Genomic DNA, 106,225 nt, shown 5'->3' with positions numbered 1-106,225 from the left:
ACACACACAGTGTACATAGCACACACAGTGTATATGACACACACCATATACACACCGAACAACACACACCTACACACACCGGTATACACACACAGTGTTACACAACACACAGTGTATATGACACACACACATACGCACACCAACACACACCTACACACACCGGTATACACACACAGTGTACACAACACACACAGTGTATATGACACACACACATATACACACACGAACACACACCTACACACACCGGTATACACACATAGATCCACAACACACCTAGTGTATATGACACACACACATATACACACACGAACACACACCTACACGCACCGGTATACACACACAGTGTACACAGCACACACAGTGTATATGACACACACACACATACACACACAACACACACCTACACACACCGGTATGCACACACGATAACAACACACACAGTGTATATGACACACACCAACACACACCAACACACACCTACACACACCGGTATGCACACACAGTGTACACAGCACACCTAGGTATATGACACACACACATATATAACACACCAACCCACACCTACACACACCGGTATACACAACAGTGTACACAGCACACACAGTGTATATGACACACCACATATACACACAACGAACCCACACCTACACACGCCGGTATACACACACAGTGTACACAACACACACAGTGTATATGACACACACACAGATACACAACACACCAACACACACCTACACACACCGGTATACACACACAGTGTACACAGCACACACAGTGTATATGACACACACACACCTACACACACCGGTATACACACACAGATACACAACACAACACAGTGATATGACACACACACACATACGCACACCACCACACACCTACACACACCTACACACACCGGTATGCACACACAGATACACAACACACACAGTGTATATGACACACACACATATACACACAACACACACACACCTACACACACCGGTATGCACACACAGATACACAACACACACAGTGTATATGACACACACACACATACACACACCAACACACACCTACACACACCGGTATACACACACAGATACACAACACACCTAGTGTATATGACACACACACACATACGTACACCAACACACATCTACACACACACCGGTATACACACACAGATACACAACACCCAGTGTATATGACACACACACATATACACACACGAACACACACCTACACACACACCGGTATACACACACAGATACACAACACACACAGTGTATATGACACACACACACCTACACACACACCGGTATACACACACAGATACACAACACACAGTGTATATGACACACACACACATACGCACACCAACACACATCTACACACACACCGGTATACACACACAGATACACAACACACCTAGTGTATATGACACACACACACATACGCACACCAACACACATCTACACACACACCGGTATACACACACAGATACACAACACACCTAGTGTATATGACACACACACACATACGCACACCAACACACATCTACACACACACCGGTATACACACACAGATACACAACCACAGTGTATATGACACACACACATACACACACGAACACACATCTACACACACACCGGTATACACACAGAGATACACAGCACACCTAGTGTATATGACACACACACATACAAACACGAACACACAACTACACACACCGGTATACACACACAGATACACTACACACACAGTGTATATGACACACACAAACATACGCACACCAACACACACCTACACACACACCGGTATACACACCAGATACACAACACACACAGTGTATATGACACACACACACATACACACACGAACACACACCTACACACACCGGTATACACACACAGATACACAAAACACCTAGTGTATATGACACACACACATATACACACACCAACACACACCTACACACACACCGGTATACACACACAGTGTACACAGCACACCTAGTGTATATGACAACACACATACACACACCAACACACACCTACACACACACCGGTATACACACACAGTGTATATGACACGCACACACATACGAACAACACACACCTACACACACCGGTATACACACACAGTGTATATGACACACACACACATATGCACACCTACACACACCAGTATACACACACAGATACACAGCACACCTAGTGTATATGACACACACACATACACACACCAACACACACCTACACACACCGGTATACACACACAGTGTACACAGCACACACAGTGTATATGACACACACACATATACACACACGAACACACACCTACACACACCGGTATACACACACAGTATACACAACACACACAGTGTATATGACACACACACATATATACACACACCAACACACACCTACACACACCGGTATACACACAGTGTACACAGCACACACAGTGTATATGACACACACACATATACACACACGAACACACACCTACACACACCAGTATACACACACAGTGTACACAGCACACACAGTGTATATGACACACACACACCTACACACACCGGTATACACACACAGATACACAACACACACAGTGTATATGACACACACACACATACACACACGAACACACACCTACACACACACCGGTATACACACACAGTGTACACAGCACACCTAGTGTATATGACACACACACATATATGACACACCAACACACACCTACACACACCGGTATACACACACACACAACACACACAGTGTATATGACACACACACATATACACACACCAACACACACCTACACAGACCGTATGCACACACAGATACACAGCACACCTAGTGTATATGACACACACACATTTATACACACACCAACACACACCTACACACACACCGGTATACACACACAGATACCCAACACACACAGTGTATATGACACACACACACATACACACACCAACACACACCGGTATGCACACACAGATACACAACACACACAGTGTATATGACACACACACACCTACACACACCGGTATACACACACAGATACACAACACACCTAGTGTATATGACACACACACACATACACACACCAACACACACCTACACACACCGGTATGCACACACAGATACACAACACACACAGTGTATATGACACACACACACATACACACACCAACACACACCTACACACACCGGTATACACACACAGTGTACACAGCACACACAGTGTATATGACACACACACACATACACACACCAACACACACCTACACACACCGGTATGCACACACAGATACACAACACACACAGTGTATATGACACACACACACCTACACACACCGGTATACACACACAGATACACAACACACACAGTGTATATGACACACACACACATACACACACCAACACACACCTACACACACCGGTATGCACACACAGTGTACACAGCACACCTAGTGTATATGGCACACACACATATATACACACACCAACACACACCTACACACACCGGTATACACACACACACAACACACACAGTGTATATGACACACACACATATACACACACCAACACACACCTACACACACCGGTATGCACACACAGATACACAACACACCTAGTGTATATGACACACACACATACACACACCAACACACACCTACACACACACCGGTATACACACACAGATACACAACACACACAGTGTATATGACACACACACACATACGCACACCAACACACACCTACACACACACCGGTATACACACACAGATACACAACACACAGTGTATATGACACACACACACATACACACACGAACACACACCTACACACACACCGGTATACACACACACACAACACACACAGTGTATATGACACACACACACATACGCACACCAACACACACCTACACACACCAGTATACACACACAGTGTGTATATGACACACACACATATACACACACCAACACACACCAACACACACCTACACACACCGGTATGCACACACAGATACACAACACACACAGTGTATATGACACACACACACATACACACACCAACACACACCTACACACACCGGTATACACACACAGATACACAACACACCTAGTGTATATGACACACACACATACACACACGAACACACACCTACACACACCGGTATACACACACAGATACACAACACACACAGTGTATATGACACACACACACATACACACACCAACACACACCTACACACACCGGTATACACACACACACAACACACACAGTGTATATGACACACACACACATACGCACACCAACACACACCTACACACACCGGTATACACACACAGTGTATATGACACACACACACATACACACACCAACACACACCTACACACACCGGTATACACACACAGATACACAACACACCTAGTGTATATGACACACACACACATACACACACGAACACACACCTACACACACCGGTATACACACACAGATACACAACACACCTAGTGTATATGACACACACACATACACACACCAACACACACCTACACACACCGGTATACACACACACACAACACACACAGTGTATATGACACACACACATATACACACACCAACACACACCTACACACACCGGTATGCACACACAGATACACAGCACACCTAGTGTATATGACACACACACATATACACACACCAACACACACCTACACACACACCGGTATACACACACAGATACACAACACACACAGTGTATATGACACACACACATATACACACACGAACACACACCTACACACACACCGGTATACACACACAGATACACAACACACACAGTTTATATGACACACACACACATACACACACGAACACACACCTACACACACACCGGTATACACACACAGTGTACACAACACACCTAGTGTATATGACACACACACACATACACACACGAACACACACCTACACACACACCGGTATACACACACAGATACACAACACACACAGTTTATATGACACACACACACATACACACACCAACACACACCTACACACACACCGGTATACACACACAGTGTACACAACACACCTAGTGTATATGACACACACACATATACACACACCAACACACACCTACACACACCGGTATGCACACACAGATACACAACACACACAGTGTATATGACACACACACATATACACACACCAACACACATCTACACACACACCGGTATACACACACAGTGTACACAACACACCTAGTGTATATGACGCACACACATACACACACCAACACACACCCACACACCGGTATACACACAGAGATACACAGCACACCTAGTGTATATGACACACACACATACACACACCAACACACACCTACACACACCGGTATACACACACAGATACACAACACACACAGTGTATATGACACACACACACATACACACACGAACACACACCTACACACACACCGGTATACACACACAGTGTACACAGCACACCTAGTGTATATGACACACACACATATATACACACACCAACACACACCTACACACACCGGTATACACACACACACAACACACACAGTGTATATGACACACACACATATACACACACCAACACACACCTACACAGACCGGTATGCACACACAGATACACAGCACACCTAGTGTATATGACACACACACATTTATACACACACCAACACACACCTACACACACACCGGTATACACACACAGATACACAACACACACAGTGTATATGACACACACACACATACACACACCAACACACACCTACACACACCGGTATGCACACACAGATACACAACACACACAGTGTATATGACACACACACACCTACACACACCGGTATACACACACAGATACACAACACACCTAGTGTATATGACACACACACACATACACACACCAACACACACCTACACACACCGGTATGCACACACAGATACACAACACACACAGTGTATATGACACACACACACATACGCACACCAACACACACCTACACACACCGGTATACACACACAGTGTACACAGCACACACAGTGTATATGACACACACACACATACACACACCAACACACACCTACACACACCGGTATGCACACACAGATACACAACACACACAGTGTATATGACACACACACACCTACACACACCGGTATACACACACAGATACACAACACACACAGTGTATATGACACACACACACATACACACACCAACACACACCTACACACACCGGTATGCACACACAGTGTACACAGCACACCTAGTGTATATGGCACACACACATATATACACACACCAACACACACCTACACACACCGGTATACACACACACACAACACACACAGTGTATATGACACACACACATATACACACACCAACACACACCTACACACACCGGTATGCACACACAGATACACAACACACCTAGTGTATATGACACACACACATACACACACCAACACACACCTACACACACACCGGTATACACACACAGATACACAACACACACAGTGTATATGACACACACACACATACGCACACCAACACACACCTACACACACACCGGTATACACACACAGATACACAACACACAGTGTATATGACACACACACACATACACACACGAACACACACCTACACACACACCGGTATACACACACACACAACACACACAGTGTATATGACACACACACACATACGCACACCAACACACACCTACACACACCAGTATACACACACAGTGTATATGACACACACACATATACACACACCAACACACACCAACACACACCTACACACACCGGTATGCACACACAGATACACAACACACACAGTGTATATGACACACACACACATACACACACCAACACACACCTACACACACCGGTATACACACACAGATACACAACACACCTAGTGTATATGACACACACACATACACACACGAACACACACCTACACACACCGGTATACACACACAGATACACAACACACACAGTGTATATGACACACACACACATACACACACCAACACACACCTACACACACCGGTATACACACACACACAACACACACAGTGTATATGACACACACACACATACGCACACCAACACACACCTACACACACCGGTATACACACACAGTGTATATGACACACACACACATACACACACCAACACACACCTACACACACCGGTATACACACACAGATACACAACACACCTAGTGTATATGACACACACACACATACACACACGAACACACACCTACACACACCGGTATACACACACAGATACACAACACACCTAGTGTATATGACACACACACATACACACACCAACACACACCTACACACACCGGTATACACACACACACAACACACACAGTGTATATGACACACACACATATACACACACCAACACACACCTACACAGACCGGTATGCACACACAGATACACAGCACACCTAGTGTATATGACACACACACATTTATACACACACCAACACACACCTACACACACACCGGTATACACACACAGATACACAACACACACAGTGTATATGACACACACACATATACACACACGAACACACACCTACACACACACCGGTATACACACACAGATACACAACACACACAGTTTATATTACACACACACACATACACACACCAACACACACCTACACACACACCGGTATACACACACAGTGTACACAACACACCTAGTGTATATGACACACACACATATACACACACCAACACACACCTACACACACCGGTATGCACACACAGATACACAACACACACAGTGTATATGACACACACACACATACACACACGAACACACACCTACACACACACCGGTATACACACACAGTGTACACAACACACCTAGTGTATATGACACACACACACATACACACACGAACACACACCTACACACACACCGGTATACACACACAGATACACAACACACACAGTTTATATGACACACACACACATACACACACGAACACACACCTACACACACACCGGTATACACACACAGTGTACACAACACACCTAGTGTATATGACACACACACATATACACACACCAACACACACCTACACACACCGGTATGCACACACAGATACACAACACACACAGTGTATATGACACACACACATATACACACACCAACACACACCTACACACACACCGGTATACACACACAGTGTACACAACACACCTAGTGTATATGACACACACACATACACACACCAACACACACACACACACCGGTATACACACAGAGATACACAGCACACCTAGTGTATATGACACACACACATACACACACCAACACACACCTACACACACCGGTATACACACACAGATACACTACACACACAGTGTATATGACACACACAAACATACGCACACCAACACACACCTACACACACACCGGTATACACACACAGATACACAACACACACAGTGTATATGACACACACACACATACACACACCAACACACACCTACACACACACCGGTATACACACACAGATACACAACACACCTAGTGTATATGACACACACACATATACACACACCAACACACACCTACACACACACCGGTATACACACACAGTGTACACAGCACACCTAGTGTATATGACACACACACATACACACACCAACACACACCTACACACACACCGGTATGCACACACAGTGTATATGACACGCACACACATACGAACAACACACACCTACACACACCGGTATACACACACAGTGTATATGACACACACACACATATGCACACCTACACACACCGGTATACACACACAGATACACAGCACACCTAGTGTATATGACACACACACATACACACACCAACACACACCCACACACCGGTATACACACACAGATACACAGCACACCTAGTGTATATGACACACACACACATACGCACACCTACACACACCGGTATACACACACACACAACACACACAGTGTATATGACACACACACATATACACACACCAACACACACCTACACAGACCGGTATGCACACACAGATACACAGCACACCTAGTGTATATGACACACACACATTTATACACACACCAACACACACCTACACACACACCGGTATACACACACAGATACACAACACACACAGTGTATATGACACACACACATATACACACACGAACACACACCTACACACACACCGGTATACACACACAGATACACAACACACACAGTTTATATGACACACACACACATACACACACGAACACACACCTACACACACACCGGTATACACACACAGTGTACACAACACACCTAGTGTATATGACACACACACATATACACACACCAACACACACCTACACACACCGGTATGCACACACAGATACACAACACACACAGTGTATATGACACACACACACATACACACACCAACACACACCTACACACACACCGGTATACACACACAGTGTACACAACACACCTAGTGTATATGACACACACACATATACACACACCAACACACATCTACACACACACCGGTATACACACACAGTGTACACAACACACCTAGTGTATATGACACACACACATACACACACCAACACACACCCACACACCGGTATACACACAGAGATACACAGCACACCTAGTGTATATGACACACACACATACACACACCAACACACACCTACACACACCGGTATACACACACAGATACACTACACACACAGTGTATATGACACACACAAACATACGCACACCAACACACACCTACACACACACCGGTATACACACACAGATACACAACACACACAGTGTATATGACACACACACACATACACACACGAACACACACCTACACACACACCGGTATACACACACAGATACACAACACACCTAGTGTATATGACACACACACATATACACACACCAACACACACCTACACACACACCGGTATACACACACAGTGTACACAGCACACCTAGTGTATATGACACACACACATACACACACCAACACACACCTACACACACACCGGTATACACACACAGTGTATATGACACGCACACACATACGAACAACACACACCTACACACACCGGTATACACACACAGTGTATATGACACACACACACATATGCACACCTACACACACCGGTATACACACACAGATACACAGCACACCTAGTGTATATGACACACACACATACACACACCAACACACACCCACACACCGGTATACACACACAGATACACAGCACACCTAGTGTATATGACACACACACACATACGCACACCAACACACATCTACACACATCGGTATACACACAGTGTATATGACACACACACACATATGCACACCAACACACACCTACACACACCGGTATACACACACAGTGTATATGACACACACACACATACGCACACCAACACACACCTATACACACCCCGGTATACACACACAGTGTACACAACACACACAGTGTATATGACACACACACATATACACACACCAACACACACCTACACACACCGGTATACACAGTGTACACAACACACACAGTGTATATGACACACACACATATATACACACACCAACACACACCTACACACACCGGTATACACACACAGTGTACACAGCACACACAGTGTATATGACACACACACATATATACACACACCAACACACACCTACACACACCAGTATACACACAGTGTACACAACACACACAGTGTATATGACACACACACATATATACACACACCAACACACACCTACACACACCGGTATACACACACAGTGTACACAGCACACACAGTGTATATGACACACACACATATACACACACGAACACACACCTACACACACCAGTATACACACACAGTGTACACAACACACACAGTGTATATGACACACACACACATACGCACACCAACACACACCTACACACACACCGGTATACACACACAGTGTACACAACACACACAGTGTATATGACACACACACATATACACACACCAACACACACCTACACACACCGGTATACACACACAGTGTACACAACACACACAGTGTATATGACACACACACATATACACACACGAACACACACCTACACACACCGGTATACACACACAGATCCACAACACACCTAGTGTATATGACACACACACATATACACACCAACACACACCTACACACATATACTCACACCAACATGCATGTATACACACACGAACACACACCTACACACACACCGGTATACACACACAGTGTACACAACACACCTAGTGTATATGACACACACAGATACACACACACCAACACACACCTACACACACACCGGTATATACACACTAGTATACACACACAGTGTATATGGCACACACACATACACACATACACACTCACCAACATACACCTACACACACATCCTTAGTAGTCCATCATTATTCCCAAATAAGGAATAATTATTTGGGAATAATATTCCCAAATATTTGGGAACAACACACCTAGTGTATATGAAACACACACACATTTACACACACCAACACACACCAACATGCATGTATACACACACTGGTATACACACACAGTGTACACAACACACACATTGTATATCATGCACACACACACATACACACACCAACACACACCGGTATACAGTGTACACAACACAGTGTATATGACACACATACCAACACACGCGTATACACACACAACACACATGTATTTCACACCAACGCACACTCTGCATTGGACGGCTTTCCCCATTTGTAGCAGAACGTTGGGAGTATAAAACCTCTTGCCTCCCAGCCAACATGAGAGCCACTCTCTCCAGCCCCCTCAGGGGCCCCCCATCCTGAATAAACGGTTCTAAATATTATACAGTTTTGTTCACAAACTGTTTACAGAAACCCCCCCACCCACCCTGGGCCCTGAGACTGCGGGAGTGACTCAAGGGCTTGTGTGCCAGGGGAGGGGGCGCCGGCAGGGGGAGGGGCGGAGGGGCGGCCCCCAGGGGGAGGGGCGGGGGGGGTGCCGGCACGGGGAGGGGCTGGTGCAAGGTGCTTTCCTTCACCCCCAGTTACGGAGCCCGCAGTGAGCCGGGCGGGCCTGACCCTCCGCAGGCTCCCAGGGGATGTCACTGCCCAGCCGTGAGCTGCCCCCCGGCCCCCCTGCCCCCCCACTGTTGCAGGGAGCCCGCTCTCGGTGTGGTCCGCCCCGGGAGCGTGCTGGCGCTCTCTAGATGGGCAGCGAGCGGGAGCTGTGGAACTTTCCAGAGGTGAGGCCCCTCTGGAACACTGCTGGAGACCCCAGTGCGCAGCGGGCTGATGGCAGACGCAGGCGGCGCGGGCTGGCATGAGCGCCCCGGCCGCACCGGGTGGGTGGGGGCCTGGGCCCAGACGCAGACACCCCGCTTCCCACCCGCCGGCCCCGCGGGCTGTGCGCCGGGAGCCAGTCCGCGCTGGGCCTCTGTCCGTCCCGCAGAGTGGAGCGGCTGAGAGCACAGCGCCCGAGCCCAGCCGCCGCGACGGAGGCCCCCGGGCAGGTCGGGGTTGTTACCCGGCGACGGAGGCCCCCGGGCAGGTTGGGGTTGTTACCCGGAGACGGAGGCCCCCGGGCAGGTTGGGGTTGTTACCCGGAGACGGAGGCCCCGCGGGCAGGTCGGGGTTGTTACCCGGAGACGGAGGCCCCCCGGGCAGGTTGGGGTTGTTACCCGGTGACGGAGGCCCCCGGGCAGGTTGGGGTTGTTACCCGGAGACGGAGGCCCCGCGGGCAGGTCGGGGTTGTTACCCGGAGACGGAGGCCCCCCGGGCAGGTCGGGGTTGTTACCCGGCGACGGAGGCCCCCGGGCAGGTTGGGGTTGTTATCCGAGATGGAGGCCCCCCGGGCAGGTCGGGGTTGTTACCCGGCGACGGAGGCCCCCGGGCAGGTCGGGGTTGTTACCCGGAGACGGAGGCCCCCGGGCAGGTTGGGGTTTTTACCCGGAGACGGAGGCCCCCCGGGCAGGTTGGGGTTGTTACCCGGAGACGGAGGCCCCGCGGGCAGGTCGGGGTTGTTACCCGGAGACGGAGGCCCCGCGGGCAGGTCGGGGTTGTTACCCGGAGACGGAGGCCCCGCGGGCAGGTTGGGGTTGTTACCCGGAGACGGAGGCCCCGCGGGCAGGTCGGGGTTGTTACCCGGAGACGGAGGCCCCGCGGGCAGGTTGGGGTTGTTACCCGGCGACGGAGGCCCCCCGGGCAGGTGGGGGTTGTTATCCGGAGACGGAGCCCCCCCGGGCAGGTGGGTGTTTTTACCCGGCGACGGAGGCCCCCCGGGCAGGTAGGGGTTTTTACCCGGAGACGGAGGCCCCCCGGGCAGGTTGGGGTTGTTATCCGGAGACGGAGGCCCCGCGGGCAGGTCGGGGTTGTTATCCGGAGACGGAGGCCCCGCGGGCAGGTCGGGGGTGTTACCCGGCGACGGAGGCCCCCCGGGCAGGTTGGGGTTGTTACCCGGAGACGGAGCCCCCCCGGGCAGGTTGGGGTTTTTACCCGGTGACGGAGGCCCCCCGGGCAGGTTGGGGTTGTTACCCGGAGACGGAGGCCCCCCGGGCAGGTTGGGGTTGTTATCCGGAGACGGAGGCCCCGCGGGCAGGTCGGGGTTGTTATCCGGAGACGGAGGCCCCGCGGGCAGGTCGGGGTTGTTACCCGGAGACGGAGGCCCCCCGGGCAGGTTGGGGTTGTTATCCGGAGACGGAGGCCCCGCGGGCAGGTCGGGGTTGTTATCCGGAGACGGAGGCCCCACGGGCAGGTTGGGGTTTTTACCCGGGGACGGAGGCCCCCGGGCAGGTTGGGGTTGTTATCCGGGGACGGAGGCCCCCCCGGGCAGGTGGGGGTTGTTATCCGGCGACGGAGGCCCCACGGGCAGGTTGGGGTTGTTACCCGGAGACGGAGGCCCCCGGGCAGGTTGGGGTTGTTATCCGGAGACGGAGGCCCCCCGGGCAGGTTGGGGTTGTTATCCGGGGACGGAGGCCCCCCGGGCAGGTTGGGGTTGTTATCCGGAGACGGAGGCCCCGCGGGCAGGTCGGGGTTGTTATCCGGAGACGGAGGCCCCCTGGGCAGGTTGGGGTTGTTACCCGGCGACGGAGGCCCCCTGGGCAGGTTGGGGTTGTTACCCGGAGACGGAGGCCCCCTGGGCAGGTTGGGGTTGTTACCCGGCGACGGAGGCCCCCGGGCAGGTCGGGGTTGTTACCCGGTGACGGAGCCCCCCCGGGCAGGTTGGGGTTTTTACCCGGAGACGGAGCCCCCCCGGGCAGGTTGGGGTTGTTACCCGGCGACGGAGGCCCCCGGGCAGGTCGGGGTTGTTACCCGGAGACGGAGGCCCCCGGGCAGGTTGGAGTTGTTACCCGGCGACGGAGGCCCCCCGGGCAGGTTGGGGTTGTTACCCGGAGACGGAGGCCCCCCGGGCAGGTCGGGGTTGTTACCCGGAGACGGAGGCCCCGCGGGCAGGTCGGGGTTGTTACCCGGAGACGGAGGCCCCGCGGGCAGGTTGGGGTTGTTACCCGGAGACGGAGGCCCCGCGGGCAGGTCGGGGTTGTTACCCGGAGACGGAGGCCCCCCGGGCAGGTTGGGGTTGTTACCCGGAGACGGAGGCCCCCCGGGCAGGTTGGGGTTGTTACCCGGCGACGGAGGCCCCCCGGGCAGGTGGGGGTTGTTACCCGGAGACGGAGCCCCCCCGGGCAGGTGGGTGTTTTTACCCGGCGACGGAGGCCCCCCGGGCAGGTTGGGGTTTTTACCCGGAGACGGAGGCCCCCCGGGCAGGTTGGGGTTGTTATCCGGAGACGGAGGCCCCGCGGGCAGGTCGGGGTTGTTATCCGGAGACGGAGGCCCCGCGGGCAGGTCGGGGTTGTTACCCGGCGACGGAGGCCCCCCGGGCAGGTTGGGGTTTTTACCCGGAGACGGAGCCCCCCCGGGCAGGTTGGGGTTTTTACCCGGAGACGGAGGCCCCCCGGGCAGGTTGGGGTTTTTACCCGGAGACGGAGGCCCCCCGGGCAGGTTGGGGTTGTTATCCGGAGACGGAGGCCCCGCGGGCAGGTCGGGGTTGTTATCCGGAGACGGAGGCCCCGCGGGCAGGTCGGGGTTGTTACCCGGAGACGGAGGCCCCCCGGGCAGGTTGGGGTTGTTATCCGGAGACGGAGGCCCCGCGGGCAGGTCGGGGTTGTTATCCGGAGACGGAGGCCCCACGGGCAGGTTGGGGTTTTTACCCGGAGACGGAGGCCCCCGGGCAGGTTGGGGTTGTTATCCGGAGACGGAGGCCCCCCGGGCAGGTTGGGGTTGTTATCCGGCGACGGAGGCCCCCCGGGCAGGTTGGGGTTTTTATCCGGAGACGGAGGCCCCGCGGGCAGGTCGGGGTTGTTATCCGGAGACGGAGGCCCCCTGGGCAGGTTGGGGTTGTTACCCGGCGACGGAGGCCCCCTGGGCAGGTTGGGGTTGTTACCCGGAGACGGAGGCCCCCTGGGCAGGTTGGGGTTGTTACCCGGCGACGGAGGCCCCCGGGCAGGTCGGGGTTGTTACCCGGAGACGGAGGCCCCCCGGGCAGGTCGGGGTTGCCATCCGTGGAACGGGTGCCCGCCCCGGCCCCGGCCCGCGCTGCCGGCCGCAGCCCCAGCCCACACGGCAGCATTTTGCCTGTGAAAACATTTTGGTGCAATTTTCTGACCCGCAAAAATATTTTTACAGGGAAAACGCACGTCTGGCGTGAGCTGCTCAGTCTCACTGGTTTGTTTAGCTTCTCGGGAAAATAAACAAAAGCGAGTTTGTGGACACCAGGGGATGGCCCAGATCACACAACCCTCCGCGGCTCCCGCCAGCGCCCCGCGCGCCCCCCACGGCAGAGCGATGGACGCGGGCCAGGCCGCTCAGCCTGGTCACCCACGAGGCCACGGGACACAGAGCCCACAGCCCGGGGCACCTGCAGCCCGAGCCCACACACTCCTCGCGTCTCAGAGGAGTGGCCAGAGCGAAGGGGACCTGCCCACACCCACAGGGCGAGGTTGTGGGGTGCGCTTGCTTGTTTCTTTAGATGTTTGATGTTGTAGTGAGCACACTGATTCTCCAAGGAGGCCATTCCCATCGCTGCTTTTACGGAGGTTGCGGGGCACACCCAAGGTCAGCACACAGGGCCGGCCTAAGGGCATCACGTGGGGCAGGCCAAGGTCATCACTGGGTAGGGACAAGGTCATCACGTGGGGCAGGCCCAAAGTTACCACACGGGGCTCCAGTTCCTTCCTTCCTCCTCTGTGCTCTTGGGAAAGCCTTGCCCTGGGCACCTGTCTCCCAATCAACGTCCTTGACTGGGAGGAGAGAGCCAGTCCTGGGCCTTGGCTGCTCCCTAGGGGTCTCCCCAGTTACTGGTGACAGCTGAGGGGTCTGCAGCCAGCTCAGCCAGAGGCCCCGCACAGAGGAGCACCCACAGAACCCCACCTGGAGCACCTACAGAACCCCCACCTAGATCACCCACAGAACCCCGCCTGGAGCACCCACAGAGCCCCCAACTGGAGCACCCACAGAACCCCGCCTGGAGCACCCACAGAACCCCGCCTGGAGCACCCACGGAACCCCGCCTGGAGCACCCACGGAACCCCGCCTGGAGCACCCACGGAACCCCCGCGCACGGAGGAGCACCCACAGAGCCCCCGTCTGGAGCCTCCCAGGCGAAGGCTGCTCCTGGTGCCTGCAGCGCTCGGCCGTTTGGATGGCCCCAGAAGACAGTCCTGGGGGAGGCTGCCCGGAGTGCGGACGTGGCAGGGACCCTGCGTCCAGAGGCCGGCCCTGCTTCGCCTCCGCATTAAGCGGGTGCGGAGGCAGCGACTGGCCGGCAGGGGAAGCGGCGGCGGCACAGCTGGCCTCTGCCTCCGGGCCGCCTGCAGCAGGGCACCCAGCACTGCCCGTCACCGCACAGGCACCTGGACGCAGGGTCCCAGAGGCCTCCTGGAGGAGGCGGTATCTTGGGATGAGGTGGCGGTGGACCAGGGAAAGGGGTGGGGGACGCGTGCCAGGTGGGGAACGTGTGGAGAAAGGCCTGGCGCAGGGAAGGGTGAGGAGGCGGCGCCTGCCCAGCAGGGAGGGCACAGCAAGCACGGGAGGGCCAGGGCCAGCTCGGCCGGGCCTTCGGCGGGCAAGGCTTTGGGTGCTTCTGTGAGGAATGGGCAGGGCTGAGCAGGAGCCTGGCGTGGTGAGAATTGGGGTGTAACCATCACTCTGGCCGCCAGGCGGAGGTGGCTTAGTCCTCCAGGCGGGGGCGAGGGGAGGGGGGCCGAGGGGTGGTAGCCACAGGGTGGGGAGACGGACCTCTGTCCTGCCCAGGAAGGTCAGTCCCAGGGCTCGGTGACCAGGCGGGGAGCCCGGGAGAGGGAGGGTCCGGTGGGGTGGGGTGTCTGCCTGAGCACGTGGGTGAAGGCAGTGAGGAGACAGGCTCGGGGCGTCTCGATCAGCATGTCCTCTTCCCTTGTCAACACAGTGAGCACAGGCACTTCTGACTCCACCTGCGTGCGCGTCGCCAGGCAGCCCCGCAAAATGCACTTGTTCCCCACGCGGGTCCCGGCACCCGAGAACCTGCCATCCTGGCCGGTGCTGCTGGCCGGGGCCACGCGGAGCCCAAAGGGCCGTGCGGACGGTGCCCAGCCTGGACCAGAGACTTGCCGGCTCCGATTCACGTGCCCAGGACCCTGTCCCAGCCCCAGGGGGTGCCTGCGTGCTCCTGCTTGCCTGCTCTGGGACCCCGAGGTTTGGGGGCACCAAGGACCTTGGGACCTGCCAGGCACCGTAAGGTGTCATCGGGCCCTGCCACACACAGCAGAGCCGGGCCTAGGTGGCCGTGCCCACTTGGCAGTCGGTGTAGGTATGCGGGTCTGAGCCCGAGAGCCCTGGGGGGAGCACAGGGAAGGGTCCCAGCCCAGGCCCTGGGGGTGGGGGAGCACAGGGAAGGGTCCCAGCCCAGGCCCTGGGGGTGGGGGAGCACAGGGAAGGGTCCCAGCCCAGGCCCTGGGGGTGGGGGAGCACAGGGAAGGGTCCCAGCCCAGGCCCTGGGGGTGGGGGAGCACAGGGAAGGGTCCCAGCCCAGGCCCTGGGGGTGGGGGAGCACAGGGAAGGGTCCCAGCCCAGGCCCTGGGGGTGGGGGAGCACAGGGAAGGGTCCCAGCCCAGGCCCTGGGGGTGGGGGAGCACAGGGAAGGGTCCCAGCCCAGGCCCTGGGGGTGGGGGAGCACAGGGAAGGGTCCCAGCCCAGGCCCTGGAGTCAGGGGGGGGCACCAGCTTCCGGGGCCGTAGGGAAGAGCCCGCACTGGGTGTGGAAGCAGCAGGCAGGATTTTCTCGCTGTTCTGGAGGCGGGAGTGTGAGCCGAGGTGGCAGCAGGCCCTGCTCTCTGAGTCTTGGGAAGAATCCTTCCTCCGTCCTTCCAGCCCGGTCGCCCCCAAACCCTGGCTTTTGGCCGCCGCCCTCCAGGCTGTCTGTCCACGTGGCCGCTTCCTGCACCTCTGGTCTGCACGCGGCCTTCTGATCGGGACCCCGGGCTATCTGATGGGGCCATCAACCTGAACTGGATCACATCGGCAAAGACCCTGTTTCCAAACAAGCCTCCTTCCCAGGCCTCGGGGCGGGACTTCAGCACGTCTTTTGAGGGGACACAATTCAACCCACAGCAGTGGGGGGACCGAGAGAGCAGGCCGCACAGGGCCGGAGCCAGGACCCCTCCGAGGGGGCCCACCAGCACACACATCCCTGACGTCTGCCCTCCGCAGCCCTCGGGCCACCGGCAGCCGCGTCCCGCCTGGGAGCCCTGCTCCATGGCCTATAAACTGTTTGTAAGGTTTTAAATAAACACGCGCGGCTCTTCTGAAGTCTGGGGGCTCACCCAGGGCTTGGGCAGTTTTCAGCGCACTCCAGCGCCCGGGGCCCTGAAAACCAACGGTGGGCAGAGCCACCCACAGAGGCCAGCGAGGAGGGTCCCGGGGGGCACGCCCACGCGGACACTCCAACCCGGGCACCCCCACCGCCCTGCTGGGCCAGACCGCAGTGAGGACGCAGCCCAGGAGGCCGGGGGGGGGGGGGGGGGGGCTTCCCTCCGTCCAGACACGGCCTGGAGGTGGGAACTGGCAGGTCCCCCCCGGCCAGCCTCAGTCTCCCAGGCTGTACACAGAGGCTCCGTTCAGCCCCCTGGAAAGATGTCGTCCCTCGCCGGCCAAGGTCAGGAACGCCCCTCCCCTGTAGCTCCTGCCTGGTGTCTGTCCGGCGGGGCCACTCGCTGTCGCTGTCGGCAAAATGCAGCCCCCGATGGGGATCATGGGCCACTGAGGGGACCGTTTTTAAATGGGGGCCAATATTTTAAAATGGGAAATTTCACGAGAAATCTCAGCGGCCGCGTGGAGCTGCCACGGCTCTCGGAGGCCGAGCTGCGCCTGTGCTGTGTTACGGCCAAAGGTGATCCTGAGTGGGGGGGTGGGGGGTGGGGGGGGTGAAAGGACTGAGAAAAGACAGACAAGAGAATGGAAACTGGGTCTCGGTGGGACGCTGCTCCCTGATGAGGAGACAGCGCCAGCGCCCACAGCCGTGTCTGTATTTTATAGCAGATGCCACGAGGCACAGTAGGGGCGTGATCACATTGTTTACAGCATTCTCGTGAGTTTCAACCCCACTCAACTACATGCACCTGAACTCTAGCACAAGGCACGTGGGGCCACGTGTTTGGACCACAGGTTCAAGCTCACAGCCACAGCCGTTGGCTATGATGGTGCTGGGAGGGCCCTGCCCTCCAGCTGGGACTTGCACGTGGCAGTGAGAGGACCCTGTCCTTTCATTAGTCCAAGGCTTGAACCTGTTCAAACACTGTAGCCGCGCCCCACAGTGCTGGGAGAGGACAGGGGGCGTTCTGTGTCCCGGGGGGTCAGGTGGTGCAGTGAGAGGTGCGGTCATAGCGGTGCCACGTGGGGAATGCTGGCCAGAGGGTTCCCAGGACTCACACTGCACCCGGCCAGCATGTGGGGAGACCTTTTGGATGACAGCCCCCCTGCCTCCCCCAGGCTTGGTGGCGGCTCCACCACAGGGCACCCATCCAAGTGGCGTTTACCTGGAGGTCAGAGGTTGCCCAACACTCTTCAGGAGCTCGGGTCCCGGGGGGCTCCCCAGCTGTGTGGCCTGGCCGGTGCAGGCCCCTGCCCCCTGTGGGATGGGCGGTGAGCTAGTCCTCAGCTGCTGCTGTGGTTGCTGTGGTGGCTGTTCCTGCTCTTGCTCCCGGTGGACAGAATCCTGCCTCAGCTCCACTCCCCAGAGGCCACCCTGCGATCGCGCACACTGCTGGCGAGAGGAAGGGCCCAGCACAGAGGGGCTGGGACACCCGGGCTCAGAGGGGTAGGCCACTGCACCCCATGCTGCTGGGGTGCTGGAGCCAGTGCAGCCCACACCACAGAGCCTGCACAGCTCAGAGCCTACAGAGCTCACACACCCCACAGTTCACACCCCAGAGCCCACCCCACAGTTCACAGCTCAGAGCCCACCCCAGTTCACACCTCAGAGCCCACCCCACAGTTCACACCTCAGAGCCCACCCCACAGTTCACAGCTCAGAGCCCACCCCAGTTCACACCTCAGAGCCCACCCCAGTTCACACCTCAGAGCCCACCCCACAGTTCACAGCTCAGAGCCCACCCCACAATTCACACCTCAGAGCCCACCCCACAGTTCACACCTCAGAGCCCACCCCACAGTTCACAGCTCAGAGCCCACCCCACAGTTCACACCTCAGAGCCCACCCCACAGTTCACACCTCAGAGCCCACCCCACAGTTCACAGCTCAGAGCCCACCCCACAGTTCACACCCCAGAGTCCACACCCCACAGTTCACACCTCAGACCCAACCCCCACAGTTCACACCTCAGACCCAACCCCCACAGTTCACAGCTCAGAGCCTACCCCACAGTTCACACCTCAGAGCCCACCCCACAGTTCACACCTCAGAGCCCACCCCACAGTTCACACCTCAGAGCCCACCCCAGTTCACACCTCAGAGCCCACCCCACAGTTCACAGTTCAGAGCCCACCCCACAGTTCACACCCCAGAGTCCACACCCCACAGTTCACACCTCAGACCCAACCCCCACAGTTCACACCCCAGAGCCCACCCCACAGTTCACACCTCAGAGCCCACCCCACAGTTCACACCTCAGAGCCCACCCCACAGTTCACAGCTCAGAGCCCACCCCACAGTTCACACCCCAGAGTCCACACCCCACAGTTCACACCTCAGAGCCCACCTCAGTTCACACCTCAGAGCCCACCCCACAGTTCACACCTCAGAGCCCACCCCACAGTTCACACCTCAGACCCAACCCCCACAGTTCACACCTCAGGGCCCACACACCTCAGAACTATTCAGCCACCCTGCCCAGCACCCTGAGCATGGGTGTCATGGCATTGATAAGACTCTGGCAGCTCCTTAGTTGAGGGCTGCAGTGGGGTGTGCCCGTTCTGGCCTGCTGGCCTCGGGGTGGAGGAGCATGCATCTGTCCCAGAGGTGCCGGCGTGGCACTGGCAGGTGTGGTGAGACCGCGGGGGAAGGGCGAGGAGGAAGGGCACCGCCAAGTGTCCACCAGAGCTCCTGTTCCTCTTTCACATGGATGCACCCCCAGCAGTGGATGCGCCCCCGGCAGTGGATGCACCCCCGGCAGTGGATGCGCCCCCGGCAGTGGATGCGCCCCCGGCAGTGGATGCGCCCCTGGCAGTGGATGCGCCCCCGGCAGTGGATGCGCCACCGGCAGTGGATGCGCCCCTGGCAGTGGATGCGCCCCCGGCAGTGGATGCGCCCCCGGCAGTGGATGCACCCCTGGCAGGGCCGCCTGCAGGAGTGGGTGCGCGGTAGCTGCGTTCCTCAGTGCCTGCCCTCACGGAGGCCCACAGCCACGGCCCCGTCCCTGCAGGTCGCCTCTCACAAGCCTGAGTCCCGGCCACAGGCCGAAAGCCCAGGCGTGACAAACGCCCCGTTGGAGCCTGGACTGTCGGTGGTGCTGCCCACAGTGGCTCCTCCCACCTGGACCCCGCTGGACAGAGGGCCTCCCGGCTCCCCACGGCTCCGTCGGGCCTGAGGGCGCTAATGAGTGCCCTGGAGTTAAGTGTTTCCCAAACCCCGCCCCCTCACCCCTCCCCACCCCCTGCACGGCCTCTCACACCCTGAACGCCAGGCGGCTGCTCGCAGCACTGCGCCGAGAGGGGACATTGGGTGTGAGAGCTGATTGGTTTCTGACAAGTCCAGCTTGGCCTCTTTTTAGCACCTACTCATCCCCAGGGGCTGGAAACCTGATATTTTAATGATTTGCGCCAGAACCTTTGGGGGGTGGGGCGGTGCTTCTGTGGAGCCGAACCCCCAGGGAGGCAGGCCTGGGCCATGTGATTAGCAGGTGAGACTTGCTGGGGGAGAGTTGATGCTGCCAGGCAGGGGGGTGCTGTCAGGCAGGGGGGGTGCTGTCAGGTGGGGGGATGCTGCCAGGCAGGGGGGTGCTGTCAGGCAGGGGGGGTGCTGTCAGGTGGGGGGATGCTGCCAGGCAGGGGGAGGGGCTATCAGGAAGGGGGGGTGCTGTCAGGTAAGGGGATGCTGCCAGGCAGGGGGGTGCTGTCAGGCAGGGGGGGTGCTGCCAGGTGGGGGGATGCTGCCAGGCAGGGGGGTGCTGTCAGGCAGGGGGGGTGCTGTCAGGTCGGGGGATGCTGCCAGGCAGGGGGGTGCTGTCAGGCAGGGGGGGTGCTGTCAGGTGGGTGGATGCTGCCAGGCAGGGGGAGGTGCTATTAGGTAGGGGGGAGGTGCTGCCAGGCAGGGGGAGGTGCTATCAGGTAGGGGGGAGGTGCTGTCAGGCGGGGGGTTGCTGTCAGGTGGGGGGATGCTGCCAGGCAGGGGGGTGCTGTCAGGTGGGGGGATGCTGCCAGGCAGGGGGAGGTGCTATCAGGTAGGGGGAGGTGCTTCCAGGCAGGGGGAGGTGCTATCAGGTAGGGGGGAGGTGCTGCCAGGCAGGGGGAGGTGCTATCAGGTAGTGGAGAGGTGCTGCCAGGCAGGTGGGGTGCTGTCAGGCAGGAGGTGGGGGCTGCGCATCCACTGCCAGCCCAGCTCGAGCAGCCCTCAGCCTAGAGTGCAGCTCCGGCCCCCCTCCAGGCCAAGTTGGGCTCTCGGAAGAGGTGGCTCCTTTGTCTCGTAACTGCACAACCGTTTCCCCTCCGCTCCTGATTATTTGGCGCAAACTGCCTGTTCTTCCCCAACCTTTTTTCTTTTTTTTCTAAATGTTTTTCCTACGTCCTCCTGATTCTTCTTTTGGGATCACAGAATCTCAGAGGAGGAAGGAGGCTGAAGTTCCACCTCTTCATTTTATAAATGGAAAAACTGAGGCCTAGTGAAGATAAAGGACTTACCCAAGTCACACAAGTGAGTTAATATTATCATCACCATCATCACCATCATCACCATTATCACCACCACCACCACCATCATCACCATTGTCATCATCACCATCACCATCACCATTGTCATCACCATCATCACTATCACCATTGTCATTATCACCATCACCATTGTCATCATCACCACCATCATCACCAGGTCATCCTTATTCTCATATTCACCACCATCATCATCACCATCACCACCATCATCACCATCACCATTGTCATCATCATCACCAGGTCATCTTTATTATCATCATCATCACCACCATCACCATATCTCCATTATCACCATCACCTTCTTTGCTATAATCATTACCATCATCACCACCACCATCACCATCATTTATTTGCTTGTTCATACCCAACATTATCCCAAATAAAAAAAATCAGAGCCCTTAGCCACCACAAAATCTTGGGTCTCCAGCCTCCTTCCTTAGGGCCCCTTCCCCATTGTCCCCTCTCTTCCTGCAGGTGTCTCACTTTCATCCACACCAGGGGGTGGCTTTTGTCATTTGAAGTCCTCTCTCCAGTTCTCCCACCCCCTTCCCGGTGTTTCTCATACACACACTCTTCCTCTCGCGGAGGGGAGTACGGCCTGGAGAAGACAGTTCTAACACGTGGAGGATGGGGTGCAGGTGGAGGGGGAGGGGGAGCAGAGAGTAAAGGGTCCCGGCCGGCTGCTGCTTCCGCTCCACAGCCTGGTGGGCGGGACACAGGACCAGCCACGTCCCTTCATTCCCATTAGGAAATGGGCTGGGGAGGGAGAGGAGGGTTATCATGGGACAGGCCACACCCATAACAGGCCATTCCTTTTTCTGGATGCCTCTCCCTGGAGCTTCCTTAAGGGGGGCCCAGGGCGGTAGGGGGTTCATGCATGGAAAGCACCACAGATCTCTGCAGGGACAGCTCTGCCCACACCGGCTCTGCTGGCTTCCGGCTGTGCCCTGCTCCTACCGGGTGAGCTCCTGAGCACATAAATCCAGCCTCCCCTCTTCCGCCAGCCCCGCCCCATGTCCCCTTCCCCACCTCAGTCTCCAGCTTTGCCCTTTGCAGCCGACACTTAGAAATGCGGGGTCCATTTTAGCCAGGTTTGGCCAGAAAACCTCCATCCATCAGTTCGTGTCTGTGGACCTAGAACAAAACACACACCCCCTCCTCCAGGAGCTCCCGCAGGTGGCAGCTGGCTCCACCCCTCCCCTGAGCGACTTCCAGCCGCCCAAGGCCCCCTGAGTCCACGGGCAAGTGGCCCGCGGGGCCTGAGTTATGCCCGGCGGGTGGAGCGAGTCTGAAAATGCGGCCTAAGGAGGCCTTTCCGGGAACGGCTGAGGCAGAGGAGGAGCCAAGGACCCGCTCATCCTGGGCGCCTGCCTGGCCCCGCAGCCCATCCCAGGCTGGCCGGCTCCTCTGGACCGCTCCGGTCCATGGACTGGGCTCCCAAGGGCTGGGCTCTTTAGGGAAAAGGCATCCAAGGTGGCGCCCAAAATGGGGGCAGCCCAGAGCAGCACCCTTTCCCGTCCTTTGGGGGAGGGGCAGCTGGCAGGAGGGGCAGAACCGTCTGAAACTGACTGCAACTTAGACAATAGAGGCCCCTCGTGTCCCGCCTGCAGGGGCTGCCCTGTGCCCAGACCTGGAACAGCCGGTGCTGCTGGCACTGCCGCTGCTGCCAGAGGCCACGCAGCTGGGAAGCGGCGCGTCTGGGTTCCAGCCCATCTCTGACCATTCACTCCAACCCAGGCCCTCATCTGAGCGCCAAGAGCCCAGAAGGGTCACGGGTGGGTAGCGAGGCCCAGGCCACCCAGCAAATGGACAGGGGGGGAGGGGGGGGACGCAGATGAGGTGACAGAGGAAGGCTGGGGCCAGGTGACCGCCGTGATGGGCCTGTGGCGGTGCTCAGGGAGCGGGGCACAGAGGAGCGAAGGGGCAGGGCAAGAGCTGAGCAGTCTTGTCTGAAATTTTCTTAAAGTATTTTTTTTGAGAGAGAGAGAGAGAGAGAGAACCATCAAGGATGAGAGAGCGTGGACCGGCCGCCTGCTGCACACCCCACACTAGGGATCGAGCCTGCAACCCCCATGTGCCCTGACCGGAATCGAACCGGGACCTTCTGGTTCATAGGTCGACGCTCAACCACGGAGCCACGCTGGCGGTGCTGTGCCCGAAATGTTGACGCCGCACAGGACAGGAATGGCAGGAGAGGAAGGCTGAGGTCAGGCAGCCACTCAGGAGCTGTAACAGGCCTGATGCAGAGCCTGGTGCAGGTGATGGCGGGAGAGGGGAGGGGGAGGGGAGGCCGCCTGACATTTCTAGAGACAGAGAAGAGCAGGTCTCTGCCCAGACAGCGGGCGGGAAGCGGGGAGGTGCTGGGAGAATCGGGCTGAGCAATATCAGGGCTGGCGTGTAGACTCAGGGCCCATCTCCACAGTCAACGCTCGCTCACTATCTACTGGAAAGCTGTTTCAGGCTCTGGAGTAGACACTGAGGGAGGCTGGGTGACTGCGATGGTCCTCGCACTGCAGGAGCTCAGAACGTCCCACCCCTGACACCAGGAGTGACCAGCACAGAGTCCTCAACTTCCTCCTCTCAGACAAGATCCAGGATGGTGCCTCTCCACTCTCCCCATCTCCACACTCCCCCCTCTCCACCCTCCCCCATCTCCACCCTCCCCATCTTCATCCTTCCAGATCTTCCTGGTCTGCGTGGGGGTTCTCACTGTTGGCCTCTATGTATCTTCTCCCCGTTGGACTGGGGTCACCTCCATGGCAGGAGCCACCACCCCCCGCAGGGCCCAGTCACCGTAGGTGCTCAGCAACCAACAGTCCCCGTGATCACATCTCAGCTCCCTCATGAAGATCCCCTTCGATACAGAATCATGAAATAGTTCCAAGTTTTAAGTTTTGAAAAAACAAATCAAGCAACTTAACTTCCAGTCTGTGGATGGAGACAGCACTTTGGGATCAGCCCTCCCTCCTGCTTTCTCATTCGCTGTCTCGTTCACTCAACAACAGACATGAATCGGACCCCAGCCCGGCTGCTCACCACGGGGCTCTGGGAGCGCAGAGTAAGACGGAGCATGCGCTATGCAGACGCCGAGGAGTCTGCAGTTCTACCAGGACCTGGGATCCTGGAGGGCTTCCCAGCGGAGGCACTGCCTGGAGAGCTGGGGGGGAGGGGAGGGCGGGCGGCCAGGTGGAGAGAGAGGCTGCCCTGCAGACCAGGGTGGGGAGGCTGAGGCCTGGACAGTGGCGCGTGCGGGGAGGCCAGAGTGCCGGGGTCCAACCCCAGCAGGTCCAGGGGTCCCCAAAGGTGTGGACAGAGTCGGCGAAGAAGGAATGACACGGAGACAGCGTTCAGTTGATCAGCAGCCTATCCAGGATCGCTAGCCAGGATCTCCAGCCAAGTTCTGGTCTGGATCTCCAGCGAAGTTCTGGTTTGGATCTCCAGCCAAGTTTTGTGTCCATGTTCTCTTGCTAGGTTCTCCAGCCAGGTTCTCCAGGTTCTCCAGCCAGGTTCTGTAGCCATGTTCCCTCGCTAGGTTCTTCAGCCAGGTTCTGTCCAGGTTCTCCAGCCAGGTTCAGTCACCAGGTTCTAGTCAGGTTCTCTTGCCAATTTCTGTAGTCAGGTTCAGTCCAGGATCTTTTGCCATGTTCTCTCCAGCGAAGTTCTTCTGTCTGTAGGTTCTGTGTAGGTTCTGTCTTCTAAGTTCTGTGTCCTAAGTTCTGTGTGTAGGTTCTGTCTTCTAAGTTCTGTCTTCTAAGTTCTGTGTTGTTACATCTGTATTTATACCAGTTGATTCCAATCCTATCAATCTCTATTCCAAAGGTTAGGGCGTTTCTTATCTCCATTCCAGGGAGTAAAGATTATGTAGCTTAAGCATGATTGTTCATAGTTAAAGTGATTAATTACCTGCCTGGCACTTAGTTAAGAGGTTTTATTCCCTCCCTAACTTCAGGGGAAAATCCCTACCTGGGGAAACAACCTTTCTCAGAGACCTTGGTTAAAACACATAGTGCCAAGAAGGTGAGCAAACATATTAAGACCAGTATGCCATATATGCCAGGTCTCTTGAAACAGCAAGGATGGACTGGCTCCCGGCACCAGAGGGGGTGGACTTGCTTCTCTGGGGGCGGAGGCATCTGCCGCCTGCTCATAACTTATGGACACACTAGGCCATGCGGCTGAACAGACCCTGAGCATCCACACCCGGGGTCACCGGGCAACATTCCAGCCCATCATCCTCTGGCCTGAACCCCAACCTCCGGAGTCCAAGTTCTGCCCAGAACACCCACTCCCACTCCTGCCCCAGCATCCTACCCAGGCCTGGGGCCACCTCCATCCCAGGGTCCCCGATTCTGCTCCCCCCCCCCCCCAGCCGCCTTCCCAGGACTCATCCCCCTGCTCTCCAGCCTCGGCTCCACTGGTGCCTCCCCGGTGGGCAGATGCTCAGCAGGTCAGTGGGACGTTCGGATGCCCCCTTACCCTCTGGAGGAGGGGCGGGCACAGGAGGAGCGTGTGGGCCTGGAGTCAGGATGTGGGGGAGGGCAAGGCAGGAACTGGAAGGCTCCCTAGAGGCGGTGACCAAACTGGCCTTGAAGGGTGAACAGGACTTTGCGGGGTGAAGGAGGGGTGGGGAGATCCAGGCTGAGAAGGCAGAGGCAGAGGTAGGGGCCTGAGGAGACCGGGCAGGGAGGTGGGTGCGGCTGCACGCAGGGTGCTTGGTGAAGATGCGGGTTCGCAGGGCTGGGCCAGGATGGCTGCCCACAGTGTCCAAGGGCGGGGAGAGCCCCTCTGAGCCCCTAGAATGGATCACTCAGAGGCCCGGATGTGGCCGCATGGCCTCCTGGACGACGCAGCCCCTTCAGCGGCCCGACCCCCAACACCAAGGCGTCGCCTGAGGACTTTTCTTTTCTTTTCTTTTCTTTTTAAAATATTTTTATTGATTTTTTTTACAGAGAGGAAGGGAGAGGGAAAGAGAGTTAGAAACATCGATGAGAGAGAAACATCGATCAGCTGCCTCCTGCACACACCCTACTGGGGATGTGCCCACAACCAAGGTACATGCCCTTGACCGGAATCGAACCTGAGACCCTTGAGTCCGCAGGCCGACGCTCTACCCACTGAACCACACCGGTCAGGGCCTGAGGACTTTTCTAACTGACCCCCTCGGAGAGGAGCTGCCGGCTGGACCCAGCTCAGCCTCCCCCTCCTTCCCCGGGCCTCCGAGTCTGCGATCCTATCAGCCGTCATTTTTTTCATTCATTCACTCCCTGATCATTATCCCGCGCCTTCCGATGCTGCAGACAGGACATCCATTTACTTCTGTAAAACTAAACAGCACGCCGAGCCCTTCCAGGACGCGCTCCGAGCGGGCGATGTTCTGGGGAATGTTTCGCGGAGCAGTGAAAAATTTAATTTTTTCCCCCAGCATCGAGATGTGTCAAACATAATTTATGCCTGGACATAATTTATCCCTAAAGATAAATATTGAAACCCAAGAGAGGAGAGACGGCTGCAGCATTTCCAGGGGCGGGAGGGGGGTGGCGGGGGGGGTCCCCTCCCCGATCCCACCCTGGAGGGCGAAGGAACGGTAAACCCAACGAGAGGAGAGCAGCGCACGCCGGGTCTGGGCCCAGTCACACACACAGAAAGAGCCCTTTTTACAGGCCTCTTTTGTGTCTGTTGAACTGTTGCTCTGTCTTGCATAAAGCCTCCTGCCATCCAAGCCCTCAATTAAAGTCACCTGCTGGTCTTCGTCAGCTGAGCTTGACGCTGTCAAATCAGGCAGAGCTCCTTAAGCCAATACAAGTCATTAGAGACCCGCCATGGCGGACAGGAGCCATACATAATCAATTGATATCTTCCTCTGCGGGGGGCGGGGTCCCGGGGAGCCCCCCACCCCCACCCCCGCCCCGGCCTCATCCGCAGGGGCCACTGCCCCTGGATCTCATTAGCCTGAGGCTCAGCAGGGCCGAGGCGGCGCTGAAAGGCCATCAGTGGGCGAGCCCATTAATAACTCGCCGGTGCCCTGCGCATTGTAATTGTCAGGCTGCAATTTACAGTAATCCTCCGATGCCGGCCCCCGTCGGGGCAGCTGATGGGAAACGCATACGCCCGCGCGAAGGGGAGAAGCCCGAGATGCGTGGGTTCAAGAGTCAGAGCGTGCAACCGTGTGTGCTGAGTGACAGGCGGTTTAGGACTGGCCTGGGACCATATTTTAAAAGGTCACTGAAAACCCTTGGCTGGGGCCCTCTGACAAACAATGAACATTCCATATATTTATTTGCCATCTCTTTGTTTTTACAGCACGCAGAATAAATGAGGGGGTGACGTGGCGCGGGCCTGCATATTGTCAGCACAGGTTATAAGTCATTATTAAACGCCATCAAATCAAACTGAGCCCCGTCGAGGCAATGAGACTAAAAGTTATTTGCATTCCTTCTGTCATAAAAAATCATATCCCCTTACTCAGGACTTTCGTTTCTTTATTAAATGCAGCCACAGGAGTATTCCAGGTCTGGCAATATAAGCTCAGGAAACCTCTCTCGGAATAACTCAGTGTAACAGCTCAGCCCCGATCCCACTAAAAAGTCCCAGCTGAGAGGATCTGGGCACTCAATCAAGACACACATATTACTTTTAAATAAGATTAGCCTTTATATTTTGCTGCTTAAGTTAAAACTTTTCATGTCATTCTCCACTTTTATGTAAACTCCAACATAATTCTGTTTTAGCAAAACACTTCAAACAAATTAAAAACCTCAGGTCGAATGTGTCCTCAACAAAAGCTTTCTTAATGGCATCGCCGTGTTTGCTGACGCGGAAACGCGGTTAAATCAGATGGACTCCCCCCGCCCCCGGCGCTGGCGATTCGGCCGAGCAGGGCGCCTTGGTGACCGGGGCCAACAGCTCCCGCTGCGCACAGCCGGCCGCTCCCCGCCCGGGCCCGGGGCCGAGTCCACCGGGTCCCCACGGACTGCGACATGGAGAGCGATCAGGGGGCTCAGGGGAGGGCCGCTGCTGGCCAGTCACCGAGCTGTGGGTGACAGGGTCTTCCCGGTCCCGGCGGCGGCTGGGAGGACACTGGGGAGTCGAGGTCAGGGCCGCACACTGCACCCACTCCTCACCCAGCGGAGATGCGCGGCCACTGTCCGGAGGCGGGGATCTGGGAAGGCAACTGTTTTGAAAAGTGAACATCAGCCATTTGAGGGCCCCTTTCGACGACCGATAAAGGGAGGAATGGAAGATCTGTCCTCCTGCCTCCTCCTCACACCCTCAGGGCCGTGGCAGTCTCTCTGGCCCGAAGCAGAGCTGCAGGTTTAGTTACACTCCCACAGCCTCGTGCAGCCCCTGGCACCGCACACGGCTCCCCACATACGATCTCGTCGAGGCCGACACGTCCTTCCGCGCCAGGCAGGGTTACCGTCCAGGGGACAGCGATCAACAGGAAGCTCGACCACCCGAAGAGAGGTGTCCAGGGTCATGTCCAGGGTCGTGTCCAGAGTGTGGCAGGCAGGATGGCCCCAAAGATCCCCACGCTTGGCGGGGTGCCCTGTGTCATACCCTCCCCGAGTGTGGGCAGGGCTGAGACGCCGGTGGGGTTAGATCAGGGGTGGGCAAACTTTTTGACTCCAGGGCCACAGTGGGTTCTTAAACTGGACCAGAGGGCCGGAACAAAAGCGTGGATGAGTGTTTGTGTGAACTAATATAAATTCAAAATAAACATCATTACATAAAAGGGTACGGTCTTTTTTTTCAATAGTTTTATTCATTTCAAACGGGCCGGATCCGGCCCGCGGGCCGTAGTTTGCCCACAGCTGGGTTAGATCATGTGAGAGGACGAAGGCGAAAGGGTTTTGCAGATGGAATTAGGGACCCTAATCAGTTGGCCTTGAATGAATCAAAATGGACGCCATCGTCGGTGGGCCTGGCCTCATCGGGTGCAGCCTTTACCGAGGGTCCCAGCCGTCCCTGAAAACAGACTGCGGCGGGAGGGGCGCTCTCCGCCGACCTTGGGCCTTGACAAGCGAGCTGCCAGGGTTTCGCATCTTCAAGGGAAGGAATGCAGCCAACAACCACGTGAGCCCGGAAGGAGCCGAGCCCTGGCCAGACCTCGGCCGGTGATGCCTCACCGCAGCCTGCACGGCCCTGGCAGGGGGCCCGGCCAGCCGTGCCCAGACTCCTGACCATGTGGTTCTGAGCCATCGAATTTATGTGACTTTGTTACGCGGCAACACGAAACAAACACAGGTGCCAGTCATGACCTCAGGGCCTCCAGGCCACCACGCCGGCGGACCTGCCCCCCACCCGCATCTGGCCGTATGTCAACCCCATCCGTGCACCCCTTCCTCACATTAAGCTAAACATCAAATGGAAGCTTACTTTTAAGTTGCTTTTATCCAACCATTTTCTTATCTTAAAATACATTCTGAAATACACCAAGATCTGCTTCTTCATCTGGTTATTACGATCAATATTATCTAAGAGCTTTCTTATAACACAAAAAAGGAGACTGCGAAGCCTCTTCCCTTTTCATTTCAAAGGCCGCAGACAGCCGCACAGCTGACACCGATACGGAGCTTTCCTGTTAAGCCCATAAACATTAGCGCCATGAGCAAAGTCTACCTTTGGAAACACCTGACTAAATATTTCATAAACGCAACACGCAGCCAATTCCTGCAGTAGATGCACTGGATTTACAACCATCAAACTACATTAAACTTACAATGCCGAGATTTATCACCTATTAAATGCAGTCTCGTTTTAGTAATATCTCTCATTTGATCCCAAAGGATCTCAAATGCCTCCGACCCTTGGCCAGGGCACCGCGCTGAAACTCATAACGAGGTAATCAAAACCCTCGCTGCAGGGCTGTGGCCACACTCGGGGATCAGCCCACCTCTCAAGAAAAGGTGAGAGCCCGGGGAGGGCCGGCTGCGGCTCCTTTAAGAGTGCAGACACGGTACTCAGACCCAGACCTCGGGGGAACCCCACAGGGAACCGCAGCCTGGGGGGCGGGGGGGGCTCCTCACAGGCTTCTGTGCCAGTGACTTTCAGACGTTAGCGTTTGCCGTAGATCCTTTCTTTCAACACAGTGTCCTGAGAAAGCCCAACAAATAGGTCGGGTGAGATCCAAAGAGCCCTGGCCGAGAGAGGAGGCCCAGCCCACGCCCCCCTCCTCCCAGCCCTGGCCCCCTCCTCCCAGCCCCACGGCCTCCCTCCTCCCAGCCCTGGCCCCCTCCTCCCAGCCCCACGGCCTCCCTCCTCCCAGCCCTGGCCCCCTCCTCCCAGCCCCACATCCTCCCTCCTCCCAGCCCTGGCCCCCTCCTCCCAGCCCCACATCCTCCCTCCTCCCAGCCCCACGGCCTCCCTCCTCCCAGCCCTGGCCCCCTCCTCCCAGCCCCACGGCCTCCCTCCTCCCAGCCCTGGCCCCCTCCTCCCAGCCCCACATCCTCCCTCCTCCCAGCCCCACATCCTCCCTCCTCCCAGCCCTGGCCCCCTCCTCCCAGCCCCACATCCTCCCTCCTCCCAGCCCCACGCCCCCCTCCTCCCAGCCCTGGCCCCCTCCTCCCAGCCCCACGGCCTCCCTCCTCCCAGCCCTGGCCCCCTCCTCCCAGCCCCACGGCCTCCTCCCAACCCCTCACCCTCCCTCCTCCCAGCCCTGGCCCCCTCCTCCCAGCCCCACGGCCTCCTCCCAACCCCTCACCCTCCCTCCTCCCAGCCCACGGCCTCCCTCCTCCCAGGCCTACGGCCTCCTCCCAGCCCACGGCCTCCTCCCAACCCCTCACCCTCCCTCCTCCCAGCCCCACATCCTCCCTCCTCCCAGCCCTGGCCCCCTCCTCCCAGCCCCACGGTCCCCCTTCTCCCAGCCCCTCACCTTCCCTCCTCCCAGCCCCACGGTCCCCCTTCTCCCAGCCCCTCACCTTCCCTCCTCCCAGCCCCACGGTCCCCCTTCTCCCAGCCCCTCACCTTCCCTCCTCCCAGCCCCACGGTCCCCCTTCTCCCAGCCCCTCACCTTCCCTCCTCCCAGCCCCACGGTCCCCCTTCTCCCAGCCCCTCACCTTCCCTCCTCCCAGCCCCACGGTCCCCCTTCTCCCAGCCCCTCACCTTCCCTCCTCCCAGCCCCACGGCCTCCCTCCTCCCAGCCCCGGCAACTGCGAGCACAGGCGAGACCTGTCTCTCTCCCTCTTCCTCTGTGCTCTGCACACCTGGGCCACTGTTTAAGAAGCACAGATGCCCGGGCCCCGAGATTCTGATTGTGTTGTTAACTCCGAATCTCTGCCTGGCTCAGTCCCCGTCATATGTCTGAGGAACCCAGGAGATTCCGGTTTAAAGCTACAGCGCCATGAGCTTGCTCTCAGAATGTTTTCGTCACCCACGCTGAAATTGTAAATTTGGGTTAAAACGTGCCAGTTAATTTTGAAGATTTATAGTGATTGCTTTCCCTAAAGAATTCCTCCAACATTCAGGACTCTGTGATGTGGGCAGGTAACACGAGCCACATCCTAGGGCCTCCCCAGACCCACCCTCCCAAGAATTCCGTGGTCTGTTGAAGAGGCTGCAAACGTCCACGGCACCCTGACCAGTGATCACGTGAGAATAGAACTCCTACTCACCCCTCAAAACCTTTCAGTAAACATCCCCTTGATCCTCCCACCTTCTCCTCCTGGGCCTGGTCAGTCCTTTATTGGACTAAAATTATTATGTGCACAGTTGTCCCCACCATAACACAAGCCCTGAGAGCGTCCCCCTCACCCCTGCACCTCGGTGCTCACCTCTGAACCAGGAAAGCCAGTGGTACCGACTCATGCAACTTAGCGGAAGTGATGAGAATAGCAGGTGCTCAGCGTTCCCCTCATTGTCCAAGCTGGGCCACCCCACGCCACCCCGCCCTGTCCTATTCCCTAAGGCTGCCCTAGTCCCTCACTGTCTGTCTCCCCGGCCCAGCCCACGCACCCGACGGACTTGTCCCTCTGATTGGCTCCCAGAGGGGCCCCCACAGCGGGTACTGGATGGTGCTGGTGGGTGAATGCATACACACACATCGAGCAAAAGGGCAAGAACGTGACCTTGGCCTCTAGGAATTTTGTCCGGGGAGCCAAGGTGCACATCTCTCACCTCTGCACTCACAAGTTAAGTTCCTGTGGCTTTGAGGGTTACCAGCGTTGGTGGACCCCATGGTGGAGACGGGGAGAGGCCAGGACTGTGAATGGAGGCCACACACCCCCATCCCCCCCACCCCCCACCCCCGTGCAGGCCCCTGCCCGGTGCCTTCCCGCATCCCTGGTGCAGGAGGGCTACAGCGGAATGGCCCCGGGGCGTCTGCCGGTGGGAACCCAGATGCCTAGAAATGCTCAGACCGAGAGTTGACAGTACCTCCCCTTTGTCAACAAAGCTGGTTTGAGTGGGTTTTAGTTCTGGAAAGCCTAGAGTTCTATTTATAAACATAACCTCAAGTTGGAATTCTGGCTTGTTAAGAGGACTGATTCAGCCCTTTCCTCCAAAATAGGTAAATAGAAGCAAAAATAACTAAGCCCCACAAAACCCACGGCGGCTTGACGGCTCTGAAAAGAACGTGAAGCTCAAACACTTTCCCATAAACGCCACCTCTCTCCCATGGTGTCCGCCCCTCGCGAGGCTGGGCTCCCGCGGGAGAGACCGGGCGCCCGATCCCCCTCCGTCGCGGGAAGAGCGTGCTGGCTCCTCGCTGGCCCGCGTGGCGGAGGGTCCTCTTGCTGCGGCTGTGCCCACTTGGCGGGTGGCCCACAGGGCCCAGTGGCACAGGTCGGAGCGGGGCTGTGGGATGCGCCGTGCCTCCCAGAGCCCCACCCACCGGCCGGCTCCTGCCAGATGCCTGGGAGCTGCCCAGAGCCGTCCTGGGACTGAGGGCGCGATGTTTGCGGCCGCCCCTCGGCCCAGGAAGGGCCTGAGTGTAGATGATGTAACAGGGGTAGGATGGGGACTGGGGAACCAGAGACTAACACAAACACAGGGTTTTCTCCCCAGGACGCAGCTGCCCGCGATGCGGCTGCGGCCCGTCTTCCCCACCAGGACCCACTGGGGCGCAGCTCCAGGACGGCAAGGGCTCAGGCGGCTCACGGCCTGGCCCAGCACGTCCTGAGGCGAATACACGCTGAGGGAGCAGGGGCCAGAGGTCTGCTGGGAACCTGGCTGCGAGCTGCCCCGTCGGCAAAGCAGAAAGATGGGCTAGAAGACTGTGTCCACGCAGACCCACCTTCAGGCAGAGCCGGCTCCTCCGGGCACTTCCCTCCTGGGCCTGCGCCCACCTGCAGGGCTGTGGGCCGACCAGGAACCACCCTGCACCCAGGACGGTGACGAGCCTGTCCCGTGGCAAATGGGGCAGAAAGCAGAGCTCCTCCTCCCTCCCTCTTCCGCGGGGCCAAGCCCACGAGGCCCGTAGGGCTCAGCAGAGGACAGCCCCCGCGTCTGGGACCCGGACAGAGTGAGTGGTGCTTCGACGGCCCTTGGCACCCCAGCTGCTGAGGGACATGCAGAGGCGGCAGCTGGCGCGCTGAGAAGGGCGGGCCTGTGGGAGGGCGGGCTGGGTATGGGCAGGAGGCCTCTGGGCTTGGCGCTCACTCAGGTGCCTCTGTAGGAAGGGCAGTGCCACTCGAGTGAAGGTGTCCGAAGAGGCCAGGAGTTTAGGCAGAGCTGGCAGCCTCCCTGCCTGGCCAGCGTGGCTGTGGCTGACCATTAACCATGAACTGGGAAGTGATGGTTTGTTCCCGGTTAGGGCACACACCAGGGTTGCGAGCTTGGTCCCCAGTGTGTGTGTGTGGGGGGGGGGGGGGGAGCGTGCAGGAGGCAGCTGATCGATGCTTCATCATTGATGTTCCATCTCTCCCTTCCTCTCTCTGAAATCAATAAAAACATATTTAAAAATAAAAATTAAAGGCCTCCCCACAAGCTGCATGCTGGGTTGTTGGGAAGACACGCCCCAACCCCCAAGGGCTGCCAACTCCACAGCTGTGTCCGTTCCGGGGCTATCCCGTGCAGGCCGAGACCTCCTGACACACACGTTTCCACTGCTTTGCTGTGACTATTCCGCAAGCCGTTTCCCCAGGAACACAGGGCCTGGGCTCACCACCAGGAGGGGAGCCTGTGACCCCGTAACGAGCAAACCTTGGGGTTTCCTTCCTGTGCACCAGCTGCAGGGACAGCTGGTCAACGTCACACATGAGCCCGGCCCGCTGGCTGCCAGGGCAGCTGGGTGAGCTCCTGCCCATCAGACCGCGGGTCCCCATGGGCCCAGATGTGCTTGGCAGGGGTGTCTCCAGGGAGTGGCTCCGGGCGCTGGCAACACAAGGTCTTTGGTCTCATCAGGGGGTAAGGCAGCCCCTCTGAGGGTCCCATGTGTTCAAAATAATAAAGAACCCCAGAAGTTCTGCAAGGAACCCCTTCCATTTCATTTAATCCATGGTTGCCCAAACTTAGAGACCATGGAACCCTTTCTGCCACATCACATACTTAACAGACCTGGGCATCGCTCGTCTCTTCCCACTCAAGTGGGGATGGTGGGAAGCCCGACACATGAAAGGCCGTGTTCAAAGCAAAAACAAAAACAAAACACACCAAACACCCCCAAACCAAAACCCAGAGGACAGTCGGGCTGATATGCAACTCATCAAAAATTATTCTTAAAAAAGAAAAAACTTCCCAAGCTAAAAACAGCTCTAGTAACCCGTCTCCATCCAGTAACTTCCTAGTGAGATTCTCAGTCATGTTCACCAACCACCACCCTTCCCCCTCAACCAAGAAAAACTGGGCATAGATTACAGAAGCAGACAACGTCCCCTCACTGCAGGGCGCCGCCGCCGCCGCCAGGGCCATGCTGCTGCGTGTGCGTGTGCGTGTGCGACACACTGGCGTTGAAGCCCAGCCCCTCACCATGGTCCCGTCATGACGCACCAGCCAGCAGAGTGGTTTCGCCGAGGGAGGGCTTGCCCTTCTCCAGACCACCCCCCCACACACACCCCCAACCCCGCCTGGAGGCAGCACAGGTGGGAAGCACAGAGGTGCCAGTGCTTGCTTCTTGTTGACGGGGAACCAGTGGCTTTTCTTACCGAGACTGGCCTCATGTCAAGTCCTTCAGTGGCCACTGGGCATGTCCCTAGTTTTCCAGGCTAATGTGAGTTGGGTAACAGGGCAACAGCAGGTTCTAACCTGCTCTCTAAGACCACCCGAATCTTTCCTCATTTGAAAAAATGAGCTCTAGGGTTACATACAAAACAAAGAAACAAATCCTGTGACTGCTGCCTATGCTGGCCTTTGGTCACCATCTGGTTTTCTTCTCAACACGAAATGTGTAGCACACATATACACAGTCACATATTTTCATTCCACCTTCATCTCAACCCATCCACGTAAGTTAGAGAATAACTGAATGATGGTTAAACATGTTTTATTTAGGTAGACATGGGTCAAAGGTTCAGCCCTGACTCTGCATTCAAGTTACTTCACTTCTGTGCCTCGTTGTTGCCACCTGTAAAATGGGTATCACAGTAACAATTCGCATTTATCACAGGCTTATGATGTGGACTCGCCCTGACCTGAATGACTGCTCCTCATTGTGCCAGCCAGGACGTGGGCCAAGTCATCCAATAACCTGCCCAGCCAGTGCTGGGAGCCAGGTGGTCTGGCCGCAGCTCTCATGTCAATCTCTTTGCTTTACGTCCTCCAGCAGGAGCCGTCTCCAGCATTGTGGGAGGAGTAAGTGGCGTGAAACGTGTAAAGCTTTTGCACGGACCAGGCGCCCAGCACGTGTTCAGTAACCGGAGCTGCTGTAGGTCCAGGAGCCCTTATCTGCGACCCGAGGGGCCACTGTGCTTCGCAATTCAAAGGTTTTCAAGAGAGAATTTTCAAGGGAGTAAAAAGGCAACTCACAGAATGGGAGAAAAATTTAGTAAGAGTTTACTATCCAGAATATAAAGAACTCCTAGAACTCAACACCAAAAAAACAAACTCAATTCAAAAACGGACAAAGGACTTGAATAGATATTTCTCCACAGATACGTAAATGGCCAACAAGCACATGAAAAAAAAATACTCAACATCACAGTAAGTAGGGAATTCCAAATCAAACCACAACGGACCACCTCGCACCCACCAGGACAGCTATTATCAGGCGTGCGGGTGAGGAAGCGGTGCATGGGAACCCGTGTGCACTGCTGACGAGAATGTAAATGGGCCCGAGCTGGCATGGCTCAGTGAATAGAGCGCTGGCCTGTGGACTGAAGGGTCCTGGGTCCAATTCCGGTCAAGGGCACATGCCTGGGTTGCGGGCTCGATCCCCAGTAGGGGGCATGCAGGAGGCAGCTAATCAATGATTCTCTCTGATCATTGATGTTTCTCTCTCTCTCCTTCTCCCTCCCTCTGAAGTCAATAAAAATAAAAAATTTTTTTAAAAAGAATGTAAATGGCACAGCCACCGTGTTAAGCAGCATGGCAGTTTCTCAAAATACTAAACACATTATCACCCTGTGGTCCAGTCATTCCACGTCTGGTCGGACACTGAAGCAGTGAAAGCAGGGGTTCACAGACATGGGCACCCCAGTGCTCACAGCCACACAGCTCCCTCCAGCCAAAGGGGAAGGCACCCCACTGGAGGCGACAAGGGAATACTCCTCGGCCTTGAAAAGGAAGCGCTGACATGCTACAACATGCATGGGCCTGGTAGACACATGCGAAGTGAAATAAAAAAGCCAGACACCCAAAGACATACACTGTCCAAGTCCAGGATATGAAGGACCTAGAAGAGTCACATTCAGAGACAGAGTGGAGGGTAGGTGCCAGGGCCTGGGGGAGGGGCCCGGGGAGTCGGTGTTTCATGGTGATAGCGTTTCCGTTTGGGATAAAGAAAAGGTTCTGGAAATGGATGGTGGTAATGGTCGCATAACAACATTAATGAACTTAATGCCCTGAACTATATACTTACAAGTGGCTGAAATGGTGAGCTTCATGTGCATTTACCACAAGAAAAGAATAAGAGAGACAGAAGCACGGCCTACACCAGTGATGGCGAACCTATGACACGCGTGTCAGAGGTGACACGCAAACTCATTTTTTTGGTTGGTTTTTCTTTGTTAAATGGCATTTCAATATATAAAATAAATATCAAAAATATAAGTCTTTGTTTTACTATGGTTGCAAAGATCAAAAAATTTCTATATGTGACACGGCACCAGAGTTAAGTTAGGGTTTTTCAAAACGCTGACACGCCGAGCTCAGAAGGGTCGCCATCGCTGGCCTACACACTGCCTCGCAGGCTGGGAAGCCTTGCGTGCTGCACACCCACCGGGTGCACCCCCAGCTCCAGGCCTTCGTGATCACGGCCCGCTCACAGCTGAGCCAGCGAGGGGCACCTACCATCGCTTCCAAACACTCATCACGCTGTGCAGCTGCAGAAAAAGCCTTCCCTTGCATCTGCGTTCTTTTCACGCACAGCACGACTGCACCCTGGTCCACCTGGCCTGGCTGTCTGCCCGTCGCTGGCCGCGGGACACGGGGTCGTGGTGGCAGGAAGGCCGTGGCCGAGGCCTGGCCTGAACTACCCAGTGGACTGTGGGCAGCAACACCCCCCACAGGCACGTAGCGCTCAACCAAATCCCTCAGGATTGAAACACATACTTTCCCCCTTTAGTTAGAGATGGGAGGGAGGGGAAAGGAAGGGATTAATTTAAACTCTTACAAAGGAAAACTAAAACTTTTTGCTAAGGAACTTACACTTACCATCTTGTTCCCACAGCCAAGCCATCTCTACTAGTGCTCAAGTTACGGAGGCTGCATGAAGGCGGGCCCAAGCCTGGAGCAGTCAAGTTCTTTCCTAACCATTTGGAAGGGCCTACAAGCTGGAAGCTGATTTCAGAAGGAGCCAGTCCCCCTTGGGAACGTGTCAGATCTTTCGTCAGAAACCCCGGGCCTGGGACACGTCAGTCACTGGGGCAGCATTTCAGAAAACAGCCTGGGGTCACCTGAGTCTTGAAAAAGAGAGTTGTTCCTACAGAACGCTACCGCCGACGGCAAGCAGAGCCTGGTAAACAGGATGTCACCAGACGAAAGCTGCGTTTCCAGCTGACCACGGAATTAAAACGTTTAAAGACCATTTCTGCGGCAACTACTTGAGTTATCGCCCAGTTGAACCGATCAAATTGAGAAAAGAAAAAGATAGAAGGCCACGCAGCGAACAGACCATAACTTTATTGGAGATTTACTCAGCTACAATTATTACACAAAAAAAAACACGATGGAAGGTAACCGCGGCCCATGAGTGCAGACGCAGCCTTCTGCTGATGACGACGGGTGAGGAATCACGTCCCTTAAAAACAGCTGCGTGTGTGGTGGTAAAGACTTTATTGTCAATCAGAGTTCACGTTAGTATTACTTGATTTTAGTCATTTTCCTGCACTCTATTTACAACAGAAATGCCAGAAATGTCACTTTTGTTCACCTTCGCAGTTTTGCTGTGTAACCAACCGGCTGCCACAGTGAATTCTGAGCACATCTACAAAATCTAAACTGTCTGGCTGATGTCCAAATAAAAACAGACTGAAAAAGAAGCAGTTAATGATTAAAATATATTTACAAGTCAGTTTCGCGAGACCATTTTCACTGCTGGTGGAAAATACCGAGTCTTAATGCAAGCTCCCTAACATCACTCCTAGGGTCTCCAACTCTTAAGATCATTTTAATATGCTCGGTCTTCAATGTGTCTTAAAACCATTTCATGAACAATATAAAATAAAGGAATTCATCTGGAGATAATTAAATTCCTGAAAAGTAATCAGTGGCTGAAAAAATACACCTATGTAAATGGAATTAAAATAACCGTCAGGTGATAAACGCAGCGTGCGCCTCTCTTCCGCAGAGGACAAAGCTGGCTAAGGACTCAACGTCATTCCAGACGCCGCTTAAATAAAAACACCAAGGTCTCCGTCTCGCGGGTTACATTCTGTGAGAGAATGAGATCCCCTCAGAGTGAGATGTAAAGGAAAACCCCGGGCCCGGGGCTGGACGCAGTGGGTCTGGGCTGGATTGCTCTGCCGCCCGCAGCCCCGCCCGCTCCAGGCGCCCACGGAAGGGCCGACTGCCGGTGAGCGCCGGTGCATGAGCTGAACCACCGGAACCAAAGGCGCCTACATCTCTTGCGATTTAGGCCGGGGAATCTGAATCTCTCTGAGGGCAAGCTATTATTAAGAAAATAAAAATATTAGTATGTTCAATGATAAAAATTACAGGAGTGTTAGAGGTCATTCTACATTTAATCACATCACATAATATAAAAGAAAAAAGTAACAAACATTTTTAAACATAATTAAGAGTTCAGTTAACAAATCTCTGTCATACTTTCACAAACAGTAAAAATGCCACAGACGAGAATGATCCACTGAAGTTGTGCAAGGATACATGACACATTGCAGGCATTAGAATTATCTTTTTCAAATTCGGTAAATCAAAACAGCAGCGAGGCCAAACCACATTTTTTGCTCTCAGTTAAGCATATTTCCTTGAAATGAGGTAAGCATGGTACCAAGTGCAATGCTGCTCTGTGCTCCATGGGGGGCGGGGGGGGGTGACAAGCGCAGCGCAGTGGGGGCGGCGAAGGTACACACAGAAGTTAAAGACGTTTACAATGAGGGCCAAGCCCACTGGCCTCCACACAGCCCGGGGAGCCTCTGCGGTCAGCTTCAGGGCAGGCGTGCAGGCCTCCCCAGCGCCCGCAGCACCCACAGGCTCACGCTGCATCCCGCCTCCCGTCGCCACCACAGGACGGAGGGATGGCACACACGGTGGGAGGAGGAGGGGGGACGGGGATGGGCGGGCAATGCAGTGATCCTTTTCCTAATTAACAGACGCGAAACATTTCAACAAGCTCAACGGGAACGTTACAGCATTAGATTCAGCAGCACAGAGCGTTCATAACCATTTCACTCGCCTAACTCATAGCTTTTCTTTATAACAGAGCAACCAGGGGTCAGAGACTGCTTCAAAGTGGGAGTCACAAATTAAAATCAGCTAATTTTCTCCAGCAAAAAAACAAACAAAACCAGAAATAGCTCGTTTGCTGCTGATAAAACATTTTGAATGGTAGCAGGAAATTTGAACCCCTGAGAATGTATGACCTAATCATATCCACGTCTGAACTTTTAAAGTATTAACAAAAAATACTCTTCTTAAGGTTACAAAATATATTGAGGCATTTTCTCCCAGTGGGAACTGTACTGTGAACAATCTGACATTGGTGCCAGGAGGCAGAGCCCCGCGACCCGGGAATGAGGGCGCTAGACAACGCAGCCCTCCGCCTGCAGCAGGTAGTCGGTGCGCTGTTCGGACATCTGTGATATGCCTTCATCACAAGTCAAATCCACACCCAGCCTTACTTGCTCATGGACACGGTTACAGTTCCGTAATCCAAGAATTGCTTGGTTTTAACTTGCCATGAGATCTTCTGCTAAGATTTTTTAAAAACGAAACAGAAATCTAAGGTTCCAAATCAGAATTCAGTATTTTAAAAACGAGGCCACTCAAATTAATTTGCTCAGGAACGCAATTAATAATTTAGATCCATCCCAATGTAAGATTGGGGACAAGTAAGGTTGGGAGCTGGGCGTCCCTCTCTGAGGCCTCCTCGCCAGTGAGGCGGCAGCCTCGGGCCGACACGTGCAGAGCGCTGCTCGGGGAGGGGTGCAGACAGCGGGAGGTACAGTATTCAACTGCAATTAAACAGAAATGCAGCACTGCAAGAAGATCAAGTTCAGAACGATGTGCTGGGAACATTAGACACCTCTGCTCAGCTTTCTTAACCTTCAAGCATAATTAATGGGGCAAATTGCAGCAAACCTCTACTGGTATGTTGGTGGGAGTGCAAGACCAGCCCACAGCTTTTATAAAGGTAAATTAAGAGGTATTATAGGTACAGTGCAAAAAAAAATTAAAATTTCAAGCATAATACATAAACATAGCACCAAACAGGGGGAAACGCATGCAGGAGAAAAGAAGAACTGAGGTATTTAAGTGAAGAGTGCCGACAGGTCTAATTAAAGAAACGTAGGCAAATGCCTAAAAATGTCTTTTTTTGTTTCTTTTCCGAAGACAGAAATAATGAGCTAGGTGAGCTAAATTAACAAGCTAAATCATGGACGCATCACAATCGCGGCAGTTTTCTCACACTTTAAACTCCCACAGCTAGCACAGCTTTGGTAGTGCAGTACACGCAGCATGGTGGACAGTGCAGCAGACACTCACGGGAGAAGGCGAAAGGGGAAGGTGCTGGGCCTGTCTTTAAATAAGTGACCAATGAATTATAAAATCTGCAGCATATTTTAGGTGTGATATGTCTAAGGTTAATTTTGTTAGAGAAACAGCCTATAGGGCAAAATTATTTGCCACAAACAATTTCTATCAGTGGAACTACCTAGCAGGAGGTTTTTTAAGTAAAACTGGGTAGCTAACCAAAGATCATTTTTATTATGGTGTTTTTTAAAAAATCCCGTCTACAGATTCTGGTTTTTTAAATGTCTTTAGTATACACGTGCCAGATCCAAATCTCCTGTTTTAAGTTACAGCTACACTAGTGGGTTGTGAATCCCACAGTCTCAACATCTAATACACAATAAAATGCAGGGAATGTAAAATCAGTTTGTTCCAAAAAAGATCAGAAATTAAAGCGTATCCATGAGGACGTTACGTTTAAGGCAAGAACCTTTGTCACACGTGGCACGAGAACACTAACACTGGATTCACCAGCTGGCCAGCCAATGCCATTGACATCTGTCCCCCACGATTAAGTGCAATGGCGCTGGGAACACCATCTTCGCAGAACGTGGGCACCGAGGTGACACGGCACACGTCCCCGCTTCGCAGCGTCCTCTGGGCTCCCCAGTACAGGCTGGCGATGCCGCACAGACCGGGGGCACGAGGACTCTGCGTCACTCTAGGGACTGTGTGAGTTTTCAGCTCCCTGGCCTCCTAACACTAAGCCAAGGTGAGGAAATTATACTAAAAACAAAACAAACCATCCGTAATTGCTCTGAACGCTTGCTAAATGCCATCATTAAAGCACTCTTGTGGTTTAAACAAAGCAGAAGTGAGGAAAGAAGACAAGATTGTGTTTGCGCAAAAAACTAAAACTACAATTAGTTCCAAAATTTTTATACATAGGTTAAATGTTTTATTCTGTAATCTATCCTGTTATCAAACAAACTTTAAATTCTGCCTTCTATTCATTCCGCTCAGTATCAACTTTAAATCATCCTTTTCAATCTAAGTATTTTCTACCTTATTCTGCTTTTTTGTTTTTTAATTTTAAAAAGGGGCTTTAGCTGCTGGGAACCTGAGGTTGATTGGCTTTGAGGCTGCGGAGGGCTCTTCTTGCCGCTGCAGACTTGGCGATCCTGTAGCTGCGACCCACGCCTTTGAACTTTCCCTTCCCCACCACCTCCACGGTGACTCTGACCTTGCCATCGTAGGTCCTCTCCGCCGGGCTGTAAAGAGGCCAAACAGCATGAATTAGAAGTCGGAGTATTTATTATGACTGTCAATCAGCTCTGAGTGTGAGCTCTCGGCCGGGAGCCTGCACAGGCTGACACCACACCAGGGAAACGTGCACGACGGCTCACGCACAGCGGCCGGCGGGCTGCCGTGGCTTCTTTAATTCAGCGTCACTTTATAAAACAGCAGAGAAGTCGATCAGACTACAAGTAGAAACTGCGGAGAGCGTGCCCCCGTGTAAATATTTTTCGGAATCGTTCATTTACGGCATCTGTGAGAACTTCCCCCTGGATTTGAAATAAGTTAATTTTTTCCATGCACATCTTTGCTTACCTAAACTTGGCGGTTTCTGGTTCCATTTCAAGCAATTCTCGCACAGGGGAACGGGGCACATTTGCAGAAAATTTTTCTGTAATCAAAGTGAAAAAATAACGTAAATAATACCCTTGAAGTTGCTTTGAATTTTGATTCTGCTTTTTTTGAAGGGGAGCCACAGTACCTATGAGTGGCCGCATCATAGGATAGTACACCTGCCAAACCATCTCCAGCGACATCCCACTGTCCATGTAAATGGCACCAGCAAGTGACTCAAAAATATCCCCCATGGCCTTGGGGACTTCAATGTCCTCCTCCTTCTCCTCATCCTCCTCGGACCGCCTGAGCTGGGGAGAGAAAAGGGACTGTGAGCAGGAGGCAGGAAGGCAGCTTCCTTTCCCGGCTGGGACCCTCATTCCATCGCTAACAAAGGTAACGATACCAGCTGTTCACGGCTGCCTCCACATGGCACTAGGTTCTTCACAAGCAGTAACTTACCTAAAAATGAAGTGTTTTCAAATTTCTCCAAAAAAAAAAAAAATCCCCTCCCTTTTAACAGTCTATACCCAGCAAAGAAAAAAAGATTATTTTTCAATAAGAACAAAATTTTTAACACAAAATTAGAAATAGTCAATAAATAAATGTATTTTAAAAACTTTCAAATTCACTCATCATCAAAGAACTGCACCTCCGCAGAGCTGCCGGGCGGCTGGGCAGGGCGGGGGAGTGCTGGTGGGACAGGCAGGGAGGACGCACGCTGCTGAGGGCACGGACGGCCCCTTTCTGGGCAGGGAAACCCTATTTGGAAGATATTTTCCTCCAAGCTCCTTTTTATGAAACACTTAATGCATGTTTGCTGTAAAAGAGTACCTGACAAACAGCAGGTATTCAACTTCACAGAATAAAAACTTACATGCGTATCAAAAGCCTTTTAAAGGTTCACAATTGTTTTTTCGCAGCAATTCCACCTCTGGGAACTTATCGTAAGGAGGTAACTGGATATATAAGCATATTTATCACATTATGTTTATTAAAAGTCCTAACTAAAAGCAGCTTAAATACCCAGCTGCAAGGACGACTAGATGCGCTCCCTGACAGCCGTGCCCTGACCAGCATGCAGCTACTGACAGTCACCCCCACACACGCAGGGAAAAGAAGAGAGTGTGGAAAACCACGCATAACATAACCCCTCTTATACGCATGTTTACATCTGCCTTCTAAAATAAACATAAACTACTTGTGAAAGAGAAATTAAAAGGAGGGGACAGTAATTTCTAAACAGTTTTTAGTGAAACAAAGTTCTATATACAAATTATAACACTGACTACTGGGAAATAAGAGTTATTGTTCATACATCATGGTTTTGAGGTAGAAAGGAATTTTAAAGCATATGAAGTTTAATTCTTTCCTTTTACAGATGAGGAAACTGAGGCCCAGAAAAGTGGAGAGAATTCTTAAGATCAAATAGTAAATTTAAAAAGCCAGACCATGACATTTCCAAATAGTTTTTGTAACTTCCATACATATTTATGTAAACGACGGAGAGGAAAAAAGAATGAACACAGATTACAGAACCAGTAGGTCCCCTCGTCATGTAAAAGGGCATTTAAATTTCGGAGAATCTCTCTCATTCTAAGCTTGCAGCGTTTGGGAGGATGAGACCAGAAGTGATGCTGACTGCGAGACGGTTCTACGGCCTAGTTTCCTGCGACACACTCGCTCTCACACTGCCCGGGGCAGCGCCGGCCGCCTGCACGGAGCCTGCCTGCCTGCGGCTGGTCTAGACTGAGAGCCTTCGCTTCCAAGGAAGTCAAGGGAATGCATGAAAGCCCCAACAACGGTTTGAAATTTAAAAAGGAACCAATCAAAAAAGAACAATGATAACAGCTATCAGAGGAATTTATGAATAAGTTCCTTCACTCCTTACAAAAAATCTACAAAAGGAAGGGACGCCAAGGAGTCAGCATGGGGAGGAGGAGGGACGCAGAGGAGTGGCGGCAAGCACCCGGCGCTGGGAACACCTAGGCAACAGCCTTGCCGACAAAGCTGCAGAGGAGTCACCAACATCAGAAGCAGCTCCATCACCAGCGAACCTCTGGCTGAACTTACGGAGAGGCCTCTCAAATCCCAACGGTTAGCAATGCAGAAGTTTGGTTTTTAACTGAGATTTTCCATTTCCAGTAGAAGCAGAATACGTGTTTGTCCTGCTTACCTGAGACGTGAGCAAATATTCCCGACACATGCTGAAGAGCAAGGCAGGGAGAAGCCCCGAGGAGGCCACTGGGTCAGGCCACCGCGGGGACACCTCTCGGGAGCCTGAACCGGTGGGGAAGGGTGCCACACTGGACCGCGCTGGGCTCCCTCTCCCTGTGAATGGCCACATGCCTCCATTCCTAAAATTCCCAAAGACTCCGGCCCACTGCACAGCTGTGAGCCCGAGCCCTGACTCCCCAGAGCCCCGGTCAGCGGCTCCCCCTCTGACTCGCACACGCTCAGCAGCACTGACCTCGGAGTCCATGCCCTGCATCTCGTTCTTCTCGAGCTGGAACTGCACAAACACGTCGATGACCTGGAAGAGCTCCGGGGACACGGCCTTGAAGTACTTGTGGTAGTCGTGCTTCACGGCCAAGGACGCGAAGATGGTGTTGTTGACCAGGGCGGAGCGCAGGTCTGTCAGGACGCCCGGGGAGTGCTGCCGCGGGTCTTCGTAAAGGTGCTTGGTTATGAGGTAGTCCAAAATCGCGTCTCCCAGGAATTCCAGGCGCTGGTAACAATCTGAGGGAGGAGCCAAAGGGGAGCCATGAGCCTGGGCAACGCCCTGACCCAGCTTCTGCAGAATGACTGGCGAGAGGCCTGCCCGAGAGCCATAGCAGAGACTTTTTTCTGGGTTCATTTCATACACACTCTTCAAGGACAAAATCACTTGACATCTCACTTGCTGAAGCCTCTGGCAATTACATTTTAATGGCAAATTAAGCACATTTCTTATATACACGTGTGGTCAGAAAATCTCTAGGTGGCCCGAAGACAAACGTCTTGTGAGGAAAACCTTTCCCAGGAGACATCCTTATCCCTGAGCCCTTTCCCCGGCACCGTCCTAAAGTCCCCACCACGCATCCCTTACTGAGCCCAACCCTGCGCGTCCGCCTCCACCGCGGTCTCATCACTGCACACCACTCACTCACACGTGAATGTATTTAAGTGGCACACGCCTCGCCATTTCTGGGTTACATCTGTTACACAGATAACAGTATAAGGAGACCCTCTTCTCAACCTGGATTAGAAACAGTGAAACTGAGCCCTGGCTGGTGTGGCTCAGTTGGTGGGGCGTCGTCCTGTGCACGGAAAGGTTGCCGGTTTGACTCCCGGTCAGGCATATGCCCAGGTTGCGGACTCGATCTCTGGTAGGCGTGCAGGAGGCAGCCAATCGATGTTTCACTCTCACATCGATGTTTCTCTCTCCCTCTCTCCTTCCCCACCCTCCCTTCCTCTCCCTCTAAAAAAAAAGATTAATAGAAAAAATGAATTTTACACAAACCAAGAGACTGAGAAATAAAAGTTGCAAAGTGAGCCAAGACCTTGAGCAAAAGCAGTTGATTGTCAAAATGTGAAAGTTACCGATATTAACCAGCACCTCATCTTTCTCCGTTAGTAAAGAGTCCCTTCGCCTGCGGAAACTGAGGCAGGGACAGACAGAATGACTTGCCCAGCCGCCCCCCAGGGAGGGGCTGAGACAGGCTAGAGCCCAGGCCTCACCCAGGACTGGGCGGTAGAAAACCCGGCCTCGTTACACTCTCCAAGAAAAACAGGTTTCGTTTCACCAATCTTTCTAGAATGGAGTCGGATGCCTTTTCACTTTTTGGCTTCACATTCCTCAGACCATCTTAACCTACATTCTTTTCCTTACACACACTTTCTGCTTGGCTTTGGTGTTCTGGACTCAAGCATTTGTTACTGTGAGACAGAAAGACACATGGACTTGAGCTGTGTTGCGCAGGCTGACGCGGTGTTAGCTGTTAGGTGCCCGTTCTTCCTTCTAAGGCAGCGGTCGCCAACCGGTGGTCCGTGAGGTCTGAAAGGTTGGCGACGCTGTTCTAAGGCAACGGGCGGGGAGCCTGTTACATACAGACGGGAAGCAGCAGGGAGCACAGTGCAGAGAAGACGGCAGCGGTCAGAGCAAGGGCATGAAGCCTCTGTGAAGCAGGTTCTTATCACCTATTCATCTTTAGAATTACGATAAAAGGGTGTGGAAGTACCTCCAGAACACACACATACATCAGGAGCCCAGAGCAGCCCTGGGCGGCAGAGAGCCCCTGGGCGGGCTGAGACAGGAGCGACACCCCACGATGCGGCCGCCCCCCGGGATCCCGCAGCACGTGACGTGACATGTGTGAGCGGGACAGAGGGCCACCCCCTCTTCCCAAAGAGCAGCGCCTGCTCCCCAGAGGAGAGGCCAGGCTTTCCGCTGGCCGTGGCCTCCCCCCCGCCCCGCGTGTTAAGCACCGAGTCTGAACACGCACAGATCATTTTTCTATGAGGCCAAAATAACGCGATTAACACGTGGCCGCACTTTCAGAGAAGCGCGGCGGGCCTGGCGCCTTACCGGTAATGGTGTTGTAGTGGTAGGAGGCGTGGGTAAACGCCTGCAGAAGGTAAGCCTTGTTCTTGAATCTGTAGTTGATTTTCTCTTCAAAATTCTCAAAACCGGATATGAGGTGCGTCAGCGTCTTATCTGCGTCCGGATGGTCGAACATGCAGCGGGGCGGGATCTTCAGGCAGCCGTACTCCACGTCCCTCCCCGCGGCGGCGCGGGGGCTGGCCGGGGCCGGGGCCGGGGCCGGGGCCGGGGCCGGGGCCGCCCGGCTCCCTGAAAGGCTCCTTTGTTGGCTGCCGCAATTCTCCCGGGCAGGGCACACGGCCTTCTCGCGCTCAGTCCTTTTAATTACAGGGAGCACCTTCAGCCCCAGCGAGCAGAGGAAAAGCTGAGCCGCCCTCTCGCCACAGCTGGTTAAATAGCAGCCCAGCAGGGCCTCCACGCAGTCGGCGATGCTTTTGTCAGCAATGCACTGCTCCGTGTGCAGGTCGTAAGAAATGGACTGTTTCCCTGTGTCAACACCACAGTTTTCCTCTGACGGGTTCCAGAACCCCACCACAAAGTCATCCTCTTCCACAGCTTTGCTAGGATCCAGATAGCACATGGCATCCCAAGAGCTATAGTCAAAGTCCTCGAAGTCTGCTGAAAACGGCATGCTACCTAAGGAGGCTTTTTTGGGCATTTTCCACTCATATGCTGAGTCGGCGGCTGAAAAGGGGGAGAGAGGGATTTTCTTCACAAACGCTCCCGAGCCCATCAGCATGTTGTCTATGAACTGGATGTGCTCCTGGTCGTACTCCAGGAGGTCGTCCTCGTCGTCGGCGTCCTCCTTGGGGGCCCTCCACAGCAGGCCCTCCTCCTCGTCCTCGTCAAAGTCATCGTCCAGTTTGCCATTAGCCAACATGCAGTCCTTTGTCTGCAAGAGGGGAATGGGGCAGGAGGGAGACATAGCTGCTGGTTTTAAAAGGTTTGGAGACTCAATAAAAGCAAGGGTTATGGATAATTTCAAATGACAACCACAAATACTAAAAGGCAACTTTAAAATCACAGCCATTTGTTTTCAATTAACATAAAATAAGTTATTTAATCATATAAACAAAGTAAAACATGTTCTTTGAATGTTCATTTTCTGAGTTATAAAATGACCTTTATCCAGTCCGAAGCTTTAAGCTGATGATTTTATACATGGAATATGAAGTTAAAGTTAATGGCCACAAGGCAAAATTCAGCTGAGAACTCTAACTCCGGCAGAATACACAATGAAAGTACTCATATGCCAACCACAGAGATCTTCAATTTTGCCGAAAAAGTTCTAAAAGATTTTCAAATTAATAAAATTAAATTCCAAATGCAAAAAAGCATTATCTTTGCAATTAAGAGTATAATATAAAACAGATAGAATTATTTCTTAAATATTTGTAACATTAAAAATGTGCAAGTTTCATGATATAGTGTCTGTCCCTATTTCTACTTCAAATCAAAGTACATTTGCTACAATGTAAAACTAAATTGCTTTACTTTGAAAACTAAAAGTGATCACTGACCTAAGCTATGAATTTGAGAAATTATGCTTTTCCCCTCCACTGAGCTACAGTAATCAGGGTAACTGATTATAGCGTAACTGACAAAAATAGAAGAAAATTTAGACTAACATGAAACACAACAATCCAATTTCTGTCAGAGGATCTTTGCTAATTCCAATTTCTTTGGCAACAGCTTATTTGTGAATGACAACCTTAATAATGGGCTAGGATTCAGTAATGACGTAACTTTTTTGCAATGCTAGGAAGATGCCAAATTTCTGTTGAGTAATAAAATAAAAATAAAAAAAAACACAAACAAGAAAAACCACACACATCAAGACTTGACTCTGGGGGAGAGGCAGCAGGCTGTGCTTCACTTTTGAGAATGACAACTTTCCAGAGTGTTCTGAAAGGTTTTCAAACTTTCTGTCAAGCGCTTTTTAAATGCTGCAAATATTTTCATTTTAAGCCAGACTCAAAAGAGATACAAACTGTAATTGTTTGAAAAGAAATAAGAGCAGTGAGCCAAGCCATATACCTTTAACAATGTATATTTTTTTAAATAAAAAAAGTTTATAAAACTTTTTCAAGAATAAGGAACTAAAAGGAACTACAATGGCAGACCTCGAGGAACTATTCCCTGTTAAAAATCCTATACTTTCCTGGTAACACGAGATTTTTCTTTTTTTTACTAACTGTTTGGTCCTTAGAAGAAAGGGCCAAATTACAATTAAAAAAAAAAATCAGACTGAATAATTTTTAATTAAAAACATCCACATATTTTTATAGAGACGCTAACGTAAGCTAAAATCAGCGGAGTGCAGAAAAGCAAGAAACAAAACAAAGGACTGAGCTTTATCACAAAGAAGCTGTATGACCTTGGGCAAAGTTCTTTAAGTCCCAGGGTTTCCGTTTCCCTGCAGAACAGTGGGATTCTACCTCACTCAGTGGTTCCCAAGAGCACTTCACGCTCTTTAAAAATAAAAGCCCAGCCTGCAACTCTCCTCCACAGTCCCCGTGCGCTTTCTACCTAGCGACTGCCCCGCATGATTGCTGAGGGGCAGGGCAGTGACAACAGGAATGCAACGAGACTATGCTTTGCAATAGCATGTAAGGGCCTGTTTCATTGTATAAACTACTCAGTGGAAGTAGGAACAGTATTTTTAATGTTTTCCAGGAACCAAAGTGCCAGTTCTTCTGCAATGTCAAGAAAAGGAACTGTTTGCTAGACCTTAAAAACAAAAACACAACTTTTTTAAATCAAAAGGACATGACTACATCAGCTTTATTCTTCTATATTCGTAGTTTTTTTAAAAAGTCAATTATATTATAAAACAGTATTTACAGAGCACGATAATTGTTGCCAGAATAATTTTTGTAAAAATGTATTATTTTCTCTAAAGTTCTCAGTCTACACATTTCCTCCTAAGGTTCTACCTATCTCTAAATTAATAATATGTACTTTTTCTAACCCAATTCTTATTAAAATATTCTCCTCATGTTTTCCCACATAAGTTAACTATCTGTAAGTCAAAAACTGCGTGACTAAAAATATACTCAATACAGAGGTAACATCCAGACTGGGTCACCGAGTGTGTGACCCAGAAACACTGACGACAGACGGCTGGGACCTGCACGTCAGAAAGAAGGCGACACACACAGCCGGACGCGCCTGCTCACCGTCGCGGAAGCGAAAGGGAAGCCACAGCGCGCGGCTCACCGAGGGAGAGTCCCTGAGAGCCGGCCGCCTGCGCGCCGCGCCCCTGGCAGAGGCGCTGGAGTTCCCAGCCAATGCTGGCCGCTGCCCCACCAGCGCAGCGCCCAGGCCCTCCCAGGTGCCCTCTGCTGGCCTTCAAGACAAGATACCAGGAAGCAACCGCATCTTCTGAAATCAGGCAACATTTAAACTAGTGCCAGAAACCTACAACCTTTACGTACGGCGATTTATTTACTTATTATTTTTAGGTCACAAAAGAAGAAACAGTCCTGCAAAAACCCTGAGCTGCAAAAGCAAGATCTTACTGAAATTGTATTATTTCACAGACTAGAGATCATAGGTCACTGAAAAGTCATTTAACTGAACAGAGCTGAGTAGGGAATCTATGATAAACTATAACACCAACAGTAAGGTGAAATGTTATATAAAAAATGTTTTATTTTTCTTCTTTTGAACACTAAATTAGATAATCTTCTAACTTGCACAAAGGAAGAGAAAGTGTCTTCTTTCAAAATTGCAACATTGTTTCTAAATCCAATGAAAAGACAGTCTATTTATAGATATATTAAATCAATATATCAAATATATACTCTATTATAAACATACCAGGGGGAAAAAAACAAAAACTTAATAGAACAAATTTCTCCCCTCACCAAAAAAGGAATCCTCCGGTTACCACAAACTTACCATTTCATCCTTCTCCCATTTATCTGTGCTGCTTTTGTCTTGATTGACTACATAACCAGGAGGAAGCCAGTTCACAGGGGGATCGAATATGGACACCACCATGCGGCTGGGCAGCCCCTTCTTCTTCCCAAGCCGATACAGATTGCAGTTGCTGACCTTCGGCAGAAAAAGTTTACAACACACTTACTATGCACCTTCTCTGCTGTAACTCACAGGAGCATGTGAACGTATTTGTACCTAGATTATTATAACTGCTCATCAATTATAAAGACTGATGGAAAATATTAAGTCCTCTATCCTTTAGTGTAGTTAGATGAGTATTTGAGTTTTAAATGCAGATCCGAAAAAACTGATGTATCCATGCAAATTCCTTAAGTCAGAAGAAACAGTTCAATTTCAACCTGTAGAAAGCAGGTTGATATAAAATGATGATATAAAATGCAAAATGCTAATTTTGAAATTTTTGAAAAAGAATCCACATAAGTCCAAGAGGTCACAATATTCTCAATGAAGTAAAGTGAATCTGGCACTGAACAGAGCTCAAATTACTTTACAATGTGAGAGCCCACGCCACAAATAATTTCAAATGTAATGTTTTCTCCAACATCACTCCTTTGTTTTGAATGGTATTTCAAGATAGTATTGTTCAATCATTTTAAAGTCAAGCAAAAGGCAATAAAGAACAACTCCCTTGTTTATTTGCATCAATAAAACCCTTATTTCTGTTTTCCCTGAGGCTTCCCATCAACTCAAATTACTGCATTTCTGTCTCATTTTTACTTGGAAACTAGTGTCTAGAACTGTCACCTCATTTCCGTTTTCTAAACACTGGGTTTCTTTTTATTTAAGTCCTTCATGAGCCCTTCTTCCACGTAACGCAATCCCACGGGACCAGCACCCAGCGGGAGAGGCGCCAGGGCAGCGTCCCTGGGAGAACAATGTCAGCAGGAGCGGGCTCTGCACAGAACAGCGCGGAGGGAGAGGTGTCCACCGACCCCAGCACTTGCTGAAGGGCTTTCCTAGGCTGGGAAATTTAACAGCTCAAATAAATGCTAGTTCCTTCTCCATACTATGAGGACACAGCATCCCAGATGCCAGTGAGAGGAGGGAGTCACAAAGTCGATGGGAACAGTTGGCAGGAGAGAACTAAGGAAGGACGCGTGGAGCTCAGCGTGGGACAAGCCGGATTCAGCAAGGGGAAATGGGTGAGTGCTCCGAGAAGCCACCAGCTGCCGTGTGCCCCGGGGCCGGGGTCCGCGGGAAGACAAGGGCGTCGGCCTGGCTAGGAGACGGGCCTATCTGGGGCTGAGCACCCTGGAAGGTCTTACCCCAGGCAAAGGGAGGGGGAACTTCCACAGGAAAGAGGAGTCAAAGCTCTCTGAGCAGATGAATGGATGGATTTTCGAAATATAAAATCATGTCTTTCTTACCTAACAGGGTAGTCATTCTTAGCCTCTGATTCCCAACCACCCCTGGGAAATCTCACTCATATAAAGCTTATTTCCCAAACCGTATGTTAGTCCTAAATTCTCAATTATCTGAACATCCCACTTCATATTTCATGAGGTCTAAACACCCAACCTGAACCCTGATTCCTACATTTCTGTCTACCTCACAACCAGCATCATCATCGCCCCAACCTCCGTGTGTGTGTGCGTGTGTGTGTGTGTGTGTGTGTGTGTGCGCGCGCGCGCGCATGTGTGTGTGTGTGTGCGTGCGTGTGTGTGTGTGGTTGCCATCGCTACATCCTCCCTACCGTGCTGGGATGCAGCAGAGACGATGGTGAGAGGCAGGGGCTCCAGCCTCGGGTGAACGCCTGGCCGCCCCGGACCAGCTAGATGACCTACAGGAGCTAAGCTCTCTAAGCAGTTTTCTCATCTGCAAAATGGAGACGTTATCTACCTCCCAGGGGCTTGTTGAAAAGATTACGGGAGAAGGGCTGTAAGGTCCTGTCTAGTGCCTGGCGTTACAGGGCAATATCAAGGGCAGGTCGGTGCAATGGTGAAGAGCGAGGTCTCTCATAGCCAGGCTGGGCTGCCATCTACCTGCCATGAGCTCAGGCAGTTCGCCTCTGCTGCCCCAGCACCCTCATCGACAAGATGGAAGAAGAGAGCAGGCCTGGCAGAGGAAGCACTTCGTGTCGGCCAGCATCCCTGCCTCTGAAATGCCGCTCCCCCAGACGCCCACTTCTGCTCCAAAGCCAACTGACTGTCCAGCTTGGTTTGGTCTTGCTTTTCAACTCACGCTGCACGCTGCCACCAGACCGGTCATTTAAAACCACCACTTCACTGATATTCATAGTCCCTCATGCAAAAAGTGCCTTCAACATTCCAGTGACCTACACATTCAAAGTGCAGATTCCCTCGCCCAGGAGTACGGCTTCGACCCACCGCCTTTTCAGGTCTTTTCTCAGGAATTTCCACACTTCTGACCGTGGCCGCCGCCGACCCAGAGAGCCGACAGGCTCTGCCATTTGTCCATTTCACGGTCGCACTGTGGACACACCTCTTCCGTGAACACCTCCTCTGACCGTGAGTGGTAACCCCTCGCTGAGTGCTCAGGCTAAGTTATCTGCCGGAGCTAAGTTATCTGCCAAACAGGCACACGCTGACTTGTGACACCTCTTTTCATCATCATTAAAGATTTTACCTTCACTACTTTTCTTCCTTAAATCTTGACTCCACACTAAATTTAAGAGCGCGCCCTCCCTTTGTCTTATCAGGCACGGCTCACTCAGAGCCCGAGGCTCAGGCTCCTCCCGCTGGGTACTGAGCTGAGAAGTGCTGCTCTTTCCCTCCCCAGCACCCTGCGCCTCGGAGACGCGCGCCCCGTGGAAGCCGTGTCTTGTCCACCGAGACAGCGCTCTCCCAAGTAAACACCTCATTCACCTCCGTTAAGGAGGGCACGAGCTCTCACAGATGCTGCATCTGAATGTCTATCAGTCAGTCAGTCACATCAGATCAGCAGCCCCCAAACCTGAGTGCTTCATCGGTGACAAGCAGATCTGTGTCACTCCTGGGCACGCATGCCACCGGCTTCAGCGGCACATGACGGTGTGGGGTCCCTGAGGTTAATACTTTTCTTCTCCCCGAAACTACCCAATACTTGCAACCAATCCGGGCACAACGAGTAATTGTTCTAACTCTCAACGTAAAACGAGGAACTCTTACCTTTTTGCTTCTCATGTATGAAAGGCGGCCCTCGTGCGCATCAGGGTAAGTGCAAAATAGATACGTGGTGATGGCGTGCTTTAGGAAGGAGTCCCCCAGCATCTCGAGCCGCTCCAGGTTGAATCCATCGCTGGCATTCGAAAGGGTCAAAGCCTGAAGAATGAGTCCAGGGTTTGGGCCCAGAGTCCTGGAGGAGTAGCCAGGAGAGGGGCTCTGCGCAGAGCCCAGCCTGTCCTTGCACACGGCAACAGCTTCTGTGGGACCAGGCACTGTGGCCCCCACGGGACTGCCATCTGAGGTAGATTTGTTAGCATTTCCATCAAGGTATTTATTACTCAGTAGAGTACATTCATCGCTGGGCGTGGGCTGGTTCTCACAATTGTATAAATTCTGAATGGGATATGAGGTAGTTGGTTGTACAGGTATTTCCTGCTTGTAGTAATTCAGCTGATTTCCTTGGCAAAAGTCTCTGTTAGCTAAATCATAACTGCCATTGGCAAGATTTCTATTGTAAGAAAGACCGTTAATTGCTGTGAGGTCTGTGGGCACGTCAATGGGGAGCTTACCAGGTGACTCACTGAGTAGCGCTCTGCAGGTCACAGACATTTGGTCATGATTCTCTAGAGAGGAGGTTCTACTAGCACCTTGATGTGCAGCATGCTCAGGGACAATTGTGCTGTGCTTACAGTAATGGTCATTGTCAGCTGAAGAGGAGTTAGCAATTGAGATGAAAGATTTGCTGTCGATAGATTTTTTCCACCCAAAGTCTAAGTTAGGGTATCTGCAAAGACATTTTTATAACTTTTCATCAGATCCTTCAAAAGGGCTAGGCCTAGAGCAAGAGTCACCTGACTATGAAACAGAGATCCCTGTATTCGTGCTCCTACTGGAGAGGAGAAACCAGTTTCCAAGGCAGAAGCCTGCACTGCACTGCGGAGCGGACGGGCGCCTGCGCTGCTTCCATCCGTCAGTAACAGTGTGGCCGCCAGGCGCTGAAGCCGGGTCAGTCCTCGGCTCAGAGCTGGGAAACTTGGGGCCATTCACATAACCTCTCTGCGCCTAAGCTAACAACGCGGAAGAGGAGCGAACAACAGTTCCTGCCGTTCCATTTCAAAGTCCCTCACTCTCCAGAACCACATGGTCTTGCCAACTGGATAATCAAAATTAATCTGAGAGGTTAAGCCAATAATCCCCAGAGAGTGCAGAGACTTTACTAGTGGGGAAATAATGGGGGGAGAACATAGTGAAGACGAAGAAACCAAGGCACTGCTTTTCAATATAGATCCGTTTTGTAAGAGGAAGCAGGCTTCGAAGGTCAGCACGGTTACAAGGACTGTTTTCATTTCAGCTCCCATCGCTGAGGGAGGGATGACTATTTTTGATCCTAGTATCTCACCTCCCTCTATAACATCACAAGAACACAGGACTCAATATGTAGATTTTTCACTTAGGAATCAAAGGATGCATTTATGTCACCTATTAGGCATCCTTGTTCTTTTAGTCTTTTAAGAACCATTTTAGATAAAGTTAAAGTTTAAACTTAATTCAGTTCTTTTGTAAACAGGCCTACCTAAAATCCACAGGAAGGGATCTGACTCCCACGCCGGCATCGCTGGCTGTCTGGGCTCGGAGCTCCTCGGCGGTCAGAAGGCAGTGAAGGCGGTACAGAACGCTGGGGAGACAGACGGCTTTCCGCCACAGCGAGGCTGGGATCGGATGGATAGCACAGAGTTCGGGAACCAGTATCTTTGAATACGAAGAAATGTGAAAACATTAATATAAAGCAAACACACAGAAGAATGGAAAAGAAAGCTAAGATCACTTTCACTACTGGATAAGGACAAAAATCGTTAAGTACTAGCAAAATCTTATTTTTGAAAATATTTTCATACAAATCCTTGAAGGCCACACGGGGTTTATCCTAGGATTTATAAGGATGACTTCATGGTAACATTGTGTCAATGGACCAAATATATAAGCCAAACTGATGGCTGCTAGGTGAGGAGGGGGAGGGGCTGGGTGAAAAGGTGAAGGGACTGGGAAGTACAAATCGGTGGTTACAAAACAGCGACAGGGATGGAAAGTGCAGCAGAGGGAACACAGTCAGTAACACTGTCATAACTGTGTATGATGTCAGGGAGGTGTAGGGCTTACGGAAGGGACTGTGTGGGTGAAGTTATATAATGTCTAACCACTATGCTGTACACCTGCAACTACTGTCAACTGTAATTGATATATTGAAAAAAAATTTTCTTTTCAAATAATCCTTGAGGGCAAATGGGATTTATCCTAGAATTTATAAGGATGATTCATGTATAACTGTACCAATGGACCAAGGGTAAAAGTTAAACTGCTCATACTTACCAAAAAAATACTCAAATAAAAGTCAACACATAACATCAGTTAAACCAAAACAAAACCTAAGGGTTGGGCAATTTCCAAAACGTTTACAAGTCACTTAGTTCACTTGATAATATAAAATTCAAACTTATCTTTATTAAGTGATGCTCATAACATTACCTGTTTATTCTGCAGACTTTCCCATTTGGCTTTCCTCTTTTCAGCACTGCTTAGAGGAAGGGCTTTCCCTTTCTGGTTCAAATGGCGAGGTGTCAAAAGATTAAGTCTGCAAAAACGGCAAAACCATTTTATCAAACAGACCAAGTCCGCTCTCCCAGTGCCGCCTGCCCGCCTGAAGAGCTCATCGCCACCACGGACCCTGGACCACACCCTGGGCGGTCTGTGAGCACAGCATCTGGTTTCAGGGGCCAAGGGGGCAGTATACCGTGAACCTCTGCATGTGCCTACTGCGCGCTGGAAAAGCGCCCCAGGGGCAGGCTTACCGTGAGGATGTGTGGTCCACATCCAGCAGTGGCTGGTTGAGATTGGTCAGGTCAAGGTTGTACTTGGTTTTATAATATTCCGCAAAAGTTTCATACTCGGGGGAAGGAAATTTGCTCAGTGGGGTAAGGTCAGTGTACACATCAGCAACATAAAACCGATGAGGTTGATCAAAATTTCTATACCTAAAAAAAAATAATAATAATAATAATAATGACTTGTGGTTTAAATCAACTGTTCTCAAAACACAACTCACTGTTTTTAATATGGAAATGGAAACACGATTGTAAAGTAAGAGTTCAAAAGGTTAAAAATAAGTAACATTAACGAAAACTTTAATTCCAAATTATATATTTCAAGTGGATTTGAAAAAAAGCACTACATTTATATCGAGCAAAGCCTACCTGACCATCTCCCCTTCTGTCTTAGTACCTACACCTCCGTAACACACAGAAGCTAAAGGGCCTCATTAAGTAACTCTTCGCTCCATCGATATAAACAGCACAGAAAGCTTCCAATACCCACGCTGAGCAGACACGTGTACATTACCAATGCGACCGTGACACACCGGCCACGGAGGTGGGCACTACCCGTTACTAATGCCGGTAGTCGGATGCCAGCTACCACTAGCTCTGGCTTTGAGGCACACAAAGGAAAATCAGGCGAAAAGCATTAGAGCCAGCGCTCAGACGCTGAAAGTGCCTAAAATCTCCATTCCCTGCATTTGTACAAAATAAGAGAAATTCAGATTTACCAGTTCCTTCGAACTTAGTAACATTATTCCTTATAAAAATGTTAAGCGAAATGTTACTTATGATCAAATTCTCGAAGACTTTGGGGATTAAAAGGAGGGCGGTTTTAGGAAGAAAGCCTGTCAACACCCTCAGATGACCTGATCTTTCACGACAGGATTCAGGTGTTGTTTTATAAGGACATGAACTGGAGAAAACAAGTCCACCATGAAGGGAAACAGCAATGCCAAACCGCAGCGCACGCTCTCCCATGCGAACAGGTGACTCTTCGGAAACAGCGCCCCGCCAGCCCTCATCTCCGCCAACCGCTCACCTTGGAATGATAACTGCGTCCTGGTAATCTTCCAATTTAAAAACAAAGGGTGTTTCTTTTGAGTACTTTGTACTGGGGATGCCTATGCGAGCTTCTGATTTCTCAATATCTTCCATGAATTTAAAGTCAATGTCCAGAGTGCTGGAGTCATTCACTTAGGGAAGAAAAAACTGTTAGCTTGTTAAAATATCAATAGGAAAAGACTCTGACGTAAGCTCTCTATTCACATGTGTCTAACACAGAGTTACCACGGTAAGAGGCTTCTGTATTATGTACAAAAGCAGCTGCCAAGCCAAATGTTCCTTCTTTCGAGTCGGGTCCTTACCAACATTCAGAGGTAGAACACAGTATGCTGAGTCAGCGTCTGTGGGCTTGAATTCTAGTGCAGGCTTTTCAAGGCGAAGAATATGTGAGAATATATACTGGTGGAGCCTTGTAATCAACTCGAGCATCTGGAGAGACAGCGTGAAGCCAGACTTCTTCAGCTCGATGGATATGGTGACCTCTCCAGAGCGAGTGTACACCGGAAAGTGCGGAATCTTAGCACAAAGGAGACAAAGTGCCCACGGTTAACAGGTACCGATTCCTTTCTAAGTATTTCACTTCAGGAGAGAAGTGATGCTTTCTATCAGGAAGCAGGAGAGACAGCTCAATTTTTAAATACTGAACACACTGCAGGAACAAGGCAGTCACTCTTAGGTCGTTTTCCGCCTAACATCGGCAGTCATGATGCAGTGCCTCACCTGAGGTATGGGTTTGGCTGTCAGTATCCCAAAGCATCTTGTGGTGTCCTCAGGGGGATAGAGCTTCCGTCTTCTGAAGTTGAGTTCATCAGGTAATGGGGTCGTTAGAACCATTCCTATCACATACAGGTAGCAGGGCTGATCGGGTTTGGGATAGCTATCCCTCAGACATTCTGGAATCTAGAATTGGAAAGAAAAACTCAGCATCATGCTCAAATATAATAGCCTCTTTTCCAGATGTTGGCAAGAAAAGAAACTTACTCCGGGCTTTACCAAATGCTGCTGAGAAGCTGAGAAAAGAACTGAAGCACAAGACCGCCTATTGCGTAGCCCGCTGGAGAGTAAATAAGCATTTCTCAGGTCTGGGATACAAGGCCCATGTTCACCTACCCAAAATGCACTGCTGATTCTACAGCTGGAACCAGAAGTCAGACTCGGCTGCTTTAGTGCATGAACTGCCACCGATCCACCTGGACACATACGCTGAGAGAACGGACTCTGACGCCTAGCAGGCCACACCCTAGCTCCTGACAGGTGTTTGTACTTATGCCCGCCAGTGTGCCCCTCACCCTGAACAGGCACCCTTCCACTTATCTATTTGATCATACAAATCCTCTTCTGTCTTAGCCCCACACGTAAGTAAAGCAAGCACCTTATCACCACAGTGAGTAAAACAAAGAATACCTCTTTAAAAGAAATACACTAGTTCTGGATAGAACCTGATAGGTGAGTCTAAGAACCCTTTCGGAAAGAAAAAGAGGTGCCATGTCGGAGTGGGCAGGGGCAGATCCGAGGGCAGGAGCGGGAGGGGAGGCAGTGGAGGTCCAGAGGGGGCCAAATGACAGGGTTTGGGAAGCCAGCCAGGGGAGCTGAGATTTGATGCAGCAGGAAAGAAAGTGACAAGGCCAGATTTTTATTCGGCTCTAACCAATACTAACTGCTTTTGGGTAGCACTGTCTTCGCTTTGTAGAGCCTGGTCTGCCTGGGACACTGGTCTCTTCTTCATCATGCAAATCAAGCTCTTCTTCATATTTAACAGTTTCTTTCCCAACTGGCATCAAATGGTCATCCAGTTCACCTACGAAACGTAAAGAGAGCTGACACACGCAATACAGACGCTGTCCCCCTAATCAGCCGACGATACGGCGGAAGCAACTGGAGGAGTAATGACAACTAAAGCATCTTTGCTCTTACTAAAAACGTAACTGAACGTGATACTTAAGGCAAAGTCTATGCTGAATCCATATATTCAATATGAGCAGAATTTCAAAAACAAAAACATCCGAACAGGAAAAGAGCACATTGTCATCACTTTACAAAAGCCATGGGGATCACGTCCTCCCGTTTTTAAGGAAGTGGATTAACTTGTACACTAATATAGGTTAGTTTGAGAGACTGGTGTTAAAATGCAAACATTCATGATTCAACAGTATATGGAAACCTTTATGTATCTAAAAGGAGTTAGTAAAGAAAGCGAAAAAGGAGAGCTGTCTGTAGCTCAGCAGTGGGAAACCAAGCCTCCTCCCCCGACACAGCTCACAGCTCCACAAAACCTGTCGACCTATAAAGTCCTTGACATGCTTTTGCTTTACAATGTTTTTAACTTTATTTTTATTTGCACGTGCTTTTCAAATGCTTACCAATTTTGTGCAGTTTCTCACAGCAAATAAGAGCTACAACTCTTTCAGCCAATCGTATACAGCTCATCGGGGGACCCTGAAAGTAACAAGAAATATTTCCATTGTGTATGCACGCAGCTATATTGTCATTAACACCTAAAATGTCTACAGAACTTCTGTCCCAATACCTTTCAGGTTGAAATTTACCAGAGGAAAGTTCTTTCTTTTGAAAAATGTCCACAAGTTTAAAAAATCCTATTCTCCATATCTAAAAGCCAACTTTAAAAATCTTTCCCAGGAAAACTGAATAAATTATAACTAAGAATTAACAATTTTGGTGAATTTAAATTTTAATATATTTTATTTTCATTAATCTACAAGCATGTAACAAAAAAATAAAGATATATCAAGATTTGACTACAAAATACATGATAATAGTTCTGAACAACTTTCAATGTGCAATAGAAATTAGTCATCTTCCAATATCTGGAAATGAGCACTGGGACCAAGGACAGACAGCAGTTACTCAAAGACAGAGCCTCAGGTCAGGAGAGCAATAGGGCAGCCCAATGACAGCTCCGAATTCGGGGTCACGGTGCGCATCTAAGTCACAGCTGACCCGTTCTGTCAGAAATGCAGACACTGATCGGATCGTGGCGGGGCCTCGAGGTCATACACCCCAATTCTGCGAGTCCGTGAGTTATGTAGTGATACTGAAGGCACATCATTTCTTTCTCTAAACTTACAACAATGGAGGCTCGAAGAGGTGAGTTGATTGGCAGGTAAAGAGTTGAATAGAATGTCCCATCAGGTAACTCTCGGGTTCTACATTTAGGAGCTAGGTGAGTGAACGGGTCACTTGGTAATCTAGCGCAGTATCTGGGGAGAAAAAGGAATTCTGATGCTCAATCTACACTGAGAGACAGATGAGAACATGTTACTGACAGTCACACCCTCAGTTTGACTTCTGAGGTCCCTCTTCGCCTCTGCTGGAGCAGCACTTAGTGGAGTGGGAGCCTCACTGCTTCACACTGTCAACAAGGAACAGTGTGTCTAACAGACTTCCTGCAGCGATGCTCTTGGAAGGGCGCTGTCCACCAGGCGGCCACTGAGCCCCTGAAAGGTGGAGAGGGCAGCCAGGGAACTAAACTTTTTACCTTATTTAATTTTAATTAAAATTGAAATCTGGCCGAAACCGGTTTGGCTCAGTGGATAGAGCGTCGGCCTGCGGACTGAAGGGTCCCAGGTTCGATTCCGGTCAAGGGCATGTACCTGGGTTGCGGGCATATCCCCAGTGGGAGATGTGCAGGAGGCAGCTGATCGATGTTTCTCTCTCATCGATGTTTCTAACTCTCTATCTCTCTCCCTTCCTCTCTGTAAAAAATCAATAAAATATATTTAAAATTGAAATCTGGACTTAAATAGTCACGTGTCCAGTGACTACCATGCTGGGCAGTGCGTGCAGAAGAGGCTCTGAGTCTGTTAAGAGAACACACCGCCAGTGTTTGTTCCTTAACGATCTTACACTTGCCAGGCGAAGCCACATTGAGAGACAGCCCACAAAGTGACTGGCCTGTAATCTTCAAAAGCTGCAAGGCCATTAAAGTCAAGGAAGCCTGAAGATCAGTTCCAGGCTGACGGAGACAAGAGGTGATGAGAAAAACAGACAAACCCATGGCCCCAGGTGGGATTCTCTCACTACCAAGCACATCCCGTGAATCCTGAACAGGCCTCTCTGGGTGAGGGGACATGGGAGTTCTTACTAGTATTCTTGCAACATTTTAAAGTTTTAATTTATTTTGAAATAAAAAGTTGAAAAGAAAGTCTTATGCTGGCTGCTCCTGTGTTTTACCTCTGCATAAGATTTATCCTGATACATACTCTAGGCATGTATCTGCTTTTCTTCGTCCTTAGAAATGTTATTACCAAGTCCGGACCAAGTAAATTAGAACATACTCAACTATACAAGTTAATTCATCATAATCTTAAATTGTTGCAGGTGAAAAATTCAATATTTCCCAACATTTGTGGCACAAAACAATAAACTTCAGAATTCAGAAAAATATTAGTGAGCATTGTAAAATTAAATCTAATTAAAATAAGCACACCTTCATTGTGTCAAGCTTGTCGATGGGAACTAAACATTTTCATTGCACAATACTGTTTTAGCCCCTTGACTAAAAAGAAGAATGAATGGAAAAAAGCAACTTCAGATTTTTCTCATCAAAATATTACAAGCCATAAATGGAAAGATGGGTCTGTGTTGGCAAAAGGTAAACAACAATGCAGTCCCTACAGGTTTAGACTGAAACCTTCAGTCCTCAGAGACTTCCACGCCGGTGAGCTCACACGTACCTATTGATGTGCCCAATGGCCGTGTTGATTGTGACGCGTGGACCCCCGTCATCGGGCCTCAGCACATACGGCGGGAACACGTCGTCGTCGTCCACCACAGGCTCGATGTCAGTCTCCCCAGTGTCAACTGACTTGGAGCATTTGTTTCTCAAGATCTGAACATTTAAAACAGAATCTGTGAGGCAACTAACGCCTTCTTTGCCATATGTGCGTTGTCCACCTCCGTCCCTCTAGAAAAAGGCCCCTTGACAGGAAACTCTCTTCCAAACACCCCTTCAATACTCCAAAGCCACCTGCTGCAGAAAATTCCTCCCCGTGCGTTCCTTCTAGAACTGGTCACGGGGGACACTCATCATAAAGGTGCAAGGCTTACAGTGCACAGCGCACGCACACACGCAATTACCAGTCTCTTCCATTAGTATAGGAGCAATATCATTCTGACATCCCTCCAGAACCCAAACCGTCAACTGTCACTACACTGTCCACACTCAGTGTGCTTTCCAGGCATTCTTCCTGAATAATCCATATGACCACTTTCTCCATTTTACTGTAAGCTTGCAAGTGCTTTAGAAAATGCTGCTGGCCGTTTGTAATTACAGGGAGGGGCAAAAGTAGGTTAACAGTTGTAAGTACACGAAACAGAGTTTATTCTTGTATTGTGATTTATTAATTATTGTATTATTTTCCATACAATCAACTGTGAACCTATTTTGCACCACCCTTATGTTCAACTTTCTTATCATGTACACACTGCACAGGTCTGCTGAGGTCATTCTCTGTAGGTGAATTTTTACCTATCTCTGTGCACACAGAAATAACTTTAACTTTTGGATCTTACCTTTTCAATAGCTTTGTATGTTTTAAGGTCTTCTTCAAAACTTTTGATTTTGTCCGTATCTGCTAACATGATATAATTGGAGATGGGTGCCCTTGCTCTTCCCTTAGACTGAACATAGGATCGATACTCTGTGGGTAAATCAAAACGGACCACCAAGTTGCATTTTGGTATATCAACACCCTCTTCCACAATACTTGTTGCAATTAGCAGGTTGGTCTCATGTGCTCGAAATTTCCTAAGTACCTGAAAAAAAATCCACCAAATAAAAGCAATTCTAAAAAATTTTCCAAAAAAAAATGTAGTAAAAGTGACAACCGTCATTTCTGACATATACTCTGGGCATGCTAAATTTTTAAGGCAGATGACATCAAAATTCATACTGCATGAACATATGGGCAAAGAAGTTCTGATTTAACAATAGTTTTCAACTGAATATGACGTGAGAAATCGAAGTGTCTTCCAACTTTACAGACGTGTCCACGCACAAACCACAGAAAGCCTCACGTTGAAGGGGCTGGCGTCTTTAATGACCACAAAAGAATCCTGCCAACAAAGTGACCCAATGAATCCACTTCTTGCGTCCTGTTGACATTCTGACCCCCCACAATGATATCTGTCTGTGAGACTGTGCCAACATCCCCCCAAAGATGTCATAATTCACTAAAATTCCTAAATCAGTTGAAATTAAAAATGATAGGCAAGGCATCACTTATTTTCTGGAACCGTGAGAACTTTTTCATGCAGAAGTTAGAATCCTATATAATGAAGAGCTCGCATGCTAATTAGGCCGGACAGCAGAACCAGCGGACAAACCACGGCTGCAGGGGCTGCGGGGGCCGGACAAGGCAACCGGGGCTTCGAGGGCCGGGCCTCTTGCACGAATTTCGTGCATCAGGCCTCTAGTTAAAAAATAAAGTAAAACTTTTTTCTTCCTAGATTTAAAATAACACCATTTCCCAATTCAGGATAAGCTAAATAATAAAGTAAATGGGGTTTTAGACAGATCTATCAGCCTCTGGCCGTCGGACTCCCCAAATGGAATACTATCAAAAAGCTAGGACATAGAAAACGGCATCAATGTGAATTATTCTGCTACTTTTAAGTTAAATAACAAACTTTAAATAAAAATATTTTGTTTGAGAGCCAGAATACTACATTAGGCTTTCGCACCTTTACAGTGCTATTTCCTGTATTAAAATCTTAAAAAGTATGAAAAAAACTAAGCCAAAATCTTTATGGAAAACAAAACAAAACCATTCCAGGAAAAGCTTTCATTTGTTGCTTCAGCCATCTGCGTCATCAGGAGTGGCGGCTACGCCTGCCGTTTTCCTAGGAAACGGAGCTGTGTGCCTCAGGTTGATACAGCAAAGTGCAATGGTTGACAGCAAATAAGACACAAAGCTGATTTACCAGGGCAATTCTAACTCTCAATTTCTGAATCACTACACAACCACCTCAGGAGGAGCCGTGCATGGACAGGCACCCTGTCGTACGGGAAAAGGCCGAGGCGCCTGGAGAAGGGAGTGCCCGTGGGCAGTGTGCCGCCTGTGCGCTGAACGCTGCCGCTGTAGTGATTTTAGCGTCAGTCACCTCTTCCTGCTTCCTGAACTCCGCTTCCATCTGCTTGTTGCGGGGCTGGCTCTTCCCGATGCCGTGTCCAGTGATGAAGCTGCTGCTGATGTAAGCCAGCTCTGGGTCCTGCTTGCCAGCTTCCTTTATCAACCTAAGAAAATCACACACATTTTCAAGTTAAACGCTGGTGAGGGAAACCATTTAGACTTTGTTTATAAGGTCTCCCTTAACACGGAAATGCACCTATTTAGCCAATATACCTAACAAAATGGCACTTTCCCCAAGTAGCTTCAACAGAAACCACTGCCACCCCGCGCTGAGTAGGTTTGTGGGCCCAATTCTGGTAACACAACCACAGGGCTGAGGCTGACGCAGCCTGATGGATACGATGGTCACAGTGCCTCAAACTCTCTAATTTGGGTGATGGCGTAACAGAAATGTGGCCCAGGAAGGGACAGAGCCAGAGCAGGCAGAGAAACAGCAATTCCTCCTCCACCTCAGCTGCAGGCCGCATGCGCCTCTCGGCGCTGGCACCACCTGGGGCAGCAGGCCTGCCCTAGTGTCTGTGCCACGCTCACCCCCCTGCGCCAAGGGGGAAGCTCTGCAGCAGAGGAGCCTGAGACGCCCCGCTGTCTGCGGAAAAAGCCCGGGCCGGGCTCCGTCTCCCTGGCACCCTGCACCGAGAGCAGCCCAGGGAGAGAGCACCTGCCTCCCACCCCCCACCGTCCCGGCCCCCGGCGCTGACCACAGCTCTGCATCACAGACACGGGGCCTGGGCACAGCATCCAGAGCCCATCCCACCCTCGGAGGAAAGAGCGCGACACGGCCTGCTCCTCCGCATTCGCCCAGGTGCCCATCACCTCAGCCGGCCTTCCAGCTGAGACAGGGAAGAGCCGCAGGCGGAGATCACTTTACACGCACAGAAGGTGAACAGTTAGCACGGCATCACAGCTATTTTGGAAATATCCACGTTCAAAACTCAGCACACAGGATAAATGGTTCCACACCTGACGTAAGCGATTCCATATGGTCCTTCTGAAGTCATACAACATAGCATAAATTCCTAATAGAAAACTGCATTTTTAAGTCAAACCATTCTTTTTTCCTTTTCTAAATACATGAAACAGACTAATATCAAAGAGCTGGAGGAAACTTTGAGTGGCCATCTAAAATACCCTGCTGCCTCCCCATCAGCACAGCCTGGGAGCCTGCCTACAATCCTAGCACTGAAAACGTTAGGATCAGAAACGTCCTTATAGCACATTCCAAGCTTTGTTTAGTTATTACAACAAACTATGACATCTGTAACAGAAAGCAATGCCACATGCACACGAATAACATACCCCACATCTAAAATATGCAATTATCTTAGAAATATGGACTTCCAAATTTATTTAGGTAAGCAAGCATCAATGTGAATGCAACGGAGGTTAAAACGATACGTTTCAAGTTACTCCTGATCAGGCAGAGGACATGTTTTACTTTGCCAAGTGATCAGCCTGGCAGACTCCAATCAGCTGAGACAGAGGCCCTGAGAGTGGGTTATTTCTCCTAATGACACGCACATCGACACTGCAGAGAACAGAAGGCACAATATGCACAGTAATAAACAAAATCTCTTGTGAGAAATCACTAAAGGCCCTATGCCTAGGCTGGAAAAGTTAGAGAGAGAACACATATTTCTCTCTCAGGTAAGGTGAAGGGATGCCAAACCACATGCCCAAGTCGAAGCTGTGGGTTTCGGAGAAGCGACACAGGTCTGCTACTGCAGAGCGGACCAGCCAGACAAGCTGCCTGGAGGCTTCACGGGACAGAGGACTGCGAGACACCATCTCACTTGTTCTCTGGCCTCTTACAGTGAGTCTATGCGCCTCGTCCCACCAGCAAGCTGTGTGGTAAACTACGCTGCCCTCCAGTGCTCAGAGCTTCTCAAACTATCTACAGCAAATTGGTTATTGTTTTTATTTCAAATCCATCAGAGACCAATGTTTTTGTAAAATTCCATGAAAATTAACTATTAACAAAATGAATCTTAAAAATCATTACTGTTGTATTATATTTGACAGACATACTGTCCAAACAAAGAGTTTCTGGATGCTTCCACCTCTGCACCTACCTCACCACAGTGGGCACTGGCTGTGCAAATGCCACACTGTGTGCAAATGCACGCTGCCTACCCAATTACACTGGCAGCAGCGTGGCCCAAAACGAGAACTATGCATGCTAGATTCTGAAAACCAGTAAATGTGCTTCTGACTTGACTAAACATGCTAATTCACAGAGAGCCAAAGGGGGAAAATTCATAGATACAAGCACATGATCTGAAATGTCTGCCAGGTACTGAAATATGTTATCAACAATCCTATATAATAAAAGGGTAATATGCAAATTGACCCTAATGGTGGAACGACGGGACGCTATGACGCGTACTGACCACCAGGGGGTAGACGCTCAATGCAGGAGCTGCCCCTGGTGGTCAGTGCGCTCCCACAGGGGAGCATCGCTCAGCCAGAAGCCAGCTCATGGCTGGCCAGCACAGCAGCAGGAGCCTTTCTCACCTCCGTGGCAGCGTAAAGATGTCCAACTGACGGCTTAGGCCCACTCCTCATAGGGAGCCATTAGTCGGACATCCCCTGAGGGGTCCTGGACTGCAAGAAGGCTCAAGCTGGCTGAGACCCCCCCACCCGAGTGCACAAATTTTCCTGCACTGGGCCTCTAGTACCTTTAATAATATCTTTACTCTTTATATTTTCTTACCAAAGTGAGAAAATCAAATGTAACTCCTGTATGACCTTACCAAAAAAACAATCACTGATAGTTATAACACACTGACACTGTATTCCTACTGTGTGTCAGGTGAGAAAACAGACATTTTTACATACAATGTCCAATAGGAGAGAGAGCTATTGCTACTATTTTACAGATGAAGAGGCTGAGGCATTAGGTAACTTTCACAAAATATACCTCTGTAGAGTGGGTAGAAATAAAAGGAGCCAGAGCTCCCTGGAGGAATGACTGTTCTGCAGGGAAAGCAGGGAAAGGACAAGAGCTGGGCATCGAGTAGCATCAGATCATAAGGCTGTGCTCAAACACAAGAGGAGGCGGCACATCACAGGAACACAGGAGCCAGCCCCAAAGGTGTGGACCATGTGAGCAACAAAATGAATAACCTAATATTAGGTTACAACCCAAAGTAGAAAATAAACAAACATGAATACATACTGATCCAATAAACACAAACAGGCAGACAGGATAACAGAGACCTGTTTTCCTCACAGAGAATTCTATCTAACAACTTACATAGAGAAGCCGCTTTCCAGGAATGGAGCTTAACCCGCCCTTCCCGGATAAACCAGACTTGGAGACTTGCTTCCAAAGGATAAAGGAAGAAAAGGGCCAAAGACAGCTATAGCGGAGAAGCCAGCAAACACCAGTGAGCCAGGTGATCCAGTCTAGCATCACCTGTGATGCTTCGTGCTGATGCCATGAACCCTAATACAATGGGAAGGGCACTTCATCTCTGGGGTGTTCTTCCACACCCTAAAACCCCAGGCTAACACTGAGAAAAATGTTAGACAAATTCAAAGTGAGAGGCATTCTACAAAATGCCTGACTCCAAGACGGCCAAGGTCATCCCAACAAGGGCAGACTGAGAAGCTGTGAGAGACCCGAGATTAGGGAGACATACACGCAAATGCATGAAGAGAAATTAACAGGAAAACTGGTGACATTCAAATCAAGTCTGGAGTTTCGTTCACAGTAACACACCAATGTTAGCTTCTGGGTTGTGACAAACATACCATCCTATATAATCCTATCCTAGGCTATATAATCCTACCTAGTAAGAGAGAAATATGCTCATTATCCATTACACCACAACATCAGGACCGATCTACAAGTGGTGGAGAGCCACAGGAAGGCGGGCAGGAGCTCAGAGCAGTGGAGAGCTACCAGCGGCGATGGGCGGGTGGCCAGCGGAGGCCAGCGGCAGAGAGCTACTCGCACACGCGGGCTCCTAGTGATAACATAAGATGTTAATAGCATCAGGCGGGGAAAAGCTGGGTGGGGACTCCTAGTGATAACATAAGATGTTAATAGCATAGGCGGGGAAAAGCTGGGGGGGAAGCTGGGGGGCGGGGGGTCTACAGGGGAACTCTGCACATCTTTGCAACTTTTCTGTAAACAAAAGGTTATTAGGGAAATGGGGGGGTGTGAACCCTGGTTTGTCCAATGTCACACAGTATTAGCACATTGTATGCGGGAAACATATTTATACGTTTTACGTTGACTGGTAGTAGAGCACGGGACACGTATGAATACGTTTTTTATAGACTAGCGGTAGAATGCGGGTAACGTATAAATACGTAAACTAAAGTTATCGTAATTTTACTGAACGTTGCCATTTGTGCAAAAAATTAGCAAAAATGGCCCACGCCACCTGTTAGCACGTGATAAAAACTACCCGCAAACAATGTGTTAGAAGTTACACAGGGAAGAGAGCAGTAGACTTAGAGAAGGGAAGCCATTCTCTGCACTTCCTACCAGTGTTATTTTGGGAGAGTCACCAACTGTGTCTCCGTTTCCTCATCTATAATAGAGTAAAATTATCTGCCTTTGCCTCATAAAGTGCTGTGAAGTTGAAAAATACATATGTACAAAGATAAATTATAAACCCTAAAGCCCTATAGTAAGGCAAAAGGAAAGCTATAAACCTGAGACTGTGTGTACACCTCCTCTGTACACAGAAGGGGCTGTGATTTATTTTTCAATGAGGAGAGGAGAAAACTGCCCGTAGATTACAATAGCTCACCCTCCGTGAAGCTGTTCACTGAAGAAGGGCTTTTCCTCCCATTAAGTTGATGGAAGGAAAGAATCTGGACTTCAGGAAGTTTTTCTAAGCTTATTAAAAACTGGAACAAGACCTCTATTGTATATTCAATTAGCTGCCCATAAAGTCAACCCTCAAATCGCTCTTGATTCATCATCCAACACTAAATTCCAGCCACATTTTATGAGAGTTGATCGCAATTAATCTGATCCTCAAAGTCAATAGGAAGCAATGACTGGTTTTCGATAAACCTTTTCAGGCTAATGCTCTTGCAATGAGACCTGGCCCATCTCCACATTTAAAAACACATGCAGAGGCGGCGGCAAGGAAGAAAATAGCCCCATTTCTTCTCTCCAAGCCCCAGAAAATGTAATTCTTAACCCGTCCTGGAAGGGGGGCGGGGAGTATGTCTACAACCAGGCCAGAACGGTGCCAACAGTAAACCCTCCTGACGGCTGAAATGCCTGTCTCCCAGGCTGATCCCAAGAGCCATCCTGGCCACTCCTGGCAGCCTTCCCACCGAGGAGAGCGCGGTTCGCGTTTGCAACGCCCGGGGGCACGGTGACTGCAGAGGGAGCTGGGAACCAGGAGGGGCACGGTGACTGCAGGGGGAGCTGGGAACCGGAGCGGATGTCGGCTGCCTGCACGGTCTCTGTCACTGACAGCAATCTAATGCAGAGGAAACCGCTTCTCCTCCCGGGGCCCCTGCTCTTTCGTACAGAAGCGGCTGGATTAGGGAGTCGGTGAAGTCCCTTCCCAACCTTAAACTCCTGGCTTCAGCGCAATTCACTCCCTGACGCTGCTTACTGTGCGTTCATCACAGGGATCAGGCCCAATGACCATGAAAATCACCAGACTGCAAACCACCAGACGGCGGCCCCAGGGCCCAATTTCTTGTTACTCAACTAAGTTTTCAAAAATCCCAAACCAGTCAGAAGCAGTTCAGAAAGAAAAAACCCGAAATTACCGCAGGAAACAAAGCTTAATTTCTCCTCAGAGATCACTACTTGCAGGAAAGGCCTTGGGGACCACTGGGCCAACTAACGGATGTCCGAGAAAGCAGGTTGTCGGAGCACAGAAGAACCTGGCCCTTTCAAACAAAGCACCAGCACAGCCCGAGAGCCAGCCCTCGCGGCGCAGGCACACCGGAAGCCCAGGAAGGGCGGGGCGGGCCCACCGTCTCCATGCCAATATTCTCCAAGTGTTCCCTAACACCTTACTCTCTCCTGGCTCGGGAAACTTAATATATAGTCTACGAACTAACCCACGCTGCGAATCCACTTGTTCAAAACTTTTTCCACTGCAAACTTGAATTAACACTTAAGGGATAAAAAAGCTAACATAAAAAGTCAGCCACAACACCACCCAGAGATGACGTTTACCCAAAGGTTACCTTCGGGACAAAGCTCGCTGTGGAATGCTTAACACTGACACACGCCCAACACAGCCGCACAGAACAGTAAGTACCTGACCTGGGCCTAACAGCTGAAGACAAAACAAGAAAGGCTTCACTTGAACGTCATTGTTCTCCACTTGCTCTCCACCTCAGGCGGGTTAGAGGTTTGCATCCTTGCACAGCAAGCCTCAGGGCTGGGAAACGGCTCGCACACATGCCCGCTGCCAGCCCTGCCTGGCACTGCCGTGAGCAGGCCGCGGCGATGGTGCGGGGGACGTGCCCTCACCCCTGCAGCTCGGACGCCGCCCCGCAGAGCCTCACAGAGCAGCACGCTGCCTGGCTCCGCTCTGGGGAAAAGGCGAACCGTAGAGATCTACCTGTTTAAGACAACTGCTGTGTATCTTCTTTCCACGAAAATAATTCCACATAAAATATTGGTGAATGGAGAAGGGAAATTTGTCTCTGGCTTCTCCTTTTCTTCAATTTCTTCATCCTCATCATCATCCTCAGAGTCACTCCAAGACACATAGTTATCCTGGTTCCTGTTGTTGTACCACTCCACGCTCTCAAACTGCTGCCGCTCGTACGGTTTGTACTTGCGGAGGATCTCCAGCAGTCTGACCACTTTAGGAGTTACAAATCGCAGGTCCAGGGAGGCCGGTGAGAAGTGCTCTTCGCACAGGGCGTGGATTTTCCGCAGGAAAGTGTCTGTGAACAGCAGGAATTTCCTGTGCAGCTCCTCTTGCTCGTGTTTGATGTGTTTCTGCAGTTCTCTCACCATCATTCCAGCTACTTTATCTGCACACCAGGGCCCCAGAACTACCAACACCGCGCGACAGTCCGCCAGTATCTACAGAACAAAAAGAGCCAAATGTTACACAATAATCACGCAGCAGTGCCCTCTGAGGCTTAACTGGGGTTTACGTTATCTTTAATCTGCCCCTTCAAAATAAATGTACCCCACATATTCATGTGAACACTGAGGTTAATGCCCTAAGGTTGGGAACAGGGGCCCGTGGTCTTTCCAAGCTCTACTTTGTCATACACACACACACACACACACACACACACACACACCCAGAACCATCATTTTGTTTTTCCCAGCAAAAATAATCAAATAATAGATATTAAAAGATGCAATTGTATAAAGATGAAACTTTATTTTTAGATCTCTGATTAGTTAGAAGGACAACTGAGTCATTTACTTTCAGGTAACTATACAAAGAATTCCATAGTGGAGTCATCTTATTTTAGGTATCAAAGAGCAAGACAATTTTCCTTTAACTTTATACGCAGAGAACCACACCTTACAATCCTAGCTCAGAGCAGACTGCCAATCCACACCGAGACTGAGGAACCTTCTGCAGGCGAGTAAAAGACAGACTGGGGGGAACACGGACTTAGTGACAATTCAAGGGCTAAGGAGAGTCTGGGCATTGCTGCTTCAGAAAACATCAGCAAGAGAGAAATTAAGATGCAGATGCAACAGTGTCAGCACTCATGAACGGGTGCAAAGTCCTAGAACAATGGTTCTCAAGTTTTAAAGCATCAGGGTAACTGGACGGCCTGTTAATCTCAGCCAGCTGGACCCACCGCCGGTTTTAGATTCAGCAGGTCCAGGGTGAGCCCATAATTCACATGTCTAACAAGTGTCAGGGGGTGCCGATGATGCTGGTCTGGGGTCCGTACTTTGAGAACCATTATCCTAAGGGATCTCTTCTCAAAGCTGGATCCCATTCAGAGATGACAAGCTCATATCCAGTTACACACAAGGAAACAGCAAAAGAATTTGTTTAGCCAAAGGGTTTGAGCAGGTACTAACTCATCTGACCAAGAAATAAGAAAACTAGACTCATTCCTTTTATTCAAATAGCCATGGCATGAACATCCTAAATCATCTCTTCTATCAGGGAGGTCTATACTCTAGTAAACTCAACCCAATATATGTTTGATACATGTCCAAAGAGGTAAGGGTCAGGCCTTAAGTTAAAAAGTATAGAAACTACCCTCATCAGAAGCATATTTTCATTTCAATACTAAACACAAACGGAAGCCTTTATTATCTGTCCTACACTTACTGTGCATTTGCTTACCTGTTTAGAAATTAAAGTAGAATCTCTTTCTTTTGAATGTGCAGATATATTACAGTCATTGACAAAATTAAGTGCTTCCTCTAATTCCATCAGCAGTCTCTCATAAAGCCCACTTCTGTCCATAAATGGTCCACAGTCCACCACAATCTCGTACGGCTGAGAAGTGTATCTTTAACATCAGGAACAAAAGTGGTCAATACTACAGTAAATGCACTACTGCAATACCATCCACTACATATCTAAACCAAGCAAGAAACTTCCTATGTTCAGCTTGCATACCTACTTGGGACAACAGGCAGGCTCACCGGCTCCCTGAAGTGGTGCTCACTTGTGTCCATGCTATGTGTTTGCCTGTCAGGGCTCAAGGAATGACTGCAGAAAGCTGACAGTCTAAGAATTTTGAGAATTCATTTTTATGCCAGGTTTTATATTTTGTTTTTTAGTTTTAGACGTTCATCTTTTGCCCCCTCAGGAATAATGTTGGTCAAAATACTCAAGAAACTCAACATGATACTATTCAGAAGCAGAAATCAGGGATGGGGGTTAGATGGTAGGGGGAGGTGTTATTAAATTGATCCATTTCCATACTAGTTGAAGGTATAGCATTTGCAAATGTCAACTTTACTTTTTATGTGTTTTTATAAAATCTGCTATAGGGAAAGCTTCCCCCAACTTTCAGTCAATTACAGTATCATTCATTGGATCTTTCATAAAATGTGACAACCAGAGTGGCACATAATATTCTAAAAGCACACACAATAATCAAGGGAAAGTACAGTAAAGACATATTTAAATACTAGTTTTCATTATTCTAACCAGAACCTATACCTAACCAAAGAGCCACATTTAGAGAACTAGGTAATGCCAAAACCAACTGATTACCTATCATCATCATCCTAGAAAGTTATACTTAAATGATCTAATACCTCTACTTTCCTTGCAAGGAAGTAAAAAATAACATGTCCTCAAGGTTATGAGATCTGTATTTTGTATGGCATTTGGATACCTAAGTTCTATAACCTAAAACATTACCTTTTTTCTCATTCTACAAAGAGAATTTTCCAAAATTCTACTAAAGGCCAGGCACACTGCGAGGTGTTTTCTAGGTGTCTACGTAATTAGTCATCGAAGAATGCCCTGAAGCGACTGCCAATGGCATTTTACAGATGCGGGAACAGTACACGACTGGCAGTCACAGCTTACAATTAGTGGAGCCGGTATTCATAGCCCATGTCTGATTTAAAGCCATAACCTGAGAATAATGAAAACTGTAGATTTAAATATGTCTTTACTTGTTAAAAGACTGTATCTGATAAGAATATAAAGGTATTTTAATATGTATTAAATTTGTTTCATTTATTTAAAAACCTTATTTATACAGGCTCCCTTCAACAAACTTAAATCAAAATTTGTGTCTGTGTGTATGTTTCAATGAAACTCAAAATAGCAACCCCCTCAAAGAGACGAGCCTAGAAATCATAAACATCTTTCTCAGAAATTCATATCCATTTTCAAAACTACAGGGTGTTTCCAATTATTTTAAAGCATATTGTAAAATACTGAATTCTCTAAGTAATGTTCTTTCAAACCATCACATGTGACATTTAGATCAGAAGAACAAAGCACACACATTGATGGAAAGGAACACAAATTTACTATCCATGTCCCCAGTCCTTGTCAGTATCAGCAAATATGAAGGGCCAAGGCTGATGCAATATCTCTCCGAAGGCAGAAACACCTCCACCTGCCTCTCTCTGTGTAAACAGGGTAAGCCCCTGCATTCGAAAGGACTGTCCTGGAAAGAACTGCTGTCTCGCTCTTTCCTTTTAACAGCCACCGTGTGTCTTGCGGAGGCACCTCCTGCGAGGCACGGGAAAGGCCCTGCAGGCTTCGAGCGAGTTCTAGCTGGTCTGGCCACACCAAGTCCATCGGAAGTGCATACCTGTCTAAGACCACCAAGTCGGTTGCAGTCTCAGCATTACTCTTAAGAATTTTCTCCAGTTTCTGAATCTTTTCTTCTAATTCCTCTGGATCACATTTCCCATTTAAAATGGAAGCAGTTAGTCCCAAAATACGAGGGCATGATGGACAACTTTCACAGAGCTAACATAATACAAGATACTAACAGTAAGAAATTCATTTTGCAAGACCATAATAAAAAAGGCATCACCATATTAAAACATGTCCAAAAAGACTGACAAATACTAAAAATATTACTTGCAGAATTATGGTAGCATGCTTAAAAGTTCCACTTATCACAAAGGCAGATTTCTTATGCTTAAAATTTTATTACAGATTTAGTTTTATTATAGATTATTTATTATAGCTTATTATTATAGACTATAGATGTAAATAAACATTAATATTCATTCATTAATACACTGGAACCAAGTTCACAAAATTAGTAACTAATACTATTGCTTTGATATATAAAAACACTGCTTATACTCATTAATTTGACCTGAATTATTAAGACTGATAAAATATAAAAACTTACCTTCATAATTTCTCGATATGGGTGGTCTAGGATTGCAAGGTGACATTCATCAAACACCAAAAGGTTAATGTCTGACAGTGACAAGTAACCATTTTTCAAAACAATCAAGGCAACATAGCAAGTCATAATGAGAACCTAAAATAAAATTGACATCAGTATGAACAAATGTACCATTCGCCTGACGGGACACACTTACATGAAAGGAGGTTATGCAGCCATTGTATTGTAGGTGAGAACTAAGAAATCCATTAGTCAAAATTAATACAAAAATTCTAAATGTATGGAAGCTCATACTTTAGAACCAAGAAGTAGAATTAGGGAAACATGAAACAGACTATGAAAAACAATTCTTGCTAATAGAGACCATGTTTTTATAACTCCCTTAAATCTATTTCAGGGTTTCAGGTTCCTACAGCCATATTTTGACTAATGAGACCTGTCGATTTAATCAAATCACAAAACAATTCACAGTTTTGTTTTGTTTTTTCCCCATTGAACGGACAAAGTTTTCCAGAAGATGACACAAACAAAATGTGTTTTTTCCATTTAATTTATCCTATTTTATTTTTTTCCATCACCATTTATACCCCCGTACCCTTCCACCTCTACCCGCCCCCTCCCCCGCAATCACCGCACTGCTGCCGTGTCCATAAGCTCTTCCTCGTTTGTGCTCAGCCCCTCCACACCCGCCTCCCCTGCCCACCACCCCCACCCCCCCACCCCCCCACCCCCCACCCCCCCACCCCCACCACCCCCACCACCAGAGCGGTCTGCCTGCTCTCTATCTGAGTCTGTCTCTATGTTGCTTGTTACTTCAGTTTGTTCACTAGATTCCACATATGAGTGAGATCATATGGTACGTGTTTTTCTGTGACTGGCTTACTGCACTTAGCATAACATCCTCTAAGTCCATCCATGCTGTTGCAAAGGGTAAAATTTTCTTCTTTTTTATGGCTATTAAATGTTCTTTTTATAAATTATCATTCTGTGGACATTTAAGTGCTTTTTAATGTGGACTTAACCCAAAATGTGAGACATACTAGCAGGCTGTATGGAGACTGTTTAAAGTTGGTTAGGACGCAGTTCTTAACCACTGCAGATCCACCGACACGCTCTGCACACAGAAGACCCTCAGCACGTGCTGGCTACACGGCAGCGTTAAGTGAGAGGAAGTCTCGTCAAAGACCCAAAGGGCTCCACCAAGACATGTCTGCAGTTCCAAGACATTACACTCAGGAGCACATGTTCTGAAAGCACGTTATCTGCAAGTTGGAAAGAGTCGGGATGCGTGCTTCCCAGGCAAGTAAACCACACCGAGAAATCAGAGCAACACAGGCTGGCACTTCACTCGGCTCTGGGGAGAGACCCAGGGTGAGAAAGGGCGCGCGGGCTAGTGTCCGGGCCGAGCACAGGAGGGTAGGGTTTTCAGTCCAACTCAGCCAGCCCAGGCCGCAGGGCATCTGAGAACCAAGCCAAGGACTTGCAGGGATTTACAGAGCGAAGTGTCTCTGCCAGGCTTACCTGGTGCTTAGTAAACTCCTGGTTCCATTTCTCTTTAGTCCAAGATGCAAGTACTTCTAGGTGTGCGTATTCCCCCACCTTGAGGTCTGAATGAGTTCTGACAGCCGACACTTGCTGAGCAACCTGGTTTGCTGGTTACAAACAGAAACTCCATGTAAACAGGACAAGTTGGCTCTAGTTGGTTCTCTGGGCTACAATGATTCAGACAGTTAAAGAAACCCTTCTTATTCTGTATTATACCGAACCATCTGCATTTTAGAGATTTCCAAAATGCACTTATTAGACTCACCACCCTGACCGTCACTCACTTCAGAGACCCTGTATCACCTCCATGCTTTAGAGCGGATTTTCCCCAACCTAAAAATGTAACTTTTAGGCTAGAATGAGAACGCCTCCAGATCCACCCCTCCTGTTGTAGTCAATAAAATCAGATCGTTTCACCAAGAAACAATACAGACTAACGCATATTCACACCAGTAAGAACATCTCATGCTGAGAACATATAAAGAAAAGGAGAGGAATGGCATGGTTGTATTAGTGCCCTAGCAGCTCAGGTTCACATTTTATACTTTTATTTTAATATATAATCCCAAACACATAAAACCCAGTATTTTTAACTATTAAGAAGCAACTATTTAACTTTCTTTCTACAACTGACATAGCAAAATCATAAACCAAAAAGTTACCTATGTCATAATCAAGCACCTTTGGGCATGTTTTGTGAAGCTAAATATCAAAACAAAATAACTAACACAACTTAGATCATGTTACAATAGTAATCCATTCAAAAGAAATGCAGAATCAGGATTAAATGCAATTACATCTAAAAGAAAAGCTAGTTTTACACCTATGGAATAAAACAGCTAATATTTAAGAGAAATACTACAAAGTTAAGAAATAAGCAGCTCTGCTATCAGAATTTCAACAAGTACATTACTTGTCAAACTCTCTACATTTTCAATAATTTAACCAATAGTTTAATCTCATCCAATTTCCTCTATGCAATGTGAAAAAGTACTTTTTTATTACCAGAGTTGACCAAGAACACAGTCCTTTTTCCATGTCTGCTGAAGTCTCCCCTGATCTGATAGGACAGCTCTTTAGTGAGTAGTACTGCAATGAACGTCTTCCCTGAGCCAGTGTTCAAACAGACTATGGTATTCCGATCCAGAGCTGCTTCAAGCAGTTCAACCTGGAAATACAGTGGGAAAAGATTACACACTTCTTATCTAAGTACAAAATTTAGAAAATGGGATTTTCTTTTAATTCAGGAAATTCCACTGTTTTCTAATATCTTCCTCCAATAAGTTTGCCAAAAAGCATACTTTCTGCATCTGTGTATGTGAATAATAACCAGACGCATTAAAATGCCTGTTATACAGAGCGGTAATATAAGCATATGTTGAAATGTATTTACAATTTCCTTAAGGTTTTTGCACGGACAGAATACTTCTCTAGAATTAGATGAATGACTAAATTTATTGTAATCGGGGTTCTGCCAGTTCATAGTTGTTCAATCTCAATTCCTACCCAGCTCATGAGGACAGACACATCCAAATGGATGAGGTTTTCAGAGGGGAGAAAATCAGGAACTTCACAAATAAAACTATCGATCTAATTACTCAGCAGATGTTAGAAAAGGATTATTAAGAACAAAGTATCTGGAATGAGAAAATTAATCAGAAGAGGAAAGCTTGAACAGGTAAATGAGTTTTATTAAGTTGTGTCAACTAAATGCTAATTTATTCTATTTTAGTGAAATGCTCCAGTATTAGTGTTCTCATTAGTACCTGATATTTTCTTGGCGTATAAATGTTATCATGAATTGCTTCTTGTTGCCATGGCAGTCCAAAGAAAGGACCCATTGGTGAGGAAGCAGGGGTCATGAGCTGCAGGCCTGCCATGCTGAGGGGTTGCAAAGCAGGGCTTTTCATTCATCCAGTGTTTCTTTCATTGCATTTTTGTTCTAGCACAGCTTACTACAAAAGGGAAAAAGAACACCATTACACAACCATGCAGGGTTAAAAACAAAAGAAAGCACAGAAACAAGAGAAACATCAAAATATCACTCCTACGGGCCTTTCAAACTCTTATAACTGTTTCAGCTTTTTCTTGATCTAAGAGGATTGTTTTTAAAAGTCAAACATTCTATTCTCTCCAACCCACCAACCCTATCCCTAGTAACTTGTCTGAAAGAATTAGACAACTGTATACACACACGTGAAAAGTACATAAACATTTATTGCTGCATTATTACTACAAACAAGAAATAATTTTAAATGTATTAATAAAAATTTAGCTAAGCAAATTATGGTATGCCTATAATGAAATACTCTGAATCCATTAAGATAATACACATCTATATTTACTGACACAGAACCCTGTCCTTAATATGTACAGTATAATGACTCTTAAAATATATGTATATATAAAACATGTAAGTATGCACAGGAAAAATTCAAATGCCTGTCAACAGTTATTTCATCTAAAGACCAAAACACAGGTCTTTTTCTCAACTAGCAACCTAGCATAGATGACCAACTACTTAAATATGTACCTTTAAAATTATAGATCTCTTACATATTTACATATCAAAAAATAATACTAATAAAATGAAATTATACATATCCCCAATAAACTAAAAGAAGGCACACCATTCTGTGAAATGATAGCCCGTCGTGGTATCTAAGCACTCCTGTGGATTTCATGTCTTCTTTCCCAAAGATAAATCTGGTAAGTAAAACGATAAAATAAAAATGGAGTCCTTCTAAAATCCCTAACCTGCAGATAGAGGGTGAGGGTTTCCAATCTCTATGTGAAAGCCCAGCATCCGCTTGCCTAACCGTCAGCAGAATGTGCTGCCCCGTAGAAGGGAGTTCTCTCCCTTGCGCTGCTTGGGAGTGTTCACTGTTATTACTCTATGGAACTGAAAGGAAGAATACAGCTTTGGCTCCTTGCCAGCAAGAACGCTGACTCTCCTGACGTTAAATGGATAACCTGGGACAGCACAGTGACCTCAGTTGTTGCATCTCATCCTGAAGAAGCCTCAAATGTGGGCCTTCATATCGGCACAACACAAATTCTGGTTTCAGAGGCTACTGCAGTGGCCAGAATTCACCATCCAACTAACACAAGCGCGATCCTCGGTAAGGGAACAGGGGCCCGGCTGCAGGAGCCAAGGGCCTCGGCACGGCTCGCGCCATCTGTGGAGCAGACAGTACAACCGCTCTCATTACCCTGTGCAGGACGCAAGCAGAGAAGCCGGAGCACATCATGAAAAACTACCAAGTCATTCTTTTCCCCGGATCAAAGGAACACTGCTCCTTCTCCACGGAACCAGAGCCCCAGCAGCCATTCCTTCCACCCCCACTAAGCGTTCACTTTTCCCCCTTCCGCAGGCCCACAGGGGCACACCCTCAGGTTCGTCATTCAAGCTTTCTACACAACACAGCTGCCGAGACTCCAACGTGAAACCCAATTTTATCTAATTTCCTGCGATCCACAGGTCAGTCTGCAAGCCAGGGCTGAGATCTGCAGGCACCTCCCAGCTGGCTACCTTCGTGGGCTCCCTCCAATGCCTCCTTCCTGACTGCAGGCTGCTTCCGGTCTAAGATTATGTATGCTTAAGCGACCCCTCACTTCTCACCCAACCCAAATCACAGACACAGCAGAAAGTATCAGGAAATCAGACTACATCCGGGTGGAGGATGGGGAAAAGGAAAAAGAGAAGAGGGCAACAATGCCTATAAAACTCCAAATACACCTCCCTCCACCAGCACAGCCAGGAAGCAGCAGGACCCCTCCTTCCTACCACTGTCACGTGTCACCATTCCTTCTCATATAGATGACATCAGTAATTATGATCATTAGTAACTCTGGGAAAAAACTGTCCAAAAACAAATGAGAAGAATGTTCCATTTTTTTAAAAGGGAGGTCTGTATTCTTCAAAAATGTATCTTAAAATACAAGAAGAAAAAAAGAAAGAAAATGTTCCAGATTAAAGAAGACTATAGGAGACATAACAGCTAAATGCAGAAACTAATCTCCCGTGTCAATGGCAGATCCATGCCTTAAAGTCCATTCCTGAGTCCACTGAAGAAACTGCAGAAAACAGCAGTTAAACTCACTGCAGTATGGCTCGGGGCTATGTAAGAATAGCCTTCTTCTTAGGAAATATACACTGAAGATTTAGTGGTAAAGGGCCATGATATATGCAACTTATTCTCAGATGGTTCAGAAAAAGAAACCACGTATAGATATATAGAGCGTGTGGGTGCAACTGATACAGCAAGTGGGCAAATGGATAACGCATGTATTCTTTGTTCTATTCTTATCCTGAACTTTTCCGTAAGACTGAAATTACTTCCAAATAAAGAGTTCTAAAAAAGTAAATAAATACGACCAACTAAGCCAGGATTTTTGAGTACAGGAGCGTTATGCCTCACACACACCGTGCCACCCACAGCACCGGATCACACCTGGCCAGGGCAAACCAGCACCCAGTCCGTAGAATGAAAACAACGCCCACATGAGTGACATGAAAACCTCCAAACAGCCTCTCTGCCTTCCATAATGCAGACCACACTGCGCGTGCTCAGACACCACGCACACCTTCTTCTTCTACTGGCACACATGCTCCACAGAGCAAGATGTGCACCTCACTCGCCACACTCTGAACTTGCCTGGTGCGTGTACCAGGCATACAGTTAGATCAGGGTTCTCAACCTTCCTAACGCCGCGGCCCTTTCATACAGCTCCTCATGTTGTGGTGACCCCCGATTTCATTGTTACAAATTGAACATAATTAAAGCATAGTGATTAATCACAAAAACAATATGTAATTATATATGTGTTTTCCGATGGTCTTAGGCGACCCCTGTGAAAGGGTCATTCAACCCCCAAAGGGGTAGCAACCCACAGGTTGAGAACCACTGAGTTAGATAAATAAATATTCGATGAACTGAGTCAGAGATTCATGAATGTCCACACAACAACGTGTAGAGCAGAATCACAGGCGGCTCAAAACCTCTATCTATTTGGCTTGGAAATCCACACCCACCGTTCCTCCCGGCCGCGGAGGTGTATGTAACGAGAGGAGACTTGCAAGGAAATGGAGGACAGCCATTTAGCCCTCCCAGTTATAGTTTCCATGAGGTCATAACATTTACACTAATTGTCATTCTTTTAATATACAGGGGCTGGCCCCGGTAATATACTTCCTATTTAGGGAAAGCAGATCCAAGATTTAAAAATTCAAGAGGTAATCCAATCATGTGAAAACAGAAGAACCTATAATTCTGCCCATTTTGACTTTCTTTGGCACGGTGAGATGGATTTTCCCCCTCACTTGGCCTTAATGAAATGCTCTGAATCCCTGCTGGGAAGTGAAAGTGCTAGTTCATAGATGAGCTGACTACAGTAACGGCCTTAGCAGCGCCACAGTAACTCCACGTGACTGGTTTTCAATCACAGATTTTAAATTTCTGGTCAAACAATTTACACTCATGAAATTGGTGAGGCTGTTTCATAGTTTCCATATATTAAAACAACTTAGCACAACACACGATAAACTCTTCTCCACTTCCCACACAGGTTACGTCGCGGGTTTACCGTTTTAATGTGTGATCTCTGTGTTGCTGTTGTCTGCACTGCATTGTGACATTGTGACAGCAGTTTATTGGAAAATCACAGCATGCCCATGCTTCTGCTCTAAAAACAAATGCAAAATAGCCAATTTTAAGATTCCTGTACTTAAACTGAATATAAAACACATCTATAAGAGCGTCTTATTAATATGAAGAGTTGAATAAAGGCCATTATTTTTGTATTAAATTTTAAACAAAAGACATTTGGGTTATTTTAGGGTACCACATTATTCTAAAACAAAGAGCAAAAGAAGGAACAATAGCAGGCCTAATTCCAAGAGATGTGGGGGAAAGAAAAAATTCAAGAACAGATTCTAAAATGAATACAAGGAAATAAAACGAAGTAAATAAATTCTAAAGATGAAGACTAGAACAATGAAAAAAATAAAAGAGTAAGTATGTGTTATTTCCTAAATTCACATACACAAAAGAAATAACGAAGGTCACCAGAAGAGGTCAGGCTAAAAAATCCAAATCATCTAGTAACAGGTCTTCAATACGTATATAAAATGTTATCAGCAATTTCAATTTCTCAAAATGAAACTGAAAACACAAATTCAAAAACAGTTAAGTCCACACTATAAACTAGTATAGAACTCATTTATGAATAAAGAATTCAGAAACACAGTTCACCAATATTGTAGAGAAATTTAAATTTAGAGGTGGTTCTCCTAAAAGAGATTCTAAGTCAGAAACTAGGGAAGCACGAAGTTGAAGGTTTAACTGATCAGCACAGCGCTGTGAGCCTGACCGAGTTCAGTAGCGTACTGCCATGCTGCTACCGGCACAGCTCGGCGAGAACAAATGGAGGGGTCCCCTTTCACTTACCTAGGGGCAGTCTAGTTGTTTAAAGAACATTCCTGTGGAGGTTAAACTTGCTCATCCATACACAAATTTACTCTGCTAGGAAGTTAACAAAGCAGAATGAGGGTACCTTAACACTATTGAAGTATGTACATATTTACCTCAAAATGCTGATTCTAAGTTCTTTCAGTTTCCGAGTCTGTATTAATTCATACCCTAGGTAACCTAAAAGCAATCAGAGAGAATATTTTAGAACATAAAACTCCATTTTAAAAACCAAATTTAAGAAATTTCCTATTTAACAATAATGTTCATGTTTAACTTATCAGAATAAGATCCCTGATAAAATAATTTAGTTATCTATTGGGAGTCAAGAAAGCAATACATGTCTGAAAGAGAGCTGCCCTTTAAAATTTCTATTTATTATGTTCTAATACAATTGAAAAATTTTGAAGTTGTTAGTATAATCCGGCACCAGGGAGAATTCTTGACAGTGCATTACATTATCCCCCAGTAAAAACTGGCTGTAAAACGCTCAGACCCCAGGGCAAGTCAGTATCACGCTGGCACAGGCGTGCAGGTCCTCACCCTAACTGCTCCCGTCAGTGCGCTTCCTGAAGCTGCCTCCTGCTTCAACGGCAATTCCAGCCTGGCTGCCCCTAGGAAGATGCAAGTCAATTCACCACCATCTCTCCCCTCTTCACTAATGCATATTCGCCTTCTTTCTGGACGCACCATAACCAAAACAATGAACCAGTGATCCCTTAAAGTTCACTGCAGCCTCACTATGACTGCTGATTATCCCAACTACTTCCCTAGACAATCCTGTGTAGATACATGAGAACGTGCACATGCCAAATACAATGAGAACTCATTTTATGTTCATAACAGAGCCAACAGGTCACGTTTTCTCATTTTAATTGATGACCACAACTTAAATTACAAACATGCAAATTCCCGTTTGACAGGCCCCTTTTATAACTCTGAAAGACAAGCCACATACCAGACTCTCTGTCAAGTTTTAGAATAAACCAAGAGACTGACCCCACATGAGCATCTAACCCACTCGATGGCTGTGCCCTTTCACACCAAGCTTGTTCCAACAGCCAGCCAGCCTGCTCACCGGAAGGCTAAAGGCATCAGGAGCTTCCTGGTGCGCATTTTCAAAACTGGTAACAGAAAACTCCAGCTCATCCATGTCCTTGCATTAGTGTCCCAGACTCTGATAGTCCAGCTTTACAAATACGAACGTCCAGACTTCAGTCCTAACCTTGTGAAGCCCAAATGCACTACTCCCTCCATGAAGTCCCAGTGAACAAAAGGAAAACATGAACACTGACATTAAAACACAGCCAAAAGCACTGGTGTCAACTAACAGAAAAAACTAAGAAATGTCTGAAGAGCTTTTAGTTCCTAGCAAACATGCACAAAAACAAGTCTGAGATGTTCTAAATTAAAATTACAGAGGCTAGAGAAAAAGAGGAAGACGGCCAGCCTGGGAATAGCCGGGAGCTGGCTCTAAGCAGGCTGCTCTTGCTCCCTGGTCCGCGCTGGAGTTTCGGATTCGTTTCCAGGGGCTCTTTCCTCGATTATTCTGAAGAGAACAGCCAGGCAACCTCGGACCCCCAGGACCTGGGCTTCTTACTTACACCTGAGCTTCCCCAACTTGCCCACCCCCTACCCAAGGCTTCCCGGAGCCCGGAGCCCGTCGCGGCCTGTCCAGCTCCACCTTCCCCTGGCCTCTTGGTCCGGAGCTCGTGTAAGCCTTTCCAATTGGCTTCCATCTTTCCCCCTTGCTTGATGTAGGAAAACGGCTGCAAAACTCCGACAAGGAACAGGCTGTCTGTGCAACCTAACCGGGCTGCTAGTGGTTTGTTTAGATTCCAGGCACCAAGACCTGTCTTCTTTTTTGCCAGCAATGGCCCAATAATCCCTGTCTTTTAAAGGCCTTCGGCCATGGAAGTTAAATTGTTTGTTTAACATAACAAATATGCTACGGCTTTCCCAAGCATTATCCTAACTCCAACAAAGCCTTAGTGACTAAAGGCACCCTCGGCTCCGGCTCCGGATACAAAGGGACAGCTTTATGTGGCGGCCCTGTGGTTGCTGGTCTAAGGGCAACATTAAAATTAAGAGGCGCCTTCCCCATCCTTTGTTTACAGAATTCTTCTCAGTTCTTTCCCAATGTATGTGAATTTACACCTCTAGCTCTTCTCACTTATTTCTCAGGAATGTTTAAGGGCCTGAGAGCCACCTCTGAAATGTAATCAAGAAAGATACCTGCAGCCCTGGCCAGGCGGTTCAGGGGGCTGGCGCATCACCCTACACCACAAGGTTGGAGGTTTGGTTCCCAGTCAGGGCACATACCTAGGTTTTGGGCTCAATCCCAGTCAGGACACTTAAAGGGAGGCAACCAATCAGTTTCTCTCTCACACTGGGTTTCTCTGTCTCTCTCTCTCCCCTGCCGCACTCCCTCCCTGCACCCCTTCCTCTCTCTTTCAGATCAGTGACATGTCAAATCAATGAGCATGTCCTCGGGTGAGGATTTACAATAAAGGAAGATAATGCCCCATCTCCAAGTTTCCTAGGAAAAGATGGGCCTAATTTGCCACCTGACTCCAAATTGCAAAACCTACCTCCAGTGATAAAGATACCAGAAATTAGCAATTTATCTTGACAGCACGGAAGTAATAGGCTGTAGCCACTGTCTTCTCCAGCTCTGTAGTGGCTGACCTGATGCACATCCCATTCTGGTTCAATGTTCACTCATAATAAAACCGTTTTCTTCCCTTCTACCTTTTTGCAGAGATTTTCTGGGTTGCAAGATTTTGTTTCTAATTCTATTTTCACATCAGCTTTACAAAAAAACACCACGTCCAGTTCTCAAATAGTATGCATGCCAAATAACAAAATTCCATTTCATGGAACTTCCTAAAACATGCTGCCCAACTACATTGGGGAGAGGAGTTTTAAAAAGAAGAGGGAGCTAAGTGCGCAAACAGCCTTATTAAAAAAGAAATCTGCGCATAGAAAGGGTCCGAAGTTGTTTAACTCTTTTTAGATATATACACACATACACACACACACACACACACACACACACACACACACTAGAGGCCCAGTGCACGAAATTCGTGCACTGGCGGGGGAGGGGGGGAGTTCCCTCAGCCCAGCCTGTGCCCTCTCACAGTCCGGGAGCCCTCGGGAAATGTTTGACTGACATATGGCTGCTGCACTCGCCAGCCATGAGCCCAGCTTCTGGCTGAGTGGCGCACTCCTGTGGGAGCAAACTGACCACCAGGGGGCAGCTCCTGCATTCAGCATCTGCCCCCTGGTGGTCAGTGCACGTCATAGCGAGCGGTTGAGCAGCCTTAGCATATCATTAGCATATTACACTTTGATAGGTTGAATGGATGACCAGACACTTAGCATATTAGGCTTTTATTATATAGGATTATTGACTTTAGAGAGGCAGGAAGGGAGAGGAGAGAGACAGAAACACAGATGAGAGTGAAACATTGATGGGCCCCCTACTGGGGATTGACTCCAAAACCCTGGCATATGCCCTGACCAGGAATCAAATTGGTGACCTATAGGTGCACTGGATGATGCTCGACCAACTGAGCCACACCGGACAGGGCTCAACTGTTTTAAGAAAACTTCCTAAGTCCAGATGATGCTCTCACCTCTTAAGAGGTTCTCATACTAGTACACAGCCACTCCCTCCTCCCAGATGTCCCAGGCTGTAGGAGGGGCACCCAGTAAGGCAACTGAGGGTGTAGAAAGCAAGGCCTTTTTGATTTTTTAAAGTATTTTTTTTTTAAAGTCATCTGCATGCCAGCAAGGGGTCCAGCGTCAGGAAGAATAAGGCTTATCATACGCCGCTACCTCTGTCTAAGGTTGTTTCCTTGCCTACAAAATAGGAACACCTGACTATTATGAGGATCAAGTAAGACCATGCGTGCATTGACCCTGGTGGAGAAAAAGCGTTTGCAACACAGAAAATGCTCACTAAGTGGAGTTTCTCAAAAACCACACTCCCATCTCTATCTAGAACCACGTTTTCAAACAGTTCTTAAGACTCTAAGGAATGTCTTAAAGAAGACCTAACATGTTTAATTAATTCTAAAACTCAGCATAGAAAATATATTCTCATATAAATTTAAAGTACACAAGATTTTATACAGTATTTTAACCCAACAAACATGAAAAAAAACACAAAACTCTGAACTACCTAGACATTATGAATTTATAGGATAAAAATCAAATCTAAATCACAAACTATAGTATGTAGGTGTGAAATAAAGTTACATAGCTTTGTATCCACCAATTTTCTTTAAAAGCAAAGAAAAAAAAAACACAACAAAAAGTACCATATACTATTTCTGTTGGCCCCACTGACATCACTGAAAATATTACTTCCCTTAACTACTTCTTAGGCAATAAAATGGTACAGATGGGCAAGAAATTATCATCATCATCATCACAAAATGGACAAGTTTTGAAATGTAAAGTGTAAAAAAAACATACAAAAAGATGGGAAATATCCCAAATTTCTATAGTATACAAAGTAAATATTTCAAGGATTTATTAACTCCTACTTGGTGAGTATAGCTTATGAAAAGACTAAGGTCAAACAAAGATTGAGACCAAAGAGAAGAGAAAAGGAATATAAACTTCAAGAATTTAAACACCAATATCTTTAGATACTAATTACAGATTTCCATTTTTACTTGTCATTTGTCATTAATTAGAAATCCTTGCATACTAATCTAGCCTACAACATTAACACATACAAAAACTTCATACAGAAATGTTCCCTTCAACATTACCAATTATAACAGCAAAAATGCCCCTCCCACTTCCACCCCCAAATCTAAATGTCTCACAATGAATGAGGGAATGGTTTGGTAAACCATGGTTCATTTTACATGATACAATTCAATTGAGCCATTAAACATAACGAATTTATAATGAACAAAAATGCTTATGTTATGGCATCCAATGAAAAAAGCAGAACATTTTTATTTACAATAAGATTATGATTATGTCTTCAAGTTAAAAACTAAAAAAAAGAGCCCTGACTGGTTTGGCTCAGTGGATAGAGCATCGGCCTGCGGACTGAAGGGTCCCAGGTTCAATTCGGGCCAGCGGCATGTACCTTGGTTGCAGGCACATCCCTAGTAGAAGGTGTGCAGGGGTCAGCTGATCGGTGTTTCTCTCTCATCGATGTTTCTGGCTCTCTATCCCTCTCCCTTCCTCTCTGTGAAAAGTCAATGAAATATTAAAAAAAAACAAAAAAAAAAACAAAACAAAAGAAAAACTAAAAAAAGAAAAGGGAGGGAGGGGGAACGGAGAGAAAATATTCACTCAAAAATTGAGGACATGATTACTACCCAGAGTAATTTATTTTCCTTAAGATTTTTCTGCATTTTAAAATTCCCTATAATCTGAGCACTTTATTACTTTTAGAATTGGAAAAAAAACTTTCAAGGGTTTGTATAAAGACAACAGTTTAGAAATATATGATTCTGTTTTAGGAACTGGAAAAGAAAAACTCCCTTCTGAAGCTATTAATTGTGGTAAATTTTACCCCAGTTTCTATAAGTTAAACCACAAATTCAATGGCCTTCTTTTCTTGCACTACTCTACAAACCAAACAAATTTCTGGGTTTCTCTAAATATGTAACATAAATATATTAAGTTTACATTGCAACGTAATTATGCCTAAAACTAGATTTGTCAGAAATTGAAGTTGAATGCAGGTCAAATACCATTTTAATAAATTCCATCCATCAAAATTTCCATATAAGAAGTATCTCTAGGCTGCCAGCCAATGGCCCCTTTACTTGGAATACTTCTGAAAAAGACCACATTCCAACTCATCAAAATGGCACAGAGACCTGACTTCCCTTCCAGCTACCTAAAGTGACATTTCCCCTGCAGCTTGTTTCAGGAGAGGTAAATAATTAACACAGCACTAGCTTTCAAGGTGAGTTTTAAGGTTAAGGTATGATTCCAAGTTTCTGTATTTGACTCAATAAAAACACTGTTCAACAAGTACTAGAATTTTACTCAATTCTGCCTATCTCCTACACCACGTAAGACCACCCATGAGGAAAAAGGAGCCACTTTATGTCAAGCGATTTTAAGATAATATAACACAGACATTTTCTTTTTCTTTCTTTATTTAATTATTTAGAGAGAGGAAGGGGGAGGGAGAAAGAGAAACATCAATGTGAGAGTGAAACATGGAAGGGCTGCCTCCTCCTCCATGTCAGCTACCAGGGATCCAGCCCACACCCAATCATGTGCTCTGACTGGGAATCAAACCGGCAACGTTTTGGTGCATGGAACAATGCCAACCGAGTCACACTGGGCAGGGCAACATGGACATTTTAATACTAAAGACAGGTCTGGTCCTGAGACGAAATGAGCCTACTAGACTGGTACAGATGAGGGATGTTTAATCAGTGTGGAGTCAGAGAGAGAACGGTAAGAGCTCCAGGCAGGGAGTAAAGCACACACCACCGCCGCGGGCACTGTGGGCACTGTGGGCACTGTTAGGTCGGAGAGAGCCCAGGGTCGGATGCATGCAGACATGACAAGATAATGGACTTCCCCTGGAATTTCTCACAGATCAAGGTGCCAGACACAGATACAGGCTTCTTCTCCCTTAATCCACATACCCCCGCCCATCCCCTGCAGCAGAGAATCCCTCAGCTCATGTCCCCGCCCCTCACCCAACCGCAGTATAAAAAAAGCGCCCCCCTCCCTGTTGGCGTGAATCCACGTGCCCTGTCCTTGGGGTACGTGGGTCTCCCGGGGACGCAGAATAAACCTTTTCCTGTCCTTTCTTTTCTGATTCACTGGACTCTATTTCTTGCGCCGCCTCCTGAGCCACCTAACCTAACAGGCACCACTCCTGCTACCTGCTTCCCCTCCCAACCTCCACACTGAGCTTCTCCTTCTGGGCCACACCCCTCTCTCCCCACAGAGCTTCTCTCATTGGACGCCCCGCACTCAGCACACACAGCCTATCCACACCACCCACATCAGGCTCCATGGTCCCTTCGGTTCCTTCTGAGATGCTCTCGCTACCCCTCCACCCCAAAACTGTGAACTCTGAGAAATGAAAGACAGCCTCATACTTGACTTACACTAAATTCAAGGAAAGCTGGAAATACCACAAATATATTTCCATTAACACTACATTGAGAATAAACTTTATTTATCTAACCTTAAATTAACATTTATCTTTATAGGTCAAAGAACATTTCAATTTAGTAGATACTTCCTACTGTTTAAAGACTTTACATAACCCCAATTATTTGAATAAGTTTAATGCCTCCATCCTTGCCCCTCTCTCCCTAGAAAGAAGAGTTCAGGGCTGACCTGAGAGCGTCGACGCCAGAGCGGCATCAGTTGGCACAATGGCAATCCTGACATCACACAACTATATTCCTCCTCCCTCCCAAACCTTCTGGTGAACCCCCAGCCACTACAGAACTGTCTCCTCGTTAATGCAACCTGATCTGACACTAACCTTGAAAATGACTCAGCAACAATTCAAAGCTCTACAGTTTCAAGTACAACTGGGAAAACCCAGACTCAAATAATTCTTCTCATTACTTTTTTTAGAAACTGTATTTTATTAGGTTTAAAATCCAGATAAAACTTTGTTCAATGTCAACTAAGAAGTGCAGAAGGAATGACAGAAAAAAAATCATTTTTAGCCATCACAACTGAAAATCGAGGCAAGAGTCATTAATGGACACTAAAACTACTGGGTGATAGTTACAAAAGAACATTAACATCATGTCACAATAGCTCTGCACAGATTACCTATCTGACATGGAAACAAATTTTTCACTAGAAACACCTGCCAGATGCCACTGTAACTTAACCCAAGTGACACAGTTAGCATCACCAACACTGAGACAACATGTGCTCCCCCCACGGTGAGGGACTGAAAGTACCGAAGCTACAAAACAATACCATCTCTGCAGCATTCCTGCTAAAAGTGCAAAACCTGAATCTCATCGTGAGGAAACGTGAAAACCAAATCTGAGATTCCTTTTACAAAACAACTGGCTGTGCTCTTCAAAAATGCCCGTATCATAGAAGTGCAAAGCAAAAAAACTATCAGATTAAACGAGTAAAGAGACATGACAGCCCTAGCTGGTTTGGGTCGGTGGACAGAGCGTTGGCCTGTGGACTGGAGGTCCCCGGTTTGATTCCAGTCAAGGGCATATGCCTGGGTTGCAGGCTCCATCCCCAGTGGGGGGCATGCAGGAGGCAGCTGATCAACGATTCTCTCTCATCACTGATGTTCCTATCTTTCTCTCCCTCTCCTTTCCTCTCTGAAAGCAATAAAAATATATTTTTTTAAAAAAGAAAGACATGACAACTAAGCACAATGTACGTAATTGAGATTAATGGGGATCAGACTATGCTACCTCAAAATGTGTCACTTTGGCATAAGGATTTTTTTGAGCTGAAGGCAAGACCAACAGCAGACACACGAGGAAGTCCCCGCCCTCCCCGGTTCTACCTAAAAGCAGGCCATCAATTTCCCACTGTCAAGGTGCCCCTTCTCCCACTCCCGTACCAGGAAGAGATGACTCCTATCACTGGAGAGACCCCGGGGACTTGACTCCGCATAAATAAACCTACTGAAATAACACTTACTTTCCCTGTGTCCCTCGCAGGTTTACCTTGCCACAAGTTACCACCCTGAGAAGCCCAAACGCCTTTCCCTCTGTCTGGTCCCGTCTCCACAGTTTGTCGCCCTTTATTAAAATGGCTATGCCTCTCAAGCCTAAACGCTTCTTTGGGTTTTTATTTCTTCCTATGAAGCTGCTGCGTGCTTGGAAAACAAGCTTTCTCCAGCTAATCTGTCCTTCGTCAGTTTAATTCGGTCCCCATCCACTGAACTAGACCACAGAGGGAAGCTACTTGCCTCCCCATAGGAACACTGGTGACACTGCAATATTATCAATGTGAAATTATCTGAGTTTAATAACTGTGTGACGAATATGTAAGAGAATATTCTTGTTCTCAAAATCTATCTCAAATATTTGGTAGTGAAGAGCACAAGGCCAGGAATGCAAATGTACAAACTGATAAATATTGGTAAATGTAGGGTATTCTATTCCTACAACTCTGTAAGGTTTTTTTTTTTAAACGTAAAGTTAAAAATAAAACTCTACTGAATACTGACAAGTCAGTATTTAGCTATCAGTAGAACACAGAAAATAGAACTATGTCCCATTTCATTTCAGAGTAGTATAAAAATATTTAAGGTGGTTTTCCTCACTTAAAAACCTTTGTTTTACCTCCTGCCCCTTAAATTACTCATTCATTCAATAAATATTTATTGAGCAAGACATCCCTAGTCCAAGTCTGTATAATGGAGAAGGTGAGAATGGGCCGCAGTTCAGTTTTATAGACTGAGCAATAGCAGCATTAGTCAGGAAGGGGACAGTCAGGGCCTCCTGGGGACAAGACTCCCTGCAGGTCAAGCTGAAGAAACTGCTGCGAGAAGCAGCATGCTGGAGCGCCTGTCCACAGGAGAATGGTGAGACTGCGAAACTGTAAGACAAGCGGGAGGAGGGCATAAAGGGTCTTCTCGATGGCTCTGTCCGCTTAGGCGAGATCTGGGCTCAGATTTTCTATTCTCAGTAGACATCCAGGGCTCTCCCCGAGTAAGCCGCAGCCAAGAACAACTGTGTATCAAGGCCCAAAGACAAGGACATCTAAACACCAGGGGGAGGCTCCTGAACTGTAACGCTTTCTTCAGAGCAGACATCCTTTCCTGTTACAAACATTTCCGCTCCTCACACCTGTGCCTGGGACTGTCCCTGTGTGCGCACCGAAAGTCCCTGCAGCACAAACCCCCACCCACCTGCCCCCACCCGGGGAGACCCAGGGCCTTTCTGGCCCATCTCTAGCCCCGAGCCCCTATCCTCGCCTCCTGTTACACCTTTCCACTTGGAAAGCCACACTCGGCTGCCAAGGGAACGTTTGGCTGTTCCAAAAATTCAATTCATCTAAAAAGAAAGATGAAGATTCGCTATTGCTAAAACTACAAACAAATTTTTAAACCCTCCATTACAGGAATTCAGGAATTCTGGGGAGAAAAAATGCAGCCTCCTAAGCGAACAAGTCTTTTTCATTTCACTCAACTGTGTTACAATTAAACCCAATACATTACAGAGCAAATCCCTGAGAGAGGGAGGGAAGCAGGGTAGAAGTCAGAGTGGTGCTTGAATCCATCTGCTACCTGTAAGACCTCGGGCTAACCACCTCACCTCTCAGTCCCAGCCTCACTCTATAATGGGATCTACAACGATGTAGATAATCCACAACACATACATTTAATTCATCAGCCAAGTCAAATGTGCAAATCACTAAAAAACGCATAAGATGTTTGGCGGGGAAAAGAACTGCATGCACTGGAGGGAGGAAGTTGAAGCCATTTGAATACTGACTGTCCCCCTCCCAAAATGTTTTTAAGATACTCCTATTTTATACTTTACTTATTTTTATTTTTACTATTACTTAGAAACAACCCTTCAAAGAACAACAACACATTTGTTAAATTATAATTCAAGTGCTGGATTAATCAAAAGTGAATTTTGGTCAGATTAGAAACTGAGCTTCCAATCTAATTACAAACTTCATATACTAATCAAGAGCTTCTTTTTAAAAAATTTTTTAATTGGTTTGAGAGAGAGAGAGAGAGAGAGAGAGAGACACTGATTTGTTGTTCCATGTTTTATGCACTCATTGGTTGATTCATCTATGTGCCCTGGCTTAGGTCGAGCTCCCAACTTTGGCCTATCGGGGCTGATGCTCCCACCAACTGAGCTACCAGTAGCTTTTGAGTATCATTGGTTTTCAGGGCACTAACTTTGTCCACATAAATCACACTGTGCCTAACTTCTAAGAATATGTAAATCCTAACTGAAGTGTCATTAACCACTGACCTGCTATTTCATACACATAGCAAAGAGTATTCTTTATGTTAATTATCTCTTAAACAGTTGTAATTTTTCCAAATGAAGCAAAGTGTTAGCCAGTTATTTTAGCATCCAATTATCCAGTTATTTTAGCAGCCAGTTACTTTCTCATGGCCACTCAAGGAAATACTTTAGATAAAGTGGACAAATTCCTTGGAAAACACAGTTTACCAAAGTTAACATCTGAAGAAACAAAAATTTGAAGAGGCCTATACCTTTTAAAGAAAATAGATTATTAAAAATTGATTATTAAAAACTCCAAGCCCAGATGGCTTCACTAGTGATTCTTCTAAATATTTAAAAATAACTTCAATTTTAAAAACAAACTCTTCAGGACAGAAGTAAGAGAGAATACTTCCCAACTTTTTCTATGATTCCAGCATAAACTTGACACCAAAACCTAATAAAAACAGTAAAATTACAGCCCCATCTCTCAAACAAAAAACATAAAAATGCTAAACAAAATCCTAGCAAATTGAATCCAGATATATATAAAAAGGAAAATGCATCTCAGCCTGTTGTGTTTTGTCACAGGAATGCAAAGATGGCTTAACATAAAAAAAAAAAATCAATTGATTTATTAGGACTTACTATAAAGCTACAGTAATTAAGATAGTGTGGGTGCTGGCACAAAAATAGACAATGAAACAGAATAAGGAAAAGGACAATATATAAGCTTACTTACTTACTGGCAAAAAACAATACTGTAGTACAGCAGGGAACAGAAGCTAGGTTGTATATCCAGAGAGAAAAAAGAATCCTTACTCCCGCCTCATATCACACACAAAAATCAATGCGAGTTAGATTATATATCTAAATGTACAAAATTGAACAATAAAGTTATTAGAAAAAAACATAGGCGAATACATCTTCATGTCCTTGGGTGAGCAGAAATTTCTTAGACAAGATCTAGAAAGCACCGGTCATAAAGGGAAAACATTGACAAACTGGACTACATAAAATTAGAACTTGTGTCCATTAAATGACCTGGTTAAGCGAGTGGAAAAGCAAGCCAGAGTAGGATATAGTAACAACTCCCACAGATCAATAAGCAAAAGGCAGACGAGCAAACTGAGTGGGCAGAAAGGACTTCACAGCACAAGGTATCAAAATGATCAAAGAGAAAAAGTAAAAGAGTTTCTGTCAGGTTCTCATCCATTAACAAACATTTACTAAGCTGTTCTAGATGGAGATAGAGAAGATGGAAAGACTCAACGGTCTCTGAAAGACTCTGACATCCATTCAAAGCAAAAATCTGACTTTATCTACTTCTTAAGACTATTTCCCAAAGTTTTCATCTTACATTTCTGGGAGGAAGGGAGAGAGTAACATCAATGTGAGCGCAACACATGGATCTGCTGCCTCCTGCAGGGGTCCAGCCAGCACCCCAGCATGTGCCCCAAGGAATGGAACCGGGAACCTCAGTGCCCTGGACAGCACGCAACCAAGTCACACCAGCCAGGGCAGTAATAATCTTTAAAAACAACATAAAAGCAGTGTTATTCTCCATAAAACTGTGCTAGTTTCTAAATACTTCAAAAAGTAATAAAAACTAATTTATTCACTGAACAAATCGGAGCACCTCCTGTATGCCAGGTACTGTTCCAGTCCATCCTTATTATTCTATAAACCTTAACACAGACATTTAATGCCACTACAAGTCTCAAAAATCAAACACTAAGGCCAAAATTTAAGTATTTCATGTCTTATCTCTAGTAAATCTTATAGACAACCTCAAGCAATGCTTTCTTATGGCATCTTCCTAGTCACATATTTAAATGATGCTAAGCTATCCTTGCCCTAAGCAACTTCACATATTAAGAGAACCAACAATTCACTGACAATTTTAGATAAATAGGAAAGACATTTTGTACTCAGAGTTTGTTTTAACAAAGGCCTTCTGACATTACTGAAAATTTTAATTTCATCAGCTAGACCTAAAAAATACAGTTGACCCTCAAACATCACAAAGAGGGTGCACTTATACAGGTTTTTATGCAACAAATACCTGTACTGTTTTTGATCCATGGTTGCAGAGGGTCATTACACAAAGGAAACTTGAGCACCAAGGACTTCAGTATTCGAGGCGGGGTGAGGAGATCAGCGCCCTGTAACCCCAAGGTGCTCAAGGATGAGCTGCATCACTTCCTCTGCATTCACTCGCTGAGGACACACCGCCACGAAAGCAGCCCCGCTTTCCAGGCCAACACACGTTCATTCCCACAGCCTGGCAGCGAAAACCTGGGAACTCCTGCCTGCCTATCCTGTCCAGAAATGAGTTCATTCGTAAAGGGACTGTCGCTCAGCATCTGTCAAAAGACAACTGAACGAGACCCTGATATTTCAGGAAAATCATCTGGGAGATAAATGAACTAAACTCTAATAAATCCAATCACCAGAATGAGGTACCCGTATTACTGAGGCTTTTCTATTCTGCCCGGGGCTTTCACCTAGTTTCCCTACAATGGCATGTGAAAAATGTTTCTCTATCACTGGTAAAACATTTTGTCTACATATTAATGTCATTTTATATGCAAATTTAAACAATTACTTATTCTTCATACCAGAGAAAAGTCTGCTTCTCCTGGTTAATTGGCATACTTCCTTTCATTAATCAATGCCAACTATAATTAGTCCTGTTTCCTCTTTCACTTTAACTAACAATTTAGACTTTTAAAAAAAAACCTTCAGCTACATGCAGATGCCGAGCTCTCCTTGCCCTCAGCTTCTCGCCTAATTCCCTCCAGCCTCCTCCACACTGCACCTCTCAGCCCTTACCATTTCAGTCCTTTCACACACCTGTTATAGCAAAACCATCTCAAACCCTTCCTCAAAGTAGACAGATAATAAAATATATACATGCAATGACCTTTTAGAATGACCTAAACTCTTGAATGTTCAAAAAAGCAGAGCATAAGGTAAACAGGACAAATCATATGGCTCCAACTTACAATTTACCCAAGGTAGACACGAACCCTCCCAGGGTCCTCCTCCGGCAGCCAAGAGCACAGCCTAGCGCCATGACTGCTCAACTGAAGAAGCTCAGTTATTTGAATATCCACTTGCCAGGAACTGAGATCATAAAAATGAGTCAATCCTGGGTCTTAAGGAGATTAAAGTGTTTTCTTGACAAAGAGGAACCGTTTGTAGGAAAGTGTAACTTTCAGGAGAGCCCTGAGAAAGTTCATATTGCGATAAAGTCTGAGTCCAGCCCTCACTGGTTTGGCTCGGTGGACAGAGCATCGGCCCTCAGATGGAAGGGTCCCAAGTTTGATTCCAGTCAAGGGATGTACCTTGGTTGCAGGTTCAGTCCCCAGTAGGGGGCATGCAGAAGGCAGTTGATCGATGTTTCTAACTCTCTATCCCTCTCTCTCTCTCTATAAAAATCAATAAAAAATATATTTTTTTAAAAAATCTGAGTCCAGTATCTTGATGATCTGGCCCAGCTGGGGTGACAATTGATTGAGCATCATCCTATGCACTGATAGGTTGCCAGGTCAAGGCACATACCTGAGTTGTGGGTTGGATCCCTGGTTGGTGCATGTATGGAAAACAACCAATCGATGTATCTCTCTCACACCGGTTTCTTTTTCTCTCTCTCTCTCTCTCTCCCTCCCCGTCCCCCCCCCCCCCCCCCATCTCTAAGCATGTCCTTGGGTTAAGATGAAACACACACACACACACACACACACACACACACACACACGAGAACTATTCATAAAGCCAAAATGCAGAAGCAACAACCCAGGTGTCCACCTATGGATGAATGCATAAATAAAATGTGGTATATACACATACAATGAACCATTATTCAGCCTTAAAAAGGAAATCCTGACACAGGCTACAACATAAATGAACCCTGAAGAAGCTTAAGTGAAATACACCAGTCACAAAGGACAAATATTGTATGACCCCACTTGTGTAAGGTTCCAAGAGGAGTCACATTCATAGAGAAATAGAATGATGGCTGCCCGGGGCTGGAAGGAGGGTGGAGTGAGAGTTAGCGTTTAATGGGGCAGAGTTTCAGTTGAGGGAGAGGAAAAAGTTCTGGAGATGATGGTGCTGATGGTTGCAAAACAATGTGTGTGTACTTCATGCCATCAAACCATACACTGAAAACTGGTTAAAGTGATAAAATTAGTTATATATATTTAGCATAGGAAAAAAACTGAAATACTCAGATGAGAGGTCACCTGAACATGTAGGTTACACAGCGTTTCCTTCATTCAACAACAAGCATCCACTAAGGACTTCCTGCACGTGCTAGGGCTTCTCCGCCACAATCCACTTAGAACACCAGCGTAATGCAAGGGACAGAGCACCATGCCAGGGCTCTGCAATCACACCATCAGTCCTGCTCAGCCACTTCCAGACTCCAACTCCAGGCAATTATCTGTGTGTGTAAAGTAAGGACAGTGCCTCAGGGTCACTTCTCTCCTTTGCCACAAGTAATGACCGCAAGGTGTTAAGGTCACAAGTGAGAGAGTATCTATTAAATGTCTACTTTCTCAAGGGAAACAAGCATCGCCCAAGTCGGTGGCAGGGGACGAACAGGACAATGCCGTAAGTCCTCCTTCCTAGGTGACGCGGAGCGCACCAGCCCACACACACCACCACAGAAGCACCACCAGGTCAGATGAAGCCAGGTGACAAAGAAATGTCCTCGAAAACCAGGAGAGTAACACGCGGCAATGGCAAAACCACCTCGCTGCACAGTCCCTACACAGAGCCACAAGCCGGGTCCGGGAGACAGAACTCCACCTGCGACGAGGCGATGGCGGCGTGAGGAGCAAGCCCTCCCTGAAACACGTGCAGGAAAAGGCTTCTCTCCCCAAATTAAATCTAACTAACACATCTTTTCTTCACACGGTTCAAATGGCATTTTGTTGCCATGAATAAACCACACACCAACATTACCATTTAAGCGCTTCAAATGATCATATTAAAAGCAATCTTCAGTGTCTCTGATCTATAGACAAAATTTTATAAAATATGTCCTACATCAAATTTTGAAATAACTGTATGTGTGTGCATGTATGTGGCATGTATTCCCTATAAAGTATGCACGTGCACGTGTAGCTATCTAGTTTGAAAGACAACACCTGGCGAAATAGGCCGATGCTTCCAGAGCCTACTTCCTGCAGGAATCAGTGATGCCCAAATTACTATTCACAAGCCACCTCCTCCAGAATCCCGCACCGGCATCCATCCTGTAATAAATCATTGGAGCTCTTGGTTAAGGCGAGTATTTTTACTGACAAATGTTAATGTTTACATCAACACGTTTTTCAACTGCGTTAACCTTGCATTAAAGCACATTTTTTAAAAATTCCCTCATTTCCAAGGTACCTAACTCCTGCCCTTTTCCATGCGCTGTGCACTGCACTTGAGGGACAAGCAACACGAAGACAACGGGAAATCCGAATGGTGACGATGCAGAAAGCTCCAAGGACGAAGCACCTCAGGAAGCAGGCGCCTGCTTCCAAGGAAGGGCTCTTGGATTAGACGAAGGAAGGTCCTTAAGCCGAATCGATGTCCTTACACCGAATCCACGTCAGTAAACTGCGCTCGCCCGTGGTAGGAACACTTAAGGCTTACGTGGATCGGTCACGCGGGCGTTTTCAGCCTGACTTTCTGCACCAAAACGCTCCCTGAACACTGCAGGGCGAGGCTGGCTCTCACCTGCTCCCTGCACAGCTGCAGGCCACAGCAGAGGCTGCAGGCAGACACGCTGCTGGCCTGTGGGGCCTGCGCTGCGGGCCAGGCCGGCGGGCAGCCGGGCGTCTCCGGTCATCGCCGCAGACCTGACGCGGGGCTGAAGCTCACGCTGATTCCCCGCAGATTACAAGCCCGCGGGAGAGGCTCGTGGCGGGGACTACAAGTTCTGGCGCAGAAACATCGCCGGGGAGGCGCGGGAAGATGGCCTCGGCCGCCCGCCCCGGACCCAGACCTGGTCACCCGCAGTGGACGGGAACAGTCCTCCTGGTCCCGCCGGGCGCCCCGAAGGCCCGCGCTTCCTGCCAGCAGCACCCGCGGCCCTCCCGCAGTGACCGCCGCCGCCGGTCCCAGGAAACCCCGAGGCGCCGCGGCCCGTCCCGCCGCAGCCGGTGCGCGTCCCCGGACCTGTCAAACCCCGCTCCCCAAGGGCGGCCCGCGGCCCCCTGCCCCCCAACCAGAGCCGGGGCGACCGCACCACGTCCCTCCAAAGAGGCCACTCGGAAGGGGCGCCAGGGTGGCGGGCGCACAGCCCTGCAGGCCGCGCCGTCTGCCCGCGCCGTCCCCGCCCCACGCGCCAGGCCTGAGCGCGGGCCCAGGGCCGGGGCGCCCCCGCGGGCCGGGCGCAGCGCTCCCCGCCCCGGACACAAAGCGGCGCCGCGGGAGCCCGCCTCACCTGCAGCACGGGGCGCCGCGGGCCTTCGAGAACCATCGGACCCCTCTCCGGCGCGTGCGTCACAGCCCAGGCCTCCCGGTGCCGCCCGGCGCCGCCGCCGCCGCCATTTCCTCCCGCTCGCCGGCGCCGCGTCCCCGCTGTCAGGCTACTCCATTCACCTGGGCCCGCTGCAGCCCGCGCCGCGCCGGCCTCCGCCTCGACCCCTCCCGCCGGCGCCTGCGGAGATTGCGCAGCGCCCGGCTCGCCCGCAGCCCGCGCACGGCCCGCGGCAACGGCGCACGGCCGCTTGGAGAATCCCACCGGCGCCCGCGCCGCCCCGGACGCCGCGCCGCGCCCCGCGCCGGCTGAGAGCGAGCCTGTGACTGGCCGGCGCGCGGCGGTGAAAGGTTACCGCCGGCCCCTCAGCCAATCAGGAGCCCGGAGACGGCGGGGGCTGAAGCGGGGTCTGCGGCCCAGCGGCGGCCGGGCCCGGGCCGTTCCAGCGCCGGGCGGCCTCGTGGGCTGCGGGCGCTCCCCGCCCGGCGGGGCAGGACCTCCGGGCGCTCGGGTTCGCCCGCCGCCCTTGCCGCCCTGCGTGGCAGCCATCGCCCCTAAACGTGGCCTTTTCCCACTTCCCTCCCGCGTTTTAAAGACCTTCCCGCTCGGCCGCTTTCCACCCCGCTCCTGGCTGGGGTCCTCCGCATTTGGGGGGACCACGGACGCCACCTCCCACCCCCACCCACCCGCAGACGAGAGGGGACAGTGGCCCCATGTACGTAAAGTGTTCATTGCACAGGTTGCTGCCCACCCGGCACCATGCCTTGTGGCTGTGGGTTAAAATGTGAAGGCCGAGTGACCGGCTTAAGGAAAATCCTCCTAAAGTACCCCAAAAGCAGACATCGCTTCCAGAGGCACCCGATAGGTGCTTCGGTGCCCAAGACTAGCACCTACTGTGTGCTGGGCGCTGCCGAGGTCAGCAAGGTTCAATACTGAACTCTTAGGCTAAGCTACTCCCGTGGAGACGCGCTGGCTGCAGCTCGGATGTGTGTCCGTTACCAAAAAAGGCTGTAAAACATCTCACCAGTAATGTTGATATTTATTGCATGTTAGTGGTAGTGCTCTCTGATATATTGGAATGAATATTCGTTTCACTTGCGTCTTTTTAGAATGTGAGTGCGAGAAGAATGGCCATGCTTCGTGTGGCTCGCATTATGTCGCTGTGGGACCGGCTGATGCAAGCGGGTGATCTTTCCACGGGCCCTGCGAGGTCTGTGCAGTCATTGCCCCCCACCCCTGTCTATTAAAAGGAACAAAACAAAACACCTCCAGCGACTGAACAGCTAAGACGGGAACACCTGAGATTTGAACCCGGGTGTTCTGGCTGTGAAGCTGCGGTGCTCATCGCGCCTGCGCGCCCATGTTGATCATATAGTTGCTGTAAACTCACCTACTAGTAAGCGTGGACTGTTCATGGGTAACATGAGCTAGAATGCTCTTGGCAGACTTCCCTAAAAGTAATGTTTCTTATATGGCAAGCACTGTGGGCCGTAGCCCTCCCCAGTAACACATGGAAAGGCTTTGGGGAGATCATCCTTTATGGGAAAGGAAGGCATCCAGGGTGGGGATGGCCACTCCACCCCCCCCCACCCCCCCACCCCCGCAGTGGGAATGTGTGGGCAGGTTCACTTCCAGCCCCTCCTGCTGTCCTCGGAGTTGGTCAAAACTAGCTGGACTTCATCAGCTGGTTTGTCTGATTTTCATCAATTTTTTTTTTTAAAAAATTAAGTATTTATATGGTTCATCCATCAGAAAGCATCAGAAGATATACAGTTAAAAGAATCAATCCCACACGCCTGTCTCCATACCCAAACACATAACCACTATTTTTTGCTCATTCTTCTAGGTAATCTTTTTATGCCTATAGAAGCTGAGACATCCCCCAATTTACAAAAGTAGTTGCATGCCACACCCAAGTATTACA

The 106,225-nt window shown here is 49.2% G+C and overlaps 1 protein-coding gene across 10 annotated transcripts; it reads right to left on the bottom strand.

Annotated features, from left to right (window-relative positions):
• Positions 1–40,717: 40,717 nt before the first annotated feature.
• Positions 40,718–104,554, bottom strand: DICER1 (dicer 1, ribonuclease III). 10 transcript variants are annotated; one of them, XM_036317947.1, is made up of 30 exons: positions 104,266–104,402; positions 87,012–87,075; positions 86,471–86,589; positions 86,012–86,110; positions 82,192–82,380; positions 81,431–81,593; positions 80,402–80,532; positions 78,881–79,015; positions 78,326–78,486; positions 76,384–76,552; positions 74,668–75,140; positions 68,085–68,217; positions 66,495–66,737; positions 65,657–65,811; positions 64,048–64,180; positions 63,323–63,398; positions 62,621–62,760; positions 61,683–61,862; positions 61,265–61,478; positions 60,940–61,093; positions 59,877–60,059; positions 59,554–59,659; positions 58,604–58,779; positions 57,034–57,814; positions 53,864–54,019; positions 49,946–50,852; positions 47,849–48,117; positions 45,527–45,689; positions 45,361–45,436; positions 40,718–45,020 (listed from the first exon to the last, which is right to left on the bottom strand). In XM_036317947.1, exons 5-30 carry the CDS (start codon positions 82,333–82,335, stop codon positions 44,855–44,857), a joined length of 5,787 nt encoding a protein of 1,928 aa, XP_036173840.1. In that variant the 5' UTR covers positions 82,336–82,380; positions 86,012–86,110; positions 86,471–86,589; positions 87,012–87,075; positions 104,266–104,402; the 3' UTR covers positions 40,718–44,854. The 10 variants fall into 10 exon arrangements, with proteins under 10 accessions (XP_036173840.1, XP_036173857.1, XP_036173866.1 ...); XM_036317964.1 differs by lacking the exons at positions 86,012–86,110; positions 86,471–86,589 and adding an exon at positions 87,439–87,509 and having other exon boundaries at positions 104,266–104,369; XM_036317973.1 differs by lacking the exons at positions 86,012–86,110; positions 86,471–86,589; positions 104,266–104,402 and adding an exon at positions 104,424–104,554.
• Between the last annotated feature and the right edge of the window lie 1,671 nt (positions 104,555–106,225).

Source organism: Myotis myotis, unplaced genomic scaffold (assembly GCF_014108235.1).
Source record: "Myotis myotis isolate mMyoMyo1 unplaced genomic scaffold, mMyoMyo1.p scaffold_m19_p_1, whole genome shotgun sequence".
NCBI lineage: Eukaryota > Metazoa > Chordata > Mammalia > Chiroptera > Vespertilionidae > Myotis > Myotis myotis.
This window is presented reverse-complemented; position numbering and strand designations above follow the sequence as displayed.

Bases quoted from the DNA above. Each gene is read 5' to 3' on its own strand.
- DICER1 (XM_036317973.1), bottom strand. From the start codon at position 82,335: ATGAAAAGCCCTGCTTTGCAACCCCTCAGCATGGCAGGCCTGCAGCTC. The intron at 81,594-82,191 runs GTACTAATGAGA...CTGTATTTCCAG, and splicing joins ATACGCCAAGAAAATATCAG to GTTGAACTGCTTGAAGCAGC. The intron at 80,533-81,430 runs GTAATAAAAAAG...GTTTGTAACCAG, and splicing joins TGTGTTCTTGGTCAACTCTG to CAAACCAGGTTGCTCAGCAA.